The sequence below is a fragment of the Pecten maximus genome, chromosome 11 (assembly GCF_902652985.1).
Source record: "Pecten maximus chromosome 11, xPecMax1.1, whole genome shotgun sequence".
Classification (NCBI taxonomy): Eukaryota; Metazoa; Mollusca; class Bivalvia; order Pectinida; family Pectinidae; genus Pecten; species Pecten maximus.
In genome coordinates, this window is record NC_047025.1 from 34,600,950 (window position 1) to 34,723,656 (window position 122,707).

The 122,707-nt window shown below is 36.7% G+C and overlaps 4 protein-coding genes and 1 long non-coding RNA gene across 5 annotated transcripts; 3 read left to right on the forward strand and 2 right to left on the reverse strand.

Moving 5' to 3' along the window:
• Nucleotides 1-3,968: 3,968 nt before the first annotated feature.
• LOC117338237 (DDB1- and CUL4-associated factor 11-like) lies at nt 3,969-19,596 on the reverse strand. Its single transcript, XM_033899500.1, has 17 exons — nt 19,068-19,596; nt 17,278-17,381; nt 16,217-16,248; nt 15,873-15,968; nt 15,418-15,482; nt 14,907-15,007; nt 14,297-14,399; nt 13,580-13,623; nt 12,985-13,108; nt 11,557-11,614; nt 11,211-11,303; nt 10,508-10,600; nt 7,148-7,237; nt 6,727-6,790; nt 5,494-5,646; nt 4,667-4,773; nt 3,969-4,511 (listed from the first exon to the last, which is right to left on the reverse strand). The coding sequence occupies exons 1-17, from the start codon at nt 19,202-19,204 to the stop codon at nt 4,308-4,310; spliced, it is 1,668 nt and encodes a 555-aa protein (XP_033755391.1). The 5' UTR covers nt 19,205-19,596; the 3' UTR covers nt 3,969-4,307.
• A 7,154-nt stretch (nt 19,597-26,750) lies between these two features.
• Nucleotides 26,751-49,619, forward strand: LOC117338013 (N-acetylglucosamine-1-phosphodiester alpha-N-acetylglucosaminidase-like). The gene is made up of 11 exons (XM_033899173.1): nt 26,751-26,884; nt 27,322-27,788; nt 29,175-29,268; nt 29,680-29,813; nt 30,286-30,394; nt 37,328-37,456; nt 37,966-38,168; nt 39,552-39,728; nt 40,171-40,293; nt 40,647-40,716; nt 47,231-49,619. The coding sequence occupies exons 1-11, from the start codon at nt 26,832-26,834 to the stop codon at nt 47,511-47,513; spliced, it is 1,842 nt and encodes a 613-aa protein (XP_033755064.1). The 5' UTR covers nt 26,751-26,831; the 3' UTR covers nt 47,514-49,619.
• Nucleotides 49,620-58,766: 9,147 nt separating this feature from the next.
• On the reverse strand, nt 58,767-95,222 carry LOC117338571 (catenin alpha-like). Its single transcript, XM_033899928.1, has 30 exons — nt 95,061-95,222; nt 93,587-93,736; nt 92,651-92,806; nt 92,022-92,144; nt 91,533-91,712; nt 90,671-90,805; nt 86,560-86,706; nt 85,815-85,888; nt 84,352-84,508; nt 83,326-83,437; nt 82,231-82,440; nt 81,664-81,861; nt 81,292-81,423; nt 80,530-80,748; nt 79,672-79,837; nt 78,914-79,046; nt 78,477-78,587; nt 77,513-77,693; nt 76,998-77,229; nt 76,365-76,524; nt 74,933-75,035; nt 74,440-74,640; nt 72,954-73,073; nt 69,877-70,150; nt 69,252-69,342; nt 68,722-68,856; nt 67,538-67,638; nt 66,570-66,672; nt 60,384-60,470; nt 58,767-59,627 (listed from the first exon to the last, which is right to left on the reverse strand). Exons 1-30 carry the CDS (start codon nt 95,139-95,141, stop codon nt 59,439-59,441), a joined length of 4,461 nt encoding a protein of 1,486 aa, XP_033755819.1. The 5' UTR covers nt 95,142-95,222; the 3' UTR covers nt 58,767-59,438.
• Nucleotides 95,223-99,168: 3,946 nt separating this feature from the next.
• On the forward strand, nt 99,169-112,216 carry LOC117337589 (syntaxin-16-like). The gene is made up of 8 exons (XM_033898635.1): nt 99,169-99,328; nt 99,604-99,698; nt 99,881-99,933; nt 100,095-100,201; nt 101,124-101,289; nt 102,342-102,454; nt 104,427-104,570; nt 105,534-112,216. Exons 1-8 carry the CDS (start codon nt 99,248-99,250, stop codon nt 105,714-105,716), a joined length of 942 nt encoding a protein of 313 aa, XP_033754526.1. The 5' UTR covers nt 99,169-99,247; the 3' UTR covers nt 105,717-112,216.
• Nucleotides 112,217-116,685: 4,469 nt separating this feature from the next.
• On the forward strand, nt 116,686-119,030 carry LOC117337191. Its single transcript, XR_004534771.1, has 3 exons — nt 116,686-116,731; nt 118,689-118,753; nt 118,899-119,030. It is a non-coding gene; the product is annotated as an uncharacterized LOC117337191 (long non-coding RNA).
• Nucleotides 119,031-122,707: the final 3,677 nt, after the last annotated feature.

A 122,707-nucleotide genomic window follows, 5' to 3' on the forward strand; every position in this document is an offset into this window, starting at 1 on the left:
ACACAAAATGTGTCTGATAAAATCAGATGTCTAATACACTGTCATAGACAGTAAAAAAAAAACAAAGATAAGTCTGAATTCAAAGTTATACCGTATATGACATAGGTACACGATTCCAATTCAAAGGAAGTTGAGGAGGGATAGTATGAACAATGTGTGGGAAAATCCATTTAATCCTCAGGTAGATCAACTACATATGTGACAGCAGCTACTGAGAATTATTTTTCTGTCTTCATAATAATGACATTTCTATAGCCAAATGGCTTTCTGAAGGTCACGGCCATACTTCTATAACCAAATAAGCTCTGAAGGTCGAGGCCATACATAATGTACTTCTGTCGCCAAATGGCTCTCAAGGTTAAGGCAAAATGGCACTCTGAAGGTCAAGGTCATAAGTTACAGTATCTATGTGATAGCCAAATGTATCTCTGAAGGTCACCAATTTGAACAATATGTAAATACATAGTTACTTAAAAGAAATCAATTCATCACATTTGTAGGAAATGTATTTAGAATTTGTGTCGTGTCACATATCAATTAAGTCATTTACAATTTACCCAGCAAAATATATTTTGTGATAGATATTTATGGGTAATATGACCTTTACTTCTATGTATAAAACTTAGTCATCAAGGGCCATTAAAACCTTCATTAGTGTGGTGTATTTCCCCTTACCTTTGATAACAAATCATTAACAAAGGCCAGTGGGCAATCTCACATAATCAGCTTTAATATCTGTCCTTTTGTGAAGTTAAATTGTGGTAGTTTTTCGGATATTTTCTGTCATTTTGTTTACTCTCAAGTTACCATTAAGGCAACATCAATCAAACAATTGCATAGTATATATTAAACAATATTCAACAGATCAAAGTATTATCTTACCACATTCCTATGTACAGATCATACTGTACAACATATATAGTATAGTGTTAACATTCCAGGGCTGTGTACTCACTCATACAGCAACGTAAACCTTGTATCTAGTTCTTAATCAAACACATCAGAACCATAACCTGATTAATGAAAAAATCTGTCAAAAAAAACTGCAACAAAATATCAATATCATAATAATTGGAATATTTATATCTCTATGTTAACTTTCTGAACTTTTTGTAGTTGTCTTTTCAGTAACTTCCTGCAGTTGTCTTTCAATAACTTTTTGTAGTTGTCTTTTCAGTAACTTCCTGCAGTTGTCTTTCAATAACTTTTTGTAGTTGTCTTTTCAGTAACTTCCTGCAGTTGTCTTTCAATAACTTTTTGTAGTAATTTTGTCTTTTCAGTAACTTTCTGAATTTGTCTTTTCAGTAAAGAGAAGATATTTTGATTTCACATGATTGCTTGTAAGTAAATCCATGAAATATGATATATATGTGGATCTTGAAAAAGTCATAAATAAGGACATTTGAAGCAATTTCCTAAAGGGTTATTCCAGAAAAATATCTACCTGACCCCAGGACTAAATCACTTCTATCCATAGTTGGATTGCCTTCCTATAACTTCAATGTAATTTATTAAATAAATTCTATCGTTGGTACCCCTTAAAAAAACCTGGAGTCCTGGGGTGGGATAGATATTTTTCTGGAATAGCCCTAAATACCTGGTACTGTATTGTACATTAAATGCGACCTTTGATTTGAGCTTGTCTCCTCTATATCAACACACAATAATTTCCTCCTGTACACATAAATAATAAAATAAACAAAACAAGAATTAATATCATAATTGTCTTGTATATATTAGGCATTATTACATTACATGGGTCTTCGGGGTCTTCACACCTCTTTTTGTACATAATAAAGAAAATGCCCCTGACCAGTGACGAGTTAGAAAACATAGGTACCTGATAGCTGTAACTACTTTTACCAGCCAATGCAATTATAACATCAACAAAATTAATGTTTCTTAATTCAACTTTCAAAAACTCAAGAAAATATTCCTGATATTTTTCATTTTGGAAAATCAACACACTTTTAATCTAGAAAAACATCTTGGCTGTAAAAATTTGATGTAAAAACACTGGTACATAGTGTAATAACCCTGATTACTAGATTGAACACTGATAGTGACAGTATTTAAGTAACATCATTCAATTGATATAAAACTGAACATGTTACACTGTTTTTCACTAATGCCTTTGACAAAAAACATCAGGATAACAATAGCCTGATGAGTGAAAATATGAAACAAGAGGCCCATGGGGCCTGTATCGCTCACCTGGTTGGACTTGACCAAATGTCAAAATAATGTTCATGTTCAATTCCTTTTGTTTGTTAACCTCAAACAATGCTATATATGGTTATAGCGTGGGGATCCCAACTGCGTTAAAGAAATAATGAAGTCCAGACTCTCTGAGTTTACAACATGCATTTATAACTTTATGACTAGTAGTGATTTAAAGGAATTACCTCTATTTCCCATATGGGGCCCCACCTCTTTTGCCCCTCGGGGGTCAGAGTCACCATTTATGCAAAATCTGTTCCCCTTCCCCCAAGAATGTTTCTTACCAAATTGGGTTCAAATCCATTCATAACTTTATGACTAGTAGCGATTTAAAGGAATTACCTCTATTTCCCCATTAGGCCCTGCCCCTTTGGCCCCTTGGGGGTCAGAGTCACCATATATGCAAAATCTGTTCCCCTTCCTCAAAGGATGTTTCTTATTAAATTGGGTTCAAATCCATTCATAACTTTATGACTAGTAGCGATTTAAAGGAATTACCTCTATTTTCCATGTGGGGCCCCGCCCCTTTGGCCCCTCGGGGGTCAGAGTCACCATTTATGCAAAATCTGTTCCCCTTCCCCAAAGGATGTTTCTTATTAAATTGGGTTCAAATCCATTCATAACTTTATGACTAGTAGCGATTTAAAGGAATTATCTCTATTTCCCATATGGGGCCCCGCCTCTTTGGCCCTTCGGGGGTCAGAGTCACCATTTATGCAAAATCTGTTCCCCTTCCCCCAAGAATGTTTCTTACCAAATTGGGTTCAAATCCATTCATAACTTTATGACTAGTAGCGATTTAAAGGAATTACCTCTATTTCCCCATTAGGCCCTTGCCCCTTTGGCCCCTTGGGGGTCAGAGTCACCATATATGCAAAATCTGTTCCCCTTCCCCAAAGGATGTTTCTTATTAAATTGGGTTCAAATCCATTCATAACTTTATGACTAGTAGCGATTTAAAGGAATTACCTCTATTTTCCATGTGGGGCCCCGCCCCTCAGGCCCCTTGGGGGTCAGTCACAATTTATGCAAAATCTGTTCCCCTTCCCCCATGAATGTTTCTGACCAAATTGGGTTCAAATCCATTCATAACTTTATGACTAGTAGCGATTTGAAGGAATTACCTCTATTTCTCCATTAGGCCCCACCCCCCCTGGCCCCTTGGGGGTCAGAGTAACCATTTATGCAAAATCTGTTCCCAATCCCTGAAGGATGTTTCTGACCAAATTGGGTTCAAATCCATTCATAACTTTATGACAAGTAGCGATTTTAAGGAATTGCCTCAATTTCCCCTATTGGGCCCCGCCCCTCAGGCCCCTTGGGGTCAGAGTCACCATTTATGCAAAATCTGTTTCCCTTCCCCCAAGAATGTTTCTGACCAAATTTGGTCAAAATCCATTCATAACTTTATGACTAGTAGCGATTTGAAGAAATTACCTCTATTTCCCCATTAGGCCATGCCCCTTTGGCCCCTTGGGGGTCAGAGTCACCATTTATGCAAAATCTGTTCCCCTTCCCCAAAGGATGTTTCTGACCAAATTGGGTTCAAATCCATTCATAACTTTATGACTAGTAGCGATTTAAAGGAATTGCCTCAATTTCCCCTATTGGGCCCCGCCCCTCAGGCCCCTTGGGGGTCAGAGTCACCATTTATGCAAAATCTGATCCCCTTCTGCCAAGGATGTTTCTGACCAAATTTGGTCAAATTCCAACAAGAACTTTTTGACTAGTAGCGATTTGAAGCAAATGTTGACGGACGACGGACGACAGGATGACGGACGACAGACGACGGACGCCGCACCATGGCATAAGCTCACCGGACCTTCGGTCCAGGTGAGCTAAAAATCATGGAACAAGTAGACTAACCCGATGAGTGAAAACAAGAATGAAATCCTAAACAAGAATAACTTGAGGATTTACAATGAAACAAGAAAAGTTTGAAGATTCATATATTTTGGAAGCAAGAATAGTTTGCAATTAAGCATTAAAATTTCCAGAGCAAGAATAGTCTGAAGATTGACAATTTGAATCTTACAGAACAAGTATGACAGTGTGTACCAGAATCAGTCACAAACTATCATGTTGGTTTAATCCAGCAACCCACATTTTTCAACACAAACATTAGCTTTGCGTCTCTTTTTCTGCATCATTCTAACTCGTGCACTTCTCCGACGGTGCCGGTAATATGATTCCTCGTCAGAATCATCGTCTTCTTCATCACAGCTCGACTCTTGTTCTCCTTCTGATGGCTCCTCATACTGGTATGTCCACTTAGCTACGGAACTGTCCCACTGAAAAAGTGTTTTGTGAGCTATAGAACACTGTCATACCAGAAGGTTACAAGATGTATGGTAAGGTAAAACACAAACAAGGACTAAGTCATGGATATTAACAGCAGGACTATTTCTGGCACCAAGACTTTATTATTAAGTCCTAGTCAACTTACCGAGGTACTCATGATGATATTCTCGTACGGATGCCAAGACACATCTCTCACACACGTGTTGTGTCCCGACAGCCTGGCTACAATTTTCCCCGTCAACAAATCATACACTGAAAATCACAAGTTTCCATATTTATATGGTAGGTAGAAAGGATAAAATCAAAGACCATAATGGTATGATGATATAATTATAACTAATACTTGTATCAGATTCAAAAATGATACTTTGATAATATGAGAATAATATTGTCGGCCTCAAGCACAACACAACCACAATAGAAATGCTGTAAATTGGGGTATTTTGGTGGTACAAGTGTAGTATTTTGGTGGTAGTTATATTTTGGTTTATTTTGCACCTGACAAGTAAGTGCAAAAATTTAAACCATCAAATGATAACATCGCTGTAATAATACCGAAAATTCAAGATGCATCAATTTCTGACAAAGTAATTTGGTACTGTGGTGTTATTTCTGAACAGAGGATTTGTTTGTCATTCTTCAATAAAGGCATGATTCCTTAAATTTTTTTAATAATGTTTGTACTTGTATCCATTCATTTTGAATATTGTTTGTATGAACCTGAACACTGCTCATACTATACATGGCTCAGGTTAACTTCACATGGTTTTAATCAATCATCATTCAACCACTCGGAGCACATCAATACAGGTGTTCTAGGTGTTCTGACTAGGTGTTCCGACTATGTATAGGAATACATGATATGTGAGAAGTAATTTTTTGTTTGTTTGGATCACATGGTTACTTCCCAGCAGGATGCCCTTTTATATATCTGGATGTACTATAGCAGTCCAATCTGCTGTGACTCCTTACCTACAACAGTTCCACTGGCACAGCCAGAGTACACATATCTCTGACCAGTGGTCATTTCCGGTGAGAAGTGACATCGGATCAGTGTATTCAGTACGGAGTGTCCTCTGTAGGTCATAATGGAAGAATCTCCAGCTAGAACCTTTTTCTTTGAGGCTGAATACAATAAAAGATCATGTATATAGTTACATGTCCAATTCCTTTAATATCACTCTACAACTCCCACAACATACATGTTTGTGTTAGATTCACCATAGAATATTTCAATTTTTTTTACAATAATGGAGATTGGAGAAATCTTTAAACAGACGATAACTGTCTATGTACGATGTATAACTGACTTAAATTCATAAATATGAAGCACCACTGTAACAATATTTGGTTTTAATTGATAAACATACGTATGTAAATGGTGTTATAATTACCGGTAATCATACGTACATAGATGGTGTTATGATTACCGGTAAACATGTGTACATAGATGGTGTTATAATTACCAGTAATCATACATACGTAAATGGTGTTATAATTACCGGTAAACATGTGTACGTAAATGTTGTTATGATTACCGGTAAATATATGTCCAAAAAGCTACAATCCACAGTACTGCTATATTTTAAATCATTCCTTTAAAGTGAGAATATGATTCAATCCAATTGATAGAACTAGTACTAATTACTAGAATTATTAATAGCAAAGAGTAACAAGTCATGATGAAGCTTCAAATGTGACCTTATACTGGACATGTCAATGAAGTTTTAAGAATATTTTTTAGTAGTTTCTGAGAAACATAGGACAAACTTCAAAGACAAAATCCAAAATGTTGGCTGGCATCCATCTTAAATATCCAATCAAGTTCAAAATGTAGAATGTGAGGCTAGACCCCATATATCAAATGTAGAATGTGAGGCTAGACCCCATATATCAAATGTAGAATGTGAGGCTAGACCCCATATATCAAATGTAGAATGTGAGGCTAGACCCCATATATCAAATGTAGAATGTGAGGCTAGACCCCATATATCAAATGTTAAGTGTAGTTCCTGAGAAATAAAGACGGACAGACCACAGAATGAAGACAGTAACAAGAGCCCAGCATCTGAATCTTAATTTATTCTAAATGATTATGATTTCACAATAATTAGGAGGGCAGGAACTCTAAAACTCATAAGGTAGACAAACTGTTACAAGTTTATCTAGAAAAGAAAACTTTCATATCATGTTAAACATGTTTACCTCGTTTTGGAAACTGCTGCCATCTGTAGTCCCATTTCTGTTTGGTTACAGCTTTCTTTGTAGACTAGATTAGAGGACAAAATAACAGCATTACAGTGCCAAATCTTATATCTATTTTATGATAAGCCAATGGAGCAACACAAATTGACTTAAAGTAGATATATTATGTATGTGCTTTGATATTGGAGGACAATCAAGTGGAATTCTACCAGCCATAAATTTCTATCAACAGTCTTCACATGATATTGAACACAGGTTTTCACTTTATCTTTCATCTTAAAAATTCAAGAGATCAACTTTTTAATAAAATCTTTAAAATTTCAATTCTTTGAACATCTGAAGTTTAAAATCTCAGAATCACAAGTTTAACTACTGTTTTCTTTGATAGCCCCATTTGGAGGATACATTGCCCTCAACATACCTGAATGCCTTCTTCAGATGAAAACATGCGTACATCCCATAGCTTCATTGACTGGTCTTTACAGTTAGACAATAAAAACCTGGCATCTCCCTAAAAGGAAAACAGATATCTCTGTGACATTAAGACCTCAGATATCTCTGTGACAGTAAGACCTCAGATATCTCTGTGACAGTAAGACCTCAGATATCTCTGTGACTGTAAGACCTCAGACATCTCTGTGACAGTAAGACCTCAGACATCTCTGTGACAGTAAGACCTCAGATATCTCTGTGACAGTAAGACCTCAGATATCTCTGTGACAGTAAGACCTCAGACATCTCTGTGATAGTAAGACCTCAGACATCTCTGTGACAGTAAGACCTCAGACATCTCTGTGACAGTAAGACCTCAGATATCTCTGTGATAGTAAGACCTCAGACATCTCTGTGACAGTAAGACCTCAGACATCTCTGTGACAGTAAGACCTCAGACATCTCTGTGATAGTAAGACCTCAGACATCTCTGTGACAGTAAGACCTCAGACATCTCTGTGATAGTAAGACCTCAGACATCTCTGTGATAGTAAGACCTCAGACATCTCTGTGACAGTAAGACCTCGGACATCTCTGTGACAGTAAGACCTCAGACATCTCTGTGACAGTAAGACCTCAGACATCTCTGTGACAGTAAGACCTCAGACATCTCTGTGACAGTAAGACCTCAGACATCTCTGTGACAGTAAGACCTCAGACATCTCTGTGATAGTAAGACCTCAGACATCTCTGTGACAGTAAGACCTCAGACATCTCTGTGACAGTAAGACCTCAGACATCTCTGTGACAGTAAGACCTCAGATATCTCTGTAACAGTAAGACCTCAGATATCTGTGTAACAGTAAGACCTCAGATATCTCTGTGACAGTAAGACCTCAGATATCTCTGTGACAGTAAGGCCTCAGATATCTCTGTGACAGCAAGACCTCGGACATCTCTGTGACAGTAAGACCTCTGACATCTCTGTGACAGTAAGACCTCAGACATCTCTGTGACAGTAAGACCTCAGACATCTCTGTGACAGTATGGTCTCGGACATCTCTGTGACAGTAAGACCTCAGACATCTCTGTGACAGTAAGACCTCAGATATCTGTGTGACAGTAAGACCTGAGACATCTCTGTGACAGTAAGACCCCAGATATCTCTGTGACAGTAAGGCCTCAGATATCTCTGTGACAGTAAGACCTCAGATATCTCTGTGACAGCAAGACCTCAGATATCTCTGTGACAGTACGACCTCAGATATCCCTGTGACAGCAAGACCTCAGATATCTCTGTGACAGTAAGACCTCAGACATCTCTGTGACAGTAAGACATCAGATATCTCTGTGACAGTAAGACCTCAGATATCTCTGTGACAGTAAGACCTCAGATATCTCTGTGACAGTAAGACATCAAATATCTCTGTGACAGTAAGACCTCAGACATCTCTGTGACAGTAAGACCTCAGATATCTCTGTGACAGTAAGACCTCAGATATCTCTGTGACAGTAAGACCTCGGACATCTCTGTGACAGTAAGACCTCAGACATCTCTGTGACAGTAAGACCTCAGACATCTCCGTGACAGTAAGGCCTCAGATATCTCTGTGACAGTAAGACCTCAGATATCTCTGTGACAGTAAGACCTCATATATCTCTGTGACAGTACGACCTCAGATATCTCTGTGACAGTAAGGCCTCAGACATCTCTGTGACAGTAAGACCTCAGACATCTCTGTGACAGTAAGACCTCAGACATCTCTGTGACAGTAAGGCCTCAGATATCTCTGTGACAGTAAGACCTCAGATATCTCTGTGACAGTAAGGCTCCAGATATCTCTGTGACAGTATGGTCTCGGACATCTCTGTGACAGTAAGACCTCAGACATCTCTGTGACAGTAAGGCCTCAGATATCTCTGTGACAGTAAGACCTCAGATATCTCTGTGACAGCAAGACCTCAGATATCTCTGTGACAGTACGACCTCAGATATCCCTGTGACAGCAAGACCTCAGATATCTCTGTGACAGTAAGACCTCAGACATCTCTGTGACAGTAAGACATCAGATATCTCTGTGACAGTAAGACCTCAGATATCTCTGTGACAGTAAGACCTCAGATATCTCTGTGACAGTAAGACATCAAATATCTCTGTGACAGTAAGACCTCAGACATCTCTGTGACAGTAAGACCTCAGATATCTCTGTGACAGTAAGACCTCAGATATCTCTGTGACAGTAAGACCTCGGACATCTCTGTGACAGTAAGACCTCAGACATCTCTGTGACAGTAAGACCTCAGACATCTCCGTGACAGTAAGGCCTCAGATATCTCTGTGACAGTAAGACCTCAGATATCTCTGTGACAGTAAGACCTCATATATCTCTGTGACAGTACGACCTCAGATATCTCTGTGACAGTAAGGCCTCAGACATCTCTGTGACAGTAAGACCTCAGACATCTCTGTGACAGTAAGACCTCAGACATCTCTGTGACAGTAAGGCCTCAGATATCTCTGTGACAGTAAGACCTCAGATATCTCTGTGACAGTAAGGCTCCAGATATCTCTGTGACAGTATGGTCTCGGACATCTCTGTGACAGTAAGACCTCAGACATCTCTGTGACAGTAAGACCTCGGATATCTCTGTGACGGTAAGGCCTCAGACATCTCTGTGACAGTACGACCTCGGATATCTCTGTGACAGTAAGACCTCAGACATCTCTGTGACAGTAAGACCTCAGATATCTCTGTGACAGTACGACCTCAGACATCTCTGTGACAGTAAGACCTCAGATATCTCTGTGACAGTAAGGCCTCAGATATCTCTGTGACAGTAAGACCTCAGACATCTCTGACAGTTAGAACAAATGTAATATTGTTTAAATGTCAGAGAGTTGTTTCCAACTAAATCGTTTTATCAATAAGTAGCTGTTTTAAATAATAAACATCATATTCTTTTGACAATGGATTTGATATCTTACCATAGTATGACAGCTAGCAGGTATTCCCTTGACAGCGTGATTTCAGATATTACTGTGGTGTAACAGCTAACAGCTATTCCCTTGATAGCGTGATTTAAGATATTACTGTGGTGTAACAGCTAACAGCTATTCCCTTGATAGCGTGATTTCAGATATTACTGTGGTGTAACAGCTAAAAGGTATTCCCTTGATAGCGTGATTTCAGATATTACTGTGGTGTAACAGCTAACAGGTATTCCCTTGACAACGTGATTTCAGATCTTACTGTAGTGTCACAGCAGATATTTTGACAATAAGGTCTCATAACTAGATAAAACACTGATGATAACTACCAGTTATAAGAAAGTCCGGTACAAACATTACCTTGGAGTCAATATAGGTTATTCCGTCGGAGTGACCCGCCAGTGTTCCAACAGGGATGGGATTTTCCTCTCGTAGCGTTCGCCTATCCCACACCTATAACAGAATCAATGAACATTGATATTTCTGTAACTATATCGAGCATGGTGGATCTTTTATGGAATTGGTATATCGTATACAAGGAAAATTTCACTGCAGTTCAGATAGAATCTGTTTCGTCCTCTTACCAACAGGGCCAAAATTAAATCTGGGTTGAAGTTTGATGTTAAAGTTGAACTGTAGGATCACTGATTACAGTTATTGATAGGTAAAGGTATAACAAGTATAATGAGGGGAGTTTTTAAAGTGAGCTAAAAATTTTAAGTTAGACAAAAAGTGCTGAGATAATGTTTCCCTGTATATATACAGAAATCGTCCATATTGTAATAAACTCTGTAAGTCATTGATAAACAGATAATGCAGTGTTTTGGACAGAGAAAAACACAAAGTTAACTTACCTGAGTTTCTAATACCGGTACCAATTATTCACAATTAATCTTCAATGAATAAAATGGAGATAGGAAAGTTGATTTTACTCAGAAAAAGAATACAATGAAAATTTAAAGATGGAAGAATCTGATAATTTCAATTAAGGTTTATCATTAAGCTAATATTTATAAAATATGGCACAACTGTATGAAGGTGGTAAAAAGAAATAGTGGCATACCTTCAGCAAACCATCATCTCCACCACTAAACAATATCTGAGAGGAACTGTCAGCAAAGGCTACGGCATTCACATCATCCTCATGGGCCTCAATCTGGGGACAGATTTACAGTTATTCAGAATGACTGAACATCATCCGAAGATATGATTATTTCATTTCCTTCTTCCTTTCTTTTCTTCTGTTGTCAGTAAAGGGACCCCTTGACACCTTGCCTCGTATAACCCTCACAGTTATGAGGGAGTGTAGCCCATATAAACAAACTACTAATTCAGCAGTCTAAAGACTTACACCATTCAGACTATACTGTTTATGATATGATAACATTGTATATCATGATAGAACTCACCCTGAGTGTTCTTTGGTTACTCTCTCTGTCATACACATAAAGACAGCCGTCATTGGCACTGTAATACAAAATGGTGAGGAATTAACACTCAAATCAGTTCTAACACAGAACTCAACACTCAAATCAGTTCTAACACAGCAATTAACACTCAAATCAGTTCTAACACAGCAATTAACAGTCAAATCAGCTCTAACACAGCACTTAACACTCAAATCAGTTCTAACACAGCACTTAACACTCAAATCAGTTCTAACACAGCACTTAACAGTCAAATCAGTTCTAACACAGAACTTAACACTCAAATCAGTTCTAACACAGCACTTAACAGTCAAGTCAGTCCTAACACAGAACTTAACAGTCAAATCAGCTCTAACACAGAACTTAACACTCAAATCAGTTCTAACACAGCACTTAACAGTCAAGTCAGTCCTAACACAGAACTTAACAGTCAAATCAGCTCTAACACAGAACTTAACACTCAAATCAGTTCTAACACAGCACTTAACACTCAAATCAGTTCTAACACAGCACTTAACAGTCAAATCAGTTCTAACACAGAACTTAACAGTCAAATCAGTTCTAACACAGCACTTAACAGTCAAATCAGTTCTAACATAGCAATTAACACTCAAATCAGTTCTAACACAGAACTTAACAGTCAAATCAGTTCTAACACAGAACTTAACAGTCAAATCAGTTCTAACACAGAACTTAACAGTCAAATCAGTTCTAACACAGCACTTAACACTCAAATCAGTTCTAACACAGAACTTAACAGTCAAATCAGTTCTAACACAGAACTTAACACTCAAATCAGTTCTAACACAGAACTTAACAGTCAAATCAGTTCTAACACAGCACTTAACAGTCAAATCAGTTCTAACACAGCACTTAACAGTCAAATCAGTTCTAACACAGAACTTAACACTCAAATCAGTTCTAACACAGAACTTAACACTCAAATCAGTTCTAACACAGAACTTAACACTCAAATCAGTTCTAACACAGAACTTAACAGTCAAATCAGTTCTAACACAGAACTTAACACTCAAATCAGTTCTAACACAGAACTTAACAGTCAAATCAGTTCTAACACAGAACTTAACAGTCAAATCAGTTCTAACACAGAACTTAACAGTCAAATCAGTTCTAACACAGAACTTAACAGTCAAATCAGTTCTAACACAGAACTTAACAGTCAAGTCAGTTCTAACACAGAACTTAACAGTCAAATCAGCTCTAACACAGAACTTAACAGTCAAAACAACATATGACTTCTGCCTCACTTCACATTTAACATTCTTCTCCAATATATAAGCTTTCACATATACGTATTTAATGAACCTATCCCCCAACACATACTCTACACACCAGTTCTAAGTAAACAGATGGTTATTAATGACAGATATTGTGTGGAGAGTGCCTTACCCTCCTAAGATCTCTCGATTATCGTAGGAAAAAGTCAGTGAAAATATACAAAAGCTGTGTTCCCCTGGAAACAGGTGCAAGGCATTGTGGGTATCGTATTCTCCTTGAATATTGCATAGATGAACTGAAAGATTATAAAAAAATAAAGGCTTGGTAAATTATACAGTCGTTATATAATAAATTTAATGAAATATGTTACCAAGATTTTTTTTTATAAAACGTGTGATTATTCTTAGTGATGCACAAATGAAACACTGTATATGTCAGACACAAAATGCAAACAAAATGTGATACCCCACCCCTCACAAAAAATGTGATACCCCACCCCTCACAAAAAATGTGATACCCCACCCCTCACAAAAAATGTGATACCCCACCCCTCACAAAAAATGTGATACCCCACCCCTCACAAAAATAAGACAGCTACCCTTACAAAAAATGTGACAGCCAACAAAACAATACATGTCCCCTACCAATCCCCACTAAAAACAATAAAAGTGACCTTGACCTTCACCCAAAAAAGCTTAAGATTCATGATTCTGACTTAATATTCAAGGGAACTAACTCTGGTGACACAATCACCTCTGGTACTTACTGCAGTCGGACCAACTGGAGTAGATGACGTAGTTACCATCAGGACTGAAATGGGAGAATAACCAAAATATTAGAACAGTATTTTAAGGTCAATACTGTAACCATACATATGTATCCCACAGGAGACTCCGGAAATTTGATTGGGAGAGAAAATGTTTATTATAATATCCTGGTACCATTTGATTTAAATCACTTCTTTCGATGATTCCTGTTCAACATACCTGGTATCTTCCCACTGGATAAATATCTTACTGGAATAACCCTTTAAATATCCATCAGAAAGACTATATTGATAAAAAGCAAACTGTGCTTTTTTTAATGAACAGCTAAAGAGTTAAATCATAACATACCACATATAAATCCACTCTTGTGTGACCTATTTATCGGCTATTTATAGATTTACCCTAATGGAGAAATGTAACCTCAGGAAAATCTAAACAAATAATATTTGTTTTTATAGGTTTCAGTTTGTAGAAAAGAAACCTGCATAACTTAGAAAAGATGAAGAAAAGTTTGTGTTAAATCATGTGTCAAATATTAACCAGTTTGTCTCCATGTAGAAAGTGTAAGATTTCTAATCCTACCAGTTCTAACCAGTTCTAAAATACCAGACTGATCACCAGTCATATCAAGTTTTTAATCAAAATGAATTACTGCTCTTAATGACAAGTATCTATAGCAATGATAGCTATGACAGAGTGATGTACCAAGGTAATACCTAAAGGCTGTATCAAGTATACTCCATCCGACATCTTTGGCTCGTATCGTCTTGAGTAGGTTAAAGTTACCTCTGGTTGTATCATATATTCGTATGTGTTGATCTGAAATCAGTAACACACAGTATGGATGTGATTCTGATCAATAAATACATTAACAGACATTACAAACACATATCATGATAGATCCAGAAAGCCATCCAACCCTCAATATGAAAATTACATTTATTACTCATACTTTCAAAATTCCATATATTAGACCAGAAAGACAAATTTAGAAATTTGTTTTTCTAAGTACAATAATGTATAAGCTAGTCAAAAGAGCCTGTGCATAAATTACTTTACTATTAAAGCTGTGAAGTTTGAATGAGCACAATTCTCCTCATAGAAATCCCCAGAAAGTTGCAATTGACAAATATGATTTGATGTGGCTTCAACAAACATTAGCTTAAAATTTAACTGTGTCCAATAAAACCGATAAATGTGTTGCCTGAATGTTTCATAAAATTTGTGTATGTATTCGTAAAATATAAAACAGTAAAATATAAAATGCTAACATTGATATAAATATATTCAGAGTTTACTTGGCAGCATGATTTATGTGTTTGATACCTTGACTTGCTGTCAGGAATATGTTGCCCTCTTTGGAGTAGGTTCCACAGAAAACTTTGTGGTGATATTTCGCCACCTCCTCCTTGTGATTCGGAAGGAACCTGTGGGACAAAGGCAACATAATTCTTATTTAAATCTGTCACATAACACAGTATCTGATTCTACAGACTATTTTAAATCTGTCACATAACACAGTATCTGATTCTACAGACTATTTTTAATCTGTCACATAACACAGTATCTGATTCTACAGACTATTTTTAATCTGTCACATAACACAGTATCTGATTCTACAGACTATTTTTAATCTGTCAAATAACACAGTAACTGATTCTACAGACTAGGTGATAAGGGTACAGTCTATATTCAGTTAATGCTGACTTGTTGTTTTTAATATTCACATCAAAATAAAATTGCACAAAATATCACTTTTTGTGAAGACATGTTGCACAATGCCAGATTAAGATTTTTAACTTTTTATTTTCTGCCGTGGAAAGGTTCAGTAACTTACTGACATCCTATAATTCTCCTATCCCCACTAGTAAACTGCTGACACTTGTTGGCACCAACCTCTCTCTGAAAATGCACAAAATATTGATCAGTGTTTACTGAAAACCTCACAAGCTGTATGGTAGAGGAAGCACTGTATTTAAACTGGTGAAAGATATTTCAAAATATGTCCAGACTGAGTATGTTTGTGCAGCCTATGTATATACATAAAAATGTGTGTGTACATTCTCGCACGCACACGATTCTTATGATTCTTTAATGTTCATACTCTAAAGGAATAATTCTTACTATCAATAGAAGAGAATATGGGTCCAAGACAAGAAGTTGGAGACTGAAGTTTCAATAAATATTACACAGAAGAATTCAAAATAATTCCCAGTGAAAATGCCTAAGTCTGCATATATGACTATCTTGCTTTAGTATGAAGACAAATGTAAATATGTGATAAATGCCTACATTCTGGACCATGTGTGGTAGAGTTGGAAAAGTCATTCGTGATCGCTTCTGGGCCCGTCCAGAGTGGTCCAGTATCATCTGCTTCAGGTCGTTTTTCTGCAATGTAAGGGATATTTTTCAAGCATAATGTTAAAAAAGACAAATTATTTCATAGATGATTTATATATCATGCACATATAGCAAAAGAGGGTTAGTTATTATGAATGATAGAGATTTTAGTCTGGAATTCACCACTACTGTGATTACAAGTAACTCAAATAATATCTGTAATTATATTATAAATATGTTCCATTGTCAGATTGATACCAATGATCTAGGTAATTGACATTCATGAAAGTTATTACCTCCAGTAAGCTTGTGTCTGGATTTCGGTCAGCTACAAAATAAAGTACAAAAGTTAGGGATAGACAAAATTCAATTCAGTGCTATCACTTAGAAAATTTGTACCAGATGCCTTTAGCTTTAATTTTCAGATTTAAAGATTTTTCTTTTTTCAATTAAGAAAACAAACACTTTCAAGGCTTTTATAATTACCAAATATTCAAAGTCACGACCGTGTCACTGTTGATTGAGGTGCCTACAGATAAATTATATAGTTACCCATAATTCTTATAAACACCTTGAGGTGATTAACTACTATTCATTTCAGGTAAGGGATTATCATTACATATCGTAAAAAGCTTTTGACATGTGTTCTTCGAAAAATAAATTACACATGTCTTTCAAAGGTCCAGTAGTTGATATAGAATGCCTGGATGTTGGTGTCAAGAACAGCACATGTACTGTAAATAACTGTTAATAGATATACAGATGTGTATGTAGGCTGTAAGTTCTAACACAGAAATGGCCTATTGAGATGTGTTCTTGCATCTTCATTTGTTATTCTTGTTTAACGTGAATGAATACAGACAATCAGTATTTATATTCTGTATCGGACAGTGACATGAAATCTTATTAAGCATGAAAGTCTACTTCTAACACACACGGAACACAATGTCAGACTTTATATGCTGAAAAAAATTTAACAATCAATCATTTCTTTATTTTCTTATAAATGATTAAAATATGTAGATTGTGAAACGGCAAGTCAATCTCAAACAATCATAAACAAATGAATTGCTGAAATTTAAAAACCTCCATGAATCTTTTCAGATGTTGACAATTAATATTGCTGACCTATATAAACTGCATGGACACATAAACCAACCAAATCTGGTGGTCCCAGTGACATCTGGTTAAAACAGGTTTAACCATACAGTATTCAAACATATTCCACCTAAGGTACTTTGATTTAGATAGATTTTGATATAACATAAAATGCTTCAACAAAACGTAATAATAGAATTATTGAATAAATACAACTAGATAATTAAATATGTTGTTCTAGTAAATATATATGTCACACCTGTTGGTGGATTAGCTGGTCCATAAAATTCATTGTCATCTTCATCATCATCATCATCATCTCCATTGCTGTCATCTTCATGCCGGAGGATTCTAACTTGTCCACTGTACCAACATAAAATTGGAACAATAAGCTCTATGTAAAATCAGGCATCTCACAAGACATGACTGTCTTTTTACATCGGACTTGGTGTACATGCATGTGCAACTGAGAATGAATTTATCTGTGACAAATCATTTTTACTCTGTAGAATAACCAAATTTAAGTCAGATCTGTCAGTTTCTTCTTCATTAATGAATTTGTTATTTTCTGATGGGCTCTTTGAGCAAACATTTAGAAAATGACAACTTTCACATCAGAAACAGAGTGACTATATAAAATGACAATATATATATACTACACAGATGTCAACACTAAAACATATGGTGTATCACCAGAGACATATATAGAGAGATTGGCAGCTCACTATTTGCCCTTATGTCTACGTGGTGGCCCCTGACCTTCCCACAATCCTTTGCGGTCGCTCAGTTCAGTCTTCTCCTGGCCCCATATTGGAAAAAACTTGAAAACCAGACACATAATTATCGATAATTTCTATTTGAAATCATCACCAATGATGTGCTTTAATTTTATTAATATCAAAGTGCAGAAGTGTCATCAATATGAAATATATCACAATTTGCTGTCAAAGTGTTTGTATTTTGAGTATGAAAGTCAAGGACACGGTCACCACAGGGAAGATCAGCGGAAATCTCCAATTTTCGAAAAGTCCCTACGGGGTTTTCGAAAATACGGATAAATGACAACAATGTGCATGATAAACAAGACCATTTCCCATAAGTATTATAGTTTTTGGATAATGTAGTAACTTTTGTAGTGGCCTAAATAAAACGATGTGCTTTTTGTGTGCGTTTAAATTGACGATGTTTTGGTCCAACGTAATGGCGGCTTAATTACAAAACTAGGACATGTCAAATATATAGGACCCAATGGATTTTCGAAAATACGGATTAATGAAAACAGTGTGCATGATCAATAAGACTATATACCATAAGTATAATAGTTTTTGGATAATGTAGTAACTTTTGTAGTGGCCTGAATAAAACGATGTGCTTTTTGTGTGCATTTGAAATTGACGATGTTTTGGTCTGACATAATGGTGACTTAATTACAAGACTAGGTCATGTCGAATAGCTAGACCCAATTGATTTTCGAAAACACGGATAAATGACAACAGTGTGCATAATTATCAAGACTGTATACCATAAGTATGATAGTTTTTTGATAATGTAGTAACTTTTGTAGTGGCCTAAATAAAACGATGTGCTTTCTGTGTGTATTTAAAATTGACGATGTTTTGGTCTGACGTAATGGGGAATTAACCAGAACATGTCAAATAAGTTCCAGTACATCGATACACACATGCGCAAAGCCTGATTTACCTGTGCTCGCTTGTGTTTGATAAAGGACAAGGCACTCTCGATAAGGGATATGCTTGAGTGGTCACCAATGAAGGGAGCCACCACATGCACTTGTACGGAAAAATAGTGATGTTACTCATATCTCTCAAGATATGTCTCTGGTATCACAAAACATTTATTTCAGAATATGTAATGTACGATATACTGTATATAGAATATTCATAACTTTATATACAGAATATTAATGTAAAAGAAATATTGAAAATTATCATCTAAGATTTCTGATGTTTTATTGGCACATATCAGATTTATGAATATATCAAAACATCAGAAACCTTCAGATTGTGAAAATTATAAAGAGTATATCACCTCCTTATGAGATAAGCAATAATGGCCTGTAGGTCTGTCTGGTCCTCATCAACTTCAGCTCCAGCAGCGGGAATTTCGGCTGATTCTGTCATTCTCTGACTTTGATTTTGTCTGTTGGAAGAGTTGCTAGAACCCATCAGTCAAGTGACATTGGCTTTTGGCTCGCCGGGACACATTGGTGAATTGAAATTGGACACAGATGACTTTTCTAATCCCTTCACGTGCAAATATCTGCAGAGTTTTACTTTCAGTGAAAATGACCAGGGATATTTCTCAAACCCTTGAGTGATCAGCTGATCGCAACGCAATGTTTACAATGGAGAGTTATGCAACTGTCAAGACGCGCATTTGTAGTAATATCCCACTGCAACTAACCTGCCAAAAGTAGAGATATACATGCACGGTGTCTATGACGCAAGCTGTAGTTTACTATGCACAGCAAACCTGATAATGTGTGTATTGATACACACTGTTGCTCACATTGTCACCAAAACCAAAATAATTCAACCGTGCAAGTTCTATTTTTTGACGTTTCCGGTGTTTGATGAGCGTGATAAATTCAGACTTCGAGACCGGTAAGTCTTTTCCGGAATATAAACTAATAGCAGAAATAATGTTTCCAAAATTTGAAACGATAAAGTTCATTTTCTAACAGAGTAGAATACATTTGATTTTTTTTCCTGATTTATTTATCTTATTCATTTTCATAATTTTATTCATATAACGATATTATTCAGAATTTCGTTATTAGTTCAATCAGAGACCAATTGATTCATTTGGTGTCCAGAGTACATACCAAACAAATATTCCCTAGACTATCCACAAATACGCTAAGAAAAAACTACTTTTCAAACAGAACAGTGTCAATCTGGAATGAATTGCCAGAACAGGTTATATCAGCATTAAATGTAAACTCCTTCAAAAACAAGCTAGACGATCACTGGAAAAACCAAGAACTTTTCTTTAATTACAAAGCATCAATTAAATCATAAACAATGTACAGTAGACCGGACAGAAGTACTATATCAATCTCATGTATTATTTTGAGTCTGGTATAGAGGACTTTAAAAGTCCTGAACCAGAAATAAACTTATCTTATCTTATCTTATCTTAACTCCGTTACATATTGATCAGTATCATTTAAAATAAAATTCGTATTGAATAAATCGTATTCAGCTGTCTGTTCTAAATTGACTCAAAAACACGATGTTATGGGTTTTCCGACCAATGCAGGGCGATGAATTCATAAGGCTGTTCTGATAAAAGATAAATGCACATACATGTATGTCTGTGTTAATTGAGGACTACAGAACTGTATATTAACTTTGTATAATATAAGTATGCATTAATATGAACACCTATATACGCACATAATTATGTATTATCGAAATATACTTTTATAATTTGACTTCTCAGTATTACTTCCAAAAATAATCCAGTAACTTATTCGAATCTATGAGAAGTTTTTACTAGTGGGGTGACACCTAAAGGAGTGTCACAGAAAGAATGAAGTGTAGTTAGGGAAGATAACTCTGGATGAGCACGAAAGCCAGAAAAAAATAAATCCTGAGGGTGATACAGAAATGTCCGTCTTGAGTTCAGAGGTTCCATGCACGAGTCCTGGTTTACATCAAAATCGTTCAATGTCAATATTTCGACCAATAATAAGCATCAGCGTGGTTATATGGCAAGAAAATCCGTGAGGTTGAATTTGCATCTAAAATTTGACCGATTGAATTCCTCAATGTGGTTGCTATGGCAATGAATCCCATGTGGTTGAATTCGAATTCCCCTATTTACAAAAATGTACCATTTTGCATCCAAATCCATTGTCTAAACTTCGACAAATCAGAAGCCTTGATATGGCAATGATACCCATGCAATGGAATTCGCAGTCCCCTAATACCAATACAATGTATATACCATATACCAATGGTAATCGAAATCAAACAATATCTAAATTTTCACCAGTCAGAGGCAAATAAGTCTGTGGCGGCCATGTTGGCTGACCGATCGGAAAATAAAAGATCAGTTGCAAACCCCATGACATTGAAGAACATTTGTGTCAATTTTTTTTTTAAGTTGGGCACTAAATAGATTATTGGTTATCTTATAACACTGGTAACCAAAAAAAACCTTTATTTCCTTTCCTTTAGCATAAATACCTTCACTTGCTCTTAATTTCCTCACTTTCACTTAATTTTCTCACTTGCACTTAATTTATTCGCGCGACATTTAAAACTCTCAAATACGTTTAAATATTAATACTGGCGCGAGGAAATTGAAGGTTTGAGGGTTACCACTGTAATAATTTTCATAATTCTTCAGTTTTCTGGAATATGACACATTAATTGATTATGAGACATCAATTGGCATCTATGCAAGCATACGTTAGGGTCTCTCGTGTGTTGTTGTTCAGTGAGGTAGTCACCCACTACTATAAGGAGACCCAGCCTCAAAACGATCCTGATTGCAATATATACACGTGGTGATAAAACAACCAAACAATCAACCCTAAGTTCATCTTAGTAACAGATGTACTCGCGGTATTCTAATCGATAAATAATTACATATACGATCAAAGATAAAAACAAATGTCATGTATATCATTATGATGTCAAAATCAGGGCTTCTAGGGACCACAGAACCAAATCAAAAATAGATTGTGGGTTTTTCCCGTTTGGGCAGAAGATTTAATAGGAAGGTGAATGCATCCGGGCCTACTGATTGGATATTTAGGTGACTGGTGACGTAACATCCGCCACCTCTCGATAAAATACAACCCTTTTTCAAAATCCTATTGTGGCCGTTCTATGAAAGATATAGAAAAACTAAAGATACGCCTTTTCTTCAGAACTATCTCTTCTTGTTATGTTTGGAGTTTCAGATTTTTGGATTGAAACGCTGATTTTTAAGGACCGGTTAAACAGAAGCTACCGGTCAAAGTGACGATTTTGGCATGTTTGACCCAAAATATCTCATAAATACGAATTTCCACAGGGATACCAAATACATCCAGACCTAGATCGAGCCGAGTTTTACAATGGTTCAAAAGACCATCAAAATTGTATGTGCCATTTTTTCCGCTCCCAAATCGCTACAATAGCCGGCAAAATAGGCGAATTAGCTCATACTATCATTACGTTCCGTAAGGAACGATAACGAGTTATCGTTCCTTACTACACTTCATTCTTTACAAGTTTGAATAAATTCAAAAATAAATTTTAAATAAATTTTAAAATTTTAAAATAAATTCAAATAAATCTGTGTTTAACGCTGGCGTTGACTAATGTACATTTAACACTGTCGTTGACTGGTGTGAATTTAAAATTCATAAATACATTTAAAATAAATAAATAAAAAAAAAAAATCAATTCAAAGAAATCTGGATTTAACACTGGCGTTGACTGGTGTGCATTTAACACAGGTGTTGACCGGTGTCCATTTAATACTGGCGTTGACCGGTGTCCATTTAATACTGGCGTTGACCGGTGTCCATTATCATAATACTGGCGTTGACCAGTGTCCGTTTAACACTGGCGTTGACCAGTGTCCATTTAATACTGGCGTTGACCAATGTCCGTTTAACACTGGTGTTGACCAGTGTCCATTTAACATTGGCGTTGACCGGTGTCCATTAAATACTATAGTTATTACAGTGTGCATTTCCATGTTGTGTGACGTCACAGTGAAACAGGGTGTCCCCACCCGCAGTAGGGGTTCGACTCCCGTCGACGGATGTTTTTTAAATAGATTTTTATTGTCTATTTCATTGCTTTGTTTATTCTACATTTCTTGAATATAAAATATAGTAAGAAACGAATAAAATATGTATTTAAATTCATTAATGAAACTCAATGACAGAATTAAACCATAAAGTTGAATAAATTTGACTGACAATTAAATCAAATAGCCTTTAACATAGAAAACACTATAAAACCTTTCGTGCTTTGATTCCCACCAGGAGTCGAACCTGGGTCTCCTGCAACACAGTAGCAAGTGTGAAACCCCTTCACTATAGGAATGTGTATAGCACTACTTGATTTCAGACTGATTTTGTTGAATTTCTTAATACGGCATTTCGAAATATTTCCCCTCTGCTTTTACAAGGGCTTGGGACCTTCTAGCATTATGCTAGGCAGCATTACAAATATTTCTATAACTTTCCATTTAATACTGGCGTTGACCGGTGTCCATTTAACATTGGCGTTGACCAGTGTCCATTTAGTACTGGCGTTAACCAGTGTGCATTTTACACTGATGTAGACATACCAGTGTCAAATGGACACCGGTCAACGCCAGTGTTAAATGGACTCTGGTCAACGCCAGTGTTAAATGAATACTGGTCAACACCAGTGTTAAATACAATTTCCGCTATCGTCCCTTACTGCACTTAAGCTGGTTCCGGATTTCAAATTTTCAGATTTTCCGAAAATGTGTTAGTGCGTTGGATTCTGGGTGTAAAAAGGCGGGAATTCTTCCCCAGTGCAGTGTAAATGTCTGGCTTACTGTCTTTCGATTATACGTACCCGTGTGCCCTTAGCGGAAACTGTTGCATCACGGACATGATGAACTTAATGTACCATATATGTCAAAACAAGATTAATCCTGTCTTTGGGATGGAGATATTTGTGAAAAATATGTAAAAAAAACGTGCCGAGAATTGTGTCGTTTGTATTTTCTCTGATATTGTAAAATTGTAAGAAATATAGGCAGTGACAGCAAAATACAACCAGCTCACCGAGCGCTACAAGTTCAGTCAGACAAGCAGAACAGACGTAGTAACGTCACTCGTGACGTACGTCCGTACATGTAACAGACTCTCCGAAAAGTGTGACCTCGCGGTACATAGTACCTATGTTTAAAACCCTATTGTGACCGTTCTCTAATAGATATAGAAAAACTAAAGATACAGTTTTCTTCGGAATTACATGTACTTGTGATGTGTGGAGTTTCAATAAGATGGCTGTATGCGTTAATTCTCTAGGCCGAGTTGTGCAGAAACCAGCAGTCAAAGTGTCGATTTTGGCGTGTTTGTACTCAAAATATCTCCATAACTAGATTATTCCTAGATATACGGGATATGCCTGGACATACATGTAGATCACACCGAGTCTTATAAGTGTGGAAAGTTTTATCAAAATGTATAGAGTCGCTTTTCAGTTAGCTCCAGAAAGTGGTCTGAACCTTCAATACACTACATTCCACACATTCTTGTGACGTAACACTGGTGACGTAACATCCGCCACCTCTCGATAAAATACAACCCTTTTTCAAAATCCTATTGTGGCCGTTCTATGAAAGATATAGAAAAACTAAAGATACGCCTTTCTTCAGAACTATCTCTTCTTGTTATGTTTGGAGTTTCAGATTTTTGGATTGAAACGCTGATTTTTAAGGACCGGTTAAACAGAAGCTACCGGTCAAAGTGACGATTTTGGCATGTTTGACCCAAAATATCTCATAAATACGAATTTCCACAGGGATACCAAATACATCCAGACCTAGATCGAGCCGAGTTTTACAATGGTTCAAAAGACCATCAAAATTGTATGTGCCATTTTTTCCGCTCCCAAATCGCTACAATAGCCGGCAAAATAGGCGAATTAGCTCATACTATCATTACGTTCCGTAAGGAACGATAACGAGTTATCGTTCCTTACTACACTTCATTCTTTACTAAAGGGAATTATATTATTAATACAGAATGTGACGAAACTGATAGTTTGAGCACTTGTTCAATAAAGTTTACAAACGTATTTCATGTGGACTTCATATATGTATCACATTCACATTAAACTTGTTTAACACTGTACCCTTGGCTGGAATGAAGTAAATCAGCTAAATCCAGATGCCAGCTCATCCTGAAATGGCCGTGTGACGAGACAATTATAAAGGAATGGTTGAATGACAGCTCGAAGGGCACTAACAACAGTAACAAGCTGGTGAAGGAGATTTGCAAAGGACTGAGGAACATCGATAAGACTGGTCTGACAGGAAATTTCAAGGCATGGATATTCCAACATGTTACCGCCATGACTAGCATGGCCTCTGATTTAGTCAAGATTATTCTGGCGATTATAGACGGAATAGAAAGGACGATCAGCAAATATCTGAGAACATGGTACCTACGGAAGTCCTTAGTGCTTCTCATCAATTGGGCTCCAAATTCGGACATAGAAACTGCAACAGACTAAACGCAAGACTGGTCGTGACGATTGGAAGGTTCAAGTGATGATAAAATCAGCCAAACAGGAGTGGCGGTGAAGGTCTAAAGGGCTTGTCGGCCAGCAAAGCAGCCACAGTCACAAAGAATATACTCTGACGCAAGGACATCGTGGCGAGAGTGTGTATCGGTAGGCGAGGAATAGGGAGAGGTCAGTCGCCGAGACATTAAGAAGATAATCATGCAGAGGAAGCAAATGTAGAGAGAGAGATGTAGCAACAGGAAGAGGAAGCAAGGAAGGTGAAAACAGTGGAGATGGCGAGTCAAGGGACACGGGCTAGATGGAACACCAAGAGATCTAGAGGAAGATGATATGGGCAGAGATCTGGAGATTCTCAGGTCTGTATAAGATGTGCTAACGACACCGACAAATCTTCACAGATAATGATTGGTGGAAGATCATATATGTCACCAATGTGAGTGGATCGAATATCTAGAGCAATCTCTTCCTGCGAGGTAGCGTTTTGCCCAAGGCCGACACGCGTGAAGACATGGTCAAGTGTTACACATCTGAGAGGGAAAGAAACAAAGCGTATGGAACACCATGGTACAACGTTCGTCCTGTTCCATAGAGATTCAAGGGACAGATACCATCGAGAACAACAAGGAATTCCAACTTGGATATTTTTGGTTGTCCTGGAGATTGGAAGAAGCAAGTGTATCTCGGCGGAAGGGATCGAATTGCAAGAAGAAACTGGTGATGGAGGGATTGCCTCAGCACAAAAGGAAGATAGGTGTGGAAATTTCCGGTGGATGTAGGCTACAGAGGATTCTGCTCAATCGTGCAAGAGAATGCTCGGAGCCCTTGAATTACTTGAGGGACAAGAAAGACGGGAGTTGGATAGTTGGGGACTGAAGCAGAACGGGCATCTGTATGGCTTTGAGGAGAAAATAGCTGGAAGCCAACAGTCGACGTGTAGGGACTGATTACCCCTGCTGACCCACTATCCCGAGAGACGATGGATGGACATGGCTGGTGACGACTGTTGAGCAGCAACAAGAGCTGTATTCAGGTACTATTTGATTTGTTCGTGTTAAGTTATGTTTAATTATAAATTTTGATAACGATATTCATCTGACTTTCGGCCGGGTTAACATACTCATTTATCGAATTCATATCAAAAGGATTAATGGCCGAGTAAAAAAAACAAGCAAATGTTACTGGTGGAAATAAGAAAAAAAATAAAAACTCTCAAGTATAGTCTCTATTCCTTTATATGATGTTTTACACTGACCATAGAATATTGATGATTTTGTAGCTGGAGTAAAGGAATAATCTATGTATTAAAATCATGCTTGATGTGAGCATTTTTAGCAGCGAATCCGTAACGTTTGTTCCATCTCCGGGACAAGTACAATTATTAGACTCATAATCTGGGTTTCATAAATGTTTGATTGTTTTGGAATAAAAACGCAGTTAAGCGTTGTTTTGACCTTGATGAATTTCAGGAAGGAAGCAGACAGCATTGTGCACAGTTGTCATATAGACTGTTAGATGATACAGTTCGTTCTGTTTTGGTAAACCATGGTTCCCAGTCATGACAAAAAGAATACTTCATGAAGCCATTCTCATCATATCATCATTTCTCAGGTAATATGGCAGTTTGAGCACTATTCAGATAAGCTGCAATACAGACAGATAATTAAACTCTACCTGTCTACTGTACTGTAACCAGAAAAAATACTGTAACGTTACATAACCTATTTCTTCTTATTTTTTTTAAACTTAAGTATCCAAATATTTTGCGAATTTTTAACAATTCATGAAATCATATTTGTGTACTGGCAAATACAAGAAAAGATCAGTAAGTTACCAGGTAACTTTATAAAAAAAAAAACATTGAAGGATCAGGCTGTTATCTTTATAATCCGTGTTTGTGAGTGAAAAAAATGTGAAAATAGATTGATTCCATCAGTAACTATAAGTATACCGTATAAGTATACCATATAAAATATACCTTACATTGTATTTATATGACAGGAATTGATGTTTTTGCTATGGGTCTTAATATCTTAATTTCCTTTCAGTCTATCATGTACTCAAAATCAACAAGACAGCCAGATTCAGAAACAAGATGTGGATATGCTGGACAGTATTCTAGAGACATATTGGATAACACACAACCTACAGAAAGATGGGTACGATCACCACAGAAACACAAGGGAATGTCAGCATGTCAAATACGGCAACATGACATCATCAACAGTGGTAGCAAGAGATTTTCATGACAAGGATCTTCAACTCCCTTTGATGGAATCACGTTACACATTTGAAGACATTGGACCATTCTATAACAAAAAAAGTGTGTTTATCCATTATACGATTGTAAATAACCCCTATAAATCGCTTTCAGTACTGGAACCTCTAAAGCAAGGAGGTTGTCGTGATGGTAAAGCTGGTGACAGAGCTACTGTGGTTAAAAGTGCAGAACAGATGAAGTGTATGGTTGCAATCAATGCAGGGCTTTTTAATACAACATCAGGATCTTGTCTGGGTAAGTTAACTGTATATGTCTAATGATCAGTGTAGTGATTTATTGTAAGCTGAAGGAAGGTGTGGAATTTGCTGTGTCCGAGTTGTTCGTGTAATTCCACTTACAAGATGGACAAATTATGGTTATATATAAATGTTTTATTCAAGTTTATACCTTTAATACTAAAAAAGACCCAACAATTTTTAGATTTAATTAAGATTATGAAAATATGTACTGCAAAGTGAAATGACACCTTGTATTTGACTGATTCGCATGTATAGTGAATATACCATCATTGAAAACTATTACCTACAAACAGCAATAATGTTATACTTCTGGGCCATTGAGTGATTAGCCATATTCATCTGTTGCTGGATATTGCAACCCTCAACGTGGAACATCCTAGATGGTCGGTCCGCAAGAGGTGATCAGTTTTCTGCCCTCAATGATCTAGCTTCCAGCTACTGTCATTGCATCTCATCCACAGCCAACAGGATGCCATCTCTTCTTCTTGTGTCATGTTGATGACGTGATCACATACTTTTTGTGTTGCCTGCAGAAAGCTGGCGATATATAGGTATCACTATATGTGGGCGACGGATATGGCGTCGTCTGCACAGAAATTTCTGTGCAATATCTCAAGTTCCCATTGGTTGATCAAACTTAAACTTAATGCAGATCTTTCTAAACTAAAAGTGCTTGCTTGGGATTGCTATTCATGTCCAAAGGTCAAAGGTCAAGGTCACTGTTACTATAAAAAGAAAATATTTTACCATGCAATACCTCTTGTAATCACCCTATAGCTATCTGCACAGGTGACTTGTCAGCTTCTGTGGATTTCTTGTCCCCTGGAAACAGGGCTCCTAACGTCTTCCAGCTTGACTTTGATGGGAATTCTCTGGCTCTTATTTCTCTATTGTGTAGCACCATGTTGTATCCATGCTCTTCTTTCCCGCCTTCCTTTCTTTGGTCTCTCCCACTCAGTTCTCCCATTGTACTGTTAGCTCCATCATGACAAGTTTCTGTTTATAGCTGCACTGAAGAAACATGTCTGGTTTCAAACAGGTCTACGTTATAGTTAGGACAAGCTTTTTCTTCAGGTTTACTGTCTAGTCACTAGCTCCTGCAAAAACACCAGTGGTTCCTCTCCAGTCTGGTATTGTCTTCAGCTGCTCTCCTCATCTGACGAAGCTGATAAATCTGGCTCACTGCTGCTTCCTGCCCTTCTTCTGTTTCATCTTTATGGTAGGAATTAGGCCTACTGTCTGTAGGACCTGGTCCCATCTTCAGTGATATCTTTGGTATGACCAGGCATCACTCGAGGTGCTTGTTGACCAACTTGATATTGAGTAAAACATATACTGAGACTTACACTCCTGGTTAAATATATGAATTATATCTTTAAAGGTAATGTTGTAAGCAATGGCAGGTTGGTGCAGGATTCTGGGGGAATACAAAACGCACATTTTGGAATAAAGGCGAATGGTGAATTGTTTTTTGGGTGAGTAAATTGATCAAATCAATAATTTTAGTCAGTTAATTAATTTTCCATTCTGAAGTAAAAGACATTAATTGTTATATATGTTTGGTGATAAACATGTTAAGCTGTTTGATTTCATTTTTAGTATTAATTGTTAACGATAGATACATCAGCTGCAGACACTTCAGTAAAATATTTTTCAGCTTCAATTATTTAAATGGATCTGGTATAAATCCAATTACTTAAATGGATCTGGTATAAATCCAATTACTTAAATGGATCTGGTATAAATCCAATTACTTAAATGGATCTGGTATAAATCCAATTATTTAAATGGATCTGGTATAAAACCCAATTATTAGTGTTCATGTTTTGTGCAGAATATGAATTTTAGTTTACTAGTCTCTAAAACAAACTGTTTCTTTATAACAGGTACTTGTCCGAGATTGACCTGATTGCTGACGATTTTCTCCAGTTGGTTGGAGGTGTGATCTGGCTTGTTCGCAACGGAGAAGTTTATGTCTCAGAAAGTTTAAATATAGAATGTGCAGATATGCAGGAAACAGGTAAATTATGATAAATTTTATTTTCAGGGGATTAGATTCTGTGCATGAAATTATTCTATCACAGACCATCCTCCATAAAAGCAGTAGAATAAACAAAAATATGTATTTTAAATGAATAATTGATTATAACTATCATAGTTCAATATTGTTGATACATGTATGGTCAAAGATGTTGTCAATTTCTTTTCATTAAAATTATTGTAACAGTAGAAAATAAAGTAAACAGGGGGTAGAGCCAACACTGGTGAGGTTATGTATTGGTGGAATTCTGGGTTCCCGGGTCCCTAGGCTGAATACCCGAAAGTATGCAGGGTGATTGAAGTAAAGAAACAAAGCAGAATTGGTGGGGTCAATCACAACAGGCAATTAAAGGAGACCTCAATTTCATCTATTTATTGTCGACCGGTATCGCCCATACAGAGGGCTTCATCAGTAGAAAAGGAAGATTGAACCTGATTTGTTGTATTTGTAGGGTCTCTGGAGACGTTCACCAACATCGTATCAGCGAGGACGGCTGTAGGTGTGGACAAGCAGGGTCGCGTCCTGTTGATACAGGTGGACGGCAAATCCTACAGCAGGGGGTAAGATTTCTTCCTCTCTTTCTTTCCACTACCACCTTTATTAATCCAAGTTTGTTTGTGGGTAAACTGACAGTTCTTTGTTTAAACATTTGTATGAACTCTGAGTAGTCAGTGGATTTACATGTATCAATACCTGTTGATGATTCTTCACACATTCTGTAGAGAATATTAAATCTACTACATTTATACACAGTGGAACCTCTCTAAACCAATCAAGCACAATACATACTTATTTGGTGGATTTAGAGAGGGTTCAGTATGGAGAAGTGATACATTTTGACAGGTCAGGATCTGGGGATAATATTGATCAGATGTTTTTTTTTTTTAATCTTTGAAGCAGTGTTAATATTAAAGAAGTTATGAGGTGTTAATATTATAGAAGTTATGAGGTGTTAATATTATAGAAGTTATGAGGTGTTAATATTATAGAAGTTATGAGGTGTTAATATTATAGAAGTTATGAGGTGTTAATATTATAGAAGTTATGAGGTGTTAATATTATAGAAGTTATGAGGTGTTAATATTATAGAAGTTAATGAGGTCATAGAATCTATAAAATTACACAGATTAAATTAGTTCTAATACTGATTTCAAATAAATACCATATATCATTTCACTTAAACTTTAAACATTAACTAGTTCCTATACTGACGGTATTCAGGACATTGATGACACCTGATCTATCATTAAATTGTATTGTGTGCGTAGTTTCATTAATATCTCATTAATATACTGGCATGTCAACTCATTTATATACTGGCATGTCAACTCATTTATATACTGGTATGTTGGCTCATTTATATACTGGTATGTTGACTCATTTATATACTGGTATGTTAACTCATTAATATACTGGTCTGTTGACTCATTTATATACTGGTATGTTGACTCGTTTATATACTGGTCTGTTGACTCATTTATATACTGGTATGTTGACTCATTTATATACTGGTATGTTGACTCGTTTATATACTGGTCTGTTGACTCATTTATATACTGGTATGTTGACTCATTTATATACTGGTCTGTTGACTCATTTATATACTGGTCTGTTGACTCATTTATATACTTGTATGTTGACTCATTTATATACTTGTATGTTGACTCATTAATATACTGGTCTGTTGACTCATTTATATACTGGTCTGTTGACTCGTTTATATACTGGTCTGTTGACTTGTTTATATACTGGTCTGTTGACTCATTTATATACTGGTATGTTGACTCATTAATATACTGGTATGTTGACTCATTTATATACTGGTCTGTTGACTCGTTTATATACTGGTCTGTTGACTCGTTTATATACTGGTCTGTTGACTCGTTTATATACTGGTCTGTTGACTCATTTATATACTGGTATGTTGACTCATTTATATACTGGTATGTTGACTCGTTTATATACTGGTCTGTTGACTCGTTTATATACTGGTCTGTTGACTCGTTTATATACTGGTATGTTGACTCGTTTATATACTGGTATGTTGACTCATTTATACTGGTATGTTGACTCATTTATACTGGTATGTTGACTCATTTATACTGGTATGTTGACTCATTTATATACTGGTATGTTGACTCATTTATACTGGTATGTTGACTCATTTATATACTGGTATGTTGACTCATTTATATACTGGTATGTTGAGTCATTTATATACTGGTATGTTGACTCATTTATATACTGGTATGTTGACTCATTTATATACTGGTATATTGACTCATTTATATACTGGTATGTTGACTCATGTATATACCGGTATGTTGACTCATTTATACTGGTATGTTGAGTCATTTATATACTGGTATGTTGACTGGTATATTTATACTTTATGGACCAAGTCTACCTAAACTACTGTTGTCTACCTGGCCGTGTGAGGTAATGGTTCAATGGACCAAGTCTACCTAAACTACTGTTGTCTACCTGGCAGTGTGAGGTAGTGGTCCAATGGACCAAGTCTACCTAAACTACTGTTGTCTACCTGGCAGTGTGAGGTATTGGTCCAATGGACCAAGTCTACCTAAACTACTGTTGTCTACCTGGCAGTGTGAGGTATTGGTCCAATGGACCAAGTCTACCTAAACTACTGTTGTCTACCTGGCCGTGTGAGGTAGTGGTCCAATGGACCAAGTCTACCTATACTACTGTTGTCTACCTGGCAGTGTGAGGTATTGGTCCAGTGGACCAAGTCTACCTATACTACTGTTGTCTACCTGACTGTGTGAGGTAGTGGTCCAATGGACCAAGTCTACCTAAACTACTGTTGTCTACCTGGCCGTGTGAGGTATTGGTTCAATGGACCAAGTCTACCTATACTACTGTTGTCTACCTGGCAGTGTGAGGTATTGGTCCAATGGACCAAGTCTACCTAAACTACTGTTGTCTACCTGGCAGTGTGAGGTATTGGTCCAATGGACCAAGTCTACCTAAACTACTGTTGTCTACCTGGCCGTGTGAGGTATTGGTCCAATGGACCAAGTCTACCTAAACTACTGTTGTCTACCTGGCAGTGTGAGGTATTGGTCCAATGGACCATGTCTACCTAAACTACTGTTGTCTACCTGGCAGTGTGAGGTATTGGTCCAATGGACCAAGTCTACCTAAACTACTGTTGTCTACCTGGCAGTGTGAGGTAGTGGTCCAATGGACCAAGTCTATCTATACTACTGTTGTCTACCTGGCCGTGTGAGGTATTGGTTCAATGGACCAAGTCTACCTATACTACTGTTGTCTACCTGGCCGTGTGAGGTAGTGGTTCAATGGACCATGTCTACCTAAACTACTGTTGTCTACCTGGCAGTGTGAGGTAGTGATCCAATGGACCAAGTCTACCTAAACTACTGTTGTCTACCTGGCAGAGTGAGGTATTGGTCCAATGGACCAGGTTTACCTAAATTACTGTTGTCTACCTGGCAGTGTGAGGTATTGGTCCAATGGACCAGGTTTACCTAAACTACTGTTGTCTACCTGGCAGTGTGAGGTAGTGGTCCAATGGACCAAGTCTACCTAAACTACTGTTGTCTACCTGGCAGAGTGAGGTAGTGGTCCAATGGACCAAGTCTACCTAAACTACTGTTGTCTACCTGGCAGTGTGAGGTAGTGATCCAATGGACCAAGTCTACCTAAACTACTGTTGTCTACCTGGCAGTGTGAGGTAGTGGTCCAATGGACCATGTCTACCTATACTACTGTTGTCTACCTGGCAGTGTGAGGTATTGGTCCAATGGACCAAGTCTACCTAAACTACTGTTGTCTACCTGGCAGTGTGAGGTATTGGTCCAATGGACCAAGTCTACCTAAACTACTGTTGTCTACCTGGCAGTGTGAGGTATTGGTTCAATGGACCAAGTCTACCTAAACTACTGTTGTCTACCTGACTGTGTGAGGTAGTAGTCCAATGGACCAAGTCTACCTAAACTACTGTTGTCTACCTGGCAGTGTGAGGTAGTGGTCCAATGGACCATGTCTACCTAAACTACTGTTGTCTACCTGGCAGTGTGAGGTAGTGGTCCAATGGACCAAGTCTACCTAAACTACTGTTGTCTACCTGGCAGTGTGAGGTAGTGGTCCAATGGACCATGTCTACCTAAACTACTGTTGTCTACCTGGCAGTGTGAGGTAGTGGTCCAATGGACCAAGTCTACCTAAACTACTGTTGTCTACCTGGCAGTGTGAGGTATTGGTCCAATGGACCAAGTCTACCTAAACTACTGTTGTCTACCTTGCAGTGTGAGGTATTGGTCCAATGGACCAAGTATACCTAAACTACTGTTGTCTACCTGGCAGTGTGAGGTAGTGATCCAATGGACCAAGTCTACCTAAACTACTGTTGTCTACCTGGCAGAGTGAGGTATTGGTCCAATGGACCAAGTTTACCTAAATTACTGTTGTCTACCTGGCAGTGTGAGGTATTGGTCCAATGGACCAGGTTTACCTAAACTACTGTTGTCTACCTGGCAGTGTGAGGTAGTGGTCCAATGGACCAAGTCTACCTAAACTACTGTTGTCTACCTGGCAGAGTGAGGTAGTGGTCCAATGGACCAAGTCTACCTAAACTACTGTTGTCTACCTGGCAGTGTGAGGTAGTGATCCAATGGACCAAGTCTACCTAAACTACTGTTGTCTACCTGGCAGTGTGAGGTATTGGTCCAATGGACCAAGTCTACCTAAACTACTGTTGTCTACCTGGCAGTGTGAGGTACTGGTCCAATGGACCATGTCTACCTAAACTACTGTTGTCTACCTGGCAGAGTGAGGTAGTGGTCCAATGGACCAAGTCTACCTAAACTACTGTTGTCTACCTGGCAGTGTGAGGTAGTGGTCCAATGGACCAAGTCTACCTAAACTACTGTTGTCTACCTGGCAGTGTGAGGTATTGGTCCAATGGACCAAGTCTACCTAAACTACTGTTGTCTACCTTGCAGTGTGAGGTATTGGTCCAATGGACCAAGTATACCTAAACTACTGTTGTCTACCTGGCAGTGTGAGGTAGTGATCCAATGTACCAAGTCTACCTAAACTACTGTTGTCTACCTGGCAGAGTGAGGTATTGGTCCAATGGACCAGGTTTACCTAAATTACTGTTGTCTACCTGGCAGTGTGAGGTATTGGTCCAATGGACCAGGTTTACCTAAACTACTGTTGTCTACCTGGCAGTGTGAGGTAGTGGTCCAATGGACCAAATCTACCTAAACTACTGTTGTCTACCTGGCAGAGTGAGGTAGTGGTCCAATGGACCAAGTCTACCTAAACTACTGTTGTCTACCTGGCAGTGTGAGGTAGTGATCCAATGGACCAAGTCTACCTAAACTACTGTTGTCTACCTGGCAGTGTGAGGTATTGGTCCAATGGACCAAGTCTACCTAAACTACTGTTGTCTACCTGGCAGTGTGAGGTACTGGTCCAATGGACCATGTCTACCTAAACTACTGTTGTCTACCTGGCAGAGTGAGGTAGTGGTCCAATGGACCAAGTCTACCTAAACTACTGTTGTCTACCTGGCAGTGTGAGGTAGTGGTCCAATGGACCATGTCTACCTATACTACTGTTGTCTACCTGGCAGTGTGAGGTACTGGTCCAATGGACCATGTCTACCTAAACTACTGTTGTCTACCTGGCAGTGTGAGGTATTGTCCCAATGGACCAAGTCTACCTAAACTACTGTTGTCTACCTGGCAGTGTGAGGTATTGTCCCAATGGACCAAGTCTACCTAAACTACTGTTGTCTACCTGGCAGTGTGAGGTATTGGTAGTGGTGCAGTGGGCTACGTACCTTATTAAATATTTGAAGTTCCATCTAGATCTTATAAATTGTTATAAGTTGAAAAAAAAGCTTCTGAATCGGTGTATCAAAATCTGAGTGAGAAAATTGAATGTAGCAATGAAGTACGCTTGGCATATAAGTCTCAATTACCTGTCAAATGTGTACAATTGTGCATATTGTCTACACAAAAATATGAACTACAATACTTTGTACAAGCTTAGCGTCTTCCTACAGGTACACATGTATACAGGACTGGTGTTTGTATTAGGTGAATACCAGCTGAGGCAAGACGGCTATTGCTTTAGCTAAATATGTATAAGTATTGACAGAAGATGCAGCCATTTGGATTCCCGAGTCTGGTTAGCTCAACTTATGATTATGCGAATTAGAAAGTGCAATTATATTTCCTGAAGTTGTATAAATCTGATGCTTGAAGTCTCTGTAATAAGTTAATCATCTGATGACAGGAAGTAGAAGGACAGTTAATAAACTGAAAAATAAAATCCTTCAATATTAGAAATTAAAATTTCACTGTTAGATAAGAGAAGCATTGCCTGCCTTCTGTCTGTTTTGATGACGGTTTTTATCTGATCTGTGAGATTGATCTGGTGCATCCTTTGATGTACTACAACAACATGCCTCCGGTATAGCTGTGGTATTGATTAGAACAGCTTCACATCTTTATTGTTGGTTGTGAGAGAATAAACGTTCAATATCACTCCTATTGAATCAGAATTCACAGAATAATTATACATGACTACTGGTATATAACCCAAACCCTGTAACTTACGGGAATGCTTGTCTGTAACTATGCTTAGTTTTGTCCCTTAATAAATGTTCGCTTAGTTGACAGAATGATGGGCTGTTCAAAATATCTGGTCCGTCCATGGTCCCTAGTCCCTGGTCTGTCCATCTATCAGTTGTCCCTTCATTAACTATATCCTTGTTATCGTTATTTCTTGAGAATGACTTGAAGGATAAATTATATGTAGGTTCTCTTTGATTCCTAGTTGTGCCCATTCAATTTTGAGTTTGAATAAAAAACTAAATAGATGGAAACGAAGCCATCATGGATTCTGCCAGTTGAAGTTTGTTATTGCTATTTCTTGAGAAGTACTAGAGGGATATACAGTTTTGTATCTCAAACTTCACATGTAGGTTCCCCTTGGTCACTTGTTGTGCCCATTTAGGTTGGAGTCAGAATGGGAAAAGTAAATGGGCAACAGGTGGCCATCTTGGATTTGACTGTAGAAGTTTGTTATCACTAAAAAAAAAATATGGGGCCGCGGTGACAGAGTGGTTAAAGTGTCCCGACACTTTATCACTAAGCCCTCCACCTCTGGGTTGCGAGTTCGAAACCTACGTGGGGCAGTTGCCAGGTACTGACCGTAGGCCGGTGGTTTTTCTCCGGGTACTCCGGCTTTCCTCCACCTCCAAAACCTGGCACGTCCTTAAATGACCCTGGCTGTTAATAGGACGTTAAACAAAAACAAATAAATATCACTATCAATTCTGTCAACTACACAATATAAATCTTATTCATCCAATACGCAAAACAATAACAATTTTTATATTTTGATTATTTATTGACAAGCAATGTTGTTCTACAACAGCTCTTGTCTGATAACAGTAGATGCTAATATTAATTGTTATTTCTGGTTATTTTCAGGGTAAGTCTAGAAGATTTTGCCCATCTGTTGCTGACCTATGACATAGTTGATGCCATAAATCTTGATGGTGGAGGATCGTCAACATACGTCATTAATGGGACAGTTGTCAACTACCCTTCAGACAGATGGTAAGTTATGTATATAGTGGAGGGTCGTCAGTATACGCCATTAACGGGACAGTCGATACGGCATTAATGGGACAGTTGTCAACTACCCTTCAAACAGGTGGCAAGTCATGGTATATATAGTGATGAACATTTTGTTATGACATGATGAAGCAAAGTTGTTCACAATTAAACAAGAAGTCTACTTAAGAAAGGTCAAGGTCATAGGGTCAGAGATCAATGTCTCTGGGTTATAATGTCACTAAATAAACATTTTGTTGTGAGACTATGAAGCAGTGTTTGTTAGAATTAAACAACGAGTCATTTGACCACTGGTCAAAGTCACAGGATCAAAGGTCAAGGTCAAAATAGGATGGAACATTTTGTCATGTCATGATGAAGCAAAGATGTTCAGAATTAAACAATGAAATCTAGTTATGGATTCTGAGGCAACATTGATCATGATTGAACAATTTCCTTTTGTTAAATGTCCATATTAACAGGCTATTCAATTCTGTTTCATCTGATTTCAGTGCCGATGATTCCAGGTTTCACTGTGGAAGAGAAGTGTCAACCATTTTGTGTGTACATGAAGTGGAATGTGTACCCGCAGATTGCTCAGGTCATGGGCAGTGTAACATGGGGAGGTGTGAGTGTGATGTTCTGTGGAATGGTACAGACTGTAACACACTGCAGTGTGTCAAAGAGTGTTCCTCTCAAGGCAGCTGTACCCCAGGTATAGTCTTACAATAATTGTGTAATAATCTCAGATAGTCTTACAATAACTTTGTGGAGTAATTTCAGGTAGCCTTACAATTATTTTATAAACAATTTCCATTTTCAACTTCTTCTCAATAACCAACAGGCCTAGAGACATGATATTAGGTCTGTAGCACGCTGTGATGAAGGGCTATTAAGTTGGTTCAAATGGATGACATTGACCTTCATTCAAGGTCACAGGGGTCAAATATGCTAAAATCTTTTAACAACTTCTTCTTGGTAACCAAAAGGCCCAGAGACCCAATACTAAATATGTTGCATGCTGGAATGAAGGGCTACCAAGATTGTTCAAATGGATGACATTGACCTTCATTCAAGGTCACAGGGGTCAAATATGCTAAAATCTTTAAACCACTCCTTTATTACCAAAAGGCCCAGAGACCCAGTATTAGGTATGTAGCATGCTGGTATGAAGGGCTACCAAGTTTGTATAAATGGATGACCTTGACCTTCATTCAAGGCCACAGGGGTCAAATATGCTAAAATCTTTAAAGGACTTCTTCTTGATAACCAAATGTGCTGAAATATATCAAAACTCAGGTGACCGTTAAGGCCCATGGGCCTCTTGTTTGTTTAAAAATGCTAAATTACCAACAGGGTGACACTGCTTGTCCCAAATGATGTCCATGGTACTGTAGGTACAAAACACTCACAGTGTTATAAAAATGATCACTTATAGAAGACCGAAGTATTTATTTGGGATGCAATCTATTGCTATTCAGTTTAGATTTAAAAGGTAAAAAAAGAAAAGCCCAAACTTTCAGAGGTTGGTAATAGCGTATACAAAGTATGTATTTTTGTATAATAATGTACAGCCTTTTCTTGTTTTCAATCACTTACTCTTTTGTCAGAAATGTTGTACCTTTAATACATATATAATAAAGACTAGTTTATAGAACATGTAAAAACACAAGTTCTTCCATGCCGTCTGGTATTCAAATGTCATGTAGAATTCGAATTCAGAAACTTTATTATAATGACTCTTTTTGGTCATAATTTCATCTTAGCAACATTATCTTTACTCTCCACTGAATCACATGTCAATATCATACTTATACTGTTTTATTGTTATGACTTACTCAGCATTGTAACTTTGATATAGCATTATTCTTTTCAGTTGTTTTAATTGAATGTATATGTTCTTTATTGCTATTTGTAAATTAATGTACATCCTGAATGTCAATACAAAATGTAATTGAAAATAGATTTTAAAAAAAAATGAATTATAAAAAAACGTTTACCTTGCAACATCTTTTAAAAACTCCCTTGAAAAACCTTGCAACATAACCCATTATTTTTCCTAGATGTGATTGTGGCCATGTACCTTCTTTATTCGTAGATGGGTGTGATTGTGACCCTGGTTGGCATGGTGATGACTGTAGCCAATCCTGTCCCCCAGGGCATTATGGGGAGGGATGTACCCATGAGTGTGTGTGTCTATATGGAGCCAGCTGTAGCCCTGTAGATGGGACATGTGATTGTCCAGTAGGGAAAACAGGTGCAGCATGTGACCAATGTAAGTCTAGATCTATCAAATTTTACTGATAACATTTTGTAAGTTAAGAATTGAAATGTATTTTGGTTATGGATGGGGGTTGTTAAATCAGTTGTTTGCAACCATGCATGCATATGCCATATGACATATAGTGCAGATACATTGTATACTGATACATTTTTATATGAATTAAATTAATGATGACAGCACACATCCCAACCATTTTTACATGAATTAAATTAATGATGACAGCACACATCCCAACCATCCCTGTTTTGGCAGCTGTGAGCCCTGGTTTTTTTCCTGAAATTATGACATACTTGCTATATTAAAGTTTTAAGATTTATTTAAAGCAGCTCAAAGTACTCATTTGAGGCTTAAATCTTAAGCAACCTTCCCAATTGAGATTCCAACATGTTACTAGGTGTGGTACAAATACTTCATTTGTCTTCCTTTTGTTTAGCCTGTCCATTTGGTTACTACGGAAAACAATGTAAACAATTGTGTTTGTGCCAAGATGGCTGCCCCTGCCATGCCGTAACAGGAAGTTGTAACTTTACTGACCTGGACCAGACTTTTTCTCAAGGTTCGTATGATTGGTAACGTATGTGATATCACTTTATGTGTGTGATGTTGTTCTCAAGGTTCGTATAATTGGTACCATGATATCACATTATGTATGTGATGTAATCTTTCATTTCTTTTCAAAAACAGTTTCTTAAAAAAACTACAGTCAAACTTAGATTTAAAATTTATCTAAACAGTACATGTACATGTATATATATTTTTTGAATCTATAATTATTTGAAAATTATTAGCAAAAGATTTAATACTGTAATTATAACTATGCGTTTCAATTTGAATCAAATAGTATAATAAATCTGTTTGTTTATTGAAAAAAGGCATTGGTGACCTTGACCTCTCCTGCTATAATTTCAGCTGGACAGTGTTATGCCCAGAATATCATCAAAGAGAGACGGCTTGTCCCAGATCAGTCTGAGGACTACAGGTACGTAAATCTGTCTTTATTTTATTGTTCAGAAATAAGTCCATTCTGCAATACTGTAAATGTATATATTTTGGCCTTAATCTTATTTTAGTGTTTTTTGAGCCAAAAACATTGCACTAAATAAAGTGAGTGGACCAATTCATTAATATATTTATATATGTAACCCTGGTAAATACTAGCCGCAATGTACCGCTCAGCTAGAGAGATCTTCTCTTTAGCTCGATCGGTTGAGCGTAAGACTAGTAAGCCAGAAGTCACGGGTTCGATCCCTAGCGGAGGCAGTGATTTAAATTTAATCAATCATGCGCTCTGTTACATATATATCTGCTGAAATTTAGTAATACGCTAAAATTTGAGTTTTCAAAAATACAGTATACATATAACAGGTATAATATAGCAAATCAAAGGATTAAAACTACTGTACCTATCTTGGTGTCTGGCTTTGGTAAGTTAAACTGGTTAAATATGTATACCTGCAATCATCCAACTTGCATACATCCTGTCGCCATGGGGAGAATCTAAAAGTTGTCAATTTCTGTTAAATGTTTATCAAAACAATCCTTTATTCATTAAAAGTTTGCTCCATCAAATTTTTTAATCAAATTTATTAAGTATTTTATATTGTGAGGATGTTCAACATATTTTAAAGTTTTTGTAGATGGGTCTGTGATCATAAAATACAATATAACATTGCATGTAACATTTAATTAGATTATGATTTTATTCTTGGCTATGTGAGAGTAATGATTTACATTGTATGTAAGAATTCTACTGAATACTCCTGAATAATAATTCAAATGTTAGAATAATGGTAAAGTGAGTACCTTATTGATCTGACAATAAAACCATCTCACTAATAATCCCACACATCATATCTAACTGTTCAGTAACTATCAACAAATCTAATTTCTTTGTCCTATAATCAGCCCAGTTGCTGATTTGAAAGGCCATCCTCATATGACCCTAGCTGTACATATTGTATGGACATTAACCCTGTGACCAACTTTGAGTAAAACCTAGGTTAATATGTGTTGGTTTTTATTTGTTATATATGCAGGTTAATATGTGTTGGTTTTTAGCTCACCTGCCCGAAGGGCAAGTGAGCTTATGCCATGGTGCGGCGTCCGTCGTCCGTCCGTCTGTCCGTCCGGCCGTCCGGCGTCAACTTCAACTTCTTCTCAATAACCAAGAGGCCAAGGAACTTCATATTGGGCCTGTAGCATACTGGGGTGAAGAGCTTCCAAGTTTGTTCAAATAATTGACCTTGACCTTCATTCAAGGTCACATGGGTCAAATAGGCTATAATCTTCAAACGACTTCTTCTCAATAACCAAGAGGCCCAGGGACTTGATATTGGGCCTGTAGCATGCTGGGATGAAGGGCTACCAAGTTTGTTCAAATAAATGACGTTGACCTTCATTCAAGGTCACATGGGTCAAATAGGCTATAATCTTCAAACGACTTCTTCTCAATAACCAAGAGGCCCAGGGACTTGATATTGGGCCTGTAGCATGCTGGGATGAAGGGCTACCAAATTTGTTCAAATAAATGACGTTGACCTTCATTCAAGGTCACATGGGTCAAATAGGCTATAATCTTCAAACGACTTCTTCTCAATAACAAAGAGGCCCAGGGACTTGATATTGGGCCTGTAGCATGCTGTGATGAAGGGCTACCATGTTTTCTCAAATAAATGACCTTGACCTTCATTCAAGGTCACATGAGTCAAATAGGCTATAATCTTCAAACGACTTCTTCTCAATAACCAAGAGGCCCAGGGACTTGATATTGGGGCTGTAGCATGCTGGGATGAAGGGCTACTAAGATTGTTCAAATAAATGACTGTGACCTTCATTCAAGGTCACATGGGTCAAATAGGCTATAATCTTCAAACAACTTCTTCTCAATAACCAAGAGGCCAAGGGACTTGATATTGAGCTTGTAGCTTGCTGGGGTGAAGGACTACCAAGTTTGTTCAAATAAATGACGTTGACCTTCATTCAAGGTCACATGGGTCAAACAGGCTATAATCTTCAAACGACTTCTTCTCAATAACCAAGAGACCCAGGGACTTGATATTGGGCCTGTAGCATGCTGGGGTGAAGGGCAACAAAGTTTGTTCAAATAAATGACCTTGACCTTCATTCAAGGTCGAATGGGTCAAATAGGCTATACTCTTCAAACAACTTCTTCTCAATAACCAAGAGGCCAAGAAACTTGATATTGGGCCTGTAGCATGCTAGGGTAAAGGGCTACAAAGTTTGTTCAAATAAATGACGTTGACCTTCATTCAAGGTCACATGGGTCAAATAGGCTATAATCTTCAAACGACTTCTTCTCAATAACCAAGAGGCCCAGGGACTTGATATTGGGCCTGTAGCATGCTGTGATGAAGGGCTACCATGTTTTCTCAAATAAATGACCTTGACCTTCATTCAAGGTCACATGGGTCAAATAGGCTATAATCTTCAAACGACTTCTTCTCAATAACCAAGAGGCCCAGGGACTTGATATTGGGGCTGTAGCATGCTGGGATGAAGGGCTACTAAGATTGTTAAAATGAATGACGTTGACCTTCATTCAAGGTCACATGGGTCAAATAGGCTATAATCTTCAAACGACTTCTTCTCAATAACCAAGAGGCCCAGGGACTTGATATTGGGCCTGTAGCATGCTGGGATGAAGGGCTACCAAGTTTGTTCAAATAAATGACGTTGACCTTCATTCAAGGTCACATGGGTCAAATAGGCTATAATCTTCAAACGACTTCTTCTCAATAACCAAGAGGCCCAGGGACTTGATATTGGGCCTGTAGCATGCTGTGATGAAGGGCTACCATGTTTTCTCAAATAAATGACCTTGACCTTCATTCAAGGTCACATGGGTCAAATAGGCTATAATCTTCAAACGACTTCTCAATAACCAAGAGGCCCAGGGACTTGATATTGGGGCTGTAGCATGCTGGGATGAAGGGCTACTAAGATTGTTAAAATAAATGACTGTGACCTTCATTCAAGGTCACATGGGTCAAATAGGCTATAATCTTCAAACAACTTCTTCTCAATAACCAAGAGGCCAAGGGACTTGATATTGAGCTTGTAGCTTGCTGGGGTGAAGGACTACCAAGTTTGTTCAAATAAATGACCTTGACATTCATTCAAGGTCACATTGGTCAAATAGGCTATAATCTTCAAACAACTTCTTCTCAATAACCAAGAGGCCCAAGAACTTGATATTGGGCCTGTAGCATGCTGGGATGAAGGGCTACCAAGTTTGTTCAAATAAATGACGTTGACCTTCATTCAAGGTCACATGGGTCAAATAGGCTATAATCTTCAAACGACTTCTTCTCAATAACCAAGAGACCCAGGGACTTGATATTGGGCCTGTAGCATGCTGGGGTGAAGGGCAACAAAGTTTGTTCAAATAAATGACCTTGACCTTCATTCAAGGTCGAATGGGTCAAATAGGCTATACTCTTCAAACAACTTCTTCTCAATAACCAAGAGGCCAAGAAACTTGATATTGGGCCTGTAGCATGCTAGGGTAAAGGGCTACAAAGTTTGTTCAAATAAATGACGTTGACCTTCATTCAAGGTCACATTGGTCAAATAGGCTATAATCTTCAAACGTCTTCTTCTCAATAACCAAGAGGCCCAGGGACTTGATATTGGACCTGTAGCATGCTTGGGTGAAGGGCTACAAAGTTTGTTCAAATAAATGACCTTGACCTTCATTCAAGGTCACATTGGTCAAATAGGCTATACTCTTCAAACAACTTCTTCTCAATAACCAAGAGGCCAAGGGACTTGATATTGGGCCTGTAGCATGCTAGGATGAAGGGCTACAAAGTTTGTTCAAATAAATGACCTTGACCTTCATTCAAGGTCGAATGGGTCAAATAGGCTATATTCTTCAAACAACTTCTTCTCAATAACCAAGAGGCCAAGGGACTTGATATTGGGCCTGTAGCATGCTAGGGTAAAGGGCTACAAAGTTTGTTCAAATAAATGACGTTGACCTTCATTCAAGGTCACATTGGTCAAATAGGCTATAATCTTCAAATGTCTTCTTCTCAATAACCAAGAGGCCCAGGGACTTGATATTGGACCTGTAGCATGCTTGGGTGAAGGGCTACAAAGTTTGTTCAAATAAATGACCTTGACCTTCATTCAAGGTCACATTGGTCAAATAGGCTATACTCTTCAAACAACTTCTTCTCAATAACCAAGAGGCCAAGGGACTTGATATTGGGCCTGTAGCATGCTAGGATGAAGGGCTACAAAGTTTGTTCAAATAAATGACCTTGACCTTCATTCAAGGTCACATGGGTCAAATGGGCTATATTCTTCAAACAACTTCTTCTCAATAACCAAGAGGCCCAGGGACTTGGTATTGGGTCTGTAGCATGCTTGGGTGAAGGGCTACCAAGTTTGTTCAAATAAAGACCTTGACCTTCATTCAAGGTCATATTGGTCAAATAGGCTATATTCTTCAAATGACTTCTTCTTAATAACCAAAAGGCCCAGGGACTTGATATTGGGCCTGTAGCATGCTGGGGTGAAGGGCTACAAAGTTTGTTCAAATTAATGACCCTTGACCTACATTTAAGGTCACAGGGGTGAAATCGGCTTAAATCTGTAAACAATAATTTTGCGATAGCCAAGAGCCTCGTAGACCAGATATTAGGCCAATAAAATGCTGGAATGAAGGACTAGAAAATTTATTAATATGAATAAACCTAGCTTACTATGATAATCAGCATAGTATCTGTAGAAATGACCTCAATCAACTTCAAAGTTGCTGTAGTGCCAGGTGAGCGATACAGGCCCATTGGGCCTCTTGTTATTTGTTATATATGCGATGAAAATTTAAATGTTTTGAAATAAATGTGGGGAAGGTTGCTATGCATTGTTATAAGTGTATAAGTCTCAAGTGACCTATTCTTATCCCCTTTTGTCCGTCGTCGTGCATCGTGCGTCGTGCGTCGTCCGTCCGTAAACAATTTACATTTTCAACTTCTTCTCCAAAACCCCAAAACCAAATTCATTGAAATTTGACAGGAAGCTTTTATGGCTAAAGGTCAACCAAAATTGTGAATTATATAGTCCCCACCCCCAGGGGGCCTGAGGGGCGGGGCTAAAAAGGGTCAAATTGACTAAAACTTCAAAAAATTTTCTTCTCTACTCACAGATATGGTGGAATCAAACACTCTTCATAGATGGAAGGGTCTTAAGGTGCTTTACCAAAATTGTGAATTTCATTACCCTGGGGTCTCAGGTTTGCCCCTGGGGAGGGGGTAAACTTTACTATAGTTTATATAGCGAAATCACATTTTTGACTATAATTTGTTGGATTTCTATTGGAATTCATTCTAACTTTGTTAACATTATCAGTATGGGATAACAGATTGAGTGTATGCACATGTTGACCCTGACTGACCCCCAGGGGCTAATGGGCAGGGCTAAAAATGGTCAAATTAACTAAAACTTCAAAAATCTTCTTCTCTACTCCCAGATATGGTGGAATCAAACACTCTTCATAGATGGAAGGGTCTTAAGGTGCTTTACCAAAATTGTGAATTTCATGATCCTGGGGTCTCAGGTTTGCCCCTGGGGAGGGGGTAAACTTTACTATAATAGTTTATATAGGGAAATCACATTTTTGACTATTATTTGTTGGATTTCTATTGGAACTCATTCTATCTTTGTTAACATTATCAGCTTGTGAAGGCAGTTTGATGATATACACATGTTGGCCCTTACTGACCCCCAGGGGCTGATGGGCGGGGCTAAAAAGGGTCAAATAGACTGAAATTTCAAAGATCTTCTTCTCCAGACCCAAATACTCTTCATAAGTGGAAGGGTCTTATGGTGCTTTACTAATGTAATGAACTTTATGACCCTGGGGTCACAGGTTTGCCCCTGGGGAGGGGGTAGATTTTACTTTAGTTTATAAAGGGAAATCACATTTTTGACTATTATTTGTTTGATTTTTATCAGAATTCATTCTAACTTTGTTAACATTATCAGCATTTGATGACAGCTTAATGTCATACACCTGTTGGCCCTGACTGACCCTGAGGGGGCGGATGGGTGGGCTCAAAAAGGGTCAATTAAATTAACTGAAATATTTCAAATCTCAGGTGACCGTTAAGGCCCATGGGCCTCTTGTTTGTTCACATTCTGTCGTGTATATACAATGTATCTGGTTTTAATTAGTCCATTAACTCTCTGTACAGGCTAGCCTTTGGGGATCAGTTGGCCTTGTTAAGTAAATAAGCACTTTGAATGACCATATATTAACCTATAGGGTCATTTTAATTGGTATTTAAAAGGTCTTGGCTACAAGTCTGATGTTATCAGTATCAAAGTTCAGGGTCATCTTAGCTTATTTTATGTTGTCTTTATAATTATTCATTATAAATTCAAACAACGTACGGTGTACATTAAGTCTGTGCCCTATGACTTTATTATACTGTTACTATGAATATGTATGTGTGTGAATGTTTCAGACTGATGCAAATGGGCTTTGTGGCTCTGGGTTTGGTTGCCTCCATAAGTGCTGTGTTGAATATCATCCTTGCATACAAACTACTCACGAAGACGAGGACAAAGCAAGCGATGAAGTACAGACCGCCACAGTCCACTAACTCGAGTCACATGTTCATGTTCCAGGGGGTATCTACCTCTAGTGATGATCTGTCATCACTAAGTGAATACTCCAGAGCAGAAACATCTTTCAGTCATAGCAATAAATTAAAAGATAATGATTCTTTTCCAAAGGACATTACGTAGCGTATCTAAATAATATTAACACTATTACTCTATTGCTGTTTTAATGCTTTTTTATCAATTGTAATCCGAGTCTTAATTGGGAGCAGGTATATCTAGACAGGATTGAGTGTTTTAATGTCTTTCATAAACTGTCATCTGAGTCTTAGTGGGAGCAGGTATTTCTAGACATTATAATGAAATCTCAATACTGTTATAATTCTTGTTTATAGTCAGGTTTTCTTGAGACAAGATAAACCAGACAAAAAAGTGAAAAAATTTCACTCTTCATTTTTTTCTCATTTCACTTTGATATGACCGTAAGTAATAAGACCACTCCATACTTGGGTGTAAGTTCATTAGTTGGTCACAACTGGGCTTATTACAGGATAAGTCGGATTTTCTGATCCACTTACAAATGGAATGGACAGTTAAATACGGTGTATACATCTAAATGATAATTATAGCTTCATTACCAATATCATCCCGTGAATCATGATTGTGTAAATGATCAATATCTACAGGTAACTTGTTCTATATATTGCCATAATCCTGTATAACATCTCTGGTTAGATTAATTCAATCATTGTTTAGATGAAGTATCTTGTTAAAACATTTTCTACAGTAACTGTGGTAGTATACACCATCACCAATGTCTCCTAGGTCATGCTTCCAAGTAATTTCACTGTAAATGAAATAATGAAACATGGTATTTAGATTTACCAGTCCACGGTAGAACTGAACATCATCTTGTATGTTTTTTTAAAGTCATTGTTTAGTTTAGATTCACTAAAACACCTTTTAATGTCAATTATACATGGTGTATAACTAAATCTGTGTGTTAAACAGTCCTTGTTATGGCTAGCACTGCAAGGATCTTACTTATATTCCATGGTTCATCTTGATCCCTAATTGTGTGTGATCTATTTTGAGACTGATCAGAACAAAAAAATTTGACAATAGGCTGTGATAAAAGTCTGTTTATGCTATTTTCAAGGAGTACTGCATGGATCCTTTATACTTATGTTCAATTTGAGACTAACATTTCAAAATTTGGTTCAGTGCTATATTTAGAAAAAAAGAAGAAACAGAAAAAGATCTTTCACATGGATTTCATGTATTACCTCCCCTTTGTCCCTATTTTGCATGTTCATTTTACTCTGTGATCAAATCCTTACATTATGACATTCCATTAGAAAAGTGAAGTTTGTATTTATTAATATTAATTTTTTTTTTTTTTGCATTTACATGTATATAAATTTGTAGAGAAAATCTAATGGTAGATTTTGTTATTGTATGAGGTTAACGTTTTTGTATTGAATTATAGAGAATGTAATGACACATGTATGTACTAGGGTTAGTATGACACTGTATCCTGATTATTATCAATTGGAAAATATTAATATAACATTATACATGTATTACAGAAGAATTATGTATATTGATTGTTATTCAAGGAAATCCATACACTTTTCAGGTTTGAGTTGAAGAACATGTTTTATGTCTGTGATATTGGTGTGTTGTGGATCAAATCCTGTCATTATCTTTTCATACCTGTACTGTACGTACTGTACATGTAACCAATCATCCTACCATACCTGTACTATACATGTAACCAGTCATCCTACCATACCTGTATACGTACTGTATATGTAACCAGTCATCCTACCATACCTGTACTGTATATGTAACAAATCACCCTACCATACCTGTACTGTACATGTAACCAATCATCCTACCATACCTGTACTGTATATGTAACCAGTCATTCTACCATACCTGTGCTGTACATGTAACCAGTCATCCTACCATACCTCTACTGTACGTACTGTACATGTAACCAATCATCCTACCATACCTGTACTGTATATGTAACCAGTCATCCTACCATACCTGTACTGTATATGTAACAAATCACCCTACCATACCTGTACTGTACATGTAACCAATCATCCTACCATACCTCTACTGTATATGTAACCAGTCATTCTACCATACCTGTGCTGTACATGTAACCAGTCATCCTACCATACCTCTACTGTACGTACTGTACATGTAACCAATCATCCTACCATACCTGTACTGTATATGTAATCAGTCATCCTACCATACCTGTACTGTATATGTAATCAGTCATCCTACCATACCTGTACTGTACATGTAACCAGTCATCCTACCATACCTGTACTGTACATGTAATCAGTCATCCTACCATACCTGTACTGTACATGTAACCAGTCATCCTACCATACCTGTACTGTACATGTAACCAGTCATCCTACCATACCTGTACTGTACGTACTGTACATGTAACCAGTCACCATACCATACCTGTACTGTACATGTAACCAGTCATCGTACCATACCTGTACTGTACATGTAACCAATCATCCTACCATACCTGTACTGTACGTACTGTACATGTAACCAACCATCCTACCATACCTGTACTGTACGTACTGTACATGTAACCAGTCATCCTACCATACCTGTACTGTACACGTAACCAATCCTACCATACCTGTACTGTACGTACTGTACATGTAACCAGTCATCCTACCATACCTGTACTGTACGTACTGTACATGTAACCAGTCATCCTACCATACCTGTACTGTACGTACTGTACATGTAACCAATCATCCTACCATACCTGTACTGTACATGTAACCAGTCATCCTACCATACCTGTACTGTACGTACTGTATATGTAACCAGTCATCCTACCATACCTGTACTGTACATGTAACCAGTCATCCTACCATACCTGTACTGTACATGTAACCAGTCATCCTACCATACCTGTACTGTACATGTAACCAGTCATCCTACCATACCTGTACTGTACATGTAACCAGTCATCCTACCATACCTGTACTGTACATGTAACCAGTCATCCTACCATACCTGTACTGTACGTACTGTACATGTAACCAGTCATCCTACCATACCTGTACTGTACATGTAACCAATCATCCTACCATACCTGTACTGTACGTACTGTACATGTAACCAGTCATCCTACCATACCTGTACTGTACATGTAACCAATCATCCTACCATACCTGTACTGTACATGTAACCAGTCATCCTACCATACCTGTACTGTACACGTAACCAATCCTACCATACCTGTACTGTACGTACTGTACATGTAACCAGTCATCCTACCATACCTGTACTGTACGTACTGTACATGTAACCAGTCATCCTACCATACCTGTACAGTGTACTGTACATGTAACCAATCATCCTACCATACCTGTACTGTACATGTAACCAATCATCGTACCATACCTGCACTGTACGTACTGTATATGTAACCAGTCATCATACCATACCTGTACTGTACGTACTGTACATGTAACCAATCATCCTACCATACCTGTACTGTACATGTAACCAGTCATCCTACCATACCTGTACTGTATATGTAACCAATCCTACCATACCTGTACTGTACGTACTGTACATGTAACCAGTCATCCTACCATACCTGTACTGTACGTACTGTACATGTAACCATGCAGTCATCCTACCATACCTGTACAGTGTACTGTACATGTAACCAATCATCCTACCATACCTGTACTGTACATGTAACCAATCATCGTACCATACCTGTACTGTACGTACTGTATATGTAACCAGTCATCATACCATACCTGTACTGTACGTACTGTACATGTAACCAGTCATCGTACCATACCTGTACTGTACATGTAACCAGTCATCATACCATACCTGTACTGTACGTACTGTACATGTAACCAGTCATCGTACCATACCTGTACTGTATATGTAACCAGTCATCCTACCATACCTGTACTGTATATGTAACAAATCACCCTACCATACCTGTACTGTACATGTAACCAATCATCCTACCATACCTCTACTGTATATGTAACCAGTCATTCTACCATACCTGTGCTGTACATGTAACCAGTCATCCTACCATACCTCTACTGTACGTACTGTACATGTAACCAATCATCCTACCATACCTGTACTGTATATGTAATCAGTCATCCTACCATACCTGTACTGTATATGTAATCAGTCATCCTACCATACCTGTACTGTACATGTAACCAGTCATCCTACCATACCTGTACTGTACATGTAATCAGTCATCCTACCATACCTGTACTGTACATGTAACCAGTCATCCTACCATACCTGTACTGTACATGTAACCAGTCATCCTACCATACCTGTACTGTACGTACTGTACATGTAACCAGTCACCATACCATACCTGTACTGTACATGTAACCAGTCATCGTACCATACCTGTACTGTACATGTAACCAATCATCCTACCATACCTGTACTGTACGTACTGTACATGTAACCAACCATCCTACCATACCTGTACTGTACGTACTGTACATGTAACCAGTCATCCTACCATACCTGTACTGTACATGTAACCAATCCTACCATACCTGTACTGTACGTACTGTACATGTAACCAGTCATCCTACCATACCTGTACTGTACGTACTGTACATGTAACCAGTCATCCTACCATACCTGTACTGTACGTACTGTACATGTAACCAATCATCCTACCATACCTGTACTGTACATGTAACCAGTCATCCTACCATACCTGTACTGTACGTACTGTACATGTAACCAGTCATCCTACCATACCTGTACTGTACATGTAACCAGTCATCCTACCATACCTGTACTGTACATGTAACCAGTCATCCTACCATACCTGTACTGTACATGTAACCAGTCATCCTACCATACCTGTACTGTACATGTAACCAGTCATCCTACCATACCTGTACTGTACATGTAACCAGTCATCCTACCATACCTGTACTGTACGTACTGTACATGTAACCAGTCATCCTACCATACCTGTACTGTACATGTAACCAATCATCCTACCATACCTGTACTGTACGTACTGTACATGTAACCAGTCATCCTACCATACCTGTACTGTACATGTAACCAATCATCCTACCATACCTGTACTGTACATGTAACCAGTCATCCTACCATACCTGTACTGTACATGTAACCAGTCATCCTACCATACCTGTACTGTACGTACTGTACATGTAACCAGTCATCCTACCATACCTGTACTGTACGTACTGTACATGTAACCAGTCATCCTACCATACCTGTACTGTACATGTAACCAATCATCCTACCATACCTGTACTGTACATGTAACCAATCATCCTACCATACCTGCACTGTACGTACTGTATATGTAACCAGTCATCCTACCATACCTGTACTGTACGTACTGTACATGTAACCAATCATCCTACCATACCTGTACTGTACATGTAACCAGTCATCCTACCATACCTGTACTGTATATGTAACCAATCCTACCATACCTGTACTGTACGTACTGTACATGTAACCAGTCATCCTACCATACCTGTACTGTACGTACTGTACATGTAACCATGCAGTCATCCTACCATACCTGTACATGTAACCAATCATCCTACCATACCTGTACTGTACATGTAACCAATCATCGTACCATACCTGTACTGTACGTACTGTATATGTAACCAGTCATCATACCATACCTGTACTGTACGTACTGTACATGTAACCAGTCATCGTACCATACCTGTACTGTACATGTAACCAATCATCCTACCATACCTGTACTGTACGTACTGTACATGTAACCAGTCATCCTACCATACCTGTACTGTACATGTAACCAATCATCCTACCATACCTGTACTGTACATGTAACCAATCACCCTTCCATACCTGTACTGTACATGTAACCAGTCATCCTACCATACCTGTACTGTACGTACTGTACATGTAACCAATCATCGTACCATACCTGTACTGTACATGTAATCAATCATCCTACCATACCTGTATTGTACATGTAATCAATCATCCTACCATACCTGTACTGTACATGTAACCAATCATCCTACCATACCTGTACTGTACGTACTGTACATGTAACCAGTCATCCTACCATACCTGTACTGTACATGTAACCAGTCATCCTACCATACCTGTACTGTACGTACTGTACATGTAACCAGTCATCCTACCATACCTGTACTGTACATGTAACCAGTCATCCTACCATACCTGTACTGTACATGTAACCAGTCATCCTACCATACCTGTACTGTACGTACTGTACATGTAACCAGTCATCCTACCATACCTGTACTGTATGTACTGTACATGTAACCAGTCATCCTACCTATCTGTACTGTACATGTAACCAGTCATCCTACCATACCTGTACTGTATGTACTGTACATGTAACCAGTCATCCTACCATACCTGTACTGTACATGTAACCAGTCATCCTACCATACCTGTACTGTACGTACTGTACATGTAACCAATCATCCTACCATACCTGTACTGTACGTACTGTACATGTAATCAATCATCGTACCATACCTGTACTGTACATGTAACCAATCATCCTACCATACCTGTATTGTACTATCGCTTACTCAGTTATCATCCTTTATTTGGTACAAAACCAAGTGAAATTACTGTGAATGATTTGTTTGTAAATAACCAGAGGCACATTTGCCAAGGAAAACATTTTGGAACAATGAGGGAACATTGTTATATTCACAATAAGGTTAAAAGCCTGTAACAGGTATTCCCTTCCTTATAAAAAATTCAAGTAAAAAATATGACTGTCACTTAAATTATATTTTGGAAAAATGAAAGGAAGACAGGATAGTTAGAACTACACAATGAATTCCAAGAATGTATTCCTTGCTGAAGATAATTTAAGGTTGTATTAAATGATAATCCGTGACATATGCCTGTGTACATAGTTTCCTTGATAGTAACTTTTTTAAACTTATGCAGCATTTTGTATTTGAACTTATATTTGTTATAAACATTATACGGATATGGTATGCAAAATGGTGTGCAGGAAAGGGGAGTGGTTTCTAAATTTCTATTTGTGTATGCTACATCCGTAGTGTACAACCATTATGTTTCTTTGTTATCAAAATTAATGGTATTAAAAGAAAAGTTATTACTTAATAATGGTTTGTGTTTTTATTCTCCCTTAAATTTTGGGAGAGCATATATTAATTGCTACTTTTTTCGTCCATCCTTTAAATATCCGGAACATTACTCTGCCCACAGTTAGGCAAGGATCATGACACTTGGTGTGTACATCAGTTACATTAAGGTGATGTTACGTGGACTAGACCCAAGGCCCATAATCTCTTATTTACAGAGTGATTGCCCTTTGTTGATATTTCGTGTTTGAAGCATAACTTTGCTTGCATTTAAACTAGGTAGTGATACTTGGTGTACACATTGGTCATACTAAGACAATTAGCATTGTACCCAAGTCAGGGCCTCCAACCCCTTAATTACTGAGTTATTGCCCCCAACTTCAATTTCTTGTATGGAGCATGAAACTCGCAACTCATTATTGCAAGTACACGTTTTTTTAAAGTTTCAAATGCGTCATCTTTATATATTCTGAAGATAATTAACAAAGCACACATATATACTATTTTATTACTCTTGCTAGTATTTTGTGTTGAAATTCTGTTGTGAGATTTTCAATTAGGCACAATGATAACTGTTCATTTTATCAAGTAACTATTTCAACACCACAAACTATCCAACACTTTTACCGGTATGTGTCATTATTACGACCAAACATACAAGTTTCACTGATACTCGCTTCCTCAAGTCTGAAAATTCCATTTGATAATGGTTATACACGAGTGTTTTTTCCTCAGAGTCAGCAAATATCGACCATCATCCTGATGATAATACATCTCCTCGGTGCTAATCCTAAACCTTTCAATTAATCAGAGCCCTCAAGTTCCTCGGTGGAGTTTACCATAAGCTGAACAGTTGTTCTTGGGTCGGCATTCATACCTGATCATTTTCAGATTTATTAGAAAATGGCAAAATTTCTACCAAACTGATACTATCATTTAAGTGCGCTTACATGCTTACATTTGCAAAGTTTTGACAACATCTTGGCCACCATTAATATGGACTAAATGGTCAAAACAGCTGAGCCTGAAAGATGAATCACTAGTACAGATGGAGTCAGAGGCTGGCAGTAGAACAGATGGAGTCGGAGGCTGGCAGTAGAACAGATGGAGTCGGAGGCTGGCAGTAGAACAAATGGAGTCGGAGGCTGGCAGTAGAACAGATGGAGTCGGAGGCTGGCAGTAGAACAGATGGAGTCGGAGGCTGGCAGTAGAACAGATGGAGTCGGAGGCTGGCAGTAGAACAGATGGAGTCGGAGGCTGGCAGTAGAACAGATGGAGTCGGAGGCTGGCAGTAGAACAGATGGAGTCGGAGGCTGGCAGTAGAACAGATGGAGACCGAAGCTGACAGGAGGAATTTAAGGCCCCTGCAGGTTTTGGGGTTTAACTGTGCTCCCATTCAACACAAGAGGATCCAGATGTTTAAATTTCTATTTGTAAAGACACACACACAAAACAACTGAATATGGATGGAATAACATTTTATTCATCTTTGGTTACAATATAATTAAGGATTAAATGTAGAAGATATAACAATTCAACATCTAATTTGGACTAATCAATTTCCTCATACAAGGTATTGCGTTGTAAAGTACATAGAAATGCATATAATATATAATCACATAGAATTATAGAGCAGACTAAAAAAAACCTGTCCAGCAAAAAAGGTAAAATATATCAGCTGTAAGGACATTATAATAAAGTTATATAAAGGACAATAAAAGTTTATAAATCAAACAGACTACAACAGATCACAAGTAATGGAGATACAGTAAAATCTTCAGTGTTTATGGCATTTTTGGTTAAAACTAGAAATATATTGATACAACTTGAATGCCCCTATTCCCCACTTTATTTTGACTACCACAAATGCAATGTGTCAAGAATTATGAAAGGAAGCAACAGCTTCACAAAATGAACCTTTAAGCCCAATAACTTACTCCATACCAATGGGCAATGAGCAGGTCTAACTGATAGCCAAGTGATTCCTACTAATCTGCAAAATACCTATGTGTCCTTAACTTGAGTATACTGAGCCAGTTTGATTTCAATAAGATACCAACCCCTTGACAATTGATCAAAAGTAAAAAAAAAAATAAAAATTTCAGAGTAACCATTTCAAAATTTAAATTCCTAGCTTCAACATTACAACATTAAGAATGCAAGAAATCAGTATTGCAGCTATAAATCAACAGTATGCCTTTAAAACTATATTACAAGAACCAAATGTTATCCTTACATTTCACAATATCAATTCCTAATTGTAGAACTGTTGTTCATGATTTAATTGTAGATGTTAAAAACTTGCTAAAAACTTTTGACCTATCAGGTATATAGCGGCGACGGATGGACGGAATCGGGGTTAAACAGTTTGCCCCTGTTTAACTTGTACTGGGGTATAGAACAAGCTTCAATCATTTCGTTGTACAGGGGGCATGAATATGATTCAATCACTATGAATAATATTGTAACAGTTTATAGATTATCAATACAATAAACACATTTCATAAAAAGGAATAATTAGTTTTTTAATTATTGAGGAGTATCAGACCACCATTTCTTTTATCCCTCATTTCTGAGATACATGGAATGTAGAATGATATGTTGCTTTTGTACAATATGTACACATTGTAAGTATTGTTTATAGAACAAATTATGGTCTGACAATATTAAGGTAGTAGAGGATTATGTATAGCAGAATCAATGTATATCTTGGAAGGAGCCAATTAAAATTTATTGCAATATCTTACAACAATGAAAACTCTTTTTTTATATGAAAAATATTCACACATACTTTTGAAATTTTAATAAACCATGAACAAAGAAATTTATTTGGCGGAATTAGGTAGGCCTTTTCATTTCAGCCATGTTCATGACGTTTTGTATACATTTTCTTGTAAAAAAATGTTTTAAATGATTAAATATTTCAAACATTTGTAGTCTCCCTTGCGGTATTTTAAAGTATAATGAATCACAACTATCAACGACATTATTACACAGGCATTCAGTGAATGTAGATTTACATGTAATTGTACTAGTATAGGACTAATCTCTGATAACTATTATTATCAAAAGTTAAAATCAAGTGTTACACTAAAAGTTAAGGTAAAGCCTCATCTGTACCTGGCCGTATGGTACCTGGTGAGAAATAACAATAGATATATTGCAAGGTAAAATCTGATAACAATACATAAACAGTTCACATCAGAGTAACTTTGATGTGTATTTACATTATATGCATTAATAAAAATATTGTATATCATTTCAGACTCAATACCTATACCCAGGAAAAATTAATTCACAAAATTCCACAGAATCTTTAAAAGTTTGGGTCAACAATTCATGTTATGGCAGCCAGAATATAAGTGTAGAGACTGACTAGAGAAAGGACATGTTTTACAAATTATCAATTCCCAGCAAGACACCAAAAATGTGACAAAGAAATACTACCTAGTATTTACATTCCTAACAAAATTATGGTTTTCTGTGATCTTAATTAAACAAAATAAATTCTGTATATATAGGGACATGCAATCAGTTTTTCATGTTACATATAGGTATGTACATCATTTTCCTCATTGGATTAAATGTTAATTTTCATTTCTTATAAAATTCCAAACCTTGTTTTTCCTTCCATAATGATGACATTTTGGACATCACCATGCGGAGAACTATCTATCACTTTCTTTATACGGTATATTTCAGGCACATTTTCTGATAGTAACTTTCACATTATCAATGGGGTTAAGGGCTGTAGTTAGCTGCTTCTATACAACCATCCTAGTACTAGCTCCAACAATGTTTGAGGTTCAACACAGCGAGAAACTTTTGACAGGGGCCATGTAACAGTCAGCACAATTATGTCAGATAATAAAACAGCCGACTAGCGACCTCTTATGTTATAGGAGTACCACCTTACTAACAAAATATAATTTACAAAGGATAGAATCTGAAAGGAGGGCCTTAAAACATGGACTGCCTGAAAGTATCACAGAACAGTGTATGAAATGTTATCCCAACAATTTACTTAAGCATTGATGTCATTTTTTTTTAGTTTCATCGGGGTATGAAACAAAATTTGTTTCATACCCCGATGAAACTAAAAAAAAATTGACATCAACGCTTATAATTAATTTTTGAAAATGATTTTCTAATTCAAAACATGTTTTATGTACAATTTTACTGGTTTTAAATGGGATTCTTTTTCTCAAATCAATACGCAACGTCAATTGTCGTATTGTGACGTCACATTTTTCGTGCCATTCTTGGAATTTCTTTCATAGAAGAATGAAAAGAATTTTTCAACCAATCACATTTGAGTATTTACCATGAAAATAAAGAAAAATTAATTATAAGGTATACGATATGACCAAATATGTGTACGAAGAAGGATTCATGATACTTCCTTAAATGTTAAACATAGAGTTCATTTAAATATTGCAAAAGACTTAAAAATAAAAAAAAAAATAAAAAAAATATGAAGTTCGTGATTACACAAAAAGGATGAGAAAAATGTCTTTTGGAAGATATAGTGATTTTTGGAGCTGATGTGATTATGTGTATGATGGTTTAGTGATGACATATGAAATGTTGAGTAGAAAGGCTGTACTGTACATGATGGATATATTTCAGTATAGAAATATTATAGTGAGATAGGTTTAAGTGTAGGAAAACTGAAGATAATATACATGACTTTTCATAGTGTCAGAAATTTTTAGGAATGTTTTTGGGTAAGAACTTGAAGATACATGTATGTGAGTGGAAATGCTACATTAAGGATATGATTTAGAATGGTCCCACTTAATGTAATAAGTTATTTACATTTTTTAAGAAAACTAACCATTAATCAACAATCTGTACATTAGACAGAGTATCTTGACTGTAGCTGATAGATATCAGTATGACATTAATGTTAATGGGACAGTGGTTAGTAAGTACTAAAGATCTGTGTCAGTGCTGGAGGTCTGTGCTCTTCTATCCTGCGAAGACCCAAAGTATCCTTCTTGGCTTCATCAGCCTCTCTTTGAAGATGTCGGACAAACTTTCGCCGCCACTGTGTTGCAAGAATGATAGCACTGATGTCGTCTTCAGACCCATCTTCTGGCATCACCAGACCCTAGTAACATCAAATATTACATTAGTGACCTTGACAATATGATATACTGAACAACAGACCCATCTTCTGGCATCACCAGACCCTAGAAACATCAAAGATTACATTAAAGACCTTGACAATATAATATTCTGAACAACATGTTTTTTGCTTGCTGGACTTATCACCTCTGGAACAGTAAGGGTCACACATGTAGATGGTAGCTACCTCACTGAACAACATACTGTAAACCAGTCACATACTATTCAGAGCAATTGGGGTAAAGTGTCCTGCCCAAAGACACAACCACGATAGCACAGGATTGTAGGTGATCTCGGCTTCCATGAGAAACACAAACCACTCTGGGTAGGGATCAAACAACTTATCTTGAATCTCTGCTTACAATGGCATTGTCTGATGGTCTGCCTACGTACTGAGCTATCACAGCCAAAGCAAGACTTTTGAGGTATCAATAACACAAAATATGCCATCTTAAGGAATGAATCCTTTTTGATGCAGTTATGTGTCACACATATTCTGTAATATGTTAAAGTTTCATTATATATCTTACTATCAACCACAATCTGCACTTAATCAATTCCAAATAACAATGAGCATGCTTCAATACTTAATTTACTTAGAATTCCCTCGGGTATAAATATAGTACTCTCTCATAATACTCGTGGTTCTATCAAAAGAAGTTGTGAACATTAGAACTATTAAGACAAAAGGAAAAAAAGTTTGCAGCAAAATTTTTTGTCATGGACTTCAAATACCAACCTTGACACAAACTGTCTCTGCCGCTTTGATAGTTTGAGTGACAACCTTCATCAGGTTCTTTGCATTCTGTATCAGAATCTTGTCTGCCTGCAAATGTATAAATATTATTACATGTATGTCACAGTTAGCTGTTACATTTGATAAAAGGTCAATTGTACTATAATGTATATTGTGAAGATTTTTGTGGAATCAACATAAATTCTGCTATAAGGTTCAACATCGTCAGTAAAGTGAATATGTATCTATTGCATCTAAATGACATTATTTCCACACTTAACCAACCAATACAGTAGGATATAGTGTGACAAATAAACAATAGCCATTGTTAAGTGTCACATTGTAAATACCTGCATATTTTCTTAATGTGATGTTGCAATAGAGCATTCTTTGCCTGAAGGTTACAGTGCAATAAGAATATTCTATAACAATACTTTGTAGGGGTTTATACCTCACAATATGATTATCTATAAAAGACACAATCTCCATTAATTTGTTGCTCTCAAACAGCTTGTGTGAAAAAAATCAGTGTAAGTTTATTCAAGGAAAAAATTATGAAAATTTGATTCTATAAACTTGGTTATTATATTAGGTGTTATAGATACATGTCAAAAATGAAGAATATCATCGGAAACATTGACTTTTCAAGAAGACATTCTATATTATATTCTTATTTCAAAAGTTATGTGATTTCTTGAAGTTGTTAATAGCACTCATAATAAAAATCAACAAAATTGTGATTTGCTAGAACAAATTTGGCTGAAGATAGATTTGCAGTTACATGTATAATTGAGAAAGAATCCTGCAATAAACACATTTTCATATACGTTGTACCTGGTTTACAAATATCCTCCTAGAGCGTTTAAACATGCAATTTCAATCTCATACAGTCTTCATGTATGTAATATTAATATATTGGTAGCAGAGGCTACAGAGGAACTTTTTAATGCTACTTAATATATCTAATACTACACCAAGCACCTTTCTATTTTTGCATTTTAATATGAATAGTCAGCACTAGAACCGAGTACGTATCTACATATACTACATTTTTGTGTTACAGGTTAGTACCATTACAGACACGACACAAGAAGAAACAGATAATAACAGTCACACAAAGAAATCCCCGTATCAGAGACCTTGTAGTACTAAATAGTCACACAAAGAAATCCCTGTATCAGGGACCTTGTAGTACTAAATAGTCACACAAAGAAATCCCTGTATCAGAGACCTTGTAGTACTAAATAGTCACACAAAGACTAAACATTTGACAATAACAATAATTCAGGAGAATTATATGTTCTACAAAAATGAAAAGTGGTGCTTTTTTATAATAGCTCCTGAAAAAACTTGGCTAAAATGTAGGTTTGTATCTTAAATGTAGATGCAATGTCAATGCTGACAGAAAAGGAACAACTTAAATTGGTTTCTCTTGTCGCAGTGACCCCGATTGAGGCAAAACTATCCATAACAATTCATTGAATATTCTTTGAATTTGTAATTTACAACTACTGGTAGTACTATTGTTCAAACAAGTAAACAATAATTGTTTTTTTTATTTCTGATCATGAGTCAGACAACTTGATGATCGGTGTCTGGTAATGCCACTATTATTGTACAGATACAGACACCATGATGTCCTGAACAGATCATTTATTTTACTGCTATATGACAATGTTAGAATCAAAATCCGGTTTGTCTATAATCTAACTTTGTATTCAATCTAACTCTGTCTTCAAGTTATTAGTTAACACTAAAACAATATATTTATTGTGGAATTGTATACACGATCGATACATAGAAGCCTGAGCCATAATTTTAGTACAGACAATTGAGAGTGAATGGCAGCACTAACAGCCAGCATTAACAGCTAGAAAAGTGCAAATTGTACTAAACACATGAGACAAAACATACTTCAAAACTGACACTGTAAATCATAGTACAGTTACTAATATTACCACACCACACAGACAAAAGGTATCAAAATAGTGCATAATTTAGATCACAGAAGCAGCACCTGCTGAAATGGTGTGTTATTTTTAATCAATGCATTAGTATATATCCCAGTCCATAGAACTAAACAAGCGGCCAACAGCTAGCAACATTTCCTAGACCTAGACATGTCGCCAACACACATCAAGTGGTAAGAAACACACAGCTAAATATTTAGATGTGGTACCTGTTCAGCAGACACGGGAGGACAGTTGACCTTCAATAAGAGTTGTCTCAGTGTTATACAAATATTACTTTCATGTACTACCTTTCATTTCAACATTTTATTAAATCATAATAATTATACACTAATGTGGCAGAAAAAAATGAATATTTTCATCCTAAATCCAAAAATATTGACAGATTTGTGTTTTCATGTTTAACTTACAATAGTTTTTATAACTAAAATCATAGTTTACAAATAATTATGGCACAAGTTTAACAGCTTATTTTAATCAGTTTTGTTGGTCGAGACAGAAGCACTGAGAGTTTGGTGAAGTCAAAGTTAACCCATGTGGCTGGGTAGATGACATAGGACCTAAAGTCAATGTTAACCGATGTGGCTGGGTAGATGACACAATACCTAAAGTCAATGTTAACCCATGTGGCTGGGTAGATGACACAATACCTAAAGTCAATGTTAACCCATGTGGCTGGGTAGATGACACAATACTTAAAGTCAATGTTAACCCATGTGGCTGGGTAGATGACACAATACCTAAAGTCAATGTTAACCCATGTGGCTGGGTAGATGACACAGGACCTAAAGTCAATGTTAACCCATGTGGCTGGGTAGATGACATAGGACCTAAAGTCAATGTTAACCCATGTGGCTAGGTAGATGACACAATACCTAAAGTCAATGTTAACCCATGTGGCTGGGTAGATGACATAGGACCTAAAGTCAATGTTAACCCATGTGGCTGGGTAGATGACACAGTACCTAAAGTCAATGTTAACCCATGTGGCTGGGTAGATGACACAATACCTAAAGTCAATGTTAACCCATGTGGCTGGGTAGATGACACAGGACCTAAAGTCAATGTTAACCCATGTGGCTGGGTAGATGACATAGGACCTAAAGTCAATGTTAACCCATGTGGCTAGGTAGATGACACAATACCTAAAGTCAATGTTAACCCATGTGGCTGGGTAGATGACACAATACCTAAAGTCAATGTTAACCCATGTGGCTAGGTAGATGACACAATACCTAAAGTCAATGTTAACCCATGTGGCTGGGTAGATGACATAGGACCTAAAGTCAATGTTAACCCATGTGGCTAGGTAGATGACACAATACCTAAAGTCAATGTTAACCCATGTGGCTGGGTAGATGACATAGGACCTAAAGTCAATGTTAACCCATGTGGCTAGGTAGATGACACAATACCTAAAGTCAATGTTAACCCATGTGGCTGGGTAGATGACATAGGACCTAAAGTCAATGTTAACCCATGTGGCTAGGTAGATGACATAGGACCTTTTCATGATTGATCAAGGTATGTGGCCGTTTTAGAGAAAGAGCTGATGAATGTACTGTTATCTTCATATAATATATATATACATAAATAGACACATATATATATAGATATAGCAAAAGTTAAAAGACTGGAAAACATAAATATATATGATTATATATACTTATTACCTGCTTAAAATACATCTAACAAACATGTTTGATTAGGAAATATTCCTAATCCTTACTTATCAGAAATATCCCGAATTAGTTCAGGAAATTTTTCTGGGTGTCAATTGGTAAATCAAAGTTGTTGGTCAAATTAAAACCTGTACGATTTGGTGACCATATGGCCGATATTGATAACACAAAATGTCAATAGTTCTCTTTAGGATTACAGTATCAAAACTATATACCAGTATTATAGATCTTTCTGGAAACATTAGGCAAAACTGGGCTGAATTATTATCTTTAAATTGTCCCTGAGAACAAAAGTGATTGATTCAACAAGATGTGGCCATCAATTATCAAACCAGTTCTTGATGACCACCTACACACAATATAAACTGTTGGGATATTGATTAGGTAAGGAGGATGGTTCAGATAAACCTACATTTGGATAGGCTACATATAAACTGTTGGGATATAGATTAGGTAAGGAGGATGGTTCAGACAAACCTACATTTGGATCGTCTACATATAAACTGTTGGGATATTGATTAGGTAAGGAGGATGGTTCAGACAAACCTACATTTGGATAGGCTACATATAAACTGTTGGGATATGGATTAGGTAAGGAGGATGGTTCAGACAAACCTACATTTGGATAGGCTACATATAAACTGTTGGGATATAGATTAGGTTAGGAGGATGGTTCAGACAAACCGACATTTGGATAGGCTACATATAAACTGTTGGGATATGGATTAGGTAAGGAGGATGGTTCAGACAAACTGACATTTGGATAGGCTACATATAAACTGTTGGGATAAAGATTAGGTCGGGAGGATGGTTCAGACTAACCTACATTTGGATCGTCTACATATAAACTGTTGGGATATGGATAAGGTAAGAAGGATGGTTCAGACAAACCTACATTTGGATAGGCTACATATAAACTGTTGGGATATGGATAAGGTAAGGAGGATGGTTCAGACAAACCTACATTTGGATCGTCTACATATAAACTGTTGGGATATTGATTAGGTAAGGAGGATGGTTCAGACAAACCTACATTTGGATAGGCTACATATAAACTGTTGGGATATGGATTAGGTAAGGAGGATGGTTCAGACAAACCTACATTTGGATAGGCTACATATAAACTGTTGGGATAAAGATTAGGTCGGGAGGATGGTTCAGACTAACCTACATTTGGATCGTCTACATATAAACTGTTGGGATATGGATAAGGTAAGGAGGATGGTTCAGACAAACCTACATTTGGATAGGCTACATATAAACTGTTGGGATATGGATAAGGTAAGGAGGATGGTTCAGACAAACCTACATTTGGATAGGCTACATATAAACTGTTGGGATATGGATAAGGTAAGGAGGATGGTTCAGACAAACCTACATTTGGATAGGCTACATATAAACTGTTGGGATATGGATTAGGTAAGGAGGATGGTTCAGACTAACCTACATTTGGATCGTCTACATATAAACTGGACACAAAATAAGCTGTTTGGGCTATTGTTTTGTATATCTCTAGTATCATAACGAGATACACACTGGTACCATATTTATCCTGTAAAATTCCAGGGGAGAACCATTAATCTTCGACTCAAAGTTGTTGTGGTTAGGTTTATTGTTACAGCAGGACATTGAAAATAGCATTACTTTTGTGCTTTTACTAAAACTACAATAAACTGTCCATCATGGACATTTTACTGGATAAATATGGTATGTAAATACAATGTACATGTATATAGTATTGTTAATAATTAATATATTACAGTGGTTATATAATTATCTGAATATATGAGATATATTGTACACAAATATAATACAGTTCTACGTTATCTATGGAGTGATAACATTATACATTAAGTTACACATTTTCCCTACAATTGCAGATATAGTGAATTCAGATGTTTCAATACTTATTTCATAATTATATCAAAAGGAAAACGTAGTTGTGTTCTAATAACGAGTCTAACTCCTGGTAATAATGGATATCCAATTCTTAAGCAAAATGACCACAAAACAAATAGAGGTTACACAACGAGTGGTTGTTGGATATGGAATCTATTTCACACGAGTAAGTTATTTTTTAAAAGTTACAAAAGACACAAGCTTTAGCGAGTGTTTTTTGCAACTTTTAAAAAATAACTTACGAGTGTGAAATAAATTCCATATCCAACAATTTCGAGTCGTGTGACCTGTTTCTACCACAATAATATCGGCTTGAATCAAAGGGAAACGTGGCCAAGTATAATTTCGCGTTTGCAAATAAAGTATACCGGTGACGTCCGGGACCCGGTGATGTGACGTCATTAGATTATTGATGACGTCAATAACAATTGCAGCTTGGGTCAAAGTTCACCGTGTTAGCCAATCAAAATGCGTACAGAGTTTATACCACGTGTGGTATAAACAGATTGTTAATCAACAGCTGTAATGATTAACTGATGGTCTGAGAGTTGAATAACACAGGGTATTGTGGTAGAAAGGAATATAAACAATGACTCTGTGACAAATATGTAGTCATTGTTAAATAAGATAATACTTACATTGTTATCCTCGGGCGAGGCCATCTGAACACTGGAGATGATACTTAGCTGGGTGCTGACAGTCGGGATCTGATCTGCATAAAACATCAGGTCTTTGGCAAATCTGGAATTCATATTATCATATTTTAAATACCGATTACGTATTCTCATGTTTAAGACCTGGTGGTAATTTTTCTCACAAATTATGAAGACTGTTTCCATCTTAAAATCTTGTTTTAACAAAACAGATATTTAACTATATCTCCTATTAATATTGGCCACAATATAAATGTTTAACAGTTACTATTGAAAAAAGCAAACTTTGCATCACCCTCATCCTCTGCTTGACCTACCCCTTAGTGGTGAGTCCAAGTGATCGTTGTCTATTTTTTTATAATTTACAATGTATCTTATCAATGTCAATTTTGACCATGGACAGATAATGGTTACGCTCCATTTTGTGAAGGGTATGTTTAAGGTGAATGTATGATGGTTCATTAAAGTTTGTCATTGTCAAGAACTATAAACACTACAGTGATCACAAGCAGGTTTCTGTGAAAAATTCGCATTAGTAGCAGTAACCTTGACCTTATTCCATAAACAATTATCCACAGTATCTGTCAAAGTTCAACACACAGTGCTGGGAGTAAACGAGAATGCAAGACAATCTAGATATGGTTTTGGTTAGATTGAGGTCAGGAGGATGTTGATTGGAGAATATCTGGTATGGGTGCTGAATGTCAGTCTAAGAAGTTTTAATTTTGGTTACTGAATATGGGCTGAATGTGGGGTGCTGAACTTAATGTGTGCTGAAAGTTAATTCAAAATGATTTATATGTCAGAGATATCTATAGTCTGTAATGTAACTATACTGAATAAAAGCATTTAGAAAGAAAAAAAGTTCAACACACTTGTTCAGTTTCATCAAAAATCCATGATGTGTGTTCTGGATATGCAAAAAGGTAATTAAAACTATATCATAAACCAACCTTTTTTCAAGACAATACTTTGCTAAAATCTTTGCAAATTTCCTCATTTTTTGCCCATTCTCTGCGACTGCTTTGCCTGTCTGTGTCATCTCCAAATGATTCTGGAAAAATAATAATAACTAAGTTTTGTTTGTTCCAATTGTTTGAGGCCTGATATTTAAGTCAAATGTACTAGTATTTAGACATCCTAAAGGTAGCACTGCTGCATGAGATTGAAAACTATTATTTAAATTCTAACTCATATTATTGCAAAGAATACCTTTTACCAAACATGAAATTATTAAATACAGAAATGCATACACAGCAAAGAAATATGTTCATTTATCTTTGGAATCTTACAAACACTGTAATTGGTCCTTCTACTGACCACTAACCATCAATGTGATTGACCCTCTCCTAATCACTAACACTCACTGTAATTGGCCCTCTCCTAATCACTATCACAAACTGTGATTGGTCCCTCTCCTAAATACAAATACTCACTGTCATTGGTCCATCTACTAATCACTAACCATCAATGTGATGGGCCCTTTCCTAATCACTAACACTCACTGTGATTGGTCCCTCTATTAATCACTAACATAAACCTCTCCTAATCACTAATACTCACTGTGATTGGTCCCTAATCACTAATACTCACTGTGATTGGTCCCTAATCACTAATACTCATTGTGATTGGTCCTTCTCCTAATCACTAATACTCACTGTGATTGGCCCCTGTACTAATCACTTACATTCACTATGATCCAACCCTCTATTAATCTCTTACACAAACCTCTCCTAATGATTAACATTCAATGTGATTGGTCCCTCTCCTAATCACTAACCATCAATGTGATTGGTCCCTCTCCTAATCATTCAACACTCAATGTGATTGGTCCCTCTTCTAATCACTAACACTCATTGTGATTGGTCCCTCTCCTAATCACTAACACTCACTGTGATTGGTCCCTCTCCTAATCACTAACACTCACTGTGATTGGTCCCTCTCCTAATCACTAACACTCACTATGATTGGTCCCTCTCCTAATCACTAACATTCACTGTGATTGGTCCCTCTCCTAATCACTTACACTTACTGTGATTGGTCCCTCTCCTAATCACTAACACTCACTGTGATTGGTCCCTCTCCTAACCACTAACACTCACTGTGATTGGTCCCTCTCCTAATCACTAACACTCACTGTGATTGGTCCCTCTCCCTGACTGTACTCTATCATATGTTGCAGCTGCTGGGACATCTCCTTTGCCACCTGCACAATTGGGTTACCTTCATCCTCCCACTTGTCAGCTTCTTTTTGAAGATACCTAGCAGCAGCCTTCACAAAGAATGTCTTGTTTTACAGTACTGCATTTGTATTGTTGTATTTGTTACATCCTTTTATTTTACTTAAACTTTAATTTCATATGATATACATGTAAAGAACTGACTTCATTAAAGTTTTACCCTGGCTTGTATACATATATGATCATACCAGCAATATGTTTGAAATGTGTAAGTAGCATGCATAAAACAGCTTTAATAATATTTCCTTTTTTAAAAAAATTGTTTCTTGAAATATTTATGAATACAGCTCAATCATTTTGATGATTTTCAAATTTAATATTTTATCTAAAACTATTTTGAAATTTTTCTGTTTCTGTAACTGTTACAATCAATTGAAAAAGTCACTTTATAAGATCCTGAAATAAAGATTTTAAGCTGTTTCCATACCAGGATAGCGTTAGATGGTCGGTATGGGGATGATGTGTGTCTGGCCTTTAGCTGGGATAACTGGCCAAGAGTTTCTTCATCACGCCGATCACTGTATCAGAATAAGTTTACAGTATTGTCAATGACCATACAGCTGTCGTTTTCAGATTCAGATAAAATACTGAGCCTGGTTCATCAAATATTATAGAAACTCCTATTCCTAGTTTTACTCTAACATTTGGTTTGGTTTATTTTGTTTAACGTCCTATTAACAGCTAAGGTCATTTAAGGACGGCCTCCTGTGCGTGCGACATGCATGCGTGTGGTGAGTACGTATGTGTGTTTTGGGAGGCTGCAGCATGGCAGGGTGAATGAATGTTTGAATCTGAAGAAGTGAGCAGAATTATTTTTTTCTTGGATACTTTATCCTGTTTATTGTCTTGGTGAAATAACAATTTCGATTCATTATTTGTTCAAGCTGAATTTCGTTTTGATTGAGACCCAAAGGTTAACATGTGAATTTATCAGTAAATAGTGGGAAAAAATCAAATGATATTCTGACCTGAAATTCTTAAGTAATAATTTTTTTCTGGATTAGCTGAAAATTCATCAACTTGAATTGAGTTTCTTAATTATTACTAATTACCTTGTGACTCGAAGCAGTTCTTCATGAACATTTTGGAATGTGACTTTGGCTGGTTTAAAATCATCTGCTTTCTGCACTTCTGTGATTTCTTCAATCCCTGAAGGTCGTGCACTAGCTGCTGTGACATTGAGCAGTGATTGGCTGTTTGTTGTAACTATTTCTTTGACCTCTTCTTCGTCAGTTTCTTTAACTCGTGGATTAATGACTGCTGTGAAATCTGGAGCACAGGAAGTGACTCCGCCCACCTCCTCCACACTAAGGAGTCTACACACTTCTGTTGATTATAAGCATACACACATAACTAGGTGATGAGTCCTACTTTTGACCAGGACTGGATGTAGACTACCTAACTTTGACCAGGACTGGCTGTAGTCTACCTAACTTTGACCAGTGATGGCTGTAGTCTACCTAACTTTGACCAGGGCTGGCTGTAGACTACCTGACTTTGACCAGGGCTGGCTGTAGTCTACCTAACTTTGACCAGGACTGGCTGTAGACTACCTAACTTTGACCAGGACTGGCTGTAGACTACCTAACTTTGACCAGGGCTGGCTGTAGACTACCTAACTTTGACCAGGGCTGGCTGTAGACTACCTAACTTTGACCAGGGCTGGCTGTAGTCTACCTGACTTTGACCAGGGCTGGCTGTAGACTACCTAACTTTGACCAGGGCTGGCTGTAGTCTACCTGACTTTGACCAGGGCTGGCTGTAGACTACCTAACTTTGACCAGGTCTGGCTGTAGACTACCTGACTCTGACCAGGGCTGGCTGTAGACTACCTGACTCTGACCAGGGCTGGCTGTAGACTACCTAACTTTGACCAGGGCTGGCTGTAGACTACCTCACTTTGACCAGGGCTGGCTGTAGTCTACCTGACTTTGACCAGGGCTGGCTGTAGACTACCTAACTTTGACCAGGGCTGGCTGTAGTCTACCTGACTTTGACCAGGGCTGGCTGTAGACTACCTAACTTTGACCAGGTCTGGCTGTAGACTACCTGACTCTGACCAGGGCTGGCTGTAGACTACCTGACTCTGACCAGGGCTGGCTGTAGACTACCTAACTCTGACCAGGGCTGGCTGTAGACTACCTAACTTTGACCAGGGCTGGCTGTAGACTACCTAACTTTGACCAGGGCTGGCTGTAGACTACCTAACTTTGACCAGGGCTGGCTGTAGTCTACCTGACTTTGACCAGGGCTGGCTGTAGTCTACCTAACTTTGACCAGGGCTGGCTGTAGTCTACCTGACTTTGACCAGGGCTGGCTGTAGTCTACCTAACTTTGACCAGGGCTGTCTGTAGACTACCTAACTTTGACCAGGACTGGCTGTAGACTACCTAACTTTGACCAGGGCTGTCTGTAGACTACCTAACTTTGACCAGTGATGGCTGTAGTCTACCTAACTTTGACCAGGGCTGGCTGTAGACTACCTAACTTTGACCAGGGCTGTCTGTAGACTACCTAACTTTGACCAGGACTGGCTGTAGACTACCTAACTTTGACCAGGGCTGGCTGTAGACTACCTAACTTTGACCAGGGCTGGCTGTAGACTACCTAACTTTGACCAGGGCTGGCTGTAGTCTACCTGACTTTGACCAGGGCTGGCTGTAGACTACCTAACTTTGACCAGGGCTGGCTGTAGTCTACCTAACTTTGGCCTGGGCTGGCTGTAGACTACCTAACTTTGACCAGGGCTGGCTGTAGACTACCTAACTTTGACCAGGGCTGGCTGTAGTCTACCTGACTTTGACCAGGGCTGGCTGTAGACTACCTAACTTTGACCAGGTCTGGCTGTAGACTACCTAACTCTGACCAGGGCTGGCTGTAGACTACCTAACTCTGACCAGGGCTGGCTGTAGACTACCTAACTTTGACCAGGGCTGGCTGTAGACTACCTAACTTTGACCAGGGCTGGCTGTAGTCTACCTGACTTTGACCAGGGCTGGCTGTAGACTACCTAACTTTGACCAGGGCTGGCTGTAGTCTACCTAACTTTGGACTGGGCTGGCTGTAGACTACCTAACTTTGACCAGGGCTGGCTGTAGACTACCTAACTTTGACCAGGGCTGGCTGTAGTCTACCTGACTTTGACCAGGGCTGGCTGTAGTCTACCTAACTTTGACCAGGGCTGGCTGTACACTACCTGACTTTGACCAGGGCTGGCTGTAGTCTACCTTACTTTGACCAGGGCTGTCTGTAGACTACCTAACTTTGACCAGGACTGGCTGTAGACTTCCTAACTTTGACCAGGGCTGGCTGTAGACTACCTAACTTTGACCAGGGCTGGCTGTAGACTACCTAACTCTGACCAGGGCTGGCTGTAGACTACCTATCTTTTACCAAGGCTGGCTGTAGTCTACCTAACTTTGACCAGGGCTGGCTGTAGACTACCTAACTTTGACCAGGGCTGGCTGTAGTCTACCTGACTTTGACCAGGGCTGGCTGTAGACTACCTAACTTTGACCTGGGCTGGCTGTAGACTACCTGACTTTGACCAGTGATGGCTGTAGACTACCTAACTTTGACCAGGGCTGGCTGTAGTCTACCTGACTTTGACCAGGGCTGGCTGTAGACTACCTAACTTTGACCAGGGCTGGCTGTAGTCTACCTGACATTGACCAGGGCTGGCTGTAGACTACCTAACTTTGACCAGGGCTGGCTGTAGTCTACCTGACTTTGACCAGGGCTGGCTGTAGACTACCTAACTTTGACCAGGGCTGGCTGTAGTCTACCTAACTTTGGCCTGGGCTGTCTGTAGACAACCTAACTTTGCCCAGGGCTGGCTGTAGTCTACCTAACTTTGACCTGGATTGGCTGTAGACTACCTGACTTTGACCAGGGCTGGCTGTAGACTACCTAACTTTGACCAGGACTGGCTGTAGACTACCTAACTCTGACCAAGGCTGGCTGTAGTCTATCCGACTTTGACCAGGGCTGGCTGTAGGCTACCTAACTCTGACCAAGGCTGGCTGTAGACTACCTAACTTTGACCAGGACTGGCTGTAGTCTACCTTACTTTGACCAGGGCTGGCTGTAGTCTACCTGACTTGACGAAGGCTGGCTGTAGACTACCTACCTTTGACTAGGCCTGGTTGTATATCTGTGACCTGCTGCAGTAGAACCACCAAATGTCGGACCTTGGCTGCCCATCTGAGTCTCTGTCGAGACAATTCCTTCAGATCTATATTACCACTGCCTACAAAAGTAAAATGAAACAATGATAAGAAAACAAAATTAGTTATGGAGAGAAACATAATGCAATCATAATTTATCTCTTTGGCCTGCAACTGTCAGATGTCAGAGTATATAGCTACTGTCAGATGTCTGAGTATATAGCTACTATCAGATGTCTTAGTATAAAGCTACTGTCAGTTGTCTTAGTATATAGCTACTGTCAGATGTCAGAGTATATAGCTACTGTCAGATGTCGGAGTATATAGCTAATGTCAGATGTCGGAGTATATAGCTATTGTCAGTTGTCTTAGTATATAGCTACTGTCAGATGTCTGAGTATATAGCTACTGTCAGATGTCTGATTATATAGCTACCGTCAGATGTCTGAGTATATAGCTACTGTCAGATGTCTGAGTATATAGCTACTGTCAGATGTCTGAGTATATAGCTACTGTCTGATGTCTTAGGATATAGCTACTGTCAGATGTCTTAGTATATAGCTACTGTCAGATGTCTGATATATAGCTAATGTCAGATGTCGGAGTATATAGCTACTGTCAGATGTCAGAGTATATAGCTACTGTCAGATGTCGGAGTATATAGCTAATGTCAGATGTCGGAGTATATAGCTATTGTCAGTTGTCTTAGTATATAGCTACTGTCAGATGTCTGAGTATATAGCTACTGTCAGATGTCTGAGTATATAGCTACTTTCAGATGTCTTAGTATATAGCTAATGTCAGATGTCAGAGTATATAGCTAATGTCAGATGTCTGAGTATATAGCTAATGTCAGATGTCTTAGTATATAGCTAATGTCAGATGTCTGACTATATAGCTACTGTCAGATGTCTGAGTATATAGCTACTGTCAGATGTCTGAGTATATAGCTACTGTCAGATGTCTGAGTATATAGCTACTGTCAGATGTCTGAGTATATAGCTACTGTCAGATGTCTGAGTATATAGCTACTGTCTGATGTCTGAGTATATAGCTACTGTCAGATGTCTGAGTATATAGCTACTGTCAGATGTCTGAGTATATAGCTACTGTCTGATGTCTTGGTATATAAAGAACTGATAAATTAAATACTTCCGGTTCCAAGCAAAAATATCCAGTCATCTAGATTGATGAACAGATATTCTTCTCAAAGTCAATGAAAGTGGGAACAAAGGGGAACAGGATTGTTTACCTGCAAGATATTTTCAGAAATTTGATGAGCCTAGGTTCTTACTTGTAAGTTTTTTATGAGCCTAGATTCTTACTTGTAAGTTTTTTATGAGCCTAGATTCTTACTTGTAAGTTTTTTATGAGCCTAGATTCTTACTTGTAAGTTTTTTATGAGCCTAGATTCTTACTTGTAAGTTTTTTATGAGCCTAGATTCTTACTTGTAAGTTTTTTAAGTGTATTGATGAGCCCTGGAGCTATTCCTGTGATGTCGTCCAGAGACTTGCGTATGGCTGACCTCTTGCTGATGTCTGTTGACAGCTGAATACCCTGCAGTATTTTCTGACGAAGTGTGACCATTCCACGACTGAAGGAGCTAATGCGGTCCAAACAGTCAGCCATGCTTTGTTGTCTTTGTGCTTCTGAAGTTTTAAAACAGAAACACTGAGTGTCATGGATTGTCGAGACTACTACTAACTATTACTAACATTGGTTACAGATTTTTCCTCACAATTACATGTAACCCTGGTAAATACTAGCCGCAATATACCACTCGGCTAGAGAGATCTTCTCTTTAGCTCGATCTGTTGAGCATAAGACTAGTAAGCCAGAGGTCCTGGGTTTGATCCCTAGCGGAGGCAGTGATTTAAATTAAATTAATCATGCGCTCTGTTACATTGGCGCAAGTCAGTTACATATAACTTGTAACACTACCTGTTTTAGAGATTTTGGCAGCAAACACTGCATCCACAAGTTTGTTAATTCCTGCAGCAGTGAGTGTAGTCTGGGTCTGTATAAGCTCCATGCACTTTAAAGCCTGAAAAAAGAACATATGATCGCTTTACCATATAAATCTGTTAACATAAGACCCCTTTACAGTATAAATCTGTTAACATAAGACCCCTTTACCATATAAATCTGTTAACATAAGACCCCTTTACCATATAAATCTGTTAACATAAGACCCCTTTACCATATAAATCTGTTAACATAAGGCCCCTTTACCATATAAATCTGTTAACATAAGACCCCTTTACAGTATAAATCTGTTAACATAAGACCCCTTTACCATATAAATCTGTTAACATAAGACCCCTTTACAGTATAAATCTGTTAACATAAGACCCCTTTACAGTATAAATCTGTTAACATAAGGCCCCTTTACCATATAAATCTGTGAACATAAGACCCCTTTATCATATAAATCTGTTAACATAAGACCCCTTTACCATATAAATCTGTTAATATAAGACCCCTTTACCATATAAATCTGTTAATATAAGGCCCCTTTACCACATAAATCTGTTAACATAAGGCCCCTTTACCACATAAATCTGTTAACATAAGACTCCTTTACCTGTTAACATGAGATTATTTTACCATGTAAATCTCAATAAACAAAGCCTTAGCCTTAGACTACATACCAATGTTAAGTTGAAAAAAGTTAATCTGGAACCACAATTCCTGATTTACTAAATGTTTTTATTAATAGCCTGGATCATTATTGCTATAAACCAATTTAAGTACATGACCTAACTGTGGAATGTAGAGAGTTGAGTGTAGAGTGTAGTGTTAAGTGTAGCGTGTTAAGTGGAGAGTGTTAAGTGGAGAGTGTTAAGTGGAGAGTGTTAAGTGGAGAGTGTTGAGTGTAGAGTACTGAGTGTAGTGTGTTGAGTAGAGTGTTGAGTGTTAAGTGTAGTGTGTTGAGTAGAGTGTTGAGTAGAGTGTGTTGAGTAGAGTGTTGAGTGTTAAGTGTAGCGTGTTAAGTGGAGAGTGTTGAGTGGAGAGTGTTGAGTGTAGAGTACTGAGTGTAGTGTGTTGAGTAGAGTGTTGAGTGTTAAGTGGAGAGTGTTGAGTGGAGAGTGTTGAGTGTTGAGTAGTGTTGAGTGTTAAGTGTAGAGTGTTGAGTGTAGAGTACTGAGTGTAGTGTGTTGAGTAGAGTGTTGAGTGTTAAGTGTAGAGTGTTGAGTGTAGTGTATTGAGTAGAGTGTAGAGTACTGAGTGTAGTGCGTTGAGTAGAGTGTTGAGTGTTAAGTGTAGTGCGTTGAGTAGAGTGTTGAGTGTTAAGTGTAGAGTGTTGAGTAGAGTGTAGAGTGTTAAGTGTAGAGTACTGAGTGTAGTGTGTTGAGTATTGAGTAGAGTGTACCTTGCTGACCCACTGTCCAGACAGCATCCTTATTTTCTGAGGAGAGAATGAGACAACAACCCCACTGCCAATAGACCGAGACAAAACAAGCCGAGCCTCCTCCTGTATGACCCTGAGATGCTGATACAGGACAGTGGCCTCCTGGGACATCCTTGTATTCCTGACAATTAGAAGTGGTATATATCATCATGTTATGGTAGGTATGCTGGAATTATAATGTCATGTCAAGAGAGAGAAAACATCTTCATATAAAGTAAAATATTGTTGGTGGTATTATTCACACAATTAATGATATTGGGACAAATATGGTGGCCTTCATTGAATCAAATGTCAACCTCATGCTTATTTCTGTCTTATTGTATAAAAGATTTAGTTATGTTTTTGCAAGGTACATCCTGTATGTCAATAAGTGAAAATTGAATTAAGAAAAGTAGGGGTAGATTGAATTAAACTGCATCATGTAGATATATCATCCTTGTGAGACTCATTAGTGATGCTAAGGGCCTCAGTATTTGATTTGATACCTGGAGGCGACAGGTGGAAAATACAGATCAAATAAATAAATGTTAAAATCTAAATGGGAAGGTGCCATCCATTCCCACTCCACTGAAGTAACCTTTCAGGTGTATTTACCCTAAAGCAACACAATTCAGAAGGTCTTTTAGAGTGCCATTCTCCAACTGAAGGTGATTCACAATATCCATGTCCTTAGTCGGCGTGTCTTCCAGGGAGGGCCACACCCCTGCCTCTCGTCCTAGCTGATGAAGATCAGCTACAATGTTGTCAAGACCAGCCAACACACTATACATCCTAACCGCCCAGTCCCGACCTAACTCTGACACCTGATTCTTCTCCTCTCGTGTTGCTGAAAAAAAATAAGTAATTTTCATTTTTCATCAAACATGTATTCCTGTCTTATTCAGGGTATTGGTAAAGGCAAAGAATGTCTCTAGAGTTCGATCATTTGTGTATAGGAAACAAGTTTTGTTTATTGCTGAACTATCTCTATTTTCTTGTTTACTGAGTCAGATCCAATTCTATCCTTTACATTGTCTAAAATTTAGACAAGTATCACAGTGATTATTGTGAAATCAACACACCCATTCTTCATTTAGTCAATGAATTTAACAAAACCAGGTCCAACATACCTGCATATGATATCATCTCTGCAGTAGTTGCCATTGTTACAGTAAGATTGTCAATTTCATCTTTGTCTTCTAGAAGCTTTGTAATCCTATCCTGGTCCTTCACATGCGGATCCTGTGCAAACATAGAGATGAGCTCCAGGACATCCGACATGGCCTTCTGGTGGCTATATAGCACCTCAACCTACAAGTTAATGAAATGATTTTTAAAAAGTCTTTGACCTCTGAACTGTACTTACTGTCTACCATTTTCTTTTCAGTTAGTTATAGAATTACAAGTGTAGCCAATTTTAAGACACTGAAAAATTCTTGTGTCAGAGATGAAAGTTAACTTTAAAAAAAAACATGATTGGCTATAAGATTGTCAACAAATCTGTCAAAATAGAGATTTTTGTTGAGTGAGATTCTGGTGGTATTTTTTGACATTACGCTCTGAATAAGAAGTATTAGTAAGATGTGATTTAAGACAAACTACAACTGTTAATCATTTATATCTTGCTTGGGATTTATTTTCGTGTTAATAAGCAAGGAGACTCAATCACGAATTCAAATCCTTTACGGTTATTTGTATGAAATAACAAGTTGGGATGGTGACCAAGCTATCACTTACTGATAAAGGAATCTTAAAGTGTATATGGCCCTTATAAGTCATCATCCTTGAATTAAAAGTCATTTCTAGTTCAGTTCTCACTAAATCGTGTATTCACAAAACTGTCTGAAGAGGTAAGTTCGCAAAATGAAGTATTCATGAAATCTAATTGATTTACAGTATTTACTTGTGGTGCTTGTATAAATCTGACTAATGTTGAGTGATATATATCTTTATTGTGAATTCCTAGTAGAACATTATCTCCCTATTTACCAGGACAGGTCTGTTACATACCTAATCACTTCCTGTTTACATTTGTTACCTATTCTACCCCACAGGATAACAACAGTTAACACTGTTATAGAGTGTAAGATTTACCTCTTTACTGAGTAGATCAGCATTTCTGTCCGCCATTGCCTTGTGTACCTTGTCTGCTATAACCTTCCAAAGCTCCACCGTCACATCCACAAATATCCTCAGCTTTTCCACCTTCACCAAACATAAACCATTTAATCATATAATCTACTATTATATATATAACCTCCGTGTTTGTAGGGCACATACAGTAGAGTACTTTTAAATCATTACTTTATTTGATCATAGTACCTTCGTAATATTTTATATTTAGTAATTATTTTCCCTTAAATTATGTTGATACTAAATTGAAAATATTTTCAGGACTACCCATGTTTACTTTCATTACATCAATTACTCATAATAACTGAACCGACATTCTCTTTGTGCTATCATAGGTGTCTTAGATTACATGTTGCCCTAGAAATTGAACAAGAACATGATGGCATTGGTTCACTGACCTTACTTGACCATTCCTCCACAAGGGTGGTCAATCTTGATGCCTCATCCTTGTCACCATGGGCAACAAGTTTTGCCTTGTCCAGAATTTTGGGGGTCAGTGTGTCCACCTCATAAGCCAAAGCTTTGTTTAATCTGAAACAGAAATGGGTCAAACTCAGGACCTTTGATACACTATATATCCCCACTAATAAAATAAGTATTGATTATTAAAGAAACAGTGAAGTGTGTATGTGTGTAATGGACACATATCTTGATTTTGTTTCCAGTTCACATACATTTACAAAAACCAATGATGATTTAAATTAAGTTTGGTAAAGCCTCACTGAAATATATAAAATCAAAAGACAGGTTAGAAATCTTGAAATAAAAAACAACCAAAATTTGTACAGGAATTTGACACAAATACTAAAACCACATTACATTTCAATTTCCATCAATCAAGTTTTGAAAGCCTAATCTTATAATTATATCTCTTTCTTACTGACTTCTTCAATGAATAGCAGTGAGATTAATCCTAATGTACATGTAACAAACTTAAAGTAATTAATAAATAATGCTAGTTTTCGTTTTGTACCATCTGTCAGAAGACATTGACCACACAAAAAATTGCTTCATATGGTTACAATTTCATGCACAGCATTATATTTTTGATAACACATAATGAAAATGGAGAACTTTTCAAGGTTCTATTTCAAGCTTAAGCATTGTTTTCACTAAACAAGGATTTAGTCTACTTAGGAATACCCTTGTCACTTACTGCTTTGATTCTACATCCTCACAGTGAGTCAACACTTCATGTGCAGCATCAACAATATGATTGGTCCAGCCAAGAATCTCTCCACCAATCACAGCCTCTCTCTGTGTGTCTCCCCGAATGGCCACCATGCACATCTCTCTTCCTAGCAGTCGTGCATGGGGGTACTCTGTAAAAAAGATTCAACATGGTGAAAGAATAAGCCAGGTGTCAGTAAAAGAATACGTAACAGTAAATAAATGCTCCTTTAGTCGTAGGTGTTATGTACCTATTTACCTACTGCACACGAATGTCCAAAGACAAAAATTACAACAACAATTGCCACAGGTGTTGATTTCATGTTTATTTAGCAGGGCAACTCTCATATTTGCTTAGGTATGGCTAGTTTACACAAGTAATTTTGGGTACATCTCCATTCCACTAAGATAGCTGCACCAATACCAGCCACTTAGCACCCAAAACAATGCATTTAGTATACAAAGTATGTGTAGCTTGTAGATTTTCCTTTGTTATAACAGACACTACCCCTGAAGGAGATAAAGTAGATAAGGGACAGATGATCAGAGGCCAATATACATTTTCGATTTGCACCCACTACTGCCTAGGTATATCAGAGATGCTTTTTGATTGGCTAAAAAATTCCCATTGTATAGTAAGCATTGAGGTCAACTTAACATGACCCGTTACCGCCAGATCTTCATAACTTAGCTTACAAAACATATCTTGATAACTTATATTTTAATCTGATTGCGTTACCTAGTACATATATTGATATTTTAACTTCTAATCTTTAACTTCATCAATGAGGTATATAACAATGAATACTGTCATTACACTTGTCTGACATGGTATTTATCTGACCTGTGTAAGATCCAGAGGCTGGGGCCATATGTTGTAACTGCTTGTGGACTGTCTGTACTTCCTCTTCATTAACTGGTACCATAACCTCTGAACTCTGAACTCGCCTCATGACCTCAGGGTCATAGGATGTAGTTGTAGAAGTAAATTTGAGTCGGCCTGTCAATCCCATAGTTCCATACCCACTCTCGGAAAGTCTCTTTCTTCCTAAAAAGCCTCTTTCTAGAAATTTAAAAAAAAACCATGAATAAACCCCAGTGATCATTACTGTAAATTGGATTTGGAAATAAGTACATATTATGCATACAATATCAGTATGAAATAAGAAGTTATTACATTTTACTTTGATAATTATTATCTTATGAGTACAGGACATACAGAATATTCTGAAAATGTCATAAAATTGTATGTAGATTACACCCTTAACCCTCCCATCAATGGCATCTAGGTTATTCGTATTTCTCTTAGAACATCAGAGTATCATTCATGCTAATTTACTCACAAATTCATAAAAAAAAAAAATTTGAAAAGAAAATAATAGCAACATAGTCTTGTGACGTGCCTTGTTAAAGCTCACCAGTCTTTTTTATTTTGTTCATCTAAAATGACTGGACTGAAGTTGTTCTGCTTTAAAATCTGTGACATTTTCCCCAAGTCTTGTTAAGACCTGTGGTGTTCATAGAGAGTAAGCTACTGACCTTGGTCTGTATCATGTTGGCGAGCTTGATGTCGAACAGGACTGAGAATATCCGGATGATTGTCATCTGTAAGTCCCTGCCCTCACCTGTTTTACACTGTCAATCAACAGTTTGAATCGTTTCTTCAGAGTCTCCAGGGAGGAGGGATTAGAAGAGTTGACTGTGATATTCCCTCCAGCCGCACGCACACCTTTAATGGCTAACAGAGAAAACAAACGATTCAAAGTTGGTAGGTAAACTCAAACTTCAGAATATTACCACTGACAGGATGTATATAGGAGACAGGATTTGATGGTATTCACCAACAAGCCAAGTATTACAGCATTTATCACTGAGTATACTTAGTTATACCTGGAGAATACTTACTGGTAATTGAGGATGTACAATACCTTTTTGTATGATGACATTAAAGTCCTGTTCTAGGCTGTGATATACTTACCTCTCTGTAACTGTTTGATGTAAGATTGCAGACCATTCCTATACAGTGGATCCTGACTATGATCAACAATGCGCTCAGCAAATTGGGCGACACGGCGGGACCGTCCAACCACGCCTCTCAATGCGGAGGCTACACCCACTAAATCATCTTCTGTCAAAAATCCTAAACAAACATTCACATCCTCTTCTATTTTGGTCTCTGTAAAACAAGAATTCACAGCAGGTCATTTAAAGTATAACATGTGAACATGTAATGAGTGGTTAGTGACTGAATATAACAGTGCTTTAAATTAATATGAAGTTGGAGATCAGACACTTACTTACCAATAGAGTGTAGCTTTATGACAGGTTTTCAAAGCTAATTTATATAATTATGACATTTCTAACCAGAGCAATAAAAAATTATGCCATTTTTTTCTGAAATACCTCTACATTATAAAACGATCACTTTTGTATCTCTGGATATTGAACCCATTATGACTACAACCATTGATGGTCATCTGGTGGATACCTCACAAAATATTTTTTTGCCTTCCATTAATAAGAAGCACTCGATTCATTATCTTACCAGAAACCTGGAGAAAGATGGCAGGGACTGTCATTTCATCAAGAACTTCCACCAAGTTTTTCACCTCAAATGACCATTCCTTCATTAATAATTTCAGATGCTTGATGGCCATTTTGTCGCATGATGTTTTTGCAATGGTGACTGCTCCTGGTACCATTTCTGGATCTAACCGCTCCAGCCGGCATACACATGTTCTCAATACACGCACTCCTAAAAATGAAACAGTAAAATTTGACAACATTAGACAAACAGTATCCTAGGGTTGTACACAAAGTTTCTTTAGTTGGAAATATCCTGTATGTAAGGTTATATCAAATAGAAAAAGAAAAACTTAATGATATAATTTATTCAGTCAAGATTTATCAACCCTAGAAATCTGTTTATCGCCATATCAAGATTTATCAACCCTAGAAATCTGTTTATCACCATATCAAGATTTATCAACCTTAGAAATCTGTTTATCGCCATATCAAGATTTATCAACCTTAGAAATCTGTATATCACCATATCAAGATTTATCAACCCTAGAAATCTGTTTATCGCCATATCAAGATTTATCAACCTCATAAATCTGTATATCACCATATCAAGATTTATCAACCTTAGAAATCTGTTTATCACCATATCAAGATTTATCAACCCTAGAAATCTGTTTATCACCATATCAAGATTTATCAACCTTAGAAATCTGTTTATCACCATATCAAGATTTATCAACCTTAGAAATCTGTTTATCACCATATCAAGATTTATCAACCTTATAAACCTGCTAATCACTGAGACCAGTATTAGCCAATATATAAGGCGAGAATTGTTATAATTATGACTATTTAAGCAATAGCAGTGAATATGTATTATGTGATTTTGTCTTGATTTCTTCACTGTATGGTACATGTTTTAAAAAAGAACAGGTGGTTTTCCGGTTTTTATTTAAGGGTATGAGGCAACTAATTAATAAGATAATACTAGCCTCAGGTGTATCAATGCTCAGTAAACATTTTGTCTACAACTATAGGGCAGGTATCGATTAATCAGAAAACGACAAAAAATCGGTCATGGAACAACAATATCTGTCAAAAATGGAACATAACCTACTTCGTTTATCAGAAGAACTGGCAGCCACACATCTTGCTGTCTGACACATTTTATCGGCATGATTTTCAAAATCCTGTATGTACTCTTCGCTGAGATCCTGGAGACTCTGAGCCTAAAACACAATAAGTAAATCAAAGGAACAATAAGTAAGTCATGGGGACCTTACAACACAATTAGTCGTGGGGACCTTACAACACAGTAAGTATGCTAAGTCATGGGGACTTAACAACACAACATGTAAGTCGTGGGGACCTTACAACACAATTAGTCGTGGGGACCTTACAACACAATTAGTCGTGGGGACCTTACAACACAATTAGTCGTGGGGACCTTACAACACAGTAAGTATGCTAAGTCATGGGGACTTAACAACACAACATGTAAGTCGTGGGGACCTTACAACACAATTAGTCGTGGGGACCTTACAACACAATTAGTCGTGGGGACCTTACAACACAGTAAGTATGCTAAGTCATGGGGACTTAACAACACAACATGTAAGTCGTGGGGACCTTACAACACAATTAGTCATGGGGACCTTACAACACAGTAAGTATGCTAAGTCATGGGGACCTTACAACACAGTAAGCATGCTAAGTCATGGGGACCTTACAACACAACATGTAAGTCGTCGGGACCTTACAACACACACAAGAAAAAAACGAAAACGGGCAATATATTCTTCAAAGTGAATAGAACTAGAAAAAAGGGAATGAGAACCAAATTTTGAGTGACTGTTCTGTACCTAATGACTCTAAATGGTGATATAATTGTTAGGTATCCTGAACTTCTGTGATGATGTTATTACATGGAGTGTCATCCAGAATAAAGATTGAACATACCGTAGGGAATTTCATTTTGTACAAACATGCACCAGACCAATAAACATTAACAGAATCTCTTTAAACAGACTAACAGACAAGCTTAGGATGAAAAGTATAGGGTAACCATGCTTCTGGAGTAACAGTTATTACAATCTGAGTTTAAAGTAGGCATTAAATCAGTCTCTACATATTAAAAACACACCTCACTGGAATACATTGCAGACTTGACAAGCCTTTCTAATGGTTCAGTTGTCTCCTGGAAGATGTCTATCACCAAATGTAGTAACGCCAAGTTCACATTCCTCTCAAGTTCATAAAACTCATCCATTAGGCTCTCACAAACGTCATTAAAGTCATCTCTTAATTAAGAAAAAACAAATTATGTTTTAATTAATGAATTATTCAATTCAATTTTAACACACAATGAGATATCCAATTCAGTTTTTAACACACAAAGGAATTATGGCTACAAACAAGAAACTGTCATTGAATACTTTTGAATTAATTTCTTTCACAATGTTCAAACGAAACATAGTGGGACAGGTAATTCAATTATAGAGAATATCATAAAATCTAAACTAATATTATAAAGCAGGCCCTGTAATTTTATTATGAATTGATAGTTCAACATAAAAAGTAGGTATCAATCTACAAATGTTTAAAGGTATTGAGTATTTTGATAATTAGTAAGGTATTGAGTATTTTGATAATTAGTAAGGTATTGAGTATTTTGATAATTAGTTATAAGGTATTGAGTATTTTGATAATAAGTAAGGTATTGAGTATTTTGATAATTAGTAAGGTATTGAGTATTTTGATAATTAGTAAGGTATTGAGTATTTTGATAATTAGTTATAAGGTATTGAGTATTTTGATAATTAGTAAGGTATTGAGTATTTTGATAATTAGTTATAAGGTATTGAGTATTTTGATAATAAGTAAGGTATTGAGTATTTTGATAATTAGTAAGGTATTGAGTATTTTGATAATTAGTAAGGTATTGAGTATTTTGATAATTAGTTATAAGGTATTGAGTATTTTGATATTTAGTAAGGTATTGAGTATTTTGATAATTAGTAAGGTATTGAGTATTTTGATAATTAGTTATAAGGTATTGAGTATTTTGATAATTTAGTAAGGTATTGAGTATTTTGATATTTAGTAAGGTATTGAGTATTTTGATAATTAGTAAGGTATTGAGTATTTTGATATTTAGTAAGGTATTGAGTATTTTGATAATTAGTAAGGTATTGAGTATTTTGATAATTAGTAAGGTATTGAGTATTTTGATAATTAGTAAGGTATTGAGTATTTTGATAATTAGTAAGGTATTGAGTATTTTGATAATTAGTAAGGTATTGAGTATTTTGATATTTAGTAAGGTATTGAGTATTTTGATAATTAGTAAGGTATTGAGTATTTTGATAATTAGTAAGGTATTGAGTATTTTGATAATTAGTAAGGTATTGAGTATTTTGATAATTAGTAAGGTATTGAGTATTTTGATAATTAGTAAGGTATTGAGTATTTTGATAATTAGTAAGGTATTGAGTATTTTGATAATTAGTAAGGTATTGAGTATTTTGATAATTAGTAAGGTATTGAGTATTTTGATAACTAGTATCAGAAACATTTACATTTATATCCTATCTTTAACATACTTACTGCATTGCTTTTACATCAGGATTGTCTTTCGCACTGCTATGTAACTGGAAGACCCGAGACTTCAGCTGTAAAATCTGTGGGGTAAAAACAGTCAATAATACTGAAGCATGAAAACACTGGATAGGCAGTGTGGAAATCACACATGTGAAGGTCACATTCTTAGTGTCACATAGGTAATGTGAAAAACAGTCACATAGGTAATGTGAAGGTCACACAGGTATTTTTAATGTCACCCATGTATTTTAAAATGTGTAGCTTGCAAAGCTTATGTGAAGGTCACACAGGTAATGTGAAGGTCACACAGGTATTGTGAAGGTCACACAGGTATTGTGAAGGTCATATAGGTATTGCAAAGGTCACACATGTATTGTGAAGGTCACATAGGTATTGTGACGGTCACACAGGTATTGTGAAGGTCACACAGGTATTGTGAAGGTCATACAGGTATTGTGAAGGTCATACAGGTATTGTGAAGGTCATACAGGTATTGTGAAGGTCATACAGGTATTGTGAAGGTCACACAGGTATTGTGAAGGCCACACAACTAATGACTATCAGATTTCAAGAGGAATTTTTGTGTGTTATAATTATCTGTGGTCGGATTCAAATCTCCAATGTTTTTTTTCGGAAGATTAGTCTCGTTTTTACAAGTTTAACTCTCTATTTTATACCCATGCATGGATACATTGTATGGGCTTGAAATATAAAGAGGTATAAGGTAGAGGTTGTATGGAGTATAGATTACCCGCTGACATGTCCTAATGATGATGTCACGGAAACTGTCAGTACACATGTGAGCCACCAGCATGCTGTGTCTGACGACAGTCTCTGTCCAGCTCTCCAGGTCAGTGTGAAGTTCTGCCCGATTATCTTCAGACAACACTTCAAGTATCTGGAAAAGACAACACAAAGAGGAGTAAAACATGGAAAAGACAACACAAAGAGGAGTAAAACATTTAACTAGCTATGTAAGTGTTTTCTCGGAAATGTATATTTAATATATATAAAACACAGATGTGAAATTTGTTAAGCTAAAATGAAATCTGTATTCTTGAAATGGACAACATCTAATGCAAATGTAAAATAATTCAATTGCTTCCAGGTATAATATCTAGTTTGCTGCCACAGTCATATGCAATCGATTTACTAAATGCAAGGATACTAAAATACCAATACAAATCTAGTTGTTGTTTTTATGCAATGCTTACTATAAAATGAGCAGTTTATATCACCATAAATTGGTAAATTGACAACAGTTGGATAAATATTGCGACATCATATAGCTAATGATGTTTGTCGGCAATCTGAAACACACTGAAACATGAGACGATGAGGTGATACCTGTTATGTAACTCTAACTAAAACACATCGATACAGGAGACGATGAGCTGATACCTAGTATGTAACTCTAACTAAAACACATTGATACAGGAGACGATGAGCTGATACCTGGTATGTAGCTCTAACTAAAACACACTGATACAGGAGACGATGAGCTGATACCTGTTATGTAACTCTAACAAAACACACTGATACAGGAGACGATGAGGTGATTATGTAACTCTAACTAAAACACATTGATACAGGAGACGATGAGCTGATACCTGGTATGTAACTCTAACTAAAACACACTGATACAGGAGACGATGAGCTGATACCTGGTATGTAACTCTAACTAAAACACACTGAAACAGGAGACGATGAGCTGATACCTGTTATGTAACTCTAACTAAAACACACTGAAACAAGAGACGATGAGCTGATACCTGGTATGTAGCTCTAACTAAAACACACTGATACAGGAGACGATGAGCTGATACCTGGTATGTAACTCTAACTAAAACACACTGAAACAGGAGACGATGAGCTGATACCTGGTATGTAACTCTAACTAAAACACACTGATACAGGAGACGATGAGCTGATACCTGGTATGTAACTCTAACTAAAACACACTGATACAGGAGACGATGAGCTGATACCTGGTATGTAACTCTAACTAAAACACACTGAAACAAGAGACGATGAGCTGATACCTGTTATGTAACTCTAACTAAAACACACTTATACAGGAGACGATGAGCTGATACCTGTTATGTAACTCTAACTAAAACACACTGATACAGGAGACGATGAGCTGATACCTAGTATGTAACTCTAACTAAAACACACTGATACAGGAGACGATGAGCTGATACCTGTTATGTAACTCTAACTAAAACACACTGAAACAGGAGACGATGAGCTGATACCTGGTATGTAACTCTAACTAAAACACACTGATACAGGAGACGATGAGCTGATACCTGTTATGTAACTCTAACTAAAACACACTGATACAGGAGACGATGAGCTGATACCTGTTATGTAACTCTAACTAAAACACACTGATACAGGAGACGATGAGCTGATACCTGTTATGTAACTCTAACTAAAACACACTGAAACAAGAGACGATGAGCTGATACCTGTTATGTAACTCTAACTAAAACACACTGATACAGGAGACGATGAGCTGATACCTGTTATGTAACTCTAACTAAAACACACTGATACAGGAGACGATGAGCTGATACCTGTTATGTAACTCTAACTAAAACACACTGAAACAGGAGACGATGAGGTGATTATGTAACTCTAACTAAAACACATTGATACAGGAGACGATGAGCTGATACCTGTTATGTAACTCTAACTAAAACACACTGATACAGGAGACGATGAGCTGATACCTGTTATGTAACTCTAACTAAAACACACTGATACAGGAGACGATGAGCTGATACCTGGTATGTAACTCTAACTAAAACACACTGAAACAGGAGACGATGAGGTGATTATGTAACTCTAACTAAAACACATTGATACAGGAGACGATGAGCTGATACCTGGTATGTAACTCTAACTAAAACACACTGAAACAGGAGACGATGAGCTGATACCTGGTATGTAACTCTAACTAAAACACACTGATACAGGAGACGATGAGCTGATACCTGGTATGTAACTCTAACTAAAACACACTGATACAGGAGACGATGAGCTGATACCTGGTATGTAACTCTAACTAAAACACACTGAAACAAGAGACGATGAGCTGATACCTGTTATGTAACTCTAACTAAAACACACTTATACAGGAGACGATGAGCTGATACCTGTTATGTAACTCTAACTAAAACACACTGATACAGGAGACGATGAGCTGATACCTGTTATGTAACTCTAACTAAAACACACTGATACAGGAGACGATGAGGTGATTATGTAACTCTAACTAAAACACACTGATACAGGAGACGATGAGCTGATACCTATTATGTAACTCTAACTAAAACACACTGATACAGGAGACGATGAGCTGATACCTGTTATGTAACTCTAACTAAAACACATCGATACAGGAGACGATGAGCTGATACCTGTTATGTAACTCTAACTAAAACACACTGAAACAGGAGACGATGAGCTGATACCTGGTATGTAACTCTAACTAAAACACACTGATACAGGAGACGATGAGCTGATACCTGGTATGTAACTCTAACTAAAACACACTGATACAGGAGACGATGAGCTGACACCTGTTATGTAACTCTAACTAAAACACACTGATATAGGAGACGATGAGCTGATACCTGTTATGTAACTCTAACTAAAACACACTGATACAGGAGACGATGAGCTGATACCTGGTATGTAACTCTAACTAAAACACACTGATACAGGAGACGATGAGCTGATACCTGTTATGTAACTCTAACTAAAACACACTGATACAGGAGACGATGAGCTGATACCTGTTATGTAACTCTAACTAAAACACACTGATACAGGAGACGATGAGCTGATACCTGTTATGTAACTCTAACTAAAACACACTGAAACAGGAGACGATGAGCTGATACCTGTTATGTAACTCTAACTAAAACACACTGATACAGGAGACGATGAGCTGATACCTGGTATGTAACTCTAACTAAAACACACTGAAACAGGAGACGATGAGCTGATACCTGTTATGTAACTCTAACTAAAACACACTGAAACAGGAGATGATGAGCTGATACTGGTTATGTAACTCTAACTAAAACACACTGAAACAGGAGACGATGAGCTGATACCGGTTATGTAACTCTAACTAAAACAGGAGACGATGAGCTGATACCTGGTATGTAACTCTAACTAAAACACACTGATACAGGAGACGATGAGGTGATTATGTAACTCTAACTAAAACACATTGATACAGGAGAAAATTGCAATATCTCAAAACTTTCATCAGCAACCTATCATTTTCTTTTTAAACTTTCATAATGTAGGGTAGGTTCTATCATGTGACAAAGTTTAAGAAAAAGTAAACTTTTAGAAATAATTTTTTTTTTATTTTAATCTAAATTTTACAGGTTTGAAAAAGAAATATACATTCTCAATCAGGATTAATTGAGGGATTAAATTTAGATCCTTTTTTTTTTTTACAAAAGCTTAAATTTCTTGTTTATATTCTTGAAATCGATAAAAAATGATGAGAGTAAATTAAACTTTGCACAAAAATTGTGCTGTATTTTTTTTATTTTAAAGACATTTAAGTTAAACATATATTTTTCTCATGGGATACAGATTTGAAAATGGTGCTGTATCACATGTCATTTTCAAAGCGCTCTAGTGCATAAAACAAGCACAGCGAACAAGCATCAACTCAATCTTCGTTCAAAATAACTATGGTAGAACAAAAGTTAAATTTTCGAAATTTTGACCTCAGACTTTCATACATCCTTAAACAAACTGGTACAGGAAAAGATGAGTTGATTATGTATCTAAGTAAAATGGTTATGCAGTGTTGTTAGGGTTGCTACCTGATCCACTTTGGCCACAAAGAAACCAGATTCCTCCACATCTAGGAAATCTTCATCATTAAACTTATTCTCTAGAGCTTCCACAATGTCTCGTACAGCTGACAGCACTTGATTCATCACGCAAGCTTTACTCATCTGAAAAAAAACATCATCATAAGAATAGTGGTCAAAATTGAAAAGACTCAGATACAGTACAACCTCTCAAAACCGATCACTTCTTGATACCAATCGAAATGGCAATGTAAGGAATTGACCCTTCTTCATTATAGTAATAAACAACTTCCCAATACTGATCCCTCTGAATTCCCAATACCAAACAGGTTTTGTGTCCAGAATGGTTAAAATATACCTCAAATTATTTTATAATGACCGATTTATATTTCATTGCTTGTATTAGTTTTGTTTTTCTCACTCTGTTAAAAACCTAACTCAGGTACATGCATATAGTTTCAATGAGGACCTTTTCTGCTTGTTGTTTATCAGTTTTGAATGAAACAAGTATCAATTAAATATCTTATTCAAGTACATAAAACATGGCCATGCAGTAAGATGTTAAACCATATGTCGTCCACACTGCTGGAAGTACATGCAGCCAGTGGGTAGCTTTAGGTGTAATTTGTATATTCTTGTTTGTATGTATTTAAATATATGTTGATGTTCTATAACCTTTTTTTTCAGAGATCTCTACAAACCGTGGATTATAATGCTATATAGTCAAAACCAGGGCACAATTGTCATATTTTCTAAAGCATAAGTAGAATGGAATCTATATAATTGTAGAAGTATCTAGTAGTTCTCCAACATCCAAGCCTATGGTCCCTGTCTTCATTATCAAGGTGACAGAGTACCTGTACACACTTACCTGTGCCTGTGGGTTTTGGGGATACTTGACAAAGCTCTGAAGAGCTACACTCATTGAAGGTATGGACTTCTTTAACAAAGCCATTGACGTTATCACTTTCTCTCGTTGTCGATCATGACACAGGTCCTTCTGTCGCTTGTTAGCCAGTGTACATAACTGGGCAGCAGCATCTGTAAAACTCTTAATTACAAATTACACAAATGCATTATTGTAAACCTGGAAATGCAGTAAAATATTTGTCCTTAATTAGTCAAATCTGTAATGCACCAAACTTAGTATTTTCAGATTCCTTTCACCAGTCAAACCTGTCCTTGACTTGAGTTATCTCCCTTCACAGGTTATTACAAGTTTTGTACACTGTAGATTTTTGCTGCCATAAAATACTTTTGTTTCAAAGATTGAAAAGGCATAAGTTCAACTAGGAATAAATCACCTGATATAAAATGATTATTAAAAAATCACACTTATTCAAATTCTCCTACCACACACCTTAAAACAAGTGAGCAGGTCTGCCATGGTCTGTACCATCCCTAGACGACTTATGTTTTCTGACACCAGGTGAGCTGCTGAAACGATTCTGCGAACTTCTGCATCATCGGACACCAGCAAGACCTGTAATCAATATCATTGTCAATCATCTTTTCAATTTTTTCAGATATATTCATTTGTAACTATTTCAATGATTTTTAATTCAAATCCATTAAGAAAAGTAATCATTTAAATAAAGTATACATATCAATAGTAAATATGAACTATTTGTAAAACATAACACAACTGACGAAGGAAGACAATTTTATGATTTGTACCTTGACTGGACCTCCAACTCACAATATGCAATACCTAATCAACAAACCAGAAAAAACCAGCAGCTTATACCACTGCACTACATCCACATTCATAAAAAAAATATGTTTCAATGGCATAGTGATAGTCAGTATAATATCCTGACATGATCACAGTAACAAATCGGCTTATTTTCTAAAGGATATATATATGTTGACCGAAACTGATGTTCCAAGCTAAAGTCTATTTAGCAGATCATCAGTAAAATTCTATTTCACAAAACATCACATTTTCACTAAAGCTTAATATTATTTATCCAAACTATAATAATATACCTTCATAGTTCCCTGGAGAACATCTTTAGCAGCTGTCACAAGTTTAGCCCATTCCTCTCTGGCACTGTTTCCCTCAAGTCTCTGAGTGGCAAGGTAAAGATCACTTGAGGCTAGATCTAAAGTTTCACATGCACTCAACATTCGCCTACTGTACTCCTGCAAGTCAGACAAATATACATTAATGAAATGAAAGTATAACTATGATTACAGGGATAAAAATGTTTGCATACAGATGTATATCATGTTGAGTGAGATTGCCATGTCAATTATTTGTTACTTGCATCGACTTCTAATTAATACAGAAAGTATCCAATGGACATTGAACATTGTTTCTCTGTATCATTTGTTTTTACTTGAATTGCTATTGTGAAAAAAACAGTGAAAAACACAAGTAGACGACAGGAAACAAACCAGTGTCTCTGGTGTGATAATTTATGACTCTACCTTCTGAGCCAGAGAAACACACTCCACCAGCTGAGTGACAGAGACTGTATTTAAGTGTACCTCTATGTTCAAGCCACATGACCCACTCATTTTGCTGTCACTCCTAATATACTTTTCTTAAGATTTCAAAAACTCAATGGAGACTCAATACCACGTGGGATTTTATTAGGTGTTAAAGTGGAAGAACACGGAAACCAACATTCCTCATGCCTCACCAGAATCAAAACTTAAGTCTCTGGTATGATAATCTATGGCTCTACCTCCTGAGGCAAAGATGCACAGTTTCAGCTGAGTGACAGAGACTGCATTTAACACTCATGTACAAGACACACTGACCCAATCCGTTTACACTTCTAATCAACAGTTTAATTTACAGAATCATGTGTCAAAAGTCAGCTATAACTTAGTCTAGATCTGCCTTGAGTAGTAGTTTTACTAATTCTTAAAAATAGACAGTATAGCTCACATTTTCAAAGCATATAATAAATTTACCTGATCTGTACATGTACCACTTTGGGCCTTTTCTTTTCCCACTGAAATCAAGTGTTCTGCTGCTTTCATCATTGCAGAGGCGCATGGCCCAATGTCATTTGGTATTGACACATCAGTCTTTGTTTCTCCAAGGATAATGAGCAACGATATCTATAACAAAGGTAAACTATATTTATTTTAATGTCTCCACTAGGGATCAAACCCTAGACCCAAGGCTGTGTTTTATGCTCAACCAAAGTTGTCTTGTGAAGCAGCATATTAAAGGGGTACAATCTACGTCACTTACACGGACACACCACAGATATGGCGTCAGGCCCAGAGAAAACTCAGGCTAATATTACCATAATGATGTTAGATGATTACATGGAGACACTTATACGACAGGTGCCTGCTAGTCAGCACAGTAACTTATTAACATTAGATAATAAATTAGCAAAAAAACCATTGGCCTCTTATGTTATAGGAGTAGTTCTAATATAAATATATATATATATGTATGTATATACTTTACAATAAGATGAGTTACTTTGTTACAGTCATTTTGTAACTTATCAGGGCTCAAAGTGGATATCTTTATAAGCTAGCAAGTCATAAAATCTAGGTGCCAATCGGAAAAGTTAGTCGCCCGGCCAAGGTGTCCTATATTTAAGAAAAACATTTTTATTCATAGTTCAGTGTAACATCTCTGTAACTTTTTCAACTGGGAATGTCATTTTAGAATTGACTGAAACCTTTGAAAGATTAACCAAATCAAAAATATACACACTTTTTTAGTGGCCATGCAGGCACCTTATAGGTCAATAACTGGTACCAATGGTGAATTTAAGACGCCATGGCCACTAAAATAGGCGCCACTTTAAATTTGAGCTCTGCTTATAAATAATTACTTATTTCCAGGCTTGCATTAGGCCATTGAGATCCGACTCGGGTTTTTAGGGACATTGTCTATTTGACATGTTTGTGGAAATAGTTATCTACTTCTAAAATCGGCTGAATCAATGGTAAACGTTATGCCCCAATATGCCTACCGAAGATTCGGTTTTTTTTTTTTATTAGACTATCATTTTTTTTTGCATCGATTTTTCCACAGTTGATTTTTTTAACATTTAAGCCAAATTTCCCCAAAAATTCAACCTGCTCCAGAAAACGACTTTCCCAATTCATTAATCATCTTTCCAAAACGAGACAAAAAGAGCTGATATAGCAAACAAGTGAGAAGCTTTGCCCGGGTTATGTTATCGATTTTCGAGTTATTTTCCGTTAGCCGGCATTGGAATAATTGCTCTGACAAAGCAATATATAGCAATCCATTCCTCGTTATCACCTATCACAGCTGAATTTCCCGCTTATTTCGCAAGAAAATGAGAGACTGGAATGAAAATAATCATTTATAATCATTATGGGAATATCAGAATACTGCAATAATTAACACTATGCCTGTATGCTAGGCCTAGTTATCCACACGTATGCGCACCTGTGATGCGATTGGAGCCAATATCCTTTCAATTGACTTGGTCTGGACAAAGCTTGTCAATAAACCGTTGGTCACTTCCATAATGACAAACAATCTTTTTTTTTTTCAAGTATCAACTTCACATAATTTCAAATGTATGTTTTGCTTCGTGTTCAAACTAGATCAAAGCCTCTGTTTGATTCAGATGATTGTCATCATCATCAAAGTGTTTAAACTCGGCGTATTATAATATCTAGCATGAAATGAATCCGGATAAAACAGTAATCGCGGTCGAAACAGTTGGATCGGTTGGACCAGAGTTGTTCGTTTATGAAATAAGGACGGACCAGTCACCTGGTGATATTTTGTTGTTTTCAAACGAGCTTTGACAAAGAATTTCAAGGCCTGCATTAACATATGCAGGTCCGTCAAGAAGATATATGCCTGAAATATTACAATTAAAACAGACAGGTCCTTGGTAATTATGTTTATATATGCTAATACCACAATAAAGTACATTATTCCTCCTGTAGCACGAAGGAAAATGAAGTTAAGTTAAGTTTATTTTCCCGACCAGGATATATCAATCCTCTACTCTGGACTCAAAAACATACAATATGTATACATGATATATTATATAACAATATAGTATCAGGGACGTATAATAAAATAACATATATATATGTCCCTGATAGTATATATACTTCACAAGTTATATTGAAATATTTTTAGTGTTTAGTTGCGTAAATTATTAGTTAAACACTCATATTGATACATCGGCTCTGTAATTGTATATCATGGTTATCCCAGAATTCATCTAATCTGTTTTGAAACTGTTTGTGTTTGGGGCTGATATAACCGCTTCTAGCCAACCAAATACGTGCTGCTTCCACAGTGTTATATTTTTTATTGGTAGTGAAGATGCCCGTTGTGGAAAAAAGTTTTTTTTTAGGAATTTCCCCTGGCACTGTGTTTGTCCGACATGTTAGACCACAGTTTTATATAGGTACAGCAATCCTGGTTAAAACTAATCATTTTGTATACCTCCATCATATCTACCCATACGCGTCTATATGACAAAGTAGGAAATTCCTTTTTTTTTTAATCTTTCTTCATATGTTAATTTTGTAGGCCAGGTAGGCACCGTGTCGCTCTTCTTTGAACGTTTTCATTTAAATCAATATATTTGTACTTGTAAGGATACCATACTGCACTTGATTTAGAATTAGATATTTTAGATATAAAGGTATAAATAATTTTTGTGTCCATAAAATGGTAAATTTCTTCTTAACATACCCAACATTGAGTTAACATTTTTACTTGCTCACTAATATGATTTTCAAAACGTCCGACTCAAAGGTAACTCCTATATCTGCTCCTTTGATGTTGTTTGTAATTGGTTATCATCCAGATGGTATTTGACCAGATCTGCAGATTTTCCTATGTGCGTGTGTTTACATTTATCCGGGTGTATTTTCAGAAACCATTCCTCACTCCACTTGCACATAGTATCTAAATCATTTTGCAGCATAACTGCAATCTAATTAAAATTAGACTTGTAATTTCCATTTCTCTACGATATAGTTGCGAGGGGCGGAAATTACAAGTCTAATTTCAATTAGATTGAATATTGCTGTATCTTCAACTTTAGTTATTATTTTGAATTGTGTTTGTATTACATGTCTGAATACGCCAAACCTGGAAGCGCATTGATGCAAATGACGAAGAGAAGTGGGCCCAACAGAGATCCTTGTGGTATCCCGGAAGTAACAGATTTCCACTCTAGAGTCCTCTTCATTCACCGTTACATTTTGTTGTCGACCTTGTAGAAAATTTGAAACCCACGAGACTATTTGGTTTGAGATTCCGGAAGAGCTGTGCCGTTTTCGGTTTTGCGGTCCAAACGGTTAGACCATTTGGACCGGTGTTGTTCGTTTATGAAATAAAGACGAACCTGGTGATTATATATTGTTTTCAGACGAGCTTTGACAAATACTTCCAAGGCCTGAATTAACATGTGCAAGTCCGTCAAGATACATGTTTGAAATATTACATTTAAAAACTGACGAACCGGTTTGTCCGCATAAACGAACAAGTCTTTGAGCTTGTTGACGAGACGCAGATGAGGGACAGTGTCAAAAGCCTTCTTATACATGTAGTACATGTATATACAATCAATAGCATGTCCATTATCAAGGGATTCTGTCCATTTATCTAACACTTCAGTTAACTAACACTTCAAGTAACTGAAGTGAAGTAGACCTTCCCGATGTTATTAATAACTAGGCCTATCCTTTTTCTGTACTGATTTTTGTATAATTAAGTCCTACCATGCTTTGGACACATCCATTCCTGGTTGACAACATTCCTGAAAAAAAAGGAAAATGGGCGTCGTCCTGGAAGGCGCACAACCAAAGAGGTCACAGTAGACTCGGGCGTTCCCCAAGGAACAGTCCTCGGACCGTTATTATTCCTCTGCCATATCAACGACCTACCAGATACAGTCAAATCGTCAGTACGACTCTTTGCAGGCGATTGCATCAAGAACAAGAGTAAGAAATTTCACACCCTAAATGGACATATACTCTGACAAGTGCAGTAATCCGTACCTCGGCCTCCTAATCTCAGAAGATCTAAAATGGAGTACATATATAACTAATGTGGTCAGGAAAGCAAACTCAGCATAATATTAGGCTTCCTACAAAACTAAATCTACGCCACTGTAACCAAAACTAAGAAACTGCCTACCCAACATCTCGCTAGTAAGATCCGTCATGGAATGATGGGGCTATTATCTGGGACCTATACACAAAACCAGATATTGAAAGGATTGAGAAAATTCAAAGACAGGCAGCCAGATTCATATCCAAAAACTACTCCAGCCGAGAAGAAGGTTGCATGACAAAAAATGCTCCAAGAATTGGTTTACCATCAATCCAATCCAGACGAACACCACAGCGCCTCATGCTTATTTTCAAAATTGTTGAGGGGTTAGTACCAACTATACCACCATCTGTTTTCCTCTAAAAATCAAGACAAAAGAGAATTATCATAACAACAAGTCACTTGGATAGTTTTGTATCTCAGAATATAGTAGACACATATACGTCAACAATAACAGCAGACACTACCAAGTTCACAGCTCTAAAACTACTCAACACAAGAACTCTTTCTTTATAAGAACAGTAGTTGACTGGAACCATCTGGACGACAATATAGTGTGCGCTCAAACAGCGGAGGGATTCAAACAAACTATCCACACCAATGCAAGTGTTGTTTCCACTCTCTCTCCGTCGCGACCCCGTCTCCCCCCCCCCCCCCCCCAAAAAAAACAAAACAAAAAACAACAACAACAGAATAAGGACCTGCGACGTGCTTATACAGATACAGATACCTAAATAAACATTATGAGATAACCATTAGATCGGACAGAAATACTATATCAATCTGTATTATGTATTAATTTGAGTCTGGTATAGAGGACTTAAAAAGTCCTGAACCACGGAAATAAACTTAACTTAATTATCATTGATAAAATATGATTTCTTGTTCCCAGAGGTGATACAAGAATGGGGAGAGAGTTATTCTTAATGATTTGATAAAATATTTTGAAATGAGAAAGAAAGTCTGAGCTGCCTATAGAGGACCAATAGGTCCTGCAGGCGGAAACAACATAAGGTTACATAAGGTAAAAGTCATATGACTAACGTTAACAGCACAAATCTATGTCATTTTTTATTTTTTTTTACCCCATTCAATACAGATAGATTCTGACCCACTTGATACAGATACTGATGATACACCTCTTTTAATTAAGGATAATACCCCAAAGGGGGATGATGATGATTAAACATCGAGTTATAAAAATCGTAAAAAAACCCAACTCGGGGTATTTTCCTTATATCCGGAAAACTGAACAGTGCATCGTTTTCCAGACTATTGTTTGCTAAAGAAAAATAAAATAAAATAATGTTAGTGTAAATAATTTAAGCTTATATGGTATACACGGTCAATCACTAAGAGTGGTGATATGTCACTTCAAGTGTTACTTAATGATAGCATGTAGGCCTAACGACTTTTTTTTATTGATTATTCACTGCGGAACTAATAAACATGACGTGAAGAAAAACATGGCGGACAAAGCAGTCGATTGAGCCCCGGCAAAAATCAAAACTGTGTTTTAGTTAATTGTGCGTTAACTACCAAAGATGGCAACACGCAGTCTTACTGAGGTGTTCATTCTGATGAGAAACAATGCGCTTCAAAGCCGCAATATGTTCTCCGAACAAGTAAGTTTTACAGTTTGACTTCGCTTTTCTGCAGTTTTTCAACTGTCACTAGTGTCAGATTGTCATATTCAGTATCAATATACATGTACATTAGTATGTCGCTACCTTCATATTTTACATCTTACGGGTATCCGGAGAAGGGGGTAACAAATCTGTATATCGTATAGCATATCGGTATTTCTCCTTGGTATTTCAATATTCAGGGATTGTATACCTCTGACGACCCTGAAAATTGTGTGGAAAGGAACTGTAGTAATAATTCATTTCATTGATAGATGGCTGACGACAGAATGGCTCTAGTGTCCAATTGCCAGGTTGATCCAGAACTTGGTATAGCCAGCACCAAGGCCTCCAGACTGCCCCCAGAATGGTAAGTCAAATTGTTTATCTTAGATCAAAAGATGTCAGTAGAATATATACTGCGGGCATTTTCAATTATATTATACCAGGACTCGCTATCCTGGTGGAGCTATTAATAGAATGCATGTTTGGTTAAATAATATTCAGCCAATTTAAAAAAAAGATCAAAAACAGAATATGTGTTTTTTTCAGGGTTGATAATGTGGAAGAAGTGCAATATGAGATTTCACGAATTAAACAAAAAAGTAAGTACTCCATATAATTTTGTCATATTGGCAGTATGAAGATAGTTACTTAACTGCCAAGAAAGAAAATTTGGGTCTTGAAATATTTTTTGGTATTAAATCTAATTGTTATTATATCAAGGTTTTACCATATGCATGATGCCATACATTTTCATTTGTAGTGAAAGAACTAGCTACATTACATGACAAACACTTAAATCGACCAACATTAGATGACAGCATCCAGGAGGAACATGCAATAGAAATACAGACTCAGGAGATTACCCAGGTATTGTAAGGAGAAGTGATTTCCCAGGTATTGTAATACCCAGGTATTGTAAGGAGAAGTGATTTCCCAGGTATTGTATGGGAGAAGTGATTATCTAGCTAATGTATGGAGAAGTGATTACCCAGCTAATGTATGGAGAAGTTATTACCCAGTTATTGTAAGGAGAAATGATTTCCCAGGTATTGTATGGAAAAACTGATATCTATGCATTGTGAGAAATGATTCTCCAGGTATTGTATATGGGAAAACTGATATCCATGCATTGTATGGAAAATTGATTACCCAGGCATTTTATGGGGGAAGCGGTCATGATAACCAAGATATTTTATGGAAAATGTGATTAACCAAGATATTGCATTGAACAGGATTTTATGCATGTAATATATTTGAATTATTTTTACCTATGGCGAGGTAATTATAATATATATGGAATAAGAGATTGCACAGGTATTTTGTCACACATGGTTACATTATGATAATTTCAATAATGAATATTTCATACATATATGCAAACTTTTTCCAGCAGCCCAGCCATGTTTGACTCGTGAGGTGCTGAAATTTATATCAGTTAACAATAAAATATTCATAGACAGAGAAAAGGTGAATTGAACACACAATTAATGTATGATCAGCTGGTATGGGTTGGGGACAGGAATTTTTTTATGATTTTTATAAGGAATTGTACGATAAAGGACATTACTCAGGTAATGTATTAGAAAGGAAATACTCAAATATCATATGTAAACGATAATATATCGGTAAGTGACTTGTAACATTTTGTGGAACAGATGATGATTATATGCATGTCATAAACTATTAGATGATAAAAGATTTTGACAAATACACTGTACATGCATGTAACAAACACTAAGTATTTTTGAGTTTCTTTCAGATGTAAATGTTACATATAATTTGTTTACAGATGTTTTCAAGGTGCCAAAGGATTGTTCACCAGATCAACTCTCGTAGCAGTCACAGTGGTACAAAGCATGAGAAGCAGTTGTCTTCCAATATTCTCTCATCATTGATCAGGACACTCCAAGATATGTCCACAAACTTTCGCAAAAGTCAGTCAGCCTATCTGCGTAGTAAGTGGTATTATCAGTCACAACATTATTTTATCTTGCATTGAGTATTGGTTAACTAGCACTGTCCAATCTGCATCTTCGCTAGCCAATGCTTCTGATTTCGTTACACTCCACAAACCCTTGGCAGATATAGTCATGTTTCAATGGTCGTGTGCTGGAATCCCAGGGCATCGAATCAAATTGCATTTTACATTTAGGTTTGGTTTCGCAGTAAACAAAAATTGCAGCGCCCAGTACAGAACTACTTTGTCGACTATGTCATGGCATTTTACCTAAATACAGAGATGTACAATATTTGGGAAAACATTCAGAGTGTTTGATCAATTGATATAAGTTAGTGATATATAATAGTAAACATCACTGATGATTGGTTAGAAATTTCACACGTAAAGGGTGGTAATTCTAATCTCCGCTAGAGGGCAAGAAATGACGACTATAAGGGTTAGCAGAGTGTAACGTAATCAGAAGCCCTGGCTAGCAACGATGTCCAATCCGTAGAGATAGAGGTTCTTATGATAGAGATCTCTACATCTGATGTTGTAACAGTAAAAACATTTTGGCGATGTAAAGGTATGCTGTGAGCCCTGCTAAAACCCTACTGCAGTATTCGATTGTTGCAGGAATGTAAACAAAATATGTGTAGGATAGGAAAAGTTTTAAAGAGTCAAATAACTGTTTTACTTCTAGGAAGTAGGTTTTTTTCTGAGGTCCTGATATTTGGTCATCATTAACATCCTTAGATAAACCAGGTCTCTGGTTTGTTCAATTCAATTATCAAATAATAAGGACAACAAGTGATTAAATGCAAATAATGCCATATAGGAAGTGTTAAAGATTGGAAGAGAACCTTTATAACAAAGAGGCAATGTTTAGATCTGGGGTCATGTCATTTGTATGATTTAACTAAACTTATTTGATTTTAACATTTTTAGAACTAACATCACTTAACATGGGGAGATTTGTGTTCAGCCACTTTTATTAAATTTGTCTATGATATGTGTACATTTTTTATGCTAAGATTTATTTGTTATTTCAATTAATGTCTTATACAGAAATAAAAAGCAGAGAAGAAAGATCTAGGGAATTTTTTGACACAAATTTAGGACCAGATTCAGCATTGATGTCCGAGGAACAAGATCTGATGTTAGAGGATGGTTTTGACAAGGTAATAATAAATCATTGGCCAGTTTTGTCAAAATATATCAGTTGTCTCCAAAAATTTGAACCGTGCCAAGTAACAACCTAATGAAAGGACATTGGTTGCATATCTGGGAGTAAAGAAGAAGCAGAGGTTTAAAATAAGTAATTAGGCTGTCCTCCACTGTTCCTAGGGATGTAAGGTGTGTTTTGACTAATTTTACTGTCCCCAGGGATGTAAGGTGTGTTTTGACTAATTTTACTCTCCCCAGGGATGTAAGGTGTGTTTTGACTAATTTTACTGTCCTCCACTCTCCCCAGGGATGTAAGGTTTGTTAGACTGATTGTACTGTCCTCCACTCTCCCCAGGGATGTAAGGTGTGTTTTGACTGATTGTACTGTCCTCCACTCTCTCCGGGGATGTAGGGTGTGTTTAAACTGGTTTTACTGTCCGCCACTATCTCCAGGGATGTAAAGTGTGTTTAGACTGATTTTGCTGTCCTCCAATGGTACTGTCCCCATGGATGTGAAGTTGTTTTGTCTTATTTTACTGTCCTCCACTGTCCCCAGGGATGTAGGGTGTGTTTTGACTGGTTTTACTGTCCTCCACATGCACTGTCCCCAGGGATGTAGGGTGTGTTTAGACTGGTTTTACTGTCTGCCACTGTCCCCAGGGATGTAGGGTGTGTTTAGACTGGTTTTACTGTCCTCCACTCTCCCCAGGGATGTAGGGTGTGTTTAGACTGGTTTTACTGTCCTCCACTGTCCCCAGGGATGTAGGGTGTGTTTAGACTGGTTTTACTGTCCTCCAATGATACTGTCCCCAGGGATGTAGGGTGTGTTTAAACTGGTTTTACTGTCCGCCACTGTCTCCAGGGAAGTAAAGTGTGTTAAGACTGATTTTGCTGTCCTCCAATGATACTGTCCCCATGGATGTGAAGTTGTTTTGTCTTATTTTACTGTCCTCTACTGTCCCCAGGAATATAAGGTGTGTTTTGTCTGATTTTTCTGTCCTCCACTTTCCTTGGTGATGTAAGGTATATTTTGCTGATTTTACTGTCCTCCCCTGTCTCTGGGGATAACTTTTACTTTGTAAAGTAAAAAGTTCATAAAATGTTTTCTGTAAACGCTGTTCCAAAAAAAAAGGAAAATTCCATGTTTGCCTTTTCACACAATTGCGATTCTATGCATTTTAGGGCATAAATTGCTTATCATAGAGTATCAACCCTTACAATGTAGGACAGAGGGTTGTGAGTTAGATGGTTATATGAACTGCTCCTATCTTGGCCTCACAATGTAGCAAATTTCCTTCATTAATATAATGGTAGACAGCAAGATATTTACTGATCAGTTCCTATCATGGCTTCACAATGTAGCAAATTTCCAACATCAATTTAATAGTAATTAATCAGTTAGTTATTGATCAGCTCTTGCAAATTTTATACATCATGTAGGCCGGTAATCCATAATAAGCAATTTATACCCAGAAATGCAGATTCATATTTAAGTGTACAAAAAGGAAAACGTGGATTTTTTTTTTTTTTTTTTTTTTGGACAGTGTTTGTAGTACAGCTTTAATGAGGGCAAATTTATCTTGCCTGTAAATATTATAGTGAACTCTTTAGCAAATCTAGTTCATAAATACACTGTAATATCATAATATCAAGCTCCACACCTGAATATGGTGGTCAAGGCTCACTATTGACAGCTCTACCAGGTATGAACTTTTTAAAATGTTATTACGAGTGAAATGAATTTGCACCCTCCTGAGGAAACTTTTCTCTGAGTAAGGGATCTAGATGACTCACTTTGTTGTTCATGGAAAGAGTATGTACATCAAAGTCAGGTCATTGTTGCTAAAGGATACAGTGTCTATGAAAATCAACAAAAAGTAGAAGATTTTGGTGAACTTGAATCGGTACCAAGTGTCTGTGGCCTTACTTTTAGTTTTGTTCAGTCATTTTAATGCTCTATATATTCTGCTTTTTTACTTTTGACAGGGTTTCACAACCACACAGCTACAGATGGTTGATAATAACTCGGTTGTGGTTAAACAGAGAGAGAAAGAAATCACACAGGTTGTCCGGTCTATACAGGATCTGAATGAAATATTCCGAGACCTCTCTCACATGGTAGTGGAACAGGTAAATGGGATATTTATAACGTATATTATACAGTATAAAGCCAACATTCCTATACAATATACAGCCAACCTTCTTTAAAATAAAATACACAGCCAATGTATTTATACAATACACAGTCAACCTTCTTATACAATATGCAGCCGACCTTCTTATACAATATACAGCCAACCTTCTTTAAAATAAAATACACTGCCAACGTTTTTATACAATACACAGACAACCTTCTTATACAATATGCAGCCGACCTTCTTATACAATACACAGCCAACCTTCTTTAAAATCAAATACACAGTCAATCTTCTTATGCAATACACAGCCAAACTTCTTATACAATATGCAGCCGACCTTCTTATACAATATACAGCCAACCTTCTTTAAAATCAAATACACAGTCAATCTTCTTATGCAATACACAGCCAACCATCTTATACAATACACAGCCAACCATCATATACAATACACAACCACCCACCATATACAACACAAAGCCAACCATTGTATACAATACACAGCCAACCACCGTATACAATACACAACCAACCATCTTATACAATACACAACAAACCATATTATACAATACACAACAAACCTTCTTATACAATATACAGCCAACCTTCTTATACAATACACAACCAGCCATCTTATACAATACACAACCAACCATTTTATACAATACACAACCAACCATCTTATACAATATACAGCCAACCATTTTATACAATACACAACCAACCATCTTATACAATACACAGCCAACATTCAGTACAGTATACAATCTATCACTGGCTTCATATATACACAGAGTGTTTCTACTTAAAAAATAAAGAGAGAACTTGCGCAGTCTGCATATGGAAATCTGTTTATTTTGAGCTTTAATGATATCTTAACATAATTATATAACATATAACTTTGATCCAATAGAATGCATCATATACATAACAACATGTCTGTATGTTGTTTCAGGGTACAGTACTAGATCGTATAGACTATAACGTAGAACATGCCAGTGTACAGGTGGAGAAAGGACTTCAACAATTACAAAAAGCTGAGAAGTACCAGAAGAAAAACCGCAAGATGTTGTGTATTGTGATACTGGCTGTGTTAATTATTATTCTCATTATCGTACTGATCGGAGTGAAAAGCTAGCATCCCTAGTCACACTAGTTCTTTATTCTTAATGGAGAAATACTTGATAAAAATCCATTCTAGGATATGTTTAGACTGTCAACAAAAAATATCCTAACTGTATATAACAAATATGTACTCATTGTCTGTTTATAGAGACTTACAATGAAATAAGTTTTCCTTGAAATACTAGAATATATTTTTATCAAGTGTTAATCTGGCAATATTGTGATACTTTTATGAGAACAAGGTCTTTTTATTGGTATAAATCTCTACTCCTGGAACATTCATTGTTAAATCATATTGTTATATTTATGTGATGAATGCTGAACTGATTAAGGTACTTTCATTTTAAGATTATAAGATTTATTATGCTGTATTTTACTAATTTTAACAAAATCTGTTATTATACTAGTTTGAATATGTCATACTTGTCAGTCATAAAGATTTTCAAGAGGGAAAGCTGGCTGCTGCAGAATTACCTGTCTAAAAAGTACTTGCAGTAAAAAATGAATGTGTAAACCTACATAGTTTAAGTTGCTATATGGAATTAATCAATTGAATAAGGAAAAGACAAGATATAAAGGGAATTCTGATTTCAGGTGTACAAAATGTGCAGTTAGCAAGGTTATTTGGTTTGATGTCAGTTAGAATATAATAAAAATGTCAGAGTGCTATCTTGTAAGAAATACACTCACTTCATTCAGATTCATTTTTTAGTAAACAATCATATCAAAATCTGTATTTATAAAACCATTTTCATGTTTCAAATCTGATTTAATGCTGTCAGTCTTTTGATAAGATAAACTACTAGGGGATATTGGTAATTATAACTACAAGTTTGATATGGTATCACAAAATATGATGTAGATGGAATATGTTTAATTGTTTCCTGTAGTTTCAAGATCTATTGATCTATTTCATCATGTCTGTAGCAAAACACTAGGCTCTTGAAATGCAAAAGTTATAGTAAAAATATTCAGTCATAGAAGTGAAATGGTTTGCAAAAGGAAACCATTTTATTTTCATTTTTTTTGTACATTTTGAAGTAAATACGGTAATAACAATTACAAAATGGCCCTGAGCTATATGTGTTACATCTGATAAAATCCACAATCTCAAAAATATTAAATATGATATTAACATACACATGTACTTAAATAAGGAATTGAACATTAGTGTTAGATTTACCATGTGTTAGATTGAGCATAAATGTTATTGAGCATAAGTGTTATTGAGCATAAGTGTTAGATTGAGCATAAGTATTATTGAGCATAAGTGTTAGATGTAGCATATGTGTTATTGAGCATTGAAGTGTTAGATTGAACAAAAGTGTTAAACTGAACATAAGTGTTAGATTTAGCATATGTGTTAGATTGAGCATAAATGTAATTGAGCATAAGTGTTATTGAGCATAAGTGTTATTGAGCATAAGTGTTATTGAGCATAAGTGTTTTTGCATGAGCACAAGTGTTAGATTTACATATGTGTTAGATTGAACAAAAGTGTTAAACTGAACGTAAGTGTTAGATTGAGCATGAGAATGGTTTTACAAAGACAGCTGGAAAGGGGAGTGATCATATATATCACCAACAGCATATTACAGCACATTTATAACAGTTACACATATTCATCTTGGTGGTAATAGTAATATTTCAGGGAGTAGAGATATTCTGGGGACATATTTAATTGAAATTATGTTTGAATGTGAAAGAATGAAGTATATGTAGAGAAACTCTACATGAATTTTTATACATGGAGAATGCAGTTAATCATTGTTTGAAATTGTTTAAGAATTGTGGTATGTATGGGAATGTGTTTGGATCAGCTTTGTACAAGCTGGTTTAGGGCATGATTACAAAATCTACACAAACTGCCCTCCAAAATTTCCTGGACACAAAATAAATAAACAAATAAATAAACTGAAGGCAGATAAAAAAATATCCCACCTACCTTAAGCCATGGGGATGGTTAAGGGAGTGAAATTGCATTATATAAAGATCATTTATACCTAGCCTTTAGCTTATATGTTTAAATATAAAATATTAGGATAACATAAGAATTGCAATATCAAATATTGAAATTTGCAACAGTTATACTAATTAATATTTAATTTTATCATGTTTTTCATCTGAAAAGTGTCGAGGAATTTTGGATGGTTGTGGGTATTTCACTCTAAGCATTGTTGCCTAGGTGAAACTACTGAATTGCACACCTTGATATGTTTTCTACTTTTAAACACTTTCCATGAAAAGAAGATTGCTTACCATATATCTTTTTAAGTTTCCCTATTTATTCAATTTTTCAAAAGCTATATTAATAATACTTATATAATATAAGAACATCTATATTGTAACTCTAGATAATAATTACTATAACATGTGCTTTATTATATCCATTTTCAAAATTCAGAAGCAACCTCGAAAATGTTTGGGATGTAGTATGGTTCAGTGAAAGAATTGTCAGTTGTTTCAGGTGATATGGAACTTGTCCTGATGTTTTACTGCATGGTACAGTGGGATGTTACACATGACTGAATGTTATTGAATGTTTTTTGTCCGTGCTAAATGTCGTTTTTTATTTTTAACATTTTCCAAAAAAATTTGAATTTCAAGTTGTGATTGAAGTAGAAGTTTGTTTATGCGAACAAACTGGTTTGTCAGTTTTCAAATGTAATATTTCAAACATATATCTTGATGGACCTGCAAATGTTAATATAGGAAGTCTTTGTCAAGGCTCGTCTGAAACAATATAAAATCACCAGGTCTGTCTTTATTTCATAAATGAACAACACCGGTCCAACTGGTCCCGCTACCACAAAAATGAAAATGGCATAGGTGTTAATATGAAGAGGGCAGGTAATCCAGTTGTTATTGAACTGCCCAGATTAATTGATATTATCGTTTGATCTGATCTAATATTTGTATATGTATTTGGACTGTTAAGACAGATGATACCCCAGTCGCCATAGTGACAGGATAAACAAGCTAGGCAGATGTTACTCCATTTGCCCTCAATTTTTTACCTCACAATTGATATCACTGAATTTGAACACATAACACTTGTTTGGTGCATAAATTTTTGGACAAATTTGTAAGAAAAAAATTGTTACCAAACTGTTTTTGAAATGAAAAGCTGGTATTTTTTTTTAAGTTTAATTTTTTATTCTTTCCTGCAAAGATTCATTAAACATGACAACTTTGACTTAAATAACAAATTTCTCCTATAAACTTCATGTTATGTCCAAATATATATACAAATGGCACCAGTGGCACATTTACAAACCAGTGAAGACACTACTATTAAACATGTTACCTATACGAGTAGATAAGCCCACCCTTATTGTGTAGCAATCAAATGGTCGGCCAATGTAGACAGGTCTGGGGCTTTACCAGTTGTCAAGGGGATGTATGTAATCTACGACAAATGGTCGGCCAATGTAGACAGACTTGGGGCTTTACCAGTTGTCAAGGGGATGTATGTAATCTACGACAAATGTTCGGCCAATTTAGTGTGATATATATATGAGGTTTAAATATATCTTGTTTTGGATAAACTGCTTCAAACTTAAGTGTCTGAACATCTGAAAACAAACTGTAGACCTATAAGTTTGGTGAACAGTTCCCATATTTTTCAATTACATCTAGTGAATATTTTAATTCAGGAAATTAAAGAACATTAGATTAAAACATTATTATATCATACATATTTATTATAAAAACAACTGTTGAATATATTCATCAAAAAGAACTTTGTTACTTTAATGTTAAGGTAAGAATCAGACTCATGATCTCGGTGTTACTGCACCAGCAGTAAAATTTGTGACAAAACTGCAAAAAAAAACAAAAAAACTTAACGATATGTGCCATGTTGAACTTGATGTAACATCTACAGATAATACTAGTCATTACAGTGGGAAGGTCACACTATGTAGGGTGTAGAACACTTAGTGTAGAGGTCAGTAGTACAATCAATGGTTTGTATTAAGTGTAGAGGTCAGTAGTACAATCAATGGTTTGTATTAACAGAGGAACTTGTTGTTAAATTTGTTTTATTTAAAGTTGCAGATATTAGGAAAATAATTTCTGTTCCTGTGGGGATGTTTAGTGTTTATAATTTGAAATCTGGTATTTTAACATCTGGTTTGAAGAGAATTACATCATTTTGATTACAGAAAATTTAGAACTATGTACTTAGAAAGTAAAAACTTTGTGATTTGTATCATGTTGATAATAATGTGTGCCATTCCGTAGAAGGCCTTGTCATCACTGAAGCTATGAACTCTAAAATTTCAACATTCCCAGCGTCTAAGAATTTATTGTCTTATATATTTCTATTTAAGATAGTTCATTCATTCACCCAAAGTAAGATTGTGAAAAATAAAAATCATTCTTAAGGATGAAACACCACCGACAATTGATATATGTTTGTCAAAAAGTGCATAAAATGCTACCAACGATATGGAATATAATTAACACCAACAGATTAATTATTATAACAGCTTTCATGGTATGAAAATAAACAGCTGTCTATTCTTGTTTTCAATTGATCATAGTTAAATTTTCTCTGATGTAATTAACACCTTTTAAGCTATCAGCTGTTTTGATAAAGAAGCCAGGCTTCCATTAGTTAATACACATTGATAAGCTACCATTCCATGCAATATATCAATTAGAAATCTCTATGTTCTTGTTTGGTATGGATGTTGATAAACATTCCAGATATTTGGTGGATGTGGAATCATTTTACCAAACTTTTCCAGAGTGGATAGTGTGATTTTTAACTTGATATGGATTATTTTTGGTGTAAATGAAGTGCTGTGTAATATTCATGGATGAAAGTTCTGTTTACATAATACTGAATTTAGTATCTTGGAAATATTTCCCCCATACATTTTATGTGTCAATGTTAAATTTTTACAAAAAGGCTATTTCAGTATTTTGAGATTGAGACTCTTTCATCAATGTACATTGTAGTGAATATTTCCTTTTTGCTCAAGAGTATATGTAATTTGATTTATTTTCTTATGACAAAGTAGATATTTGAAGTGCACATATTCTAGTCATAAATGATGTACAAGCCAGTGGGAGGAGTCTACTGTTAGTGATGGTGTCTTACTTTATGTGTCTTTAGCAGACGAAATGTAACTGTGTTACTGAAAATACAATTCAACTGGACAACAGGAAAATTATGATTGTATTACAGAGAGGTTGTAATGAAAGGTCAGGTATAGATATATTGAGTTTAGGTTTACAATACAAACAAATACACTGTATATCAACTTTTCATATTTACAATATACATTGATAAACGTAGTGACAGGTCTTCATGATCGTAGGAATCACTGTCACTCAATCAGTATACTGTATAACTTTATGACAAATCAAGATACAATCATTAACATGTCAACACATACAATGTATTTTTCCAGTTATTTAATATGGAAACAATACAGCTAGACTATGTACATTGATGTTGTTAATTTATGTAAAAGGGAAAGAGAACATGGTATGAAGGCAAGGTTGGCCAATGTCGAATTTGTGTGCAGGAGTGTAACTTGAATCTATCAATATATAATAAGGGTACTGGGTCCAGTTATTCAATAGGTGATTAGCTTAATCACTTGATTAGTGAAAAATTCATTTCTCATTTCTTGCAAAACCTGTGAGTATATTGTCTTGAAATTATGCCAGTTGGAAGAGAACTGAGAATTACAAAATTTCATAAAGTTTTGTCAAGCAAGTTCTACCAGAAATGTTTATGTCAGGATTTGAAAAATGTTGTTAAAATGTGATTAGTCTAATCACCTTTTGAACAACTGGGCCCAGAAGGATTTAGACTTGCTGAAACTTTTGTAAGCATTCATCACAACACAAGAAAAATATGGCCCGACTCTGATGTTAACTATAGGGCTTAAACAGTTATAATGTGAACATATACACTTGTAGAACTGTAACAGCAGTTTTAAATTCCAGAAATTACTGTAAACGTACATACGGTACTTTTAGTGGTAATTTTAGCGATTTTTTTGCGCTGGGAGCTTTCCTCTAAATTATGATTACACTAATTGTAGTTTATCTACATTAGTTTCTATGACAATCATTGTTAGTTCGCTAATTCACCATTCCACTAATATGTTTTAATATGGTTTTTCACTAAAATTTGAGTGCATCAAATTAAGTACGTTTACAATAATTGATATGTTAAGTATCTAATTCCACTGGTACGTATATCTTAAAAGGGAAAGAAACTACTGATACCAGGCTGTGTCAAGCTTTCTTAATACTGTTATATACTTAAAGGTTACCACAAACAATTAAGTAAATACTAAGTTGTTGTAATCTGGAAAAAATCCTTTATTTTCACCATTTCCTTAAACTAGTGAAATTTGGCACAGACAGAGTATATTACTACTGATATATTAATAATATGGTTCATATTTATATGTCTAACATACTATGTATATACAATATCAAATTAAATATGAGGAAACAAAATGATAATTAAATGCCAATACTGTATTTTCTGGACTTCGTTTTCAGCACACCTACTCAAAGGGCAAGTGAGCTTGTGTTGTGTTGCCACATCCGTCAGGCATCAACTTCTCAATAACCTTGAGACACAGAGACCTGATATTGGTCCTGTAGCATACCTGGGTGAAGTGTTAACAAGTTTGTTTGAATGAATGACCTTGACCTACATTCAAGGTCACTGGAGTCAAATAACCCAAAATATGTAAACAGCTACCTCTCGATAAACAAGAGACTCATGGAGTTGATATTTCGTTTGTAGCATGCTGGAATGAAGGGCTAACAAGCTTCTTCAAATGGTGGACTTGACTCACAAAGTCTCTTGGCCTATTGGTTATTTACAAGAAGTCGTTTAAAGATTTTAGCGTATTTGACCCCTGTGACCTTGAATGTAAACAGGATTATAATACTAAACGATTAGTAGCATAATCAGAAAGCCTTTCCATATCAAAGAAATGGGTGTACTTCAGTGAGGTCCCTGAACAAGGTTAGAATACTGTACAGGAGGAGAAGCTGTATCAAAATGCCCTGACGAAAACAACTACTTAGTATACGTCATAATTATTACGTTTTTGAAATCAAAACCCCACTTAGAAAAGCTGTAGCACGACGACATTGCATGATTACAAAGTCTATCCAGTTGTTAAACGATCAGAAAAACACTCTTGAGATGATAGATATCATGACAAACAAAAAAATAAAAATGGACGGGACAGACGAATAAACTCGTACCATAATACTCCCGGTGAAAAAAATGTCTCGCTACACTTGTAGTGAGACAAATCACTGAAAACACACAATAAAATATAAAATTGCTGTTTCTACGAAAGTTTTGTTATCTACTTGTAACAATAACTGGATTTGCTTGATAACTATGGAAGGACATATATTTTACTATTGATTGAATTATAATTATGAAAAACTATCTATTCCGTGTGTATTAACACGCAAGTATTTTGCCGGAGCGGCTATATGCTCGTAGGGTGGTCGAGTGGTTAAGGTGTCCCGACACTTAAAAAAACACTAGCCCTCCACCTCTGGGTTGCGAGCTCAAAACCCACGTGGGGAAATTGCCTGGTACTGACCGTAGGTCTGTGGTTTTTCTCCGGGTACTCAGGCTTTCCTCCACCTCCAAAACGAGGCACGTCCTTAAATGACCCTGGCTGCTATTTTAGTAATAGGGTGTTAAACAAAATAAACCAAACCGAACCAAACTATTTGCTCGACAAAGTGTCAATCAAACATCTTATGTCCTATTGTGATAGTGTACATAGAATAAAATCAAACCATTTCTAAAGTTTGACTTTTCTGCTATGTTCTAGTTGGAATAGTTACGGGTATCTGTTGGCATGTTCATAGAAAAAAACGCTTTTCTGTTTATCGATTTATTTATAAAGCAGAACTATTTGACGAGCCTATGGTACAAGTAATACATCCATTGCCAATTCCTCCCATTTCATTAAATCTTTCCTTTATTAACACCTGTTTTATCAAGGTCAAAGATGACGTACCACACGCACGGTAACAGACATAAGCGAATATTCTCAAGTGACCTAAATATGATATATAGATTTTTAACAACATCAAGGAGACTGAAATGAGCACAAAGACTTCGGCTAGATATAAATGTTAGAATGATAAAATTTGATACGGTCAGCATGACCGCCATTTTTAACATCTTTCACTTTTTAACCCAAATTCTATTGAACTATTCCACCTAACCAGTTTATGATTATTGTCTAGACCAAGATTGTTATTTCAAAGTTAGATGTTATTACCCTATTGGTATTGTTATAACTCGGAAGGCGTTGTGATCATTTCATCTCGGCAACAATATACAACATGAGAGACAGTACCTCATGTGGCCCCCAAACCGATCTCTCCTCAATCTTAAAATCCCCGGTCTTTTAGACCAGGTGGAGATGACCGTTGATCCTCCCCACTTGCCTTGACCATCATTTAGTCACGATAAAATGCTGACCATAACTAATCCTTAAAGAATCGCGTGTTACTCTACAATATTTCGCACAACAACGGGTTATGGTGCAATACCATCCCACTAGATGTTAATTATGTAACTAGTGTCAATTGATATACATTCTGTGACGTGTACAGAAATATTACCTTATCTAATCGATTACTACTTGACCGCTTATAACTCTTCTTGGTCTGGCTACCTTCGTCCCACGCATTAAGACATATTCCAGAGTAGGAATATTTCTACTGATTTTGCAACTGTGACCGACTACAATCTTGCAAACCGAAATATTTTCAAACGTTTCCCTATTTTCCTGTAAATATGCCACTGCATGCGAGCTTGGACAACTTAGTCAATATTTGTTTTGAATTACGATCTTAATCAATTCAACATAACCGGATGTTTTGGGAAAATGAAAGTTCTTGACGATAAGTTAATGAGAATATTGTACTAGGAATTTGAAGTTGCAAACTATAAAATATGAACTTGTATACTAGTGAACTTTGAACAAGCTATTAGTCCAACTGTAAACATTTTTTAATAAGGACAATTTGTAAACTTTTGATGGAAGTAGTTAACTATAAGATTGTAACTTTACTATCTTTTAAAAACTACCTAGATCTACTGCGAGTTTTGTGAAGAAGAAAAATTGAAATTTTGATCTACTTATGTTTGGACTATGATTTATTTTAATTTTATTTTCTAACTAAGCTATCTTATACTGATATTGAGTGTTGAACTAAGAGCTCTAAATCTAAAAGAATAGGAACATTATCAATGTAGAAAGTGACAAATTGTGAAAGATTGAAAGCGTTTTCTGTAACCACCGAAATGTGAGACGTGGTTATGTCCAGAGCTAGATGATTATATCATTCTTCTTACTGACTATCATCTCGTTCGAAATAATAGAAATAGGCATGACGCTGGTGTGGCAATTTATTATATTCGTGAGACCATTACTGATGTTTAGATCTTGTGTCCAATAGAATCAAAGCATCGTCCTAGAAATATCCTATCCGTTGGGGAGTATCTTGTTTAGATCATTTTACAGACCACCCAACTAAGATGTAAATATGTCCATACTTAAACCACTTTTCTTATTTGACTGGTAATCTCCAAACCATGAAGTCTGAAAATCATTTAAATAATGTCCTTGTCGGCGACTTTAACATAATCATAATGGGATGACCGCCATATTAACAGTGAACTAGGACAACTCCTTTTTAATATTACCCAACAAAATAACATGCACCAACTAATATTTACCATTGTATGGCACTGCCACTATATAACCCTACCAATTCAGTTGCGAGTTCACCAGCTTATGAACTGCAAATGAAAATTTCAAAAAAAAAATCGCACGACAAATAAAAAAATCGCAGATGGTAAATATAAGCATTGAACGGCTTTCAGTTGGTATTCATAGTCAATATGAATGCCAACTGAAAGCCGTTCAATGCTTAAATAGACGTACGAACTCGCATTACAAACACCTCTGTTCACATACTTCATCTAATATTTGTTGATATAACACACTTTGTAGTATAGCATGGAGTAAGGTCCCGACTTTACGATCTTGCTCATTGTAATAATTACTGACTGTACAAAATACAACTTGCGTACTAGAATTGGATCCAAATGTCACTCCCGATCTCCTGGAAAATCGTATGCCTGATCATTTTGTAAAAATTCTATTACATGGCTCCAACAACAATACCGATTCCTCAAACAAAAATAATTTTGTTGATTTTGTTGACTGTATTATTGACTCGAAAATGCTCTAAGAATCATCTTCTGACCCCCCCCCCCCCCCTCTTCACTTTCTTTACTCCTCTCCTTATTCTTAAGAGTGAACGTGCGAGTGAGAGAGCGTGTGATGTACTTACGTCTTATACATGTATACTTTATTGTATATGTGTTGAGAGATGCTTATACCCCATTAACCTTCAATATATATGATATATAATTATTGCTTAATAGTGGATCAAAGCTTTCTAGATCTATGTGAATATCGATCCCTGGTGTAGAAAAAAATCTGTTCCTCTCAGAATATTCGTTACTGAAACGTTGAAGAGCTGAAGAACTTAATTGGGCTCAACTTCTTGCTAGAATACCAACCTCTGTAACAATTTTATAAGTATGACTCAATATTTAATTTGAATTTTTTTTTTAAAGTGATAGGCCTAACTTAGTCTAGATAGATTTTTGAAGCGTTCGGCCAACTGAAGAAATTTAAAGAGCATCCGCTATTTTCAGAAAATCCATTAAAAATAAGGACAGAATCCTGTTTAATCTGGAAGGGATCCCATAGAGATACCTTGTACAATCGAGAACATGTCCAAACATGAAACAAACTTATAAAGGTGCTATATACGTTATGATTTTCACAATTGCCAATCAAAATTTAACACCGCCCAACTTCAAATCGTCTCAGCCAATCAGCATCGTGGGAAACTGGGAATGTCGCAATTTTTGTAAGACAGAAGTGGGCTGCTGTAGAAGAAAATGGCTGAAAGAGAAAACCTGAGGTAAGATATTGCTCTGCTGTCTGCATATTACATATATATATACTTTGCTTTTTAAATAATGTTGTTTAAGAAGTTCTGATTTGTGGATTAGATCGAACGTAGGTGACAGTAGCATAATATACAAGTTGAACAAACGCGGGAAACATCGGCGTTGACAAATGGCGGTCCGATCAGACTCCCAATAAGATTTTCTACACTGTTTATGTAGGCACAGAGTGTATTTGGCAGATAAAATTGGTGGATGCGAAGATCCAAATTCAAAGTTCTGAATAATCTATTTTTTAGGAATATTCTAGATTTGTTAACAACTGCTATGAACACTATGTTAACGTTGCCCTACAAAGTATAAAACTTTAATCTGAAACTGGTAGATCCATCCATCATTATGAAAAAAGCGTTGTCATCTAACAGTTAGGCCTATGCCAGTTAGGAAAAGGAGAAAGCAAACACAAAGCTTAACTATCTCCGGCAACTGTTTTGGAAGCATTTTGCATTTAATTATAAATAAACATGTAGAATCTACATCTCACCAGTAAATATGAAGAAGTTTGTTGTTATTTTTAAGATATCAGATCGTAGGTTATTTGGTACATCTGTGACCTGAGTGTTAGTTCGTCACATTTGCGATGACGGCCATCAGCATGTCATTTTCAAGGCACGACTAGGGAATTGACCAATCAAAGATCCGGTTTCAAATTCACACCGCTACTAATCTGTTTTATATTTATCCATCCGTTACTTTGATTGGTGGGACGATTAGGGTAATGTAATATGACCACGTGGGTGTAAAGTCTACAGATACAATGTTTCAAAATGACATAAAATGTTGAAATGCCATGTCAACTTGTGCCAGGTAAGCCGTTTCCAATCTGATCCACAACACTGCATACTTAATCAACTGTTTTGAAGATAAGTGATAATAATCTTCAGTTTGAGGCCAAAATTTTTGACTACAGACTGCCAGTTTTACTGAAATAAAGTATTTAAATCAATTGTAATTTTAACATAAATAATTTCATTATCTGTTTAGTCATTGAATCAACTTTATTGCACACTTTCATCCAAACAAACGATCATTAACCAAGAATTGTGTACAATCCAAACAAGCATATCCTAGTAAATTATATAGCCTATTTATTCTGCAAGCCTGTCTTGCTCATGATCAGTTAGTTGACTCTGATACAAGAGATCCCTGGCGCGTACCATTGAATGAAATTTTATAATATTGGAAATATGCAAGACTGATCATTTATCTGCTTTTTCCTTCTTCCCACCTTTTTCTTTTGATTATCTAATAACAAGGGAAACCTACAAATGAAATCTTCAGAGGAGTCTTTATATGAAGAAATATCAATAACTAGCTTCAACTATCAGAAACAAAGATGGCCGGCTGTTGGCCATGTTGATTTCAAATCAAACCCAAAATTAAAAGGGCACAACAAGGGACCTAGGGGGAACCGATGCATCAGGTTAGAAAATACATTCCAGTTCTTCTGAAGAAATAGTGATAACAAAACTTTCAATGTCAAATTCCAAGATGGCCACTTGTTAGCCATTTTGTTTTCTGATCAGTTTCAAAATTTAAAATGCACTGCTAAGGACCATGTAAAATTTGAAAAGAAAGAGTAATCCATCAAAAACATTCTTAAAATCATATACAGCGATAACAAACTTCAACCATTTCTGTATTTTGTACAACTGTTTCATAACCATATGCCTTTTAACATGAAAAAACATTACGAACAATTTTGTACTTTCATTTGTTGATGCGACTTGGAGATTAGAATGTATACATTAATTTGACACCAGTTTTGTAATTTGTAGGAACAATAATCGATCTACATCTTTTTCGTAATCAGTCTGTAGTGTTCTCATTGGCATAATAGTCTTTCTAACTTTTAATTGTTGCAATGTTTGACACGTCCTTTGTTAAACATGTTTTTTTTTCAAACTTCAGAGATGCAGACTCGCCATGTACATTAATTAAAGAACTGACTGAAAATCAGCACAATGCAAATGAAGGTAAACTCAAGCCAGAATAAATTTATTCCTTATTAAAGTTAAACACCCCACTATTTTATATTTGGGTTGATGTGGCCAAGGTCAATGTTATATTGAAGTTACTACACTCAATCTCTTGCCTGTAAGTGTATGTTTTTATTTACAGATAGAGACAGACAAGCTCTTTGGGATGCTTATCTGGACTTTGACCTTCCATATCCTGTATCAGGTCCTTTCTGTATCCCCAATGGCGTTGGTGACTCGCCCTCCATGACAGAGGGACTTTCTTACATTCAGGTAATTTACTATTGTATTAAAACATCACTCAAGAGAAAATGATTCAAAATCATCGTAAAACCTGCCAGACAGACATACCATATAGTAATAGCATTGATGAAATCTGACAGGTGTAAATAAGAAACAATATTTCATTTTCTTTTAATGTTGTATCTATTCCAATAAATTAAAATGATGAACACTTTATAGGATACCAGTGTTCAGGAGGAGCAGACACAAGATAACTACACTGCCTGTCTTACCCGGTTGTGTAAATCCATAGCTGGCGATTTCCTACAGCATCCACAGACTGAGGTTAGGCATTAAAGTAAAGATTGGTCTTATTGGTTCAAATATTCACAACCCAACAAAATTTTGAATTAGAAAAGGACACAATTACTATATTTTACATAAAACTGACTTTATTTTTCCATAATTTTCACTTTCAATGTAGCAAATTAGCAAGAAGTAGAGCCCTTTTAAAATAGCAACCTTTACAGTGTTACCAAGAGATCGATTAGTAGTAGCTAATATTCAACATTACATAATGATGTAACCCTGGTAAAACACTAGCTACAGTATACCTCTCTGTTAGAGAACTCTGTAGCTCTATTGGTTGAGCATAAGACTAGTAATCAAAAAGTCCCGCTTCGATCCCTAGCTGAGGCAGGGACTAATGTTTAATTAATCGCATGCCCTGTTACATAAGTTTTAAATAGCATTTACAAAGTACAAACACATCAAATTATATTCATATAGAACATGAATATTGATCATACTTTGAACCACTCTTACATGTATATAAATATAAAAATATTCATTGACCACAATGACTGCAATTCAAACTTGTATTAAAAATGTATTTATTGACGTAGCAACTTTTGCGTTAGTGGTCATATGTATTTTTACTTTTTGGGTCACCTGAGACGAAGTCTCAGTTGACCTATTGCAATCGCCTTTTGTCCGGCGTTGTGCGTTGTGCGTCGTGCGTCGTAAACAATTTACATTTTCAACTTCTTCTTAAAAACTGCTGAACTAAATTCAATGAAATTTTACAGGAAGCTTCCATGGCTGAGGGTGAACCAAAATTGTGAATTATATGGTCCCCACCCCCCAGGGGCCTGAGGGAGGGGGCCAAAAAGATTCAAATTGACTAAAACTTCAAAAATCTTCTTCTCTACTCTTAGATAAGGTGGAATCAAACACTCTTCATAGATGAAAGGGTCTTAAGGTGCTTTACCAAAATTGTGAATTTCATGACCCTGGGGTCTCATGTTTGCCCCTGGGGAGGGGGTAAACTTTACTATAGTTTATATAGGGAAATAACATTTTTGACTATCATTTGTTGGATTTGTATTGGAATTCATTCTAACTTGTACCAAATTATCAGCATGGGATGACAGTTTGATGGTATGTACATGTTGGCCCTAGTTGACCCCCAGGGGCTGGTGGGCGGAGCCAAAAAGGGTCAAATTGACAAAAATTTCAAAAATCTTCTTCTCTACTCTCAGATATGGTAGAATCAAATACTCTTCATAGATGAAAGGGTCTTAAGGTGCTTTACCAAAATTGTGAATTTCATGACCCTGGGGTCTCATGTTTGCCCCTGGGGAGGGAGTAAACTTTACTATAGTTTATATAGGGAAATCACATTTTTGACTATTATTTGTTGGATTTGTATTGGAATTCATTCTAACTTGTATCAAATTATCAGCATGGGATGACACTTTGATGGTATGCACATGTTGGCCCTAGTTGACCCCCAGGGGCTGGTGGGCGGGGCCAAAAAGGGTAAAATTTACAAAAATTTCAAAAATCTTCTTCTCTACTCTAAGATATGGTAGAATCAAATACTCTTCATAGATGGAAGGATCTTAAGGTGCGACCAAAATTGTGAATTTTATGACCCTGGGGTCTCACGTTTGCCCCAGGGGAGGGGGTAAACTTTACTATAGTTTATATAGGGAAATCACATTTTTGACTATTATTTGTTGGATTTGTATTGGAATTCATTCTAACTTGTATCAAATTATCAGCATGGGATGACAGTTTGATGGTATGTACAGGTTGGCCCTAGTTGACCCCCAGGGGCTGATGAGCGGGGCCAAAAAGGGTCAAATTGACTAAAATTTCAAAAATCTTCTTCTCTACTCTCAGATATGGTAGAATCAAATACTCTACATAGATGGAAGGATCTTAAGGTGCTTTACCAAAATTGTGAATTTCATGACCCTAGGGTCTCATGTTTGCCCCTGGGGAGGGGGTAAACTTTACTATAGTTTATATAGGGAAATCACATTTTTGACTATTATTTGTTGAATTTTTATTTGAATTCATTCTAACTTCGTTAACATTATCAGCTTGGGATGACAGTTTGATGGTATGTACATGTTGGCCCTGACTGACCCCCAGGGGCTGATGGGCAGGGCCAAAAAGGGTCAAATTAACAGAAATTTTAAAAATCTTCTTCTTACAGCCCAAATAAGGTAGAATTAAATACTCTTCACAGATCGAAGGGTCTTAAGGTGCTTTACCATAATTGTGAATTTCCTAGCCCTGGGGTCTTGGATTGGCATCTCTTTATGATGATTTCATTGAAAGAAAAACCTCAGTGCAGGCCTTATTATCCAACAGACACACTTCAATGGTAATAGAGATTGTAGAAACAGCAATGCAAAAACTGAAGGACAACAAAACAGCTGCATTGTGGATCCAATACCTTGATATGGTTAGTCTACTCCACAGGTTCATCAGAGCTGAGAGAACCGGGAATTTCGATTTGCATCTGCAGTGTGTACGGGATATGCTTCCTTACCTAGCATCAGCTGGTCACAACCTTTATACCAAATCAGCATATGTCTACCTACAAATGATGCAAGAGCTTCAGACGGATCATCCAGCTGTCTATCTTTCATTTCAAAATGGATATCATGTTGTCAGAAGAACGGATCGTTACTGGGCAGGGTTGTCTTCAGATTTGATAATAGAGCAAGTTCTAATGAGGAGTATCAAGACAACTGGCGGATTAACAAGGGGAAGAGGTATGACTCCTGTTCAACGTACTCAGTGGTTAATGTCAATGCCATTTTGTGCTGAAATAAATGACTCTATGCAAATTCTCAGCGGAACAGAGTATTGTACTAGTGAGCAGCATAAGGAAGCGTCAATGACCAGGACAGAACGAGATAAGAATGACATTGAAGTGGTTGCTTCATTTCTAAAAGCCAGAGATCCCTTCTCGGATACGGACTCCTTGCGAAACCTGTACACAGGTATGGTTGCAGACAAGAATGTCAATGTTTATTTAGCCTATGAAAACGGACAGAAAATTTTGTCATCAATGGAAAATCACAACGTCTTTGAATATAGCTTCAAACGCACGTTGCAAGTCGCAACAATACCTTCTGAGTCAAGTTACAAAATCAAAGAACATATCCTAGAAGTGGATCCACAACTTTTGTTTCAACGACTATTAGCCATTTCAAGAGATGAATGTGATGTCGCTGATCTTTTCAAGTATGAGCTATCAACGTTTCCGTCTTCGCTCTTTGAAAGCAATGGTCTACCGCGGGCAGCATGCAAAGCACATTTGGCTGACACGCTATGGAAAATGAAGCAAATGGATAAAGACGAAATACAAGATGGATCGGTCCAATTTGTTATTGACGGCGGATACCTTCTTCACAAACTTACTTGGCC

What these genes read in the sequence shown, in the direction of transcription:
- LOC117338237 (XM_033899500.1), bottom strand. Translation starts at nt 19,204, where the DNA reads ATGGGTTCTAGCAACTCTTCCAACAGACAAAATCAAAGTCAGAGAATG. An exon ending in ATTCCTGACAGCAAGTCAAG is followed by an intron (nt 14,400 to 14,906) that starts GTATCAAACACA and finishes TACTGATTTCAG; the next exon opens with ATCAACACATACGAATATAT. An exon ending in GCAGCAGTTTCCAAAACGAG is followed by an intron (nt 5,647 to 6,726) that starts GTAAACATGTTT and finishes TATTGTATTCAG; the next exon opens with CCTCAAAGAAAAAGGTTCTA.
- LOC117337589 (XM_033898635.1), top strand. Translation starts at nt 99,248, where the DNA reads ATGGCAACACGCAGTCTTACTGAGGTGTTCATTCTGATGAGAAACAAT. An exon ending in GCAATATGTTCTCCGAACAA is followed by an intron (nt 99,329 to 99,603) that starts GTAAGTTTTACA and finishes TTTCATTGATAG; the next exon opens with ATGGCTGACGACAGAATGGC. An exon ending in TCAGTCAGCCTATCTGCGTA is followed by an intron (nt 101,290 to 102,341) that starts GTAAGTGGTATT and finishes TGTCTTATACAG; the next exon opens with AAATAAAAAGCAGAGAAGAA.
- LOC117338013 (XM_033899173.1), top strand. Translation starts at nt 26,832, where the DNA reads ATGACAAAAAGAATACTTCATGAAGCCATTCTCATCATATCATCATTT. An exon ending in TGCAGATATGCAGGAAACAG is followed by an intron (nt 29,814 to 30,285) that starts GTAAATTATGAT and finishes TTGTATTTGTAG; the next exon opens with GGTCTCTGGAGACGTTCACC. An exon ending in GGACCAGACTTTTTCTCAAG is followed by an intron (nt 40,294 to 40,646) that starts GTTCGTATGATT and finishes CTATAATTTCAG; the next exon opens with CTGGACAGTGTTATGCCCAG.
- LOC117338571 (XM_033899928.1), bottom strand. Translation starts at nt 95,141, where the DNA reads ATGGAAGTGACCAACGGTTTATTGACAAGCTTTGTCCAGACCAAGTCA. An exon ending in CTGATCTACTCAGTAAAGAG is followed by an intron (nt 77,694 to 78,476) that starts GTAAATCTTACA and finishes ATTAACTTGTAG; the next exon opens with GTTGAGGTGCTATATAGCCA. An exon ending in CAGAGACAGTTTGTGTCAAG is followed by an intron (nt 59,628 to 60,383) that starts GTTGGTATTTGA and finishes TGATGTTACTAG; the next exon opens with GGTCTGGTGATGCCAGAAGA.